The sequence below is a fragment of the Pinus tabuliformis genome, chromosome 7 (assembly GCF_031772625.1).
Source record: "Pinus tabuliformis cultivar Carrire ecotype Pingquan chromosome 7, CPIR1, whole genome shotgun sequence".
NCBI lineage: Eukaryota > Viridiplantae > Streptophyta > Pinopsida > Pinales > Pinaceae > Pinus > Pinus tabuliformis.
Genome location: NC_142293.1, coordinates 2,038,811,519 through 2,038,955,697, shown reverse-complemented (window position 1 = coordinate 2,038,955,697; position 144,179 = coordinate 2,038,811,519). Strand labels below are relative to the sequence as shown.

The 144,179-nt window shown below is 38.5% G+C and overlaps 2 protein-coding genes and 2 pseudogenes across 6 annotated transcripts; 3 read left to right on the top strand and 1 right to left on the bottom strand.

Annotated features, from left to right (window-relative positions):
* Positions 1–34,021: 34,021 nt before the first annotated feature.
* LOC149256702 (uncharacterized) lies at positions 34,022–102,588 on the bottom strand. 5 transcript variants are annotated; one of them, XM_089460845.1, is made up of 6 exons: positions 99,251–102,588; positions 98,626–99,160; positions 98,251–98,305; positions 37,875–37,931; positions 37,325–37,469; positions 34,022–37,054 (listed from the first exon to the last, which is right to left on the bottom strand). In XM_089460845.1, the coding sequence occupies exon 1, from the start codon at positions 102,103–102,105 to the stop codon at positions 99,253–99,255; it is 2,853 nt and encodes a 950-aa protein (XP_089316971.1). In that variant the 5' UTR covers positions 102,106–102,588; the 3' UTR covers positions 34,022–37,054; positions 37,325–37,469; positions 37,875–37,931; positions 98,251–98,305; positions 98,626–99,160; positions 99,251–99,252. The 5 variants fall into 5 exon arrangements, with proteins under 5 accessions (XP_089316971.1, XP_089316970.1, XP_089316969.1 ...); XM_089460844.1 differs by lacking the exon at positions 37,875–37,931 and having other exon boundaries at positions 37,314–37,469; XM_089460843.1 differs by lacking the exon at positions 37,875–37,931.
* Positions 85,047–86,097, top strand: LOC149256703 (uncharacterized). Its single transcript, XM_089455435.1, has 2 exons — positions 85,047–85,343; positions 85,469–86,097. Exons 1-2 carry the CDS (start codon positions 85,047–85,049, stop codon positions 85,661–85,663), a joined length of 492 nt encoding a protein of 163 aa, XP_089311561.1. The 3' UTR covers positions 85,664–86,097.
* A 5,832-nt stretch (positions 102,589–108,420) lies between the features above and the next one.
* Positions 108,421–109,500, top strand: LOC149256701 (acetyl-CoA acetyltransferase 1 pseudogene; annotated as a pseudogene).
* Positions 109,501–143,408: 33,908 nt separating this feature from the next.
* Positions 143,409–144,179, top strand: part of LOC149256700 (protein NUCLEAR FUSION DEFECTIVE 4-like) — a 1,794-nt pseudogene continuing 1,023 nt past the window's right edge.

Genomic DNA, 144,179 nt, shown 5'->3' with positions numbered 1-144,179 from the left:
AAGGTAAGTGATTTTGTAGATTTGGAGGAAGTGGACCATGGTGATGTTAAAATCGGATTATTTGCTCAGCGTTTTTCCGGTGATGTCAAGAAATGGTTCAGGAGCTCTCGCTCGAAATATTTTTCCAATTATCAAGAGTTTGAATATGCATTTCTTGCAAGGTGGGGTGAGAAGAAGTATCCCTTGCAAATTCTAGTTGAGTATAATAATCTAAAAAGACAGGCCGAAGAGTTTATTCAGGATTTTTCTGTAAGGTTCAATAAATTGTATAATTCAATTCCTGCAGAGATCAAGCCTCCTCCTGGGCTAGCCTTGCTTCATTATCTTGATTATTTTGATCCTGAAATGACCTACCAACTTAGGGAAAGAAATCTAGAAACATTGGAAGACATGCAAATAATGCAGTTAGCGTGGAGGCTAATTTGTTAGAAAAGAAATCCAAAATGAAGTCAGAGAAAAGAGTTACCATACAAGTGGATCCTGCTACTTCTGTTGATGCTAAATTTGATACATTGGTCAAAACTATGGATAATATGATGGAGAAATTCTATCTGACTGACCGGAAAGCAGCTAGAGAACCTCATATTTGTCCACAAATCAGAAATCCAAATTTTCGAAGGCCGCCATATTTTCCATAGAAACCAAGGGAGAAGAAGGGTCTGAAGCAGTCACAGCAGCAAGTAAGACCACCCTTTCGACAAAATTATGCTCAATATCAAGAAGAGGAGGATGCGAAATTGTCGGAAAATCAAATTCTGTCTTTTAGTGATGGGCAACAAGATGTGTATCTGACTAAAGAAGAGGAAGAGCAGGAGCTTCATGAAAATTTTGAGGCAGAGGATGAGGAATTGTTGTTTACTCAGTGTCAAAATGATGTGTTAATGACTGAATCCAAGGAATATAGGAATTGATATCAAAATTCCATCATGCAAGTGTAGCGAGAATATAATTTGAAGAACATAATTGTGGGCAGCAATACAGTGAAGAAAGAAATACCAATCAACAACACAACAAAGAAACAAAGGATGTCCCTAGTACAAGTATGCAAAAGAAGGATGTCCCTAGCACAAGTGCCCAAAGAAAGGAGCCTCATGTCATTATATTGCAAAGAAAGGAAGACACACCCAAGGATGTTGTAGAAAAGAAGGAATCTTCCCATAGAGAGTGTTTACCACTACGTGTCAACAACCCTTAGCAGTACAACCCCTTTTTTTTCAAAAGGGATAGCGTCTGATTGATGTGTTCGTGTCGTACAACTATCATCATCAGTTTCACTTCCAAGATATTATGTAAACCCTTTCTGCATGTGTATATTGTAAATAATCTCAGCATATTCGTGTCATGTATGTAATTGCCTAGGTAAACCTACTTTTCTGGTGATGATCTACATTCCGGAAGGTTTTTTGTCTCACTGATCCATTCTGGAATGGTCGGTAGAGTTTTCCTTCAGTATTACCCCAAAGCCGAAATGGATTTTGTCACTGAAATCTTAGGCGAGTCCTAGTGTTATAGATCAGTCTATGTAAAAATTATTTGGGAATAATCCTAACTATTTGGTTAGGTGATTTTATTACAAATTTCTTGGTCTGCTGGATTATATTTGTGTCGCGGAAATGGATAATCTGTGAGGGTCTATTTCAAATGGGTTTTCCCCCTTGTGATGTAAAAGATATGAAAAGCATGATGTAGAGTGTCTTGAAGGTTGGAAAAATAATTTATCCCCTCATAAATTAGTCAATTAAATTTTCTGGACAAAAATTAAAAAAAGAAATAATAATAAGCCAAAAATTTAATTAATTATATGTCCTAGGTAAATTTAAATTCTCCAAAGGCAAAATTCGTCGGTCCTTAAAATTCAAAATTTAAAAGATCCTGGGACTAGGGTAAATTAATTATTTTGCTAAATTTTAAGCCTTTGGTCCCTCGGGTTAAGTCAAAGTCAAATTTTTGAGGAAATTAATTTTTGAGTTAATTAAAATGCATTTAATTGAAAATTTTGAATTTCCTCAAGAATTTAAAATTTCGACGGATGAGATTAAAAAAAAAATAATAATCCTCATCAACGGTCAAGATTCCTTTGACGAGGATCACTCGAACTAGTCGTTGAAGGATTTATCTTTAAATAGGAAGTCATTTGTTAGTCGAATGATCTGACCTTTGAGTTATGTGTTAAGCTAAAAGCTCCTGTGTAATCCTTTTTTTGAATAATAAAGGAAGACTTTGGGGTTAATTTTTGTCGGTGTTACTCTTCATAGAAATACTGTAAGATGTATCGTTTTTCATGCGTAATTTTTTTTAAGCCATTGATAATAACTTCTAGAGAGTGATTTGAGTACAGGTATCTTGCTCAGTTGTTGGGGTTTAAATGATAGTTTAAGTTTTGAATATAATAGCAGGTATCTCTATTTATCTGAATTTTATTATTGTTTTCTCGCTGTATTTTGATGGCTAAATTGAGTTTTTCAGGGAGATCTTGATTTTTAGATCATCAGACGTTCGGGTAAAATTTTCTATTGAACCAGCCAACTCTCGATTTGTATTTTATGAAGAACCTAGCTTAATTTGATCCTAGGCTTATCAAAATAATTTTACTTGTGATGCACGAAGGGCTTTGAGCTAAGCACCTCCTCTAAAATTCTAAAAATTAAATCTTTTATTTGCGAAATTGATAAATCTGGCTGTTGAGAGCCTTAGATTGTCAGATCTGGGAGCGAAGTTGGACTCACACTCCTCAGATCTAATAGATCTGTCATTCCTATGCATAGATATGTAAATTATTTTTGGTTTTCTGACTTGGGTTTTTATGGATTTTAATTTTTATCATTGTATATACCATTTGGGTGTTTTCTTGTTTTCGTACAGCTACAGATCTGAGGAAGAAATCTGTATAGAGTCCAGATCTAGACCCTAGAGGGCAGGATATGGATCTCTAGGGTCCATCAACATCATTTTGCAGGGATATTATTAAAATTAATTTTGCAGTCTAAGGTTTCAAAGAGTTTTAAATCTGGAAAAGTTTATAAGAGAAGATTTTAATTAAGATTTCCGGAAATGTTTAAGGGGTTTTTGGGCCACTAGTTTGCTGATTGGTTTCCTTGATTTGCGGCCTGATTTGTGGAGTTCACTGTGCAATTTCAAATTTTTTTTAGAAGGATCATAGTCTTTTTGTTGTTGTTGCATTCTCTACAAATCTGCAAACCCCAGGCTTGCTTCCATCTCTCTCATCAACGAAATTCATCCAGCAGCTTTTCCACCATTGTCTGCTCCATCTGGTTCCCCATCGCTCATCCTTCAATCTGTAAAAATGTTGGCCTAAACCTGTGTGTTGTCTCATCATACTTTGTGTTCTTCATCGCTACCCATGCATCCTCCAAATTTGTCTGTCTGATCTACCTTTGCTGCATGTTTCCTCAAACCCTCTGCAACTCCCCATCGCTCATGTTCCTTCACTACATCACCTTTCCTCCGCATGTTCTGGTTGTAACCCTTCGAAAACCCTCCATCAAATCTGCCAACCTTTCATCCACGTTACCCACCATCAACCTGCAGCTGCAAGCCCAAGCCTCCTCAGACTGTTGTCCCATGCTGCCTACAACCTTCTCGAGCTTCCTTCCTCACTACTCCCTCCCCGCTCCTAGCTCTCTCTGTCCGCAGCTCCATTCAGCAAATTCGTGCGTCCAAACCTATAGAGCCACTGCTCCATATGCCATTGAACCCGCGGCTCTTTTCCTCGGACCGTCGTCACCCTTCTTTCTGTCTACTCATCGAGTTCCTTTGCTCCGTCTAACCCGCACCAACAACAACAATAAGCACTTCGATTTTTTTTGTGTAATGGCTTTTGGGTTTTAGTTAGTTATTTGGCATATTTGACTTTTTTGTTTTAATTTTCATTTGGATATTTATGAGTTAGATTTAAGTTTGTTTGTTTGTTTGTTTGTTTTTATATTTCATTGGGGTTTAGGTTTAGCTCTTTCTTTCTTTTTTTAATTTTCGATTTCATTTAAACAAACATTTAGTTAGATTCATTAACAAAAAATCGATTTTATTTTGATTTCATTTCATTTCATTTTTATTTTTATTTGTTTAATTTTGATTTTGATTCAAAAAATATAAAAGTTTCAAAAATTAAAAAAATATAACAAAAAATAATTAATATTTTGACATTTGATGTTTTCCTTTTCTTTACTTTTGATTTAAAAATCTCAAAATTAAAATCATAAAAATTTCTAAAAAAAAAATATTGTTTTCAAATTTTTTGTGACTTTAAAATTTGGAATAAAATAAATTAAAGGACTTGTGCTTTCACATTAAGTATTTTTAATATGGCCTATGGCCCATTAAAAAACTATTTTATTGACCCTTTGATTTGTTTTCCTCATTTTTCACATTAAATTAAGTTCCTAAGGAATAATTGAATTGTTTATCTGAAGTTCCTTAGTGTTATTTGGTGATTAAATGCATTTTTTATATTTCTCTATTGTCAAGTGCGACTAATGTTTCAGAATTTATATTGGTGAGAAGAGAAAGTTAATTAATTCTAGATTTGGGTCCTTAATGAAAATCACTTTAAATCTGGAATCTCTTGCATGATGTAGTTTTGGGCATTTACATTGATCATTATCAATTGTCACTATTCGTCATATACTGGAAAATTGTTCTGGATAACTTGCTTTATTTAGTCTATGATTAATGAAAATATTAAAGGCACTGGTCTGTAGTCGTTTATGTCTTGTAATTGTGTCTTATTTTAATCCATCTATATTAATTGACTGAGACTTGCTTTAAATTCATCAAGTTTTTCATCATTAAAATCTCTTAAAGCTCGTATTCCACATGCTACCTTTGTCCATTCACCTTAGGAACTACCCCCCTTGACTTGCATAGGAGTGACTAAAGATTAGAGTGATAGTGTTAGGTCTCCATACTACTAGTGTAACCCCTTATTGCTATTAGTACAACCCCCTTATTATATTGTTGTGCCCATGTAGTCCCCATATTGTTATTATTGTGCCCCATAGAAGCCCACTATTGTTATTAATGTGCCCTTAGATTATTATTGTTATGTCGGCTTTGATTATATTATGACCCCTTAGACTCCTTATATAGAAAGGAGGTCTTGTCATTTGTATCATCTGTTCATTTGTGTAATGTAAAGGAGGTTACCCCCTCGAAGAGGCTTATTTCTAAGGCATTGATCTATCTTTTCGTGAGCTGGTTTCATAACATTTGGTATCAGAGCTGTGGATTCTAGGGTTTCGCTGCTCCAAACAGGCCATTGTGGCATTTTCGCTATAACTTTTTCGATACGAAGTTTCAGAAGATAAAAATAAAACCCATTTAAGAAGAAATTGGTCTGAACCGCGCGTCCGAATTTGAAATCTTGTCTCGCTATATTTTGGAGATATGATCTGAGGAATCTAGGGTTTTTGCAAGCTCCAAAATTTCATCTCAAACAGGTCATCGTGAACTTTTCTCTATAATATTTTTTCTACAAAGGTTCAGACTCTGAAATTAAAACCCATTTGAACAGAAATCTTGGTGAATCTCGGATCCGAATTTCAGATCTTGTCTCATTATATTTTCGGAGATATAATCTGAGACATTTAGGGTTTCTGTACGCTCCCGAATTATATCCTAAACAGGTGACCTTGGGAAAATCATCATAACTTTCTCTCTGAGCATCAAATTGAAATTTAGTAAGAAGTTGCAGAAAGAGGACAGACTGTAGTTTTCTGTGTACCGGTTCCAAGTCCTAAGGTTGAAACAGTGACATGGGGCACTTCATACAAGTTCGATCTACTAAACTAGTCTATAATCGGGTCATCGTGGGATATTTGACATAACGCTTCCTTACAGAATCCAATCTTGATCAGAGTTTCGGGGCTAGAAAGAGGACTCATAGGGATACTATAGGACGAAATTTCAGAACTTGGAGATCCAAAATTACAGAGTTACAGTCGTTTCAAGATCGAGATCCTAAAATCAAGAAAAGGAAATATGAGGAAGTTTGATGGCAAGGATCCGATAAATTGGATACTACAGATGGAGCAATATTTTGATATACATGAGGTGAAACTGTTACAAAAGGTGTGTATTGCATCTTCATATTTAGAACCGGATCAATTTTTATGGTATAAAGGGTTTTGTTCTCGTAGAGCACTTGTCACTTGGTCAATTTTCACAGAAGAAATGATAGCACATTATGAGGATACAAAGAGTAACACCTTCTTTAGCCAATTGATAAATCTCAAACAAAAGGGTTCAATGGCAGAGCACATTGAGGATTTCAAAAAATTGAATATAAGGGTAAATTATATTCCAGAGAAGAAAAGGATTGGTGTCTTCATGGAGACTTTAAAGGATAACATTCAACATGAGGTTCATCTTTGGGAACCTAATTCATTGGAGAAAGCATTCAGGTTGGCAAGAAAAATTGAAAGCGAAATTATGGAAAGAAGGAATCCCACCACTCATGACTATAATTACGGAAGTGTTTTTCTCCTAGTCTTCCACAACTTACAAGGTTTACACTACAACAATTGGAAGAAAAAAGAGAAAAGGGGCTTTGTTACAATTGTGATAGAAAATACACTAAAGGTCATAAGTGTGCTGAGAAGAAATTATTTTACATAGATTACGAAGAGGAGGAAGAAAAGGATCAAGAAACATCAAAAGATGAGGATATACACCAGGAACCAACCCCAGAGAAAGAATAAATGAATTCGACCATATCTTGTAAAGAATTGGAAATAATTACCACTCCTCAAACTCTCAAGATAGAAGGACATATCAGGAAGAAAAAGATTCAAGAAATGAAAGATCACATCGAGAAAGAATAAATGAATCCTAGCATATCTTGTAATGCATTGGCCGGAATCACCACTCCTCAAACTATCAAGATAGAAGGACATATCAAGAAGAAAAATGTTCAAGAAGTGAAAGATCACATCGAGCATCAAGAAATGAATCCAACCATATCTTGTAATGCATTGGAAGAAATTACCACTCAAACTCTCAAGATAGAAGGACATATCAAGAAGAAAAAGGTTCAAGCAATGAAAGATCAAATCAAGCATCAACAACAAGTTCTCCAACTTTTAAAGGATAACGCCACTTTGGTGCAGAATCGAATGAAACAAGAGGCAAATCAACATCATAGTGAAAGAATTTTTGATGTAGGCGATTGGGTATTTTTATAGCTACATCTCAAGTAAGATATTGATGAGAAGGAAACGTTGGCAATACTACATGCACTTAAGAAATGGCGGCCTTACCTAATGGGAAGACACTTCAAGATAAAACTGGATCATGATAGTCTGAAATACTTTTTAGAACAAAGATTATCTTTAGAAGAAAGAAAAAATGGGTCACAAATATGTTGGGTTATGATTTTGAAATCATTTACAAAAACGGGAAGCCAAATTTTGTTGCAGATGCACTCTCAAGAAGGGATGAGGATGTGGAAGCATTGTTTTGTGTTATTTCTATTATCCAACCAGATTGGATAAACAAAGCAAGGGATGGATGGAAGAAGGATGAAGAAGTGTCGCCACTCACCCAAAAGTTGCAGAAGATCCTAGTTCAAGCAATATTGCCAGAACTTGACGAAGAAGGGAAAATCATATTGGAACCTGAAGTAGTCACAGAAACAAGAACCCAACAGCTATGAAATCGATCAATTTCAGAGTATCTCTTCAAGTGGAATAACTTACTCACTGAAGATTCCACATGGGAGGACAAGAATTGTATACATAAGTATCAAGAACTACTCAAACATTGAGGACAAAACTTTTTGAAGGAGAGGGGCATGTTAGGTCCCTATACTACTAGTGTAACCCCTTATTGTTATTAGTACAACCCCCTTATTATATTGTTGTGCCCATGTAGTCCCCATATTGTTATTATTGTGCCACATAGGAGCCCAATATTGTTATTAGTGTGCCCTTAGATTATTATTTTTATGTCGACTTTGATTATATTATGACCCCTTAGACTCCTATATATAGAAAGGAGGTCTTGTCATTTGTATCATCCAATAATTGTTCATTTGTGTAATGTGAAGGAGGTTTCCCCCTCGAAGAGGCTTATTTCTAAGGTGTTGATCTATCTTTTCTATCTTTTGTGAGTTGGTTTCATAACAGATAGCGCTTACTCTGAGCGTTGTCGCTGAACCTAGACACTTTGTGCGACAACATTTTTTGGTGTCGTTGCTAGGGATATTTTATTCTCGGCATTTCATTGACATCTTCTCATCAATCTTCTCATTTCTCATCTTTTCATTTGAGCCAGCAACGACAACATTTTTTGGCATCGTTGTTGGGGACCCATTTATTGGTTTTTCGCTCTACGACATTCATCTTTCATCTTTCTATCATTCTTTTAGCTAGCAATGCCAACAAGTTTTGGCGTCGTTGTCGAGGATAGAGATTTTCTATCCTTGGTTTCCTCAACATCATTTTTCTAATTATCTAATATTTCCATCATTTCTTATCCCATCAGCACAACATTTCCTGGTGTCATTTGATCTTTTCATCGCCTTAAGTTTTGTCATCTCATTAATCATTTCATCTGCACTTTTAGCACCTAGACATTTTGGTTCATTTCTTGTTTGGGTGGCGACTCCACTTATTCATCCATTATTTTTCAAACAATAAGCCCTCCCATATATCCAATTGTTTGTCTTTTGGATCTTAGAGCTAGATTCATGTTCAAGTGGCGACTCCACTTTTTTCATTTCTTACAAGAAATTCTACTATAAGCTCACTTCTTGTGAATCTCTTGTTATTCTTGAGTAGGGGTCTCTCTCTAGCATCCATTTGGTCTCTCATTATCCCTTTAAGCAATTCATCATGGATGACTAGTTTACCCCATGTCATTTTACTACTTTTCTCCATGATATGCCGGAAGATGCCATTCATAAATTGCCTTTGTTCTCAGGTGGTGATTTAGCCGTTGCTAGAAAGCATCTATGCAGGGTTATTCATAAAATAATTAGATATTGTAGTTCTTCCTAATATAGATAATTCTCCATATAAAAACGTGTCATATTGCAGGGATTGTGAATTTTCTCCTGATGAATCCACTTGTATCGTTGCAACGCGAATCCAAGATAGTGGAAACACAGGAATGAGTTTTCAAATCAGTGTCGACAATGAAAGGGAAAATGATAAGCATCTTATAGAAGAACTAAAGTAGTTGGTTAAAGACATGCAATTCAGTCAAACGCAACTGGTAAAAAATATGGAGCTTAATCAAGAAAAATGTATAACTAATTACGTCAAGGATTTGAGAACTTTGTACACTCAACTAGAAAAACGTGATGAGGAGATGGAAATCATGAAAATTAAACACTCCAATCATGTAGCCACCGTAGTAGAAAAGTGTGCTCAGAATATGGAGGATATGAGGGCCAACATGCAGAGTCAGCATGCTAAGGAAATGGAAACCATGGAAGCTAATCATGACAGAGAGATGAGCTCTATGCAAAATTATTTGATGACCATAAAAGCAGATAATGAAAAAGTAATAAAAGATATGGAAGTTGGTCAAATATGTCTTCAGAATAAGTTATTGGCCATGGAGGAAAACCATGCCAAGGAAGTCAGTGCTATGAAGGTTGAAAACTTTAACCCGATGGGTGCCATAACAATACAAGTACAGAAATTTCAACATCAGTCAGAGGATGAAAGAAACAAGGAAATGTCAACAGATCATAAGCCTCCCTATATGCTGCAGAAAGCTCCATCTTATTATTAGGAGGTCATTTGTTCCATTGAAAAGTGACTAATTGAAGGTGACCTAGATAAAATGGAAATTAATAAGAATCAGGTTGATGCTTACATGCTTGATCCAACAGACATAAAAGATCAAGTTATAACTCATGACACCTGTGACATTGATCCATCATTCTTGACAGAGCAGATGCAGAATGAATAAAGACGTGTCATGCATATCTTACATACTTCATTTGAGAGTTTTGAAGCAAAATGTTCCACATCATCAGTGATACAACCTACAACAAAGAAAAAGTGCAAGAGAAAGAGAATGAGAAAGCGATTTGATGCATCAGATGGTCGCGAGCAGCTTGATTTTCGGATAAGAAAAAGTCCTACAGTGTGCAGGATTGGACATGGCACATCTGAGAAACAGCCAAAAGGTTTTCCTGAAAGCGGGCAAATGCTCAGTATGCAGTATATTGAATGCATATGATGCCATGGGGCATCTTTGTATTGTATTTCTAACCTTATGCCATGTTACTTCATATTTCATTTTGTAGTTAGATTTGTTTTTTCATGTTATTAGGATAATTAATAAATGAAGAGCTTACATCTTTCATTTGCTTAATGTCATATGATGATTTTTTGGATGGATGCTACTTATGTTATATTGTGTGTTGCGTGGATGCATATTCTGGATTCTCACATTCCTCTAGTGCAGCAATATGTCCCAAGTAGAGCTAGATGTTGACCACTACATGTCAATGATCCATAGCAGTACACCCCCTTTTTTCGCAAAAGGGACAGCGCCTGATTGATGTGTTCATGTCGTACAACTATCATCATGAGTTTCACTTCAAAAATGTCATGTAAACCCTTTCTGCATGTGTATAATGTAAATAATCTCAGCAGATCCGTGTCGTGTATGTAATTTCCTAGGTAAACCTACTTTTCTGGTGATGATCTACATTCCGGTAGGTTTTTTGTCTCACCGATCCATTATCAAATAGTCGGCAGAGTTTTCCTTCAGCCTTACCCCATATCCGGAATGGATTTTATCACTGGAATCTTAGGCGAGTCCTAGTGTTATAAATCGACTCTATGTAAAAGTGATTTGGGAATAATCCTAACTATTTGGTTAGTTTATTTTATTACAAATTGTTTGGTCTGCTGAATTATATTTGTGTCGCAGAAATGGGTAGTCTGTGAGAGTCTATTTCAAATGGGTTTTCTCCCTTGTGATGTAAAAGATATGAAAAATATGATGTAAAGTGTCTTGAGGGTTGGAAAAATAATTTATCTTCTCATAGGTTAATTAATTAAATTTTCTAGCCAAAAATTAATTAAAATCCTAAGCTAAAAATTTAATTAATTCTAGGTCTTATGTAAATTTAAATTCTCCAAAGGCAAAAAATTTCGGTCCTTAAAATTCAAAATTTAAAAGGTCCCGGGACTTAGGTAAAATAATTATTTTGCTAAATTTTAAGCCTTTGGTCCCTCGGGTTAAGTCAAAGTCAAAATTTTGAGGAAATTAATTCAAAATTTTAATTTTTGAATTAATTAAAATGCATTTAACTGAAAATTTCGAATTTCCTCAAAAATTTAAAATTTCGACGAATGAAATTAAAAGAAATTGTGATCCTCACCAACAGTCAAGATTTCTTTGACGAAGATCACTCGAACTAGTCGTTGGAAGATTTATTTTAAACAGGAAGTCATTTGTCAGCGAATGATCTGACCTTTGAGTCGTGTGTTAAGCTAAAAGCTCTTGTGTAATCCTTTTTTTGAATAATAAAGGAAGACTTTAGGGTTTATTTTTGTCGATGTTACTCTTCATGGAAATACTATAAGATGTATTGTTTTTCATGTTTAAAAAATTTTCAGCTATTAATAATAGCTTCTAAAGAGTGATTTGAGTACAGGTATCTTGCTTAGTCGCTGGGGTTTAAATGATAATTTAAGTTTTGAATATAATAGCAGGTATCTCTATTTATCCGAATTTTATCTTTTGATAGTTGAATTGAGTTTTGCAGGAAGATCTTGATTTTTAGATCATCGGGCATTCGGGGAAGTTTTTAGATGAACCAGCCAACTCAAAATCAGTGTTTTCAGAAGAGCCCAGCTTAATTTGATCCCACGCTTATCATAAGAATTTTATTGGTGATGCATGAAGGGCTTCGAGCTAATCACCTCCTCTAAAATCCTAAAAATTTAATTTTTTATGTGCGAAATTGATAAATCTGATTGTTGAGAGCCTTAGATTGTCAGATTTGGGAGGGGAGTTGGACTCATACTCCTTAGATCTGATATATTTGTCATCCCTGTGCATAGATTTGTAAATTATTTTTTGTTTTTTGACTTGGGTTTTTTTGGGTTTTAGTTTTTTCATTGTATATATTGTTTGGGTGTTTTCTTGTTGTCGTGCAGCGACATATCTGAGGAAGAAATCTGTGTAGAGTCTAGATCTAGGCCCTGGATGGTAAGATCTGGATCTCTAGGGTTCATCAACATCATTTTGCACGGATATTATTCAAATTAATTTTGTAGCCTAAAGTTTCAAAGAGTTTTAAATCATGAAAAGTTTATAAGGGGAGATTTTAATTAAGATTTCTGAAAATGTTTAAGGGGTTTCTGGGCCACCAGTTTGCTAATTGGTTTCTTTGATTTGCGGCATGATTTGTGGAGTTCACTGTGCAATTTCTAATTTTTTAGAAGGCTCACAGTGTTTTTGTTGTTGTTGCATTCTCTACAAATCTGCAAACCCGAGTCTTGTTGCCATCTCTCTCATTAGCGAAATCCGTCCAGCAGTTTTTCCAACGATGCCTGCTCCATCTGGCTCCCCATCGCTCTTTCTATCCGCAGCTCCATTCAGCAGATCCGGATGTCCATTCCTACAGAGCAAGTGCTCCATATGCCATCGAACCCGCGGCTCTTTTCCTCATACCCTCGTCGCCCTCCTTTCTGTCTGCTCGTCGAGTTCCTCAATCGCCGTCTAACTTACACCAACCGCAACAATAAACACTTCGAAATTTTTTTTTGTAATGGCTTTTGGGTTTTAGTTAGTTATTTGGCATATTCTACTTTTCGTTTTAATTTTCATTTGTATATTTATGAGTTAGATTTAAGTTTGTTTGTTTGATTTTTTTATGTTTTATTTTTCATTGGGGTTTAAGTTTAGCTCTTTCTTTACTTTTTTTTTTTCGATTTCATATAAACAAATCTTTAGTTAGATTCATTAAAAAAGAAAAAAAAAATCGATTTTGTTTTGACTTTTATTTTGATTTCATTTCATTTCATTTTTATTTTTTTATTTATTTTGAATTTTATTCAAAAAAATATAAAAGTTCCAAAAAATCTAAAAAAAATAAAATTAAAATTAATCTTTTGACATTTGATTTTTTCCTTTTTTTACTTTTGATTTAAAATTCTCAAAATTAAAAATCATAAAAATTCTAAAATTTAAAAATATTTTTAAAAAATCAAAAATTAACTTTTTAAATTTTTTTTAACTTTAGAACTTGAAATAAAATAAATTAAAGGACTTGCATTTTCACATTAAGTATTTTTAATGTGGCCTATGGCCCATTAAAAAACTATTTTATTGACTCTTTGATATGTTTTCCTCGTTTTTCACATTAAATTAAGTTCCTAAGAAATAATTAAATTGTTTATCTGAAGTTCCTTAGTGTTATTTGGTGATTAAATGCATATTTGGTATTTCTGTATTATCAAGTGCGATTAATGTTTCAAAATTTATATTGGCAATAGGAGAAAGTTAATTAACTATAGATTTGGATCATTAATGAAAATCATTTTAAATCTAGAATCTCTTGCATGATGCAATTTTGGGCGCTTACATTGATCATTCATGATTGTCACTATTCGTCACATATTGGAAAATTGTTCTGGATAACTTGTTTTATTTAGTCTATGGTTAATGCAAATATTAAAGGCACTGGTCTGTAGTCATTTATATCTTGTAATTGTGTCTTATTTTAATCTATCTATCTTAATTGACCGAGACTTGCTTTAAATTCATCAAGTTGTTCATCATTAAAATCTCCTAGAGCCCATGTTGCACAAGCTACCCTCATCCATTCACCTTAGGGACTACCCCCCTTGACTTGCCTAGGAGAGAGTCTAAACGGAGTGAATACGTATTAGAGTGACATCCCTTACTATGAGCATTGTAGCACTGCCTAAACAATTTATGCGACAATAGAGAGGTTGAAAAGGTATCAAATCCCTTCAATCTTGAAGCTGCAATTGTCAAATTAAAGATCTCTATTCCTCTTGGTGAACTAGTAAAGAACAATCAATATAGATCTCAGGTTTTAAAGGCACTTAGAGTAGACAAATCTTCAAATATAGTTAATATAGTGGATGATCATCCAACTATTATTTTTGGACCAAAGATTAATGACAAAGTGCAGGATGGAGATGTTCCTCCCTTTTATGTCAGTTTGAATGTGCATGAGAAAATTATGCATAATGCTATGCTAGACTCTGGAGCTTCACATAATCTAATGCCAAAAGTAATCATGGAGAGATTAGGCTTAGATATTACAAGACCATACAAGGACCTTTATTCATTTGATTCCAGTAAGGTGAAGTGTCTTGGATTAATTAAGGATTTAGCGGCATACTTAACTCAAATTCCTTCAAAGTGTATGGTTATGCATATTGTGGTGGCAGATATACCTCCTAGGTATGGCATGCTTTTGTCTAGATCCTAGATGGAAAATTTGAACGAGACATTACAAACAGACATGCCCTACATCACAATTCCATTTTTTGGAGGTCAGTTGAGAAGGTTATACAGGGAACCGCTCATGCAATACATGATCAGTAGTAAGGACAAACCCGTGAATCATTTGGTGTATGTTGTTCACTCTGATTTGGATTCATTTGTGTTGTTCAATTCAAATTATCCTAATAATGAAGAGACTGTTTCGAATGTGGAAGAGGAAAGGGACAACACATAATTTAGAAATTTTGGGCAAATGTCCTAAAAAAGCCAATAGCATAAAATCAGTTTTTCCGGAAGTTTCGGAAGAAGTAAACAATGAGCGAAATTATGATGAAGACCATGACATCAACAAAGATGAGGAACAAAGCAGCCAAACTGTCCATGAGAAATATGAAAGTTTGAAGGTTGAAAAGGGTAAAAAAGAGAAGAAGAAAAAAACATCGTCTTTGGACCATGCATTTAGATGGGGAAACAAGCAGAGAAGGTGTTGTTGCGAGGATATGGATAATCAGCCCAGAGTTTGGTAAGTCAAAATTATGTTCCTACAAGTTAGTTTTTGATTGTATTAACAATGTAGCGGACTAGGAAGCTCTTATTTTGGGTCTGCGAAATTTAAAGAAATTAGGAGCTAGAAGAATAACTATCTATAGGGATTCTGAGATGGTGGTTAGACAAGTCAAAGGTGAATATCAAACCAAACACCCCCAGATGCGTGCTTATCCTAATCTTCTCTTAGATTATTTGCATAACTTTGTTGAGTATAGTTTTTTAGTTATTCCTATGAAGGATAATGTTGTTGCGGATGCAATGGCCACCTCAGCCTCAGATTTTCGAAATTCCCAGCAGTGTTAAAGGGAAATACAAGGTAGAAGTTAGACATAGGCCTATGAAGGAGGAATTTTTTGCTAATGAAGGAGGAATTTGCCAAAATGAAAGTGCAAAGGGATGGTGGATGAGAAGATGTAGATAAAGATAGTTTCATTAATCAGTTGAAAGAAGAATTAGATAAGCAGGGTACTGAGTTAAAAATATTATAGCTTAAAGATAATATCCTTCCAAGAGGGCTTGTACCTTTGGAGGAATTTTTTGACCATAATGATCTGGCCAAAAGGCCAAAACTAGCACCCGTTAGAGGAGTTGAAGAATGCAATATAGGTACAAAAAACATCCAAAAAAGATAAAGCTATCCAAAACTTTGAGTCCAGAAATGAAGAAAAAATACTTGGAATTGATGACTGAATTTTCTGATGTGTTTTCCTGGGGGTATGAAGACATGAAAGTGTATAATAAAGACATTATTTAGCACACAATACTAGTCAAAGTAGATCAGAACCCATTCAAACATAAGCTGCGAAGGACAAATCTGGGGTTGCTGCCCCTGATCGAGAAAGAAGGAATTTGTTTGATGTTGACATAATAGTACCTCTTAGATTTTCTGATTGGTTATCTAACTTGGTACCAATCAGAAAAAAGACATGAGAAATCAGATTATGTGTAGATTTCAGAAACTTGAACAGAGTGTCACTCAAGGACAACTATCCACTACCAAAAATGGACCATATACTTCAGAAGGTAGTTGGTGCAAAAAGAATGTCATTACTGGATGGTTTTTCTAGCTATAACCAGATCTTGGTTCACCCAGAAGACCAAGATAAGACTGCCTTCACCACACCTTGGGGAAATTTCAAATATGCCAAGATGTTGTTCGGTCTAATGAATGCAAGGGAAACATTTCAATGAGCTATGGATATAGCTTTTGCAGAGGAAAAATATAAGTTTCTTGTCATATAGCTTGATGATATTACTATTTATTCACAGTCTGATGATGATCATTTACAACACTTCAGAGAAATCTTTTAGAAGTGTAGGAAATATGGCATATCCTTAAATCCTAAGAAATCATTGTTTGTGTTGGAGGAAGGCAAAATTTTGGGACATATTATTTCAAAGGATGGCATCACAATAGACCCTAACAGAAGATCAGTGATTCAGAAAATGGACATTCCTAGGAGTAAAAAAGAGATTCAGTCCCTTTTGGGCAGAATTAATTTTTTGAGGAGGTTCATTCCGAATCTGGCTGAAATTTTCAAAAAAATCCTTCAGTGACATGTTGAGGTGGGATAGCGAGGTGAAATGGGGTGAAGACAACAAGAAATCCATCAGTGAAGTTAAAGTAGCATTGCCTTGTGCTCCCATATTGGCCAGCCCAGATTATACACAAGAGTTCATAGTTTTTTCTTTTGCTTCTGAGCATAGTATTGTTGTTGTCCTATTGCAAAAAAAATCAGCAAGGAGTAGAACAACCTATTTCATTCTTCAGCGGAGTGCTCAAAGACGTTGCGCTAAAATATGACATAATGGAGAAACAAACATTTGCTCTTGTTAAAGCTTTAAAGCATTTCCGGGTATATATTTTGCATTCTCATATTGTAGGCTATGTACCTAGCGTTGTAGTCAAAAACATTTTGGCTCAGAGTAATCCAGACAGAGGAAGGGTCGAGTGGACTGCTTCTATACTTGAATATGACATCAGGATCAAGCCAACAAAACTAGTTAAAGGGAAAGCCTTGGCTCGAATGATGGTAGAATCCAAATTGTAGTCTCTCCAAATCAATTTCTTAGTTGCCTTAGAAAAGGAGGATCTCTCAAGTATTGTCCAACAAGTTCCGAAAAGGTTTGATACCCCACCTTGGTATGTTGATATTTTATATGTGTTGCAGCATTTATAAGCACCTTCGGATTGGCCTAAAACTAAAACTCACTTTCTAAAGTTAAAGGTAGTAAAATTTTGTATTATTAATCAGTTCTTGTACTGGAAGGACCCTGGTGGAATGTTGCTCAATTGTTTATTGGAATTAAGTCTCAAGCAACAACGGAGCAGTTTCACAAAGGGGATTGTGGCGGGCACTTGTATTAGAAAACCACAACGAACAATATCTTAAGAGCTAGATTTTATTGGCTTAGTTTGTTTGCTGATGTTTATAAAAAGGTGGCTAGTTGTTAGGAAGGCCAAATGTTTGAGGGAAGAAATATGTTTCTCCTGCTGTGCCTAAACCCTATAGCAGTTAAGTCACAATTTTAGCAATGGGGACTCGAATTTATTGGTGAAATTCATCCCACTTCTTCTGGAAAACACAAGTGGATATTGACAACAACCAACTATTTTACCAAGTGGATTAAGGCAGTCCCGACGAGACAAGCTACAGACACGATAATCATCCAATTTTTGGAAGGTAACATTTTGTCTCATTTTGGTTGTCCACAAAATATTATCACAAATAATGCCTCTGATTTCATATCTAAAAATATGATAGAGTTCTGTCACAAATATAACATTGTTTTAGGACATTCTACAACCTATTACCCTCAAGGTTATGGCTTGGCAAAATCCTCGAACAAAAGTTTGGTAAATATCATCAAGAAAATGCTGCAAGAAAATAAGAAGAGTTGGCACAAAAAGTTGGTACATGCTTTGTGGGCAGACTGTGTGAGTACTAGGAAATCGATAGGCGTATCTCTGTTTCAATTGTTCTATGGAACATATGCACTCTTCCCTTCCTCATTGGATATCCCAGTTATGAAGTTGTTGCAGGAGGTTGAGGTAGAGTCAAATGATATGCAACAATGGATTGGCCAAATGATTCAACTTCAGCAGCCAGAGAAGAGGTGTTTAAAAATACACATATGGTACAAGACAAAATAAAAAGAATTTATGATAAAAGAATGAAGGCAGTTGATTTTCAAATTGGAGATATGGTATTAAAGTGGGATGCTCGAAATGAAGATAAGGGAAAACATGGAAAGTTCAAAAATATGTGGAAAGGACCTTTTAAGATTGTTGCATTCAAGGGAAAAAATGCTTATATTCTTGAGGATTTATCTGATCAACCAGTCAGGACAGGGCCTATAAATGGCAGGTTGTTGAAGCATTTTCTCACATAATTTCTCAGTTGTAATATCATTCCATTATCTATACCATTTTACTTTTTAGCAATGCAAGTGTGGGTAGTAGGAGTTGAGATTTGAAGCCCGAGGTGAAGTCCATGAGGTCCTGACTTTCTGTTGCCATAAATAAGTCAGTTTGGCATATAGGAGTCTATCAGTTATGTTGCCTTTTCCAGTCAGCTTGGTCACTGAATTTTCCAGATTTGTTAGTCTTTCTTTAAGTTTTGCTTATTGTTTCCATTGCCCAATGGATAAGCTTCTGGTCTGTAGTGTCATTCTTGGCACCTCACAAATAGGATGTCATCCCCAATGGAGCCAATGTTAGAGTTTGTTAGTTTATTATTAATCGAAAGTCTTCAAAAATTCATAGTTTTGATGTCGTACAAAGGGTCAAACTCAAAAACTTTTTCACTGTTATGAGTTTGACTAACCATCACCTGGGAAGTCATTATGAAAATGGTTTTTCATTTGGTCATCAAGGTCTTCATCATTAATGGGAAGGGGTTTCTAAGTTAGAAAGCTCTCGTTATGTTTTTGAGTCAGAATTTTGGGGGTTTGGTAAAGTCGTTCAACTAAACAATGGGTTTACAAAAAAAAAATTGATGACAAAGCAAATATGGTTACAAACATTCAAGTTTCTCCTTCATCATACATTATCCATTCCCCTCGTCCTATATTCCCTCCCTCTTTTTCCCTATCCTGTATTTGTTCTCTTAATCCCACATATTTTTCCCCCTTATCCCCTCATTCTTTTGAGTTATCCCCTATTTCAAAACATTTATCCCATCCCGCGTTTATATTTAGGCCTAAAATCCCCTTTATCCTATGCCCCATAACCTTAGGCCTAAATTCCTCTACCAAAACATCATTTCATGTAATGATTGAAATACACCCGAAATACATCATATATGATTTTGACCATCATACCCACATCATGCCCCTGTATCCTTTCACACTCTCAAATTTTTCATATGATTGCTTTCAGGTGAAGTGATAATCAAACAACCGATTTAATTACGTCAGCATAGGATTTGAATAATTTTCAAATCACCCAAGAGAACCACCATTTTGATTGTTTTGCTCACAGGCGAATGAAATGGTTCATATGCAGGAGTTATGAAGAATTGGGCATCCATTGAAGGCAGATATCAGAGAATTTCAGAAATTGTGCTACGTTGTCGCTACGCAAGGTGCTACACAACCACTGTGCAAGTTGTCCTTGAAGCTATCAGAGTTCACGTAGTTCATTCTCAGCATTGTGGGAGGTAGGAGTCAATTCCCTTGTTTGTAAATGTGTTGCCAAGCACTCTGGTTAAGCGCAGTCAAGGTTTTGTCAATTCTCTTTGAAATTTTTTGCTACGCATACCCTGTTTGTCGACCACGTGCAATGACTTTGTAATTAAAAGTCATGCCTTGCTGGGAGTCACGAAGTTCTAGGTGGTTGAGGGTAAATTGTGAAGTGAAAATAAAGTGTATGCCTACTCCTTTTTTATAGTTGAAATCTGCTCTTTCACCACTGATTTCATATACATGTCTTGCTAAGTCTGCGTTATCACATTCTTTGAGTTTTTCACTCTCTAATTTATACACATAGCCCATCATCGAGTCTGATTCTAGCCTGCCAAGTGTTAGAGTTAATGGCTCCCACTACCAGCAAGAAGGGAGGGGATATAATGCGTGTCGAACCCAACACCTTGAACCTCATAAATTCCTCCCCAACCATTAGAGTTGCTTTCGAGAATGTTGGTTACATTCCATTCTACCAGAAAATCCAGAAGATGGGTCATAATACCAGGTTGGCAAGCCTTTTTTCCATGAACCTCCATGACAACAAGGTCAAGGTAAGGAATCTAGAGATCATTGTTACAGAAAAATTCATTGCATATGCTACTAGTCTTCCCACAGCAGGGGACAAATGGTTCAAAGTAAATGAACTTGATATATCAGCCTTCAAACAGTTTTTTGAAACCAGAGTTCAGTGATAAGTTTGCTACAACCTTTCCTACCATATACCTTCAAGACCATTACAATGAATATTTAAAGGTTATTCAAAGGTATTTCACATGTGGGGATAGATTCAACAGGGTATACTAGTGTCATCTGAGACTTCTATGGCACTTTATTGACAACAAAACTATGAATCTGCCCTATTTCTTATTTAAAAGATCGGAAATAATGACAAATAAAGTTAAGATGCAAAAAAATGATCATATGTCCAGTCTATTACATTTCTCCCTCATAAATATTTTGGTTAAGTTTGTTGTTGAAAGGAGAAATATTTACTGGTTTGATTTAGTGTCTAGTATTGGTTTGCTACCACAGATAGAATCTTCATCAATAAAGATTTATGAGGAGGGAGAAGTTCATCAAATGCAACAGAAGAAGGTCACTCACACAGTAAAAAAGATTGAGACAGTTGAAGAGAAAGATGTGAAACCCAGCAAAAGGTTCAAAAGTAGACTTCGCAAACAAGGTGAAAAACAAGTTTCAAAGGGCAAAGAGAAGATTCAAGAAACCAAGGCTCAAGTGGCATCACTACAGACCGCCAAATTTCAGGTCAAGGTGGAAGAGATAGTTAAGAGTGATGAGTTTGTAATGAGACCTAGGACAAGGTCAAGCACAAAGTGGAAAGTGGAGGGGGAAAACCCTCAAGTGATTGTTGAAATTTATGAAGACAGAAGGGAAGAGAAATAAGAAGACAATAAAGGAGAAGAAGTAAAGCAGGATGAACCCATCCAATTTGAGCAATGGGAAGACACAGTAGTATGAACAATACACCATATAGTATGAGGAAGAGGACCCCAAGATGGTTAGGATGAAATAAGCACTTTCAAAATATCAAATGAAAATAACATCCCTGAAAAGAAAAAACAGGGACCTGAAGGAAACAACCGAACCAACAGGTGACAAGGCAGAGTCACCTCCAAAAACCAATTGCTAAAGGGAAAGGGAAACATGTCTAATTTATTGAACAGACCAAGGAGATTGCAATGGAATCCAGTGGACCCTCAACAAGAGCATCCAAATCAAAACTCAATTATGTACAGCAGTTGAAAAAGGTGGCACAAGCACCTAGCAAGCCACATTTGATCAGTGGAAAGAATATCAAATATTCCTAGAAGACCTGGAGGAAAGTCAAGAACAGGTCAAGAGGTTCAGACAAGAAAATTAGAGCTACAAGAGATCTGTGGAGCATATTCTTGAGAATTGTGACAAAGAAGTTTGTGAGGCATCCAAGGCCCTTGACAGAGGTAAGAATTTTTTAAAATGGCCCACTCCAATGAGGAGACAATGTAAAAACTTCTATGTCAAGGATCTAGTACTAAATGCAAAACTAAGGAGCATGAAAAAGAGTTTGGACGAAGCTTAGGAATTAGGTAGAAAGTATGAGGCAACCAAAGCACCTTCACCAGGAAGAGTGCCAAGGCTAAGATCTAAAGCTATCACTGAAGAAAAACTTGCCTTGCCATTTATCTACTGAGAAAATTGATCTCACTCCTCAAGCTTCAAAGACCAAAGCTTCCCCTAGCAAGACCTCTAACAAAAGGAAGAGGAGGTAAAGGATCTTTCGTTGAAGTCTGAAATTTTGTTTCTTTTTCCAATTTCAAGTTGCAAATGTTGTTTTGGTTGGTGTAATGGTGTAATATTGATGCTTAGAGTGGATTATATCAATATGATGTTGTTTTGGTAATACTGGGAGGGCAATTAAGAAACAAATTTGGAAAAGGCGTTGTGCAGGTGCTACGTAGCCACTGCGCAAGCCATGCCTATGCGTTTGCACATATGTTGGGAGGAAGCCACGTGTCAGAATTTGAAGATATGAATGTGGAGCAGGTGTGTCAGCCAAATCACCTCTTCATGAACCAACCACGTGTTAGTTTTGAAAGCAAAAAGTCGTTGCGCAGGCACTGCCTAGTTAGCACTAGATTTTCCTATTTTTTTTTTGCTTTATTGGGTTCACGAAGATGGATTTCGAAGATATGCTTGTTTTATTAAGAAATTTAGTTTTTTTTAGATAAAGCTATGAAGATTTTATGGATTTTGTTTGTTTTTCATTGTAAGAGTAAAAAGACTCGTAACAATGAAAAAACTTTCCTCTTTTTATTTTTGATTCAATCCTCTATTGGATCAATGAAGCACCAAACTTAGACACATATGATATTTTATGTATGGTCTATTTAAGATGATTAATGCATATGAAGAAGGTTGTTGTTGGTTCAACATTATTGTGGACTGGTATTAGAGATTATGTGATTGTGATCAATTTTCATGAATGGAATGCTTATGACTTGAGGGTTTATCAATTATTGTCTACAAGGATACTTATGGTATGACACTTTGGAGTTGTTTTCATATATTTATCAGTTATTCAGTCATTTCTTCTCTACAGTTTCTTGCTTTATGGGTATAGTGATTTCAATTGTGTTGGAATTCAGTTTAAACTTCTCTAAAACAATTGTGTCCATATTTCAGTTGCAAATGGAATATTACATACCCGTGCATGTTGTTATTTCTATTCGATTTTTCTTATGTATAAGAAACATTATTATGTGCAAGGAAAGAATTTGTCTTTTTTTTTTCTCCTCTATACTACAACTCATTTCTCTTTTCCAAAGTTTTATGCTTGACAAGTCTTTGTGGATGATATTAGTTTTTACTTGCAAAAGTAAAGTGGGTAGCAAGTCAAGTTGATCACATGTTGCCATCATCTTCGGTCGTTCATACTTCAACCAAACATTTCAAAATCCCTTTTCAGATCTGGTCTCTGTATACCATATAGTCGAAATCTTCAGTTTTCATAAGTTGAGGGAGCCCCCTCCGGTTGGAGAAGACTAGTCTCTCAACCCAAAGAGGTTTGTGGTTACCTCTGAGCTTTCTCCTTTCAACCTGGAGAAAAATACAGAGTGCTAACACAAGACTCGAGCTTTTCCTTAGTGGGCCCTTTCTGACATTGGAATGAAGTTGTATATATAACCAAATCACAAAAGAATCCCCAATTCAATATAAATTAACAACAACCCAAATTACCTTTGTTCCAACGTTGATGGAGTGGAATATCACGAATTTTCAAATCCAAATAAATGTAAAGTAGAGCATATGTACAGATTTATTATTCGACATTAATCAAAGCATAACTTGTTAAAATTAAAATTTTGATGAGTAACAAAATGCTTCCTTGAATATGTCTGATGAATGAGATGATTTTGTTGACACGCTTTAAACCATTCTTTGCCAATAAAAATTAAAGGTTCATGACTCGATTATTTCACCATACATTTTAGAAAACAAAAAGAAAACCAATCTAAACTAAACTACTCCTACTCCTACTCTAGAGCAACAAACAGGACTAAGTATAGTCATATTTCTAGGGAAGTCAATCAAGCTCATTTATTCCTACAATCATATTTACATATGGAATTACCAACAAAAATAGAATTATCGCTAAACTACTAAAAGAAAGCTCTAACCTATTATGTAAATCTATTTCTAATATGTACATGAAAAGAAAAAGTTTATTTACAAGAAATAGACTCACTTGAAATGTATTCTCCAGCCATATTCCAATTGGATCATAAAAGTTAGGATGGACATATGTAATGATTGGAGTAGATTCAAAGGAGGGTAGGATCTAATGATTTACCTTTATATCTTGTAGCCTATAGGAAAAAAAATAGTATTATGTAGAAGAGGCAAAGTATTAGCAATCTTCTGTGAAATTGAATTATCCAAACAATTTTCAAATGGATCATGAAAGTCAGAATGGAAATCCAATGAATCTTTCATAAATTTTTCAGATAGAATAGATGGCTAGCCAAATTGTAATGATACTCTTTCAAGTGTCGAAGCTTGTTGAAGATTTATTTTAGGAGAAGGAATAAACTGGCATGTCATGAACATCAAATGAAATCGAAATACTTAAAGTTCTCGATGCTTATGATCTAAGCTATGAAACTGATTTTCTTCAAGTAACATGCTTGATGAGTTTCAATAAAAGGCTAGCTAACAATATCCAAAAATCCAAAAATTGAAAAATGAAAGTTAAATAAAAATATGAAACAAAACATAATAACTTTAGGATGTACAATAAAATTGCATCATTATTTACACTATTGATACAAGACAAATTTGTCTTAATTTTCTAGTGTTCTATGCTTAGCACAATCACTTACAACAAAAAAATTTCAATTAGCAATCACTTTATCCACTAAATTCAATCTTCCAATGACAATAATCAATTGTAAACAAAACAATAATCCAAATGCAATAAAATACAACCAATAACAAAAACAAGGGAGACAAAAGATTTGGTCAAAGACCAGGGAAAAACCCCACAAGGGGGAACCCTTTCCAAATTCTTCTTTTATTAGATTGTCATCAAATGTTTAGTAAAAATATACGAAGTTCCAATTCATCAAAAATGAGTCAAGATTAAGCCTTTGACTATCAAAAATCAATTACTCAATATCGTATCAAAGATAAGGCCAAAAATCAAATTTGGTCCACAAGTCAAATCTACAATTCTTGTTAAAGTCAACATCAACAACAACCCTAACCAATCAACAGTCCATGGTTAAACCACCTCCAAATAAGCTCGATTAATAGTCAAAAGATGCGGCCTTCTTTGCTGGTCAAATTCGATTCAAAACAGTTAACAAAAACTTGGTCAAAGGAGAGATAAAATCTACATTAACCTTCAGCGAATTTGTGGTCAACTAAGGTCAAAGTCTGTGGTCAACTATGGTCAAATACCACATAAAAGTTTGAATTATTGCCCAGATAATTAAACCTTCCAAAATAGAGATGAATTCTAAATTTCCAAGTCAAAACAATCCAAGTCAGCGAATGTCAAAGTTTGGTCAAACTATCCCTATCAAAAAGTCAACCCACCAAACCAAAAGACTCATTCCCTTCACACGTGTGAGATTAGACCTGGGCCATACAAGAGAAGATGCAGTGTGTGATGAATGACCTCCTAGTTATGTGACATATGGTCTATTTATTTGTATCTCGAGGGGGTCAAATTAGCTTGCCCAGGTTGACTTGAACTTTTGTGCACATGTGGGTTTCTCATTAAAAATAATATTTTTCCTTGACCAAATTAAATTCTTCCAAGAGCCAGAAGGGGCTTCTCTAGATGAGAAAGGCTTCCCAAAGGAGGGGATTTCTCCCTGAGTTTCCAAATTTCAATAATTGGTAGGGAAACTATAGAATCAAGGATTATTTGTGAAGGAAGAATCACCACTAGATGCAAGTTCCAACAAGATTTTATCAAAATCAGTGTCCAAATTAGAATTAGAATGAATTCCATTGGAAACTTGAAAATTAATCCCACAAGAATGTTCAAAAACATAGTTGTGTTTAGCCAATGACAATAAAGTCAAAGCTTGAGAATTCGCTAGATTAAAATATGAGTTTGGACATAATTCACTTTGGAATGGGTGATGTTCAATGCCATCAAGCTCAAAATACTCATCATATATGACTTCTATTTCTTGAAAATCACATGGCAGATTTGAATCAACAACATAATTAAAAGGATAAGGAAGAGATTCAAAATTAATATAGATATGTAAATGATCCTCCTTTAGAAAAGTATCATTTTAAAACAAATCTAAACTAGTTGAAGGAAATGTTTCAATGGAAAGATTAGTAGAGTCACTACTAAATGCATTCAGATTTGAAAAAGGATCTGATTACAAAAAGTAATGGTTTCCAGAGTATAACAAATTAGATGCTTGCTGAATATTTTCATCAACATGGTTTAAACTTAGAATTAGAAATCCGATTGAATCATAAAAAGTTTGTTGAGGAAGTGGGAACTAGTTCTGAATTTACATCTGAAGAAGAAAGATCAATTGGTTTACAAGTTAAATCTTGAATTGGACTAAGTTCTACTCATCCTTCTTGCTGGTCGCTAGCACTAAGAAATGTATCAAGTGCAATTTCTAATTTCAAATTCATATACGTATAATCAATTTATGAACCATTCCAATTTCTCCCCCATAGGATCTAAAGCATGAGAATAGGATGAAGGTGGAAGAGAGGGATCAACAATTTTTTTTTTAGAGTTTCCAATTTTAACATCCTCATAAGGAGGGACCCAAATTGGTACTAAGAAAGGAGGAAGACAAGGAACAAAAGGAATAATAGGTTCCTCTTCAAAAAAATGGGGTGTCTGATGATCAACATAAGTGGGGAGAGCAGAATCATCTGAGGGTTTGGATTCAAAATATTTCAAGATGAGTAGAATCAAACTCTAAAAATTTTCCATGATGAAATCCGAATCAATCAGTGACTCGGGAAATTCATAGTAAAGGTGAAGAAACTGATCAAGAAAATCCTATGTATATTCACTAGGTTTCATTCTAAGTTAATCAATTCTATCAAAAACATCATGATAATTATACCTATCAAAGGCTTGATGAAGCTCCATTGTGAGTTGTTCAAATGAATGAATGTAAGCAACTCGAAATTTCTAACACCATTTCTTAACTAGACATTCAAGAGTGAGGGTGAACAATTTACTAACAACATCTTCACAATCGATTTCATATCATTCACAAAATTGGAGAAACAAAGATATATGTTGAGCTATGAATGTTTCACCCTCGCCATAAAACTTCAAATTATACAAGTCATCAATTACTTCCACGGGGATCGAAAGACTTGATGTATTAGAAAACACTCTAGGATTATGATTTGGGAAAGAACCATTTAAGATGAGAGATTCAAAATAGACTTAACGAGCACAACTTGTCATTTGGCCCTCCTAGCACCAACTATTGATAGTGCTAGAAATTCGTCATCCAAGGGGGGTCTCCCCGATGCGAAGTCCCAATTATACCTCACACCATTTGGAGTAGGAGCCCCAGCCAGAAATATGACCGATTTCCATTATACTTGGGGATTTTCCTTGGCTACCATTATTAATATAAGAAGTTATACAAACATTCTTTGAAACACGCAAGTAAGTTGACACTATGAGGCATACAATTGCGATGTATATAAAGTACTTTCACAACAAGGAGAAAGAGAATGGGCCTCTAGAATAAAAGTAATAGTACTATCCTAAAATAGACACACAAGAGCATAAGAGGATCGTTAGTTAACTTGAAAAGTAGTTCACAAGACAACCACCATAATAAAACCAAATACAACACATCTTCAACAAGATAAGTACCAAAGCCATTGAAATAGTTCAATTTCCTTAGTACATATGAATGAAAAATATACTACAAAGATCTAAAGAATAGTCCTACGATAATCATGATACATGAATGAAACTGTGTTGGCTCATCGAGCTTCATATATTAAGTGGAAGTGCTAAGATATACAAGTATAATGCTACCACACTAGCCCCAATAGTGGACCATTAAGTTGCCACTTTCTCCTCCAAAGAAAGATCTTCTCTCCTATGCCAATGCTAGAGAAGCCATGGTGGGAAGTCCAAGCCCCAAAAGTCCTTTTTCATTAGTTGTGATGGTGTGTTTATAACAAATGAGGTGACTCTTCACCTCCCATGTGACTTTTGACCTCCCTCGTGATTATTGAGCTTCTAAAATGAATTTTCAAATTCTTACATGACCTTTAAAGTTCTATATGATTTTAGAACTCAACAGTGACTTTTCATATTCCATGTGGGACCCTTGGTCTTCCACATATTTACATTTTCTCATCTTGGGGAATTACACAATTACATTCCACAAATATGTGGAAATAAATTATGACACATGTGACTCTTGAGATGACTCTTGTACAAGCCATGAATTTGCAATGATAACTTGGAGCTTCATAATGACGTGGCATTGCCAAGCTACTCCTTTTGCTACTTTCTTTACATTTTCATGTGTTTAATCTTCATACTCCAAAAGGTTGATTGATATGGAGTCTTCACGCGATTTTGATCTTTGATCTTCAATCGTAAGCTAGGTTCATTTCATCTTCTTGCTCGATGACTTCTTCATGGTTCCAGTTTCACAAGTGTCTTCCAACATAGTCCCCTTCTCTTCCTCTCCAAGCATCATCCTGTCGTGTCTAGATATAGTACCTGTAAGTGAAATCCACTCATGACAAGACAACATCATTCCAGAAATATCCTATTCTAACTTGCTTCATGAAAACCATCTGTTGACCTGGAACGAGGTACTAGACCAGGAGGACTCCTCGGGGATTGCGCAATGCATAGTTTTGGAAGGCAGGAGTGAGGGACTAAGGCTTGCAACTGCGCAATGCACAATTCTAGAGGTATGGGAAGCAAAATTGCATAGTTGAGGGTCATAGTGAGGTAGGATTTACCACTTTGACTACACAATGCGTACTTATGGAGGAAGACTGGGCATCTGGATTATGCAATTGCGCATTTCAAGGAAGTAGAGAGAGAGATTGCTGGTTGCAACTGCACAATGCATAGAAAGAGGTTGACTGGCAGGTTGAATTGCGTAGTTTTGGGGAGTAGGAGGTTGATCTTGAGCATTGTGACTGCGCAATGCATAGTACTTGGAGGAAGTGACTACACATTAGAAGTTCCAAGAGGCAGGACAAGCTTCTTATGGCCTAAGACTATGCAATGCACATTTCAAGGAGGCGGTTTGGAAGGAGGTTGAGTAGAGAAATATTAGAAGACTAGTGGCAGAAAATGACCAAGTGTGGGACTAGAGAGGAGAGATGGAACCAGAACATGAATTAAACATGATCACACACTTATAGACGATCAACCACTCAAAATGGAAGATTTTACCACCCACAATTAACATGTCTTGAGCGAAACAACAACATAACAACACTTACCTCCAAGTGCGACACTTGAGATATACTTTGCGATGACAACGATGGCACTAGTACGACACTGCAAAAAACTTTTGAAATGAGTTTAATATATGTCTATATGATATATAGGACCCACTGGTGCCAAATTTTCCTCTTGAAATGAACGATAACTTTGTTGTTTACAACATGTGACACTTATGATACATTTTGTGACGCGAGTGACAACACTAGTGAAACAATGCTAAAGACTTTGGTAATGTTTCTAATCCATGTCTTTATGATGGATAGAAAACAATAGTGTCGAAGAATGCATTAGAAATACCTTTCAAGGATGTACAAATGACTCCCTTTGACCGGATGTGAAACTTCCCTAACCAAAAGATGACACTTGCGACAATAAGAAAAACATGAAAATGACACTTGCAAAAGCTAAATAAAGTGAAAGCGACACATGCTATAACGAAGAGGACACATAAGTGCCACTTATAGAAGTGAAAGCAAGAAAAAATGACAGTCGCAAAAGTAAAAGTGACACTAATGAAAACCAAAGCGCACAAAAGCGATAGTTGAGAAAACTCACCCAAGAGATGATATGATCACAATCGATAGTGAGGGAACTATCAATCTTGGGATTGTGCACTGACTGTCACTGAGGACTGCACAGTATCTATCTCCAGAAATTGCACAATCATTATCCTTAGAGGCTACGCAAGCACTGCCTCCTCGGACTGCGCAGTCATCAACCACAAGGAACTGTGCAATGATTGTTTTCAGCATCGATGCAGTGATTGTTAGATAGGATTGTGCAGGGTTTGGCTCTCGAATATACACATAGATTGCTAGGCTTACTTGTAAGAAAAGTGCTTGTGAATGCATTGAAAGCTAGGCATGTGTAAGCAAGTGACTATGACAGTGGAGAAACATGAGAAAACATCTACCGACCATGAAACGCCTACAAACAATCAAGGAACGACAGATCATAGGGTCATAAGTGGGCTCCAAAATTCAAGTGTAAGCAAAATTTTAGAGGGTGTTTGTCGCAATGACAATACCAACTCAGTTATAGTAGAACAATGGTTCATGTTGTCTAGGGAAGTATGGGGATTTTTATAGGTATTCTCCTTCATGAGTGAGCTCACTAGAAAAACTATAGGGATATTCATTATGTTATTTGAAGATGTAGAACGGTGTATTTCTCAAATTGGCTATAATGAACCCAATTATGAAATTCCACTTCTTTGGATCTTTTGGAACCAGATTGACTAAACTTTGTGATTTCAATCAAAAGATATGCAACCTACAAAATTCGCAGTTGTCATCAAAAGAACCCACAAAAAATGTTAATTTTATATTGTTGATAACGTCACTTCCCAAATTTTGTTCTGGATGATTTTATTTTATTATTATTATTTTAAATTGGTTACTCCTTTTAGAGGAATTCATTTATGGGCTTAGATTCTTCAAATTCTAAATAAAAAACTTTATAATTGACCTAAATTCTGCCAATGAAATTGACATATGAAAAAGCCCTAAAAATTTGATTTTCAATCGTTGATAAATTCACTTCCCAGACTTTGTTTCGGATGATTTTATTTTGAAGTTGGGTATTTTTGTAAGAGAAATTTATTCCTTAAATTGGATTCTTGCAACTCTACAATTTTTTTTATAGAAATCACCCTAAATTTTGTCATACTCTCTTTCTCATAAAAAGAAAAAAAATCTCCCATTTTGTGCCAAAGAAAGATCTTTGATACCACTTGTATTGTAATTCACATAAAATATAGTGCAAAACAAAACCCAAGGGAAAAAATAAGAAGAAGAAGATAAAGCTAAGAAAGATCTCTTTGATAAGAGAAAATAGAGAGTTATGCTCACTTGCATCTTCAAGAGAGCAACCTCCAAGAGAAATGATCTAAATATAATCACAATTCTTGAATAAACATTACATAACCTTCTATTCAATGTATATTTATCCATGAACAATAATAACTACCTATGGGCTCACTTCTAATGAGATCCTACTAATTAATTTGAGTTTTATTGACAAAGAGGACCCCCTTTACAATGAGTTACTATTAAATAACTATTTAATGGGCCACATACATTAATAATGTTTCTAAGGGGGTTAGTGTAGGACCCCAACATGCTATTAGTAGTTTGAAGAGAGAAAATTCAGTATGGGTAAAACAAACAGAGAAAATTTGGAATACCTACATGCCATCAATGTTGTAGCATCAAGAAGAGAACATGCACTTGAAGGAGAAGGTTCAAATGTATGACCAAAGGATGGAAAATATGGAGAAGAACCTTGAGACCTAAAAAAGACCACTAACATTGCTAAAGAATCAATTTGATGAATGTCGAGACTCCCTCACCATGGTTATGAAAGATTGGGACAAGCGCAGACTTCAACGTGTGCAATTGGGAGAGGTGGCCATCCAAATGGATAGCTCGCAAGAGGACAAGCTCACTTCAATGATGACTTAGTTATAGTTAGAGTTGGTCGAGAAGGAAGAAGCGTTGGAAAAGCTACAAGAAACTATCCAAGAGAATAGGAAAGATTCTTATCATCAAACAACTACCAAACTATGAAGATCAAAAGAACAAGAGGACACAAAATATAGGCTACTAGCCAGGGCCAAAACCTCTCCTCTTGAGAGGAAAACCCACAAGAATTCTTCTCTTCTTATAAAATCTTCAAATGACGAATTCCAAGACCTAAGACCCTTGAAAAAGACTCCTCCAAGACCAAGTCAAACCTCTTCTTGATGAACTTGCTTCTCACAAATTCAACCCAAGTCAAACTTGCCTCATAGCAACTACAACTTCTCCTTCGACCAAAATTTCAGACTTGCAATTTTGTCTGCAACTTTCAGCCTCATGCAATTACTACAACTACGCACATGTGACAAGTTCTAGGGTAATTTTGATCATATCTCGCCTTCGCTTAGGGATATACTTCATATTGTCTAGTAAGTGCCTTTTCTTGTTGAATATATTTATGTAAATGTCTAATGCATGGAATTCTTTCTTATAGTGAAGATTTATGCCCTAATTTACTTGATATGGTGCAAAATTGTGATCTTGGGAAGTTTTGCATGTGTTACTCATTGATGATATGAAATTAATGTTCCTAGTGGAAGTTTTAGCATAATTTGTCCATGAAACTCCATTAATTGATGTAACAAAGACGATTGTTGAAAGGGGCAATTAGGGCTTCCTCTTTTAGCCTCCTTGAAGGTCAGTTTACCCTACTATTAGCACACATGACTCCATGCTCCCAATGGTTTAGGCACTAGTCGAGTTCCTTGGTGGTCACCCTTCTTTTTAACCATTTTTCCTTCCTCTAATTTTTGGCATTTCAACTAAGCAGCATGCTAGGGCATCATGTGAAATCTCTTAAAGGGATGATCTTTCAATTCCATTTGGACTAACTTCTGCATTTGTCTCTCTCCTAGGGATCCTCAAGATTTCACGTAATTTTAACTGTTCATTTTTTAGGAAAACCAAGCCCTAGTTCGAAGTTTGAAATCTAACCTTAAACATCATATTGAAGGGTTTTCGCAAGGGTTATCTTCCATCAAAGTTTAATCGTTTATAAACCCTTTCTTATCCTAGCTTGATCTAGAGCCCTCCTTGGAGGTGGTCCTTTCATGATAAATTTTAAAACACTAGGCCTTGTTTGGATTCCGTTAGGTCTCCCTTATGGTCCCAAATCTTGGTATGATCGTTATCTCGCACATCCTTAAGAGAGGTCCCTCATTCCTTTAGGAGGCTTTGATCTAGGTATATCCCTTGTGTTGAGTATCCCTTTCCCCTAGGTTTAGACCTCCTCCCCATAAGTCTTATTGGAGAGCCCTTATCTTGCTTTCAAAGCAAGCAAGCCAATATCTGAGCCTCTCCTTTGAATGTGTTTTGGAAATCACCTTGTACCTTGTTATTTATCCTATTATTCTAGTGATTTCTTTCATAACTGGGACTCCTCCCATCAGTGAAAGTCTGTAAAGAGCAGGGCGCATTGACTAAGGTGATAGTGGGTCCTTGTCCCATTGTTGTCATTAGATCCATTGTTTGTCCCTTTGGTACCCTTCCTAGGACCCCTACTAGATTGTGTGGCAACAAAACTCATTGCTTTTGTACTGGATTCTCTTGTAGCTATGTCTTCGGTAACAATTTCTTCCCATACTTCACATCCTAGGGTCATCAAAAGGTCTCCATTCTTCTCTTCCATATTTCAAAATTTGTTCCATTGAACATGGGGGCTTTGCACATCTAATTGTCTTTTCATTTCTTGACTGAGGAGAAGACATCCTCAAAAGGTTTGGAGCCTAGCCTCTCTTCCTTGACTTTGTCATTTGTGTTCTAAGAATCTACATTCCAACTGTTAGTCTGAAACTAAAAGTACTAGCTCTGATTCCAATTGTTGGAAACACTGAGAGGGTGGGTGGATCAGTATTTCTTTTACAATTGTTATTTTTATGTCAATTAAGATCACTTAGTAAAATCAGAACACAAAATGTACAACAAAAGAATAATTTATATTAACAAAAATAACAAGGACTCCAATCTACTTTTACAATAATAATTTGTACAGTCACTCTTATAATTCCTTCAGCGCTCCAACCCTAGATGAAGACTCCAATCTTCGATTTCAAACCAGGCTCCAACCTATACTACACCAAGCTCCAATTTGGTCTTCTTGAGGACTCCAATCCTCTAGGGCTCCAACCCTCTGCTTCAATTCTTCAAAAAGGTTTTAGTACAACTTCTGGACTTCCAATATCATCTTCAACAAGTCTTGAATGATCTTCTCCAACAAGGCTCCAAAGATATCTTCAAGAAATTCTACAATATTAGCTTCAATGGGTCTCCAAAGATGTCTTCAGTATGTCCTCCTCAAGTCCTTTTTAATCTACTACCTCTATGAGAGAGTTTTCATGTCTGCCTTATCATCAGCTAGCAAATTATCCCCTCTTCATGTCTCAAAAGCTACTTCATCATGGCTTCAACAATGCTGCTCCAAGAATGTCCCAAACAGACCTTTAAAGTTTGCCTTTAACAATGCTCTAAGTGTGGGCAAGGATGCCTACTCTAAGGCTGCTCCAAAAAGGTTTTGAATGCTACTCCAAAAGGACTCTCTCAAGACTGCTGCAAACTCTCCACAAGATGCTTCAAATATCAACCTTAAAGATGCTCCACTTCAATGCTTCCAAACAGAATTCAAAGATTTCCCCAAAACAGTCCTTAAAACCAGCCTCCAAAAATCAATAGGCTTTGCTACAAAACGAGTTCTTGATTTATCCGAGTTCCCAGACTGAGACTCTTACACTACAGGCTTCTCCACAGGCTTACTATCAAATTTCTCCACAATCACAATTCAAGAAGACAAGCTGGTACAGTACCTCCAAATAGCCACACACCAAAAGTCCAAGTTTTTTATGCTTCTACAATCCGTATTCAGTTGTCTCCACAGTCAGAATTATGATGCCTTCATAGTCCGAATCTAGGTGCCATCATAGTCGGAATAAGGTGCCTATACAATTTGGGTTTAGCTGCTTTTCTCAGTGCAAGATTAACCTGAGTATCCACAGTCAAAGAGAAGTCTGAGTCAAGAAAATTTGGAGTAATTCGAGCTCTGACCAAAAGGTGTACCAAGAGAAAATGCCACTGAAATTGCCTTTTTCGCTATCTCTCTTCAGATCCGAGTTCCTCTGTATCTCTGTGCTTCTCCTTGAGTCTGCAACAATCTGAAGTTAACAGACCTTCCACAGTGCAAAGATATGCTACAGATCCAAAATGGAGCACCTTCACAGGTTTGCTACAGTTCAAAATGACACCTCTACAGGTCCGAATACAAACCACTGCCACAGATCTGAAATGGTCCACTGTCACAGGTCCGAGAACAGGATCACAGTGTGAATTTACAGGTTTGATAAGACCACAGTTGCAGGCCTGTTTAGGCCGAAGTTGCAGGCCTGTTTAGGCCGAAGTTGCAGGCCTATTGAGGTCCGAAAGCAGCCCAGAGGTGTCACAGAATTATCCAAAAATTATCCCATAAGTGCCCTGAATTTCTCCACTGAGGAAGACTGAAATTCTCCTCAGATGTATCTCAGAAATATCACAGTAAATGCTCAATAAGCAGCCCAAAATTCTTCTCAATAGTGGCTCGGATGGTTCTTCACTGCTCTCCACTTGGTCTTCTTCACTTCAGATATGAACGCTTCTTTGTCTCTGTGCTTGACCGAATTTGCTTGCCAAAATGAGGAGCCTAACTTGGTATTTATTCTTGTTCGTATGTGGGAAAGGACGTGACTTTTGGTAGGAGGGGCGCCGACCTGTTCATTATATATTTATTTAGATCAATTTCAAGAGTCGATTTGTGGTTGGAAAGGGCACAAATATTATTTGAAAAAGTGACTTATACAGGGGCCGACTTGATCAACAATAGATACAAAATCCTTTCTCAGTGCATGTGATAGTATATTTCTGTTTCATCCAAAATATAAGCCCTATGTTCCACATCAACTGAGTCACTGACAAGAGTACATATTGCTGCACGAGATAATTCAACCACCAGTACATTTCTGTGATCTAAGCATGCAATCAACTTAGTTACTGCTTTTGCTTCCAAAAGGAAAAGGTATTTTTGGATGAGCAAGTCACATGATGAACTGGACAGAGACCAGTTGGCTTAGAAGGGGAAATTAGGCACCCAAACAAATTTGCACAAAGATCACCTCTGGAAGTTTTGAATTGTCTTCGAGTATGCAAATAGATTTTCCAATGCAACTGCTGACAATCTTTTACTTCATCAAAACCATTGTTTGAAGTAAATCTGTAAATAAAGATGCTAGATTATACTCCTTAGTAAGAGAATCTTTATTGGGTTTGGAACACAGTCTTCAAGGAAACATATGCAGCTAGGGTTTCATCATATTGCTTGAACATTGCTACGGCTTCTTTTCATACAGCTAGGGTTTCATCATATTGCTTGAACATTGCTATGGCTTCTTTTCATACAGCTAGGGTTTCAAGATTAGGGCTCCTTCCATAAATGTTCTTCATCCATTAGGCTAGCTAGGGCATCATATATCAAACATTCAAGTTTAGGGTTTGCATCAACAACTCTATAGCTAGGGCATCTTCTAGAGCAAGGGCATAATTTACATGGGGCCTGCTTCAACAATGCTGGACATCATATTGACATCAATGATAACCTTATACAACATAACTGTTTCTAGTTTATGACAAACCTCACATCCATCAGTAAAACCAGGGTGATGTAACCGATCCTTGACTGTAAGACTAATACGAAGAGCCAAACACCCCAAGATGGGATCTTCTTCTGGAAAAAATTGAAAGGATAGTAATTATCTAATATCCTTAGCATTCACAATCTTACCTTCCCAAATGCATTGGTTTCTGAACTTCCATGCATCCAAGGATGGAGAACGAAGAGAACGTGGAACATGTTCATCTATAGTGAGAGAGATCCTGTATTTTTAGGTACAATACAGACAAGAACTTTCAATATTTTATAAAGCTCATTTCAGTCATCACTAGTAAGATCAATGGTACAATATATCAACAAACTCTTCGGTCAGAAGACTAATAGTTTACCAACAAAACTAATAACTTCCAACATGCTCTGCAGAATACAATTCATGGGTGGTACGATTATGAATATTCAGTTTGAGGTTATCACTGGTTTCGAGTGGCCACAGATTCCCTCCAGGAAAAACTGAGTTTGCAGATCTGTGTAAATATCGTCATCTAAGATGCCCAGTACATCTTGCAATGCATCTTCATAAACACTAGCACACCAGAAGTGTTACACCCCAACTTTCATGCACATTAAACTCCATTTATAGAGCATCTGCATGAAAGTCAGCAAATTGTCAAAATTGACTTCTAAATAAAACAGGTATTCCTCCTGAACTCGAGAACTCCATTAAAAAGGAACAAACATAAATGCCAAATAACACTACCAAGTTTCCAGAGTATAGTAACAATATTTTCCAAGTCGCATTCATATCTATCATACTTTCATAAAGAATGTGTACCACTAGCTATTGAATAACGGTTTTTCCAAGGTAGCGTGGATATCTAGAAATACTTTAATAAAGAATATGTACCAGAAGTTCACCTCTGGCTAATAAAGGCCTTTAGGATTTTAGCACAGCAGCCTTATCATCTGTAGAACTTGTTGAGAAGTATTACAAATGACAGCGAACACAATGCCACTATCATGCTCCCCATAGCCTTTCCAGATTGCATATCAGCATTTGGACCTGTAAGACACTTAAAAAGTCGATGTAACTGATACAATCTCAATTAACAAAATGGTAATATTACATCCAAAAAACAGCATTCTCTCTCTTTTGAATTATTTTTGTATCATACAACCAAGAAAACTACAAAAATAGCTAGTTTCAAGTTCTGGTATATGAACCCTACACCAAGAATCATTGTCAGATCTAGATTTTGGTGGTCATTTTCCAAAGCAAAAAGCTTATATTGCAAAAAACATCTGAAAACAACAAAGGGACATCTACAGACACAGCTAGATGTAAACTGCCTTCATATAAAGATTCTTTTGTAAACTGAGGCTGTCGTAATGTTACATCCACATAATACACAGATCTGCACTCATAGAACTAACCTACAGCTAAAACAGAAACAATGGAAATACCAACCAAAATTTCAGATCTGTTGAGCAGTGAACGCAAGAGTGTAGATACAACATATCAGCCCTGCAAATAGATAGACGCTAGATCTAGTAAATCAGCAGCATGAATATAGTGGACAGCAAAAATAAATTTGGAGAGCAGCAATCACTATCCTGACATTCACACAATAGAAAAGATACAACACTGTCCAAAGACTACAATGGTTTCTCACAAGCCTTAAGCATGTTAAAATTGGCAACTATGGCCAAACTCCATATGGGTCATCTTATTCATGGCTGATAATATTTTTATTAGATTCCTCTCGTCGAGGGGTGTAGGATTGATCTAAAGATCATCCGATTCCGATAAGTATTTATGGAGATATGAATTTATTTTGATTATGGAATAATTATCAAGCCGACCAGCAACTCATGTAGGATTAGAAGCCCAACAATCGCATCTATTCAATCATCAACATTTGTATATAAATACAAGAGGTCTTTTCCTCATTTGGACACACTCATCTCATCACATCTCTCTCTCTCCTGCGCAGAAAAGAGGCTCTTCTCCTACTGCGCAGAAAGAGACTCTTCTCTCACACATGTGGAAGGAAGGACGCAGATTTAGGGCTGCAACCGCAGATCGAAGTTTGACCAGCGTTGACCATCAGACTCTCTCTCAGAACTGCACTGTAGGTGGATCTGACTCTCCTCAGAAGGCCGCATTTTTTGGTGAAGGAATCAAGCCGATCCGATGGTCGGTTTACAAGATATTGTCTGCCCTAGTTGAGGGCTGATCTAGGGTTTGCTGCTGCTGATGTAAATCAGATTTATGTACTATTTCTCTCTGCTGAATTACTGAAGATAAAAGAAGATTTGATCAAAGGGTTTCCGCATATTGGGGTTTGTCCCTGGCTAGCCGCCACATCTTGTGTCTCTTGTCTTGGCTTGTTTTCTGTCGATTGTTTAATGTTCTATCTGCACTTTACTTTATGTACATGTGATTGCTAATCTGTGGATAATAATAATAAAAAGAAGTAAACTGCTCTAAGCATAAAACATACCAAACTTAACATGGTATCAGAGCTGAGGTGAAGACAAAGACCGAGCAAGAGCAAGAGAAATCACCGAAGAGAAGATTGGCAAGGCTATCCTAAAAGAGCTATGGGGTCCTCAACACTCTTCCCTGACGAAGACAAGCTCCGTGAGAAGTCTGACTGTCACGGATGGAAGATGTCTCTCGATCTAACCTTAAAAGATCAAAGAGTGTTGGACCATGTGAGAGGCAATATTGTTGAGCCTCCATCAAATGCACCTGCTGCTGCCAGGAACAAATGGAAAACCAGTGAAGTCAAAATAAAGAAGATCATCCGGGACTCTATCGACAAGCGCTTGGTGGCCTATGTTTCTGAGCTGAACACCTCCAAGGAAATCTACGATATACTGGTGAGTTTATTTAAAGTTAATGATGCAAATCAGGTTTCGTCTCTTAGAAATAAGCTGAAGGAAATTAAGAAGGGGGAAGATGAGAGTATGCAAGCATACTTCTTAAGAATTGTCGAGATCAAGAATGATCTCCTATCTATTGGGGAGATTATTACTAATAGGGAAATGGCACTCACGACTCTTGGAGAATTACCATCTGAATCGTACGTGTTCAGGACTACTGTTCTCACAATAACATAATTCATGGTTTCGAGGAATTAATGGCAAAATGCATTCAAGAAGAAACAAGGATAGAAGAGCAAGAAATGCCCATGCCTAAAGGTCCTCCTACTGCTTTTTCTTCTCATGCTAAGAAAAGAAATAATTCCGGGACTAAATCAAAAAGAAAGGCTGGACCTAAGGGTGGAAGAAAAGGACAATGTTACATTTGCGATAAAGCAGGTCACTATGCAAGGGAATGCCTTGATAGAAGCAACTCTCACCAGGACGATGATCAAAATCCCTCTCATGGCAATCAAAGGAATGGCAAATCTAATAGCAAAGGTAAAAGGAGTGCTGGAAATCAAGGAAGAGGGCAATCATTAAAGAAGGCTAGAATTAGAAATTCCATGTATGAATCTAACATTGTTGACAATAAGCAAGATGAATATTATCTACTAGCTGCTCTATCTACCTCTGCTCCTTCGGACTCGCTGGGAATTTGGCTTATTTATAGTGGTGCCTCAAGGCACTTCACTGGTTACAAAGGAGTTCTTCATAATCTAATAGAAAAAAGAAACTAACCTGGAAATTGTCCTAGGAGATAATATGAAATATCCCGTGAAAGGTGTAGGCAATGTCTCTCTTAAATTGAATCAAGGTAATACAATCCACTTACAGGATGTAATATATGTACCAGACCTCAAAAAGAACCTGGTGTCCATCTCGGCAATAGAAGACAAAGGCTACAAGGTGACCTTCAGCGATGGCAAGGTACGTGTATGGAAAAACAATGTTAAAAATGCCTTCACTCTTGGGTGCCAGAAGAGGCACAAAAGATTATCAAGTTGTTGAATTCCAAGACCAAGGAGGAACTAGAAGACTTGAACATTCCAGACAGGACAACAACAGTCATGGAGGTTAAGAGGGTCTTAACCAAAAAAGAATTTGATGATACAACTGGAGAATAAATGCAAAGACCTTGAGTTGCAGGTCAGGAGGTTCAACAGAAAATTCACATTGTTGCAGGAAAAGGGTTTACCTACTCTCAGGAATTCTAATGGCAAATTGATCCCATTAGAAAACTACCAAGAACAGTTGTGCAACATAGGTGCTGATGCTTCCAAGTTTGTAAAAGCCAAAGGAGTTATTAGTGGAGAAGCATTCATACAAGGAATTAGTTTGATTTGAATATTCAACATGAAATCCACCACCTTTTTGTCAATAAGCCAACTTTTGACACTTACACTGAAGTGGATGAAAGGTTCAGAAATATGGTTAACTTTTCTATCCCAAGTGAAGAAAGGTGGGACCGGTTGCTAGAGTTGATCGAGTGAAGTGTAACTGAAGCACAGAATTTTCGGCATTAGAGGAACAACATTTGCAGCGAAATAGCTACAGTCATCACCAAATTCCTACATAGCCTCAACAGCGCAGCAAATTTCAACAGATTTCCCCTATTTTTCTTCTTCTATATCTAAAATATTTGTGTCTTTAACAGATATTATTTGTAAATATATTTTATTTTGAAGTCCGATCTAAGATGTAATAGTTTTCTATAAATATTCAGAAATAAGACTTAGAAAAGGTTGGAACTTGTATGAAGAAAGCAAACATTTTGATGTAAGTTGTGCATGTACTAAAGTGATCAATTTCATCAATACAAAAAGTTTGTTCCAGGATTCCTGTGTCAGGCAATTAGTGAGGTCTCCTCTCATATGAAATTGTTATTTTTCCGGTTTTCCATATGTCTTTTTGTCTCTATTGTTTAAAGAAGATTAAGGGCTAAATTTGTTTAAATACACTTTGCTCTGGCTTACAAACAATATTTATGTTTTCACTCTAAAATTAAATATAGAATTCATCCTAGCGTGCTCTATATTTAATTGAATCTAAATATTTTCATCCCATTCACTCCACAAATGCTCTAAAGATCCAAAAGTTTGCCTACCTTGCCCTGTTACATATGTTCTGTCATTTTTGTATTTGATCACCCCAAGACTCATGACTCCATGCCCAATGGACTTTCCCTGCAGTTTTCAACCAAATCTTTGAAAAAACCAAACTCAGAACTCAATAACTAGCCTAATATCTTAAAACAACAAATCTAAATCAAAAAGAGAGATCCCTCTCTGAAGCTGGAAGGGCTAGATCCCAACTTTGCAAGTGGTTTTGTGGTTACCTCTGGGTTTCTCTCCACAGCCTTGGGAAATTATGGAGTGATAACACTTGAATAAATTTCCATTTCTTCATTTATGTACTTGATTTTATATGATTATATTTTGAAAGAACACAACTGATATATGTCTTTTGTTGGTGGATGCAGATTCCAGCTTCTTGCATACTATCACTTTCTATCTAGCGTGCATCCCCATGTGGAGTCCGATGTTGACCACTGAAGTGTACCCAAAAAAAATTGAAGACTCCATGCCAAAGGATGTATCAAAGGCTTCATGTACCATCAGAGATCATCATATCACCTGAGTTTCTCAACTCTACTTCTTCTCATCTTCTTTTGTGGTACTCAAATTACACAAACACTGCAGGGATTATGTAAAGTGATGCTAGTATGATGAAGTTGAGTTATGTAACAGGCCTAGGTAACTTGGGACCTTGTCATCAAGTGAATTTACTCTGGGAGGTTTTTATTCACTTGGTTAATTATTATATCCTTACAGGGACTTAATAATTAATTGAGTTTTTTCCTCCAAGCATAACCCCAAATTCGGAGTACGAATTGAAGGCGAGGCCTTGGGTGAGTCCTAGTGTCTAGAGTCATTGTATGTTACCATACTAGATCACTCGTAAAATTTCGTGGAATTTGATTAATTCTAAGGGTCATTTTTTTAATTTCCCGCAAGGCGAAATTTTGAATAAAATTTGAATGTATAATGTAAGAAGTGATTTCTAGAGAAGTTGTATGGGTATGTGTGCTCAAAATTATACCTCTCACCCTCAAATTTCTACCATGTGTTGGAAATACTGAGAGGGGGGTGAATCAGTATTTCTTACTAATTATTTATATATTTTTTTTCTAATTGTTCTAGTGATTGCCAACAACATATATAGATATGTGTATGTATACACAGAACACAGAAATCAACAGCTGTAATTAATGCTTTTATTAAAAACCAAAACAGTGCAATGAAATAAATACAATATAAGTATAAATCTGATTGTGAATAGTTTCCAAGCTCCAACTTGGACTTCAGTGAGGCTCCAACCTCCAGAGCACCAACTCTGTTTTGCAGTGGTCCTGCACTTAGGAGCACCTACCCCCAATGACTTCTGTCCAGTTCAGTTCTGAGGCTCCAACCTCTTGGGCTCCAACCCAACCTTGGTATAAACAGGTATGCTGCTGCACACTATTCAGCTGAGATTGTCTCACTCTTGCTCTCCAGCCTCTACTGCTTCTACTGCCTCTACAGCCTCTGTTGCTTCTACTACCTCACACTCTGGTTCTTCACCACACCAACAGCAACAACAGTTCTCTGTTTTTACTGTTTTATACATTCTCACGCCTTTGTCCATTCATTTCCGCTTACTCAATGGCTCTTTGGCTTCCTCCTCGCTCACTTGAGCTTCGGCGTCCTCAACACTCGCTCGACCTTCCGGCTTCCCTCCTCCATTCACTTTATCTTCCTCATGATTACCTTCGATTGATGGTGTCACGAAAATATAATGTCATCGCGGAGGTGTTTCAGCAACGCGGAAATATAATGTCGTCGCGGAGGTGTTTCAGCAACGCCGAAACTGGTGTTTCAGCAACGCTGAAACTGGTGTATCGGCAAATTTTTGACAAGTGTCGGTGTTTCAACAACTTTTCTCCAGGTGTTTCAACAGTGTTCAACAGCTGCAGCAGCCTTCACCAGTGTTCACCAGCAACTTAAGTGTCGGTGTTTCAGCAACGGAGAAATTGGTGTTTCAGCAACTTTTCTCCTACTTAACTACCTCTACTCCTCTTGGCTCCTCTTGGCTTTGTGTGCTCCTCTTCTTTGGCTCTGTCTCCTTCCTTGAATATTGCCATATTGACATCAATGACAATCTGTGTCCAACACCATGACACACTTTGAGGGGTACAAAATAAGTTTTAAATCCTCAAACCCCATTTTTCCTAAGTTTAGTAGAAAATGTGGCAATAAATTGAGCCAACAATTAACTAAATTGGAGAAAATAAATATCCACACATGCTAAATGATGTGGAAATGAGGTGGAAAATAATCAAGGAGTTGAAGCCAAGTTATAAAGTGATGTGAACCAAGAATCAAGGAGAAACATGTGACAAAAAAGGGAAATCGAATTTCCTTGAGGGGACCATGAGTTTCACAAAAGCAAATCGCACTTTTTTAGGAGGATAAGTCGAGTTAAGGAGGTAACTCGCCCATTGGTGGGCTTTGACTTAAACTTCCACAAGAGATGAGTGGAGAGTGGTCTCCTACCACTCCACTCTCACACAGATGTCCTCTCCACCTCAACGAGTTCTCCTCCTCGAGGATTGCGTGGGCATCTCTAGAGGAAATCGAATGGCCACTTAGGGAAATTCAATTTGCATGTAAAGGCATTGGGACTGTCACCCATTTGTCTTGGGATTGCCACCATTTGCCTTGGATTGGCTCCCAAACTTTTATATAAAAGAGCCACGGACTCTCACTATGTATCCATTATTACGAGCTATTATGCTTGGGAAAAAATTGTTCTTATGTACACTTGTTCCCAATTGCAATAAAAAACTTTGGGGTTCATTCATGAGTGTTGTTCCATTGGAGTATGATGATTGACTCACTATTGGTATAATTTCATTTGCTCGTGCTTTTGATTTATGTTATTTCCATATGCTCTTGTATATTTGTTAATGTAAAGCTATCTTGCATCAACAATTGATTTAGGAGTGTGCTCTAAGTGTAGAAATCTCTAGCTATTTTCCAATAAATTTCTAGAGATTTCTTATCATTACACTTGCTAAATCTATATGGGACTAATGTTGGATTGAAGTTTTGTAGAGGAGAATCTTGTTGGATCAAATATCAAGCATGAGGGGAAGTCTTTGGAGAGACCAACCCACTCTTGACGCATTCTCCAAGGAGCTCTCATTGATTCTTCGAATTCCATAGTTTATCTTACAAAGTGATTTTCTTACAGGGACTTTCTTTGTCATAGCTTGTACAGATGCAAATACTTCTAAATTTTAATCTCTTTAAAATTTGTGTTTTCATCAATTTATTTAGCTATTTAAGAGCATTTTCCAAACTAGACAAGTGATGGGGCTCACTCCCATTACTTGATTTGGTTTTGTATATTATTTTCTATTATACTTACATGCTCTTTTACACTAATTTTGTCTTATTTTTGCAGCCCATAGTTGGAGTTTTAACACAAGTGCCTTGAGGAAAGACTATTGAACTCTAACTAGTTTTCTTGTAGGACCTCTCAAGCATCCAAAATTTATTTCAAGGAGGTCATGGACACTAGAGGGAGTTGCAAATAAGGATAGGTCGTGGGCCTTTGTGGAGATTGTAATTTTCAGATTTTAGAAACTCTTCATTAGCCCTTGAGGTTGCAATTGTTGGAGGGATATTATAGCTATTTCTAGCTCCAAATCTCATACTAATTCCCTTCATATTTTAACCCCATTGTAACATCATAATAAAATATCTAATTTTCTTGTGGGAGCTTGGGTTTTACTCGAGGCATCCTTTCTCCTCTTTTAGGAGGATTTTGTGTGGGTCGATTAATTTTGCATCTTTCCTAACTTTCCTTTTTAGCTCATTTTGCATGCTTTAAAATAACACAACCTCAACATCACATTTCAACTTTTAAGTTAAATTTTGCTACAAGTTTCAATTGATGTTTTGCATCTCATTCTTGCTTTGAAGTACAAGTTGATATTTTTGTCAGGCCAGGCAGTAACTCCTCAAAGCAAAATTGATTCGTATGTTTATTCCTTCAGGTTGGTCTTCATTATATACGTGAGGGAGAGACTGTTCACTTCATCTCCCGATGATTGTTCACTTTACTTATTTATTTATTTACATTATGTTCACCCAATCCTAATGATTAGGTGTCAACATTCCCCCCCTTAATCTGAAGGGATGTTGGTGAGTCCAAGCATCATTCTGAATTGTTCAAGTTTTTCTCTTCCAAGTGATTTGGTGAAGATGTCTGCAATTTGATTAAATTGATAGTTGAACATCTAATGCTAAACGGACTAGAATGGGAATTCAAGACAAGAGGAGGCGGTCGAAGGCGAAAAATTAAAAAACTAGGGTTTCTGAGTTGTTGCAGGGGCGGCGATCCATGGAGGGGTGCAAAGGAGGGAGCTCCACTCCCTCCTTCAAACATGTCGTGACCAGCAGGGGAAAAAAACCTATGGAATATGATAGAGGACCTTCAAAGGGAAGGAATAGGAACAGTGAAGAGAAATAAGATGGACAGAAATCCAAGGAGAATATTATTAATAAAGAAAATGAGGAAGAGGACAAGGAACAGGGAACAAAAACAAAGCACACATGGGCCCATGTAAGCCCAAAGCTGCTATAACTCCCAGAGTTACGTTAAATGAGCCTGCTCTGCAGGAGCACAGGGACCATATGCAAACCTATGCAATCATTTGCAAATTCATGGGTTTATGGCCCACTGAAAAAGCCTTACAAATGTGGATAAGATACCACTGGAAACCAAAAGGAAGCATTGACCTACACCTAGGATCAAAGGGTTTCTTTACCGTGGTTTTTGCGAACATCCAAGATAAGGACAGAGTTTTTGAAGGCAGGCCTTACTTCTTTGCTGCTGCAGGTCTCTATATGAGACCTTGGATCATGAATTTTGTCCCGGAACGTGAGACCTTTACTTCAGTCCCGGTTTGGGTAAGGCTCTATTCTCTTTCGCTTGATTATTAGCAAACAGAGTCCTTAACAGCCATAGGAAATAAGTTAGGACGGTTTGTTAAAGCTTCTGAAGCCACTAGGAGGGGAAAGTATACTTCCTTTGCTCGGATATGTGTAGAGATGGATCTCTCAAGAGCTCTTCCAGATGAGATAATCTTGGAAGTTTATGATGAAGAATGGGTTCAAATTGTAGATTACGAACATATTTCGTTCAGATGTCGCAAATGTCATGAACATGGGCACCTATTCAAGGATTGCCCTCTCACTAAAATAGAGAATAAGAGTAAAGCTAACGCAATGAAAGACTCTGAAAGCTTTCACAAAGTGGAAAACAAAGGAAAAGGAAGCAAGAAGGGGTCAAAGGCACAGAAATCTGAAGGACAACAAACCAGCCAAAACAGGTTCCAAGTCCTGGAAGAGGAAGAAGAAGTTATTACAGCAGACCAGATGAAGGGAGAAGAGTTAATGGAAGAAGGAAAAGAAGAGGACAAGGAACAAACACCAGATAAGAATCTGCAAACAGAAACGATGGTGAGCAATGCAGAAACAGAAATGGATCATGAGATGACCCAAAGTGAGATGGAAACGGAGGACCAAGAACTTCAGGCGATTCTTGAGAAAGAGAATCTTGATCTGGAGGATTTCTTGATTCAAGGAACTAAAGACCAGATAGACTCTTTACCTCCAGAGGTGTTCAATAGAGTCCAACAACTATTTATATGGAAAACCCAAAACAAAGGACCAGAGAGGCAAAGAAGCAAGGAAAAGCAGAGCAGTGAAGGGGTAAAAACGGCAAAACCCATACCTGGATTAGCACCCAGAAACCCAGGAAAAAAAGAGGTAGGAAAAAGCAGAATGAGCTATTAATGGAATGTGGAAAGCTAATGATAGACTCAGGTAAGATGAAAGACCTAACTAGCTACTCCTTTACCAATCTTTAATAATGAAGTTCACTTCTTGGAATATCAGAGGTCTTGGTAGTAAAAGAAAACAGAGACTGATTAGTAACAGAATGAAACAAATAGCTCTGGATGTGATCTTCATCCAGGAAACCAAATGTTCCATTCAAAAATTAAAAGAGATTCATAGCAAGTGGCTCAATTGTTATGAGTTTCTAGAAGTCAAAGCGGAGAATACAGCAGGAGGTATACTCACCCTTTGGAATCCTAAGAAAATAGATATTTTAGATGCTGAGGCATCTCGAGAATATCTTTCTGTGGTCATCCAGCGTGTCGGAGATCAAGAAACCTACCTGATCACTAATGTGTATGGACCCCAAAGACTGGAAGGAAAACTAAAATTTCTTGATTCTCTGGAGGAACTCAGAGACAGACATGCAGGCATGCCATGGATATTGGGAGGAGATTTCAACATGATTAAATCGCTTTCAGAGAAAAAAGGTGGAACCAGAGTTCAAAGTAAAGACTCTCTGAAGTTTCAGTGTTTTACAGATATTATGAAGTTAGTGGACATTGTAACTAGTAATGGCATATTTACTTGGAACAACAAAAGAGGAGGAGAATCTCAGGTGGCTTCAAAATTAGACAGATTCATGATATCTGAAGACCTTATGCTCAATAATAAGGAAATATCAGCAAGAATTCTACCCTTTGGAGGATCTGACCACTGGCCGATTCATCTGGAGGTGCAGAGTATTGGTACTCCAAAGAATAAACCTTTTCGCTTTGAAAACATCTGGCTTTCCCATCCAGATTTCAACAGTAACATTGCCAAATGGTGGTCAGAAGATTTGAACATTCAAGGCACCAGAATGTTCCTTCTTCAAAAAAGACTAAAACACATCAAGCTTAGGCTCAAGGAATGGAACAAGAATGAACATGGCAACATTTTTGTAGCTAAAAAGCAGTAGAGGGTAAAATGCAGGAATTCAACCAACCCCTTATCACAGACGGCTTTGATGAAACCAGGAATGTTCAGGTCACCAAATGCCATCAAGAATGGGAGGATTTATGCAAACAAGAGGAAATATTTTGGAGGCAAAAATCGAGGGTTCAATGGCTCAAAGAGGGAGAAAGAAATACTAGATTCTTCCATAGATCCACTATGGCGAACAGAGTTCACAACAGAATTTCAGTGATCAAGGATGAGAGAGGTATTCTTCACAACTCTCATGCAGAGATAGAAAAAGCTCTTGTCAAGCACTTTCAAGGCATTGCCAAAGAAACTTGTTATGACAGAGAGAATTCCATCAGAAACTTCACAAGACACATTCCTAGGCTGGTGTCCAGTGAGGACAATTTCAACCTCAACAAGCCAGTAACCGAAGATGAAGTCAGCGAAGTGCTCAAAGAAATGCAAAATGGTAAAGCACCTGGCCCAGATGGTTTCAACGTTGATTTCTTCAAGGCCTGCTGGAGTATTGTTAAACAGGATATTCTGAATGTGGTAGAAGATTCCAGGATGAATAAAACTATTCTGAAAGCTCTGAACACTTCCTTCATTGCCCTTATCCCCAAGCAGGAGGCTGCTCAGACTCCTAACAAGTTTAGACCAATAGCTTTATGTAATGTGGTCTACAAGATAATATCAAAGGTGGTGGCCAATAGACTCAAACCTCTCCTTCCTTCCCTGGTTTCTGTGGAACAATCTGGATATGTGGAAGGAAGGAAAATTCTCAACAATATCATTCAAGCACATGAGGTGGTTCATTCTCTGACTATCAACCGAAAGGCTGGTATGATCATGCAATTGGACATTGCTAAGGCCTATGATAAACTGAGCTGGAACTATATTATGAAAATACTCATAGCTTTTGGGTTTGATCACAACTGGGTGAGATGGATCTTGGCCTTGGTCACCTCCTCCAGTTTCTCTATTCTGGTCAATGGCTCTCCTTCTGAAACTTTTCTACCCTATAGAGGCCTCAGACAGGGGGACCCACTCTCTCCCTTTCTCTTCATCCTCATGATGGAAGGATTGGGTCGGTCTATCAAACATGCTAAAGAAGTAGGTAAGATCAAAGGTCTCCAACTTTCTGATAGGGGACAGGCTTGGACGCATCAACAGTTTGTGGATGACACCATGCTGCAAGGAATCCCCACAGTCAAAGAAGCTCATGCATTCAAACAGATCCTAAACGATTTTGCCAAGGCTTCAGGTATGGAAGTTAATCTCTCCAAATCCAAGATCTTTTTCTTCAATACTAATATTGCCATTCAAAAGAACATTGCTAAAATTCTGGGCTTTCAAAGAGATTCTCTCCCCTCAAAATATTTGGGGATTCCACTAACTGCTAAGCCTCTTCACAAAAGCATCTGGGAACCGGTGATCAATAAACTGCAAGACAAAATAAGAAAATGGATGATAAGGTCCTTAAACCTGGCTGGCAGATTAGTGCTCACAAAGGCTGTTCTACAATCAATCCCAGTTTTTATGCTTTCTGCTCTCCCAGCTCCTAAAGGAGTCTTGCAGCTTTTCAGAAACATACAAAGAAACTTTCTTTGGGGAAAGGGGGAAGAAAAGAAAAATGGACCTTGGTAGCCTGGGAAAAAATCTACAAACCCAAAAATCATGGAGGCCTAGGATTGGATGATCCTGAAATTTTAAGCAAAGCTCTAGCGGCTAAATTATGGTGGCGATGGCTAAAAGAACCAAAGGTTCAGTGGGCTACAATTTGGAAAGAAAAATATGCCAGTTCATAGCCAAGTGAGGATCACATAAGAATGGATGGTAATATCAAGGGATCAAACATACGAAACAAGGCCTGGGACAATAGAGGTATAGTCCAAGATAATGGTTTCTAGGAAATTAGAGAGGGAAACTTAGCTCTGTTTTGGGAGGACAGATGGCAACAGGAACCCATTCTTTTAAAAGAAGAATTGAAGGAGCTTAAGACAGAGGCAGATGCTAAAGGATTAATCAAAGTTAAGGATTTCTGGGATCAAACCAACAGTGTAGGAAAGTGGAGAAAATGGAGGAAATTTGATCTTAGGGATGACAACCCTTTAAAAAACAAAGCTGAAATGCTAATGCAAGAGTTAGATCGAAGGAAAATTCTAGTTTCAGAAGGGAATGACCAGCTAAGATGGGGCAATAACAATGAGGGCACCTTTAATCTTAAGGATGCTAAAATAATTCTCCTTGGTTTGGCTTCCTAGGCTCTGGACAAAGCATGGCAAAGACTTTGGAGACAACAAGGCTGGATGAAAATTAAACTCTTCATGTGGCTGGTGCAACACAGGAAGATTTTGACTTGGGACAATATTAGGAAAAGAGGTGTTTTGGGGCCTTCCAGGTGCCAGCTATGTGAAGTGCAAGAGGAAACAATGGAGCATCTTCTCAACAACTGCTCCTTTTCCTCCAAGTTGTGGGATTCTTTCGCCTCCATCTTCCAGCAGTCGGATAGAGACCAAGGAAGCATCATCAACACCCTAAGCAAGTGGAGAAGCAATTTTACGAATAACGAAGTCCTTAGCATTGCCTGGGCTCTAACGTCGGGCTTCATCATCTGGAACACTTGGAAAGAAAGGAATAACAGGATTTTCAAGGAGGAAAAAACCGCCCCTTTACCTTTTTTATCAGATCCTAAAACAGCTTCAAGAGACTGTGGGTTCTATTGTCCGAAATCTCCCTGAGAATCCTCCCTCGGCTCCTGAGTGGAGGATTCTATGCCAGCTAGGATTACAGGGTTTTATTCCTCAGAGCCTGGGCGGGAAGAATCTCTTTAGAGACTCTGAGCTTGATTTTTGGCAACCTCCCCCCAAGGGTTTTTTGAAGTTCAACATTGACGGAGCCTCAAAGGGCAACCTGGGCACAGCGGGTCATGGCAGAGTTTTAAAGGATGAAAAAGGAAACATCCTGTTTATATTCCATGGTCGTCTTGGAAAGGCCACCAATAATATGGCAGAAATTCTGGCTATGGGACATTGTTTAAAATTCTTGCTTCAAGATAATCGACACGATGTGATTGTTGAAGCTGATTCTGAATTAATCATTTACTCAGCCAAGAGAATCAGCTGGGGTACGACACCGGAAAAGGTCTCAAAGAATTGGAGGCTCATCCAGATCTTTCAACGGATCCACAACCACCTTCTAGGCCTCCGTACAATAACTTTTAAACATGTTCAAAGATCGGCCAATAAGCTGGCAGATCTCCTGGCTAATCAAGGAGTGAATTGCGCAGCGGAAAAGTTTGCAACAAAATGGCAAGAGCTACCTCAACTCAGTCTCAAGGCGAAATGCCATGATCAGGCCGAGGAAGACTAGTTGATGTTCAGAAGCAGGAACATGGAGGGCAGCACAAATAACTCAGAAGCATGATGAGCAGAGGAGTGTACATTTTTGGTTTTACAGCGAATAGTGAGCTGTGGCGGTTAAATGTTTGGAGAAGTGAGCTCAATCAAGGCTTCAGTGGTGGCAAAGCGGGTGGTTTTTCTCTAAGGGTTTCAGACAGGCTGGCAGTGGCCTCTTCTCACAATGTCACTGGCAAAGCTAGTTTGTCGTGCGGTCGGGAGCAGGGAGCTCTTGGCGCCCTCGACATCCTTAATCTTTCGCCTCCGAGAGGTTTTCCGTATCCAGAGCGGTTTTGGAGTGATCGCAATCCCCGCGAGCGGGAAGCGGTTTCACTTTTTTGCAGCGATCCCACTCAGAGAATAACACGTGGCAGGGGGGCTGTTTGGAAAACTGCCGTGATCGCACGTTAAATAGCGGCATGTGGGGTTGTGCGATTTTCTTTTCCGTCGTTGGATCTGTTGATTGAGATCAACGGTCGGGCTTTTTCGGGCATCTTTGTGGGGCTGGGGTGTTAAGTTCGGTTAGCCGTTCCTGGTAAGATGTTCATCTCCGCCGTTGGTTTATGATTTAGTTTAGATCATGTCTTTTTTGGCATTTTTTGAGAGTGCTGCTACGGACAACTGTTTGTTAAACTTTTGTTTGCACGTTTTGGGTTGGTCTCCTTTCGGATCTATCGTCCATTTGTCTTGGGTTATAAGTTCATACCATTAGTAGACAGCACCTTGGTTTTGTGTCCACTCGATGCGTGAGTGGTTGTCATATGTGTAAGTTATTTTTTGAATTAATGCTATAGAAGGTTCATCTCTTGCACCAGCAAAAAAAGGTGTCTGCAATTTTCTCATTAGTGGAACAATGACGGAGATGGATTGTTTTGGCCTCAACATGATGTCGAATCAAATGATATTTAGTATTGATGTGCTTCGTTCGATCATGGAACTTTGGGTTCTTGGCCAACTTTATTGCAAAGGTATTGTCAATCATGAGTGGAGTTGATTGTACTTGTCTTACCTGCAAGTCTTCAAGAATTTTCTTGAGCCACACAATTTCTTTTGTTGTTTCACCTATTGCCACGTATTCTGCTTCTGTTGTGGAATCTGCTAGAACTGATTGTTTGCGTGATCTCCAGGAGAGCTCCTGATCCAAGACTCATAGCATATCCTGAAGTAGATACCCCAGTGTCTTTGTCTCCATCGAAGTCTGAATCAGAGCATCCAATCAAGCTGAAGTCGTCCACCTGTGTATACTTGATTCTAAAGTTTTGAGTTCCCTTCAAGTACCTTAGAACTCTTTTTGCAACAAACCAATGTCCCTCACAAGGCTTTTGCATAAACCTGGAGAGGATTCCAACAGCAAACGAAATGTCTGGTCTGGTAGTAGTTAGGTAGTTGAGACTTCCTACAAGCTGTCTATACTTTGTTGCATCCTCAAACTCTTTTCTTTCAATAGATGTGAGCTTTAAGTTTTGTTCCATTGGAGTAGTGAGAGGATTGCATTCTGTCATGCCAAACCTGTTCAACAGATCTCCAATGTATTTCTTTTGAGAAAGAAATATGGACTTCGAATGTTGGGTTACTTCAATACCAAGATAGTAATGAACATAGCCCAAATTAGTCATTTCAAAACTTTTCCCCAATTCCTTCTTTATGGATGCAATGTAGCTTTCATTATTCCCTGTCATTAAAAGATCATCTACATATACCACAAGATATACAACTGTTTTGCCAACTTTCTTGACAAATAAAGTTGCATCATCAAGATCATAATGTTTGAAATTGAGTTTCAGAAGATGCTCAGTTAGTTTTTCATACCAGGCTCGCGATGCTTGTTTGAGGCCATACAAGGACTTCACCAGTTTGCATACTTTATGTTCATGTCCTTTCACAGCAAATCCTTTAGGCTGGGACATAAAAACATTCTCTTTTATATCTCCATTCAAGAAAGCAGTTTTTACATCCATTTGATGGACTTTCCAACCATTTTGAGCTGCTAGGGCAAAGAGTGTCCGAATGGTAGCCCATTTTGCTGTGGGGGCAAAAGTCTCCTCATAATCGACCCCTTCCTTCTGTGCAAAACCTTTTGCCACAAGCCTAGCTTTGTGCTTGTCAAGTGAGCCATCAGCTTTATACTTGTTCTTGTAGACCCACTTGCAGCCAATTGGTTTGGTTCCTAATGGAGGATCAACTAGCTTCCAAGTGTCGTTCTTTATGAGGGCATCATACTCATTTTGCATCGCTTCTTTCCATTCATCATGAAAAGCAGCTTCTTTGAAGGAACTTGGTTCAAAATCTGTAGTCAAGTTCAATTCACAATCATAAGAAACATCCATATCAACAGGTGAATTAGAGTCATCTACATCACCTCCATTTTGCCGGTTTGAATTTCTAGTTCATGTCTTTCCAACCTCATCAGGATGAACACTTTCAAGTGTCTTTGTTAGCCACTTTGGGGGACCTTTCTCAGATGGTCCAGGCTGCTCCGTTGATTGAGTTGGGAGAGTTGGGACTGAATCAAGATTGAATCTCCCAATTCTATCAATCACATCACTTAAAGCATCATCCATTGTTGGAGTTTCATGCGGGGGAGAGTGTTCTTCAGAAGAAGATTCCACATGTTGATCTAGTATAGGAATCCACCCTTCAAGATGTGGAATCTAATTATCAAATTCTTGAAATGATTTTGCTTTTGCGAATCTATCCAAGCGATCAAGTTGCCGCTCAACAACATTGTCAGTTTTGGATGATTCAAGAAAAATTACATCTCTAGATACAACAAACTTTTTATTTACTTCATCATAGAGACAGTATGCTTTGGAGGTGTTAGAATACCCCAGGAAGATACACTTACGACTTCTTGCACCAAGTTTGTTTCTATGTACCTTTGGTATCAAGGCATAACAAGTGGAACCAAAAACCCTGAGATGCTTTATCGAAGGAACATGTCCATACCACATTTCATATGGAGTCTTGTTTCTAATAGCATTGGATGGACATCTATTCTTTATATATGCAGCACATAGAACAGCATCAGCCCAAAACATTATCTTTACATTTTTGAAGAAGAGCATGGATCGTACCATATTTAAGATTGTCCTATTCATTCTTCCAGCTACACCATTCCGTTGAGGATTATAAGGTACAGATGTTTGATGTTTGATCCCATGTTGGCAAAGATAGTTTTCAAATTCATTTGATGTGTATTCTTTTCCATTATCAGTGCGAATAGACCCAATATGAGATTGTGCATCATTTTCAATCCATTTATGAAAGTTCTTAAATGTTTGAAAAGCATCAAATTGTTCTTCAATAAATAAACCCCAACACATTCTGGTGTAGTCATCAATAAATGTCATCATATATTTATTTCCATTTGTAGAACGAACAGGCATTGGACCACATAAATCTAAATGAATGAGTTCAAGTTTTCTATGTGCTTTTGAATGTGAATCATGAAAAGACTGTTTGTTATGCTTTCCTAGAATACAAGCATCACATTGTTTAAATTTCCTAGGAATCGTAAGCAAACCAGCAACACCATTTTTCTTCAACAAGCAGAGGCTGTCATAGTTCAAATGTCTAAATCTAGCATGCCATAATAAACTTGATGGAAGTATACCTTCTTCATAATGAGAATTGTATGAAAAATGTTGTGCACGAGCAAAGGTTCCTTGCAGCTTGAAAAGCCTTTCTTCTTCTATTCCCCTCATAACAAGTGAGTGGTCAGATGTTTTTCTTACCTTAACATCAAACATATGAATGGAGTGACCTTGTTGGCGGATGTGGACCAAAGACAGCAAATTTCTCTTGAGTTGTGGGAGATATAGAACATGATGCAGAAGAAAGTTTGGAAGACCAGGCAGTTTAAGCCTGATTGTGCCAAGCCCTGATGGCTTGATTTTTGATTGGTCTGCAAAGTATACTGCTCCATCAACATTGTCAGTAAATTCTTCAAAAAAATCTTTTCTATGAGTCATGTGGTAGGTTGCTCCTGAATCAAGCAACCAATCATTTTTCCAAGAAGCAAGTGAAGCATTAAATAAATCTTCATTTACTCCAATATTACATTGTGCCACAACATAGTGAGCGGATTCAGGGGCTTTACCTTTGTCTGGACTCTGTATCATCAATTTTACCTTTCTGTTGGTTTCTTTGCTGCTCAATTTTGTCCCATGGTAACTTGCATGTAGAGGCATCATGTGATCCATTTCTTTTGCAGCGTATGCAATGCAAATCTGCCTTTTCTCCTTGAGAGTGTCTGCCCCCCCTGCCTCTGAAATATCTTCCTCTTCCTCTTCGACCACCTCTTCCTCTTGAAGAATCTTGAGCAGGATGTTTTTCTTTATGAGCAAGGCACACAGCCTCTTCAGAAGATTCAAGGGTTGTTTTCTTTCCAAAAGCTCTCTCTTTCAGCAAACTTTTTCACAAGAGAGTCAAAGATGATATCTTTGAGATTTCCATTTGCTTGCAATGACTCGAGATAATTGGAGTAAGTAGGCTAAAGTGCCTTGAGAAAAGCGATAAGAGGAATGTCCAATTCAACCTTAGTGGATTTGATATCATGCATTATAGACTTTACTTCAGATGCAAGAGCAAGAGGATCATTATTTTGCAATTCAAGACTGAAGAGTTTAATCATGAGTTGAACAACTTCAAGTGCAGAATGTGAGTCATAGAGATCTTTCAGCTTTTGTAAGGCTTCAAAGGCAGTAGAAAATGGCGAAATATGGCGACTCACGTCTTCATTTACAGATGTTGCGATTAATGCATAAGCTTTGCTGTTCTTGTTTTCCCAAATGACGAGCTCTTTGCTTGAGGTAGGTTGTTCTGGTTCTTTGTCCCCGTCTCCAACAGACACTCCTTTCCACAACTCATTGAAAATGAGCGTGTTTTTTATCATCCAGGACCACTCAGGATAGTTCTCCTTGCCAATGAGAACTATTCCCACGATGGATATGATTGAATGCATACTTAAAAAAAAAACTTCTGTTGCAAAACTTTTACTCTTAATGGGAAAAAAATACAGTCCTGATATGACTGGACAGCGAACTCAACTTGACAGCAAATGTCAATACCCAAAACATATATATCCGCACTATTCAAAAAATATATCAGTTTCTTTTTACATTGATCACCCAGTGTAACCCTTCAAAAAAATTTAACACACAAAGGCGATTTTAAAACATGCACAAAATCAAGGCTCAACTCACATATACATAATAGGACAGCGTACCAAAAACAGTTCAACGCATGCCATATATTCAACGCATGGCTCAACTCACATGCGCATCAACTCACATAGGCATTTAACATATTAACATGCCATGAACAGCGTTCAACGTTACCAACGTTATATGCCAAGAACAGCCTTAATACAACTACGTTAATACAATACCAAACAGCCTTAATACAACTGCGTTAATACAATACTAAAACAGCGTTAATACAATGGTAAAATAGCGTTCAACATATGGCATTAACTTCAACGCTTGCACTTCATAAACCAGTGAACACCACGCTTGTATACCAGCGTATGGCCAAAAAACTTCAACGCATAGCCAAAAACTTCAACAGATTGCCAAAGAAACTTCAACGCATAGCCATACCAGCGTAAATACCATGATTGCAAGTCATCCAGCTGATCTCTAAATCTTCAGAAGAATAGAGGCTTTGATTCACGCAGTGAACATGGTCATGGAGTCGATTCACACACCAGCAGCATTGCACTGCTCCTCTGCATAGCTACTCGGACCATTCAATGCAACAGCACGGCCTCAAGGGCATTCAACTCAGCAACTCAGAAGATTTTCAGGTCTGAGGTTGTCAAGTCAGAGAATTCAAAGTTAATTATGGTAGACAGAGCGCACAGGGGCAGCGGACAGAGAGCAATGGGCAGAAGGGAGTTACACCTATTTTGGGAGTTGGCTCTGATACCATGTCAGGCCAGGCAGTAACTCCTCAAAGCAAAATACATTCATATGTTTATTCCTTCAGGTTGGTCTTCATTATATACATGAAGGAGAGACTGTTCACTTCATCTCCCGATGATTGTTCACATTACTTATTTATTTATTTACATTATGTTCACCCAATCCTGATGATTAGGTGTTAACAATCTCGCTTTAGAGAAACTCATTTCTTACACATTTCTTACATGCAAATATTTGGAGTTATGTGGCAAGTTTAATTTAGTTGCCTAACAATTTGCTTTCTTTGGGATGTAATTGCCTCATTATAGGCTCATTTGTTATCTTGCTCACTTATTTTCCAAGCATACTTTACAAGCAAGCATTCACTTTCTTTATCTTCATCTCATTTCTCATTGTTGTAAGTTTATGGTTTGTGGCATTTACTTGAAGCAATTTGCAATTTCATTTGCTTATGAAGCTTATGTTTATGTATCTTGAACAAATTTTAAAGTTATATCATTGTGAGCACTTTCACTAACTTGAGGCAATTCCTCTTTTGCAAAAGCAAACTTACTTGCATCACTTTAATTCATTTTCAAGCTAATTTCCTTTTCCAATTGAAGTAACATTTGCAATTTACTTTAAGCACTATCTCATTTCCATTATATTGAAGCATTGCAAATCTCTCTTGGGGAAACTTACTTGCATATTATTTTAGCATAGTTTGCATTTTAACTCAATTAACCTCCAAGCATATGCTTGGTTGATAGACATCATAGGGAAAAGACTTTCTTGGAAAATTCTTCCAATTGATACGAAGTAAGGTAAAGAGTGTGTGACCCTGCAGTTTGTCCCCTTGTAAGAACGAAGGCACATGTTGGCTAGTAAAACTCGAGGGAAGGGTATCGTTAACAACATCATCGTGTCTTCAGCCCCTCTTTCTTAAAGTCACCCCAATTTTTACTTTTTGGCAAGAGTTCAAGAGGAATATCTCTCACTTAAAGTAGACATTTAGCTTAAAATTAACCAAAATAATTGCATCTAACCTTAGTTAAGTGCATTTCATATTAATCCACTTTATTTTTCAAGCTATTTTACTTGCAATCCATTTATGTACTTGTCATGATGAAGATGTTTTCGAGTTGATTATTTTGTAATATCTTATTTGGGCAAGTACCATATCTGTTGAAAATGCAACAAGAAAGTCTCAATTTTGATTTTTCCTTAATCAAATTGAGAAAATTCAAAATTCCACATCAGTAGACAACTTGGAGGAGTTAACTGAGGCGACATGGCTCTTGTCACTCAGTTAAGAACACTCAATTCGAGTTAATGAGTTGAAGTTTAGTTTGTTTGTGTTGATTCCTAAAAAATAGGAGTCTAGCTCAATTAATTCGAATTAAGTGCATGAAAGTTCAGTTGTACGTGGTGATTCCTAAACTTTAGGAGCTTAGGTTGAATTAATTTCAATTGTAATCTGGTAAATTAGTTCTAACTGTTAATAGAACTAGTTGGTGGTCAGATAAGTAGTGGGACATCAATGTAACTCAGAGATCATCTAGTTAACTAATCAATTACTTAATAATTAGCTCATGCATGCAAAGAATACAAGTTGTCAAGCAATCTTAACAGGGATGACCACTGGAAGATTAGCAGTTGTTGGATCTCTGCCCTTTCCTCTTAGCCCCCTCCTCTCCCTTTTTTACCCTCCTTCGTTCTTTTTATTGTTTTCCTTCCTAGTTTTATTCCCTTGACTTTTGGATTGTTTGAATTTCCCCTATGTTCCCTTTTCTATTGATTTGTTGTTTTTCCTTTTTTGTTTGGTACTCATTAACTTTATTTATTCATTATTTTTAATAATATTTTTATTTTGATCCTATAATAATATTCATATAAGTTTATTTATATTTTATTTAGTTTTAAATTAAAAATAAGAGGATAATAAAACTTCCCTTAATATTTATTTATTAGGTTTAATTTCTTAGTTTAGGTTCTTATAATTTTACTTTTTATTTACTTTTTATTAAACATGGTATATAAAATAAATAAGTTACATATATGTTTGAATAAATAAACTTAATAAACAAATTAACTAATTAATTAACATTTATTTTTAATCTTAATTTATCCCATAACATTTCCTATAATAGTATAAGTTTATGTGTAGTTTATTTAGTTTTAAATTAAAAAGAGGATAATAAATTATCGTTGTTAGTTCCAATCTTCGCAGCCTGTCACCAGGGATCAACATGAGCTCTTACTAGGTTTGGTTTGGTTAGATGTTTTGCACATAATATTCAGCACAAAACATGTCACAAATGTGTCCATCAGAAGAAGCTCGAAAAAAGCTTTCCAACAGTATATCACACTCCTGTAACCGGTTTCTGGATCATAAGATATGATCGAAATGAATGATTGATTCTTGGTTATGCATGTTTTGAGGTCAGTTGCTGCACACAAGGACAAGTTTACTACAAAATTAGTTTGGACAGGAATTTTACAAAAGTGAAAGAGGTTTTTGTCCATCACATACCAAATAACAAAACCTCCTTCAGTTTATGCACAGGTGCTACTATGTGGGAGATATGCAGTGATATTTGGAGCCTGCATTAAAACAAAGCAAATTTTTCATTTATTTTACTGTTTTAGTCATTTTAGTGCAATGCCATTTTACAACAGATGGAAAGTAATTTTGAAAAACCCAAGGAGGTTTTTTTTAACCACTATTAGAATATATCTCTATATCTCTATTTAGTAATGCTCAGTCTTTTAGATGTTTCTATTCTTATTCTTTTAGCAGTTTCTTAGATGAAACTATTTGTTCGATATTCTACATAGAAACCTGATGTTTCTATTCTTGTAAATATCTTTGTATTATCATTGAGCTGTTTGCTCCATGTGAATTAATTCATTGAACATTCTTTTATGGTATCAGAGCAAGGTTAAGAGATTCTTCTTGAAACAGTAATTCTATCTGCATCGCAATCTCTTGAGTCCTTTCTAAGGTCGAGCCCTCTGTAAGCCAGGCAGCCTTCACTGAGTCTTAGCCTCGGCTTTGCTCGCTGTGATAAAAGCTTACAGTCGTCCATCTCGATACAGAAATGAATTCTTCCCTTGCATGATCTTTTTATTAAGAAAATAACTTTGGGGCGGTGACTGTTTTCATGGGAGCGGAATCCGGCTATCTTCGTCTTCGCCTGGCGGCTACTGGAATTCCTCAGCAATCGTGATCCAGGTGTTTTCCCTCAAAACTCATTCTTGAAAGTCAGAGTCGTGGTTTGAAAATTCGATCTGCAGGCAAAATCGTGGTTTCAAATCCCGTGTTTTTTATTTCAAACTCTGTCTAAAATCCCGTAGATGGAAATGCTATCCGCTATGCTATGAGATAAGAGGAGGATATCACTACAGGCGTCTTGATAATTGAAACCCGTGGCTAATATATATTTTTTTTAAAAAAAACCCGTGGATATATTCTGTCGACCCGTGAATATATATTTACAAACTGTGGTTCATTCCGTGGATAGATTTGAAACCCGTGGTCATGATATTTCAATCCCGTGGATAGATATTTGAAACCCGTGGTCAATATATATTTCTTTTGAAACGCGTGGATATATTCTGCCGACCCGTGAATATATATTTGCAAACTGTGGCTCATTCCGTGGATACATTTGAAACCTGTTATTCTCAAATGCTGTCAATGCTGTAATTCGCGTGGATATACGCGTGTGCTATGACCTGTGCAAACGCCGTTATATTGCCTCAGTCAAACTCTGATCTGAAACCCGTGCTTTTTAAACTGATACGTAACCTGTTGTAATACGTCAAAACGTATCCTGTCATCCGCGTGTGATAAAAATACGTGGTTCATTGTAAACGCTGAGACGGCACCATAACCCGTGTTTATAAAACACAAAAATTCGTGGTTCATTGTAAACGCTGAGACGGCACCATAACCCGTGTTTATAAAACACATATCCGTGGTTATATATTCACCTGTGGGTTTGTCATAGCTGAGACGGAACGTGCATAGCTCACGTGGTTCTTTTCTCAAAAACATATGACCTGTAGCTGAGATGTTGTGTGGGCCATTTTGAAACCTGAGACGTATATATATATATATATATATCCGTGGTGTTTGCTGACAGTGGGTTACCATTCAGCAGAAGTGTGAATCTGAGACAGCATATGTGGGTCCAATTTTTTTTTCTCATCATTTATATTAGCTGTATTTGTGGTTCTGGTTGCCGGCAGTGGGTTATCAATCAGCGGAATTTTTTTTGTGATCCTGGAAGTCTTCATTACAAACTCAGACCTGTGACATCTGCATACTCTTATGGTAGACCTGCATTTTCTTGTGGAAAACTGTATTCTCAGAACTATATGAGCAGTATTACTATTGTTTTAGACAGCTGACAGTCTGTTCTTTAAATCTTCACCAGCATAAGCAGTCATCTACATTGTCCTTGTGTGTCTTATTTGTTCTCTTTGTGAAAATGGCCACTCTTACCAATCTGATGTTAGAAGGAAATCAACGGTTTAATGGCAGCAACTATAACATTTGGAAACAAAGACTGCTGACCATTTTTGAGTACAGGCGTCTTGATCAAATCATTTTGGGCACAGAGCTTCGTCCAGGTACAGCCGGGACCGATCAAGATAAATTTGATGATCGAAATCGAGAGGCTGTTATGCTTCTCAAGCTCTCTGTTGCTGATGATCAGTTACCACAAATCCCTTCTGGCAAGACAGCTGCTGAAATCTGGCAACAGTTGAAAGAATTGCATGAGACATCTGATAAAAGCAGACCTTTTTTTCTCAAAAATCAGTTGTTCTCCATCATGATGGATGAACATATGTCTTTACAGGAACATCTCAACAAAATTAAAGACATTCGAGATCAGCTCGACGCCATTGGTCGGACCATGGAGGAAGAAGATATGGTAGTCATTACCCTGAAGAGTCTACCAAAATCTTATGAACACTTCATTGAAACACTCAACATTACAACCACAAATGTTGATCTGAAGTTTTCAGATTTATGTACCAAACTTCTGCAGCAAGATAGGTGGAAACAGCAGTTTGGTAGTGGTACTGCATCAGTGCCCTTGGAGAATGCATTTGCTGCAAAATATCAGTCCTCTCAGTGTTTTCAGCAGAGAGGATCATCTCAGTCTTTTGGTCCTAATAGGAAGAAAAGTGTACAGTGTAATTACTGTCACAAGTTCGGTCACATGAAGAAAGACTGCAGGCAGAGGATTGCTGCTGAACAAAAGAAACAGGGAGCGTCACATCAGACAGCGAATGTTGCAGAACATTCCGAGCAGATAGATTCGGCCTTTTATGCCTTTATGGCTAAAAGGTCTTCAGAACATGTTCCTTCCTCTGCATGGTACATTGATTCTGGTGCATCACGCCACTTCTCTCACAGGCGTGACTGGTTTATTGACTTTTCACTTTTCAGTGATTCAGTTGTATTTGGTGGAGGTGAAAAGTACACTGTTGCTGGCAGGGGTACAGTTCAAATTCAGTCTGGTGGACGCACGCTCATATTTCTAAATGTATACTATGTTCCTGGTATGGAGATTAATCTGCTCTCTGTCAGTCAGATTATGAGGAATTCTCCTCAGCTTGATGTTGTGTTCAGTGCACACAAGTGTTCCATCATTGACAGGGAGACCAGTCTGACAGTTGCTACTGGCCTCGAGGACCATGGCCTATACAGGCTACTTGACACCGGTGACTTTCCAGAAGTGGCACTAGCAGCTCGTGTCTCTCCCATCAGTACTCTATGGCATCAGTGATATGGGCATCTCAATATGCAGTATCTCTCTCAGCTCTCTCGGGAGGGACTTGTGTCAGGATTACCTGATATTCAGACTCAGCAGTTGGGAGTATGCAGCGCCTGTCAAGCGGGAAAGCAACATCGGTCGTCATTCAAAAATGGCGAATCTTGGCGCGCATCCCAGGTACTTCAGTTACTTCATGCTGATATTTGTGGTCCTATGAATACAGCTTCTATAACTGCTTGCAAATACTTTTTACTTATTGTAGATGACTTCAGTCGAAAGATGTGGGTGTATTTTTTAAAAAATAAATCTGATGCTCTTAGTACCTTTCAGAAGTTTAAAACTTTAGTTGAAAAAGAATCTGGTTGTAATATCATGACCCTTAGGACCGACAATGGGGGGGAATTTTGTTCCTCAGCTTTTGCCAACTTCTGTGATATTCATGGCATCAAACGTCAATTCACCACACCTTACACTCCCCAGCAGAACAGTGTTGTCGAGCGTCGCAATCGCACGGTTGTTGAAATGGCTCGTTCCATGTTACAACACCGGAGTGTTCCAAACAAATTCTGGGCTGAAGCAGTATTTACTGCTGTTTACCTTCTTAACCGATCCCCTACTCAGGCTGTTAAAGGGAAGACTCCTGAAGAAGTGTGGTCTAGTCGTAAGCCTAAGATCAGTCATCTCAAAGTTTTTGGCTCAGTTGCATATGTTTGGGTTCCATCTGCTAAGCGATCTAAGTTGGATTCCAAAAGTCAGAAACTAATGATGACAGGTTACAGTGATCATCACAAGGCTTATAGGCTGATAGATATAGCCACTGGTCGACTTAGCTTCAGTCGAGATGTAGTATTTGATGAAGACAGAGGATTCTTTCAGTCTTCTTCTTCTGAGCAGCGTTCTGAGGATCCGCCTCACAGTGTTCTTCTTCCAGTCAGTCCATCCGATGGGAGGGATGATGTAGAATCCAGATTTGATACTACTCTATCTGAGCTTCCTCCAGAAGCTAATCCCCCTCTTGCTATCCCTATTGATCTTGAGCCTGCCTCTCTTCCTCCTGATATTGGTCCCTCTAATCCTGATATTGGTTCTTCTTCTCTTCGGCCAAAATGGTGGGCTAAAACCATAGGTGATCTCCGGGATAATGAGCTCCTTGAAGGTAGAACTTCTAGGCATAAGAACAGACAACAGTCTACAGTCAATTTTGCTCTTATGGCTAACCTTCACAGTACTTTTGAGCCTCAAACATACTCAGAAGCTAAGGGTATATCTGAGTGGGAAAAGGCTATGAAAGCAGAATTTCAGAGTCTTCAGAAAAATCACACATGGACTCTTTCTGATCTTCCTGCAGACAAAAAACCCATAGGCTGCAAATGGGTGTATAAAGTCAAATACAAAGCTGATGGAACCTTAGACAAGTATAAAGCTCGGCTTGTGGCTCGAGGATTTTCACAGCAGGAAGGCATCGACTATGAGGAGACTTTTGCTCCTACAGCCAAGATGAGTACTATCAGGCTTGTGCTTGCCCTAGCAGCTCAGTTCAATTGGAAAGTTCATCAGATGGATGTAAAAAGTGCTTTCCTAAATGGTGATCTCCAAGAAGAAGTCTACATGACGCAGCCTCCAGGATTCAAGGTTGCTGGTCAAGAACAGAAAGTGTGTCGGTTAGTTAAAGCCATCTATGGATTGAAACAAGCTCCTCGGGCTTGGTACATAAAAATTGATCAGTATCTGACAAATCAAGGTTTTCAGAGAAGTCCATCTGATGCAAACCTGTATATCAAGCATACTGATGATGATATCTTGTTTGTAGTTGTCTATGTGGATGATCTTATCATTACTGGCAGCTCTGCACATTTGATCCATGGGATCAAACAAGATCTATGCAGAACTTTTGAGATGACAGACTTGGGACTTCTTCATTACTGTCTGGGGGTTGAAGTATGGCAGACTGAAAATCAGATCTTTCTTTCTCAGTCCAAGTATGCCAAAAATCTTGTGGAAAGGTTCAGAATGCAGGATTGCAAACCGGCCACGACTCCTATGGAACCAGGGCTCAAACTTTCAGCACAGTCATCCTCTCCTCTTGTGGATGAAACTTTATTCAGGCAATTAGTGGGCAGTCTCATCTATCTTACTGCTACCAGACCTGACATCAGTTTTGCAGTAAGCTACATTTCTCGCTTTATGTCAGCTCCTAAAGCTGATCATTGGATAGCAGCAAAGCGGGTGCTACGATATGTGCGTGGTACTTCTGATTATGGCCTCTTATATACTCACAGCTCCACTTCTACTCTCAGTGGCTACACTGACTCTGACTGGGCCGGTTCGGTTGATGACCGTAAATCTACAGCTGGGTATGTGTTTAGTCTAGGATCTGGAGCTGTTACTTGGACTAGTAAGAAGCAACAGGTTGTGGCTCTCTCCTCAACAGAAGCAGAGTATCGGGGAGCAGTTAAGGCAGCCTGTGAGGCAGTTTGGCTTCGTCGTATGCTTGCAGATATGCATGTTTTTCAGACAGGGCCTACTTCTTTGTTTTGTGATAATCAGGGAGTGCTCAAACTTGCCAAGAATCCTGTCTTTCATGAACGAACAAAGCATGTGGAAACTCACTGCCACTACATTCGACAGTTGGTTGAAGACGGCTCAGTTCAGTTGCACTATGTTCCCACCACAGAGCAGCCCGCCGATATCTTTACCAAGCCTCTTGGTCCTGATAAATTTGTAAAATTTCGCGGGTCTATTGGTGTTGTAAATAGATTGAGCATTAAGGGAGGGTATTAGAATATATCTCTATATCTCTATTTAGTAATGCTCAGTCTTTTAGATGTTTCTATTCTTATTCTTTTAGCAGTTTCTTAGATGAAACTGTTTGTTCGATATTCTACATAGAAACCTGATGTTTCTATTCTTGTAAATATCTTTGTATTATCATTGAGCTGTTTGCTCCATGTGAATTAACTCATTGAACATTCTTTTAACCACGAGCCATATAACAAAAACCTCTTTCCGTTTATTCACAGGTGTCATGAATTGGAACATTTGACTAGATCTTTACAGCTCATTTTTACAGATTTAAATTTTTAATGATTTTCTGTTTTAGAGATGATTTTGTGGCACAGATTCCGAGCAACTGGAAACGAATTTCCAAATTTTGAGAGAGGTTTTTCTCAAAACTAACCTTATCTACAAAAACCTCTTTCAGTTTTGTAACAGGTGCTACGGTTCAGGAGATACGAGTTCATCTTTAACACCTATTTTCAAAAATTTGGTCCAAGTTTATTGTAACTGATTCTATTTTGAAGAAGACGGTTGAGTTCAATTCCCTTAGTACAGGGATGAGCTAAGTGTATATATTTGATGAATTTCATAGTGTAGAAGTTCGATTTTGGCAGCAGAGAGGCTGCATTGGACTGTGTAAAGTTTTCTTTGAATATTATTATAATGAAGCTTTTTCTGCCCTTTGGACCTGGGATCCATCAAGGTGTTATTGTTCAGTATGTTTTTCCTGTTATTCACTTACATATTTTGTTTTTCTACCTTGTTACAGCGTTATCTAAGTGATATGTTAGGATTCCATCCCCTATGATGCTCCTTTCATGATGATTTTGCTGTTAGATGTAATGGTTGTCTTTGCAGAATTCATCCTTGGTTAGATGCTCTGTTGAGCAAGCCTGAGTTTCTCGTTCGTCTAAAGCTGCTCCTGGAGATCCATTCATGTTTGATGCCTGTACGGCAGTGAGCTTTCTCCCTCTATTCTTCTCACATTTGCAATCTTCTATCTAGCTGAACATGGCACTTAATTTGCCCCAAGTTTGCCGGCAGAAATTGGCATTGACTCCGTAGCCCAATCATCCTTTCTCTTGCAGTTTCGACCCAAAACCTTTCAAACAAATCCCCGCACTTCATAGCTAGCCTAAAATTTCATTTATTGTAGCCACATCTTGTTGGCAAAGAGAGAGCCCTCTCTGGTCCAGCAGGGCTAGATGCCAGATCAAAAGCTTGGTCTGTGGTTACCTCGGAATTGCCTTTTCTCAGCCTTGAGGTACATTCTGAGTGATAACAGTCCCTTAACAGTTATTTATTAGGTTTAAGTTCTTAGTTTAGGTTCATAAATATTTTAGTTAATTATAAGCAAATATATTTAGTTACATATAGATTTAAATGAAAATAAATAAATCTAACAAATTAACTAATTAATTCTTGGTCCAGTCAAATGTAGTTGTAGTCCAGTCAATTGTAGTTGTTTCCTTTGGTCAAAGGTAGTTGTTTATTTCTAGCTGTTTGAATGATCTGTCTCTCTATTTAACTTGTTGCCATGATCTAGTTCTTCATCCTGTCCTGATGATGAACCAAATTTGCTGGTTTGAAACGTGTCGACAAATGAATTTTGATGTGATTATCGTTGAAAACATGTCTCAAAAACTTGATATGGATCACAGAAGCCTTGATTCAATAGTTCTAAACTAAATGAGTGTATAGGTGTTGCATGAGGTCAGGTGATCAACCCTGAGGAATTGCGGAAGCATTTTGGAGGAAATTCCTAATTAATAAGGGCCTGTTTCTTGAGGAATTGCGCAAGAAAATAGGGCTCAAGCAGAGGCAAAATTTGACTAAGTTTGCGTCAGAGGTCTTCAGTGAGCAGAGAGATAGGTTATGCACTTGTAGTGTGTGTTTAGTTGAGCAAAGCAATTGTAATACATCTCTATTCATCAGATTAATGCAAGCAGGCATTGGGGTTTTTAGCAGTTTGGATTCCCAAAAAAAATTAAATAAATAAATAAATAAAAAATAAAAAATACTTGTTGCATGTGTGTGATTTCTTATTGCATGTCTAAAATTTTTGTTCTACATTGTGAATTACTTTCCTCAAAGCAGTAGAGTAGGTTTGTGTCTTGTGACCTTGATTAAAATTTCATGAGCAGCTGCAAATCTACAGCCTAATTTCTATATGGTATCAGAGCAAGATTCACATTAGAGCAGGAAATTCAAAGTTGTTTCTTAGAGGTTTGAATTTGAAGATCAGTGTAGTAGGATTTCTTCAAAGCTAAGAAGATGGCCTTCAATCGACTAAGGCTAGAATATGCCTTGGAAGGCACCTCTAATTTTGTTGCATGGAAGGATCGCATGGAGGCCGAATTGGATGACAATGGATTGCTAGATTACATCAAGACAGATATTGCAAAACCTCAAGCATCTAATGCCTAGAACCTTGCTTAGTAGAAGAAAGATGTAGCCAAGATGAGGAGAATAATCTTGGAGGGAGCACGAAATCATATTGTCTCGAATCTCCACTAAAAAAAAACTTTGTTCGCAATGTGGAAAGCACTGACAGAATTGTTCGAGAATATTAGTGACCACAAGAAGTTGGTGCTCAAGGATAAACATCAAAGTGTCAAGATGCAAAAGAATGACACTATACCACAGTATCTGAGCAGGTTCACACAATGTCGTGATGAATTGGGCAGGGTCGGTGTTACTGTCCCTAAAGATGACTTGGTAAGCCTAGCCCTTCTGGGCCTTCCCAAGAGCTAGCATACTTATCAAGATTTAGTGAACGGGAGGGAGAAATTACCGAATTGGGAGCACTTATGGTCCGATTTGGCATAGGAGAAAATAAGGTGAAATACCGGAGATGGAACCTTCTCCAAAGAAGAGGAAGAGGACTTTTCTCTATTGAGAAAAGGAATGAAGGCCAAGGGAAAGAAGTCCCAAGGTGACGTTGAATCCAGCTAAGAGGGCAACAAGAAAGACTTGTCCAAAACTAAATGCTTCAATTGTCATGAATTTGGGTGCTATGCTACGAAGTGTCCACACAAAAAGTCTAGCAAGAAGGATTCTGCAGTAGCTGCAGCAAATGAAGCTTTGGCTTCATAGTTTGAGCTAGATTTCACCGTTATCACATGCATGGCCAACACTGTGATGGGGGTGTGGGAAAATCTAGGGGTCAACAAGTGTAAGTGATTTCTCTTACTTTGATAATTGCTTGTGATGTATTTTTACTTTACTTGATTAACTTCTTCTTTCCTTTATTATTATTAGTGTTTTATATCATCAAACAACTACCAAATCATAAAGAACAATGAGACAATAGGACACAAGATATAGGCGATCAGCTAGGGCCAAAACCTCTCCAACTGAGAGGAAAACCCACCAGAATCCTTCTCTTCTTATAGAACTTCAATTGACGAATTCCAAGACCTATGACCCTTGACCAAGACCCTCCAAGACCAAGTCATCCTTCCTTCTTGATGAGCTTTCCTTCCACAGCTTCCAACAACAAACTTCGACCTTCCAGCAACTTCGACCCCAACAACAATTTTTGCAACTTCGACCTAGCAGCTTCACAACTTCGACCTTGATGTAGCTTCATAGCTTCGATCTAGAGGCAGCTTCACAACTTCGACCTTACAGCTTCATAATTTCGTCTAGCCCAGAAACTGTCAAAATCCTAACGAAGGAGAGAAAGAGAGAGGCCCAAAAACTTCGATCTTAATCTTCTTCTTTGTCCTTTTCCAGCTTCTATCTTGAGGAGATCGAACTTGCTTGAGTGTGCAAATGAGGTCAAAATCCTTCTTATTTATAGGCTTGTGAGGGATACGAATTACTATCTTAAGGCCGACTTGTCCCTTCATGTAGGCCGACTTAATCTTTGTGCCATGATAAGGTCTTGGAGGGTCTACATGCCCAAATGGGTCTTCAATACATAACATTTACTTAATTGACTTTATGACAAACCTAGAAGCACTCAATGGATGCTATACCTAAAAATAAATTTCCCTTGAGCATGAAACCCATGCCTCAAGAACACAAATAATAAATTTATTTTTCTTTTTTCATTAAATACATAAAAGTACAATTACATATGTCATTATGAAGATCGAACCTAGTTACATATTTCAACACTCCCTCTTAACTAGGGAGGTATTCATAATCCATATAAGGTACTTGAACATTCTCAATCCGAAGAATTCTCATAAGAAAAGTCGGATTGGTAACCCACCTGTATAGCATTATATCATCTAGCATTGTCACATAGCAAGTCCTTGACTAACATCTCTATCTCTCCACAAGATCAAAGCACAATGCTGGCGAGAGTCGAGACCAATGATTTATAGACACCCTCATCATTGTCTCTCTCGGAACATACGCTAGCTGGGTTCTCTCATAATATGTTCCACCAGGACTATTCTTATCTTGGATTCCCAGTTCTCAAATAATATCGGTCCTCCACGACTACTCTTATCTTAGATGCCTTACCACATCCTCAAAGAGCATCAGATGCCAGATGCTTACCCAATTCTCCATTCTTTCTTCCTAAGTGAAGACAAGAATGATGTGTCTGCCTCTCCCTCTCAACTAAGGAGGATATACCCATTCCAATGAAGGAATGCACTGATTCCTATATAAGGAATGTACCTAAGCTCTCTCTTAACCAGGGACTTGACCAAGCCTCCCCTTAACCAGGGACTTGCTTCCATCAGCGCTCTAGGTGGACATCATGGGACAACCAGCTACTTGTAGGACTCCCTCTTTCGATGTCATGAATTTCTTTTTTGTTATGGAAACTACATCTTTTGGGACTTCTTCGTAGGGCATCGGCCTTCCATCACTTTCGTTCATGAATCATGTCAGTCATGTCATCCTTTCTTTCATCAGAAAATGATTCACTAATCCATATCTGGCTTTCCTCCATACAGCGACCTTCTCCACATCATGTTTTCTTCAGGATCTTATCATCCCACCACATGAGTATCAATTGTAGATGACATCTACAACTCTTCCTTTGGTAGCCCTACATTAGCCCATCAAGATATTGTTCAAAAATCAAAAACGAACATCAACTTACCTTTGTGATGGTCTTACATCATAACATATGCTTGTTGTATCAACATTCTGCATTCATATTGACACATCTCCAAAAATATATTAAATGTCAAGGGTCATCTTCCTTTCCAGACTTCTTCGGAGTCTTCATACCTTTTCCATGGAGATGTCACAATCAATTCTTCTAGTTATCAGATGTTGATTTCCTTTTCTATGTGACAGTAGTTGCATCTTTCACGATCTCTCCTTACTTTCTTCACATATTGCTTCTCAGGAACTTCCATTCATAGTTCCTTCATTTTTATCAACCACCTCATATTCCATATGAGGACTTATTATGTTGATTTCATCTAGTCAATATGTGAACCATGCCTTTATGCATCCTTCCAAAGGAGGAGATCCCTTTCTCTTGATCATGCTCATGAGGTGGAGCATTTATCCATGCTATCTGCAACTATATGACATGACTCAATTTTATCAAATACAAGCATACATACCTCATCTCTTCCTTTTGGTCATCTAGACTTCCTTCAACAGCTTCCTTGATTGAAAGAACTTCAATCACCTTGACCTGCTTCACTTCTTTTGACATCATACCATCATTCCATGAATCCCATACAAGGTAGAATTCTCGACGAGACACATGCTTCTTCCCTTCCAATAGGTGAACCTTCCGATGAAGATTCCAATGGATGATCTTGATCATTCTCATCCAGCAAATGCTCCTTTTTTAATGATGTATGATGAGCTCTATACTAGATGACTTTCTTTTTCCGATAAGTACTACTTATGCTTCTAATGAGGTTACCAAGAGCAACATCCTTCTATAGGTGACAGTCATAGACTTCTATTTCACTATCTTTCATGCTTCTTTATGATGATGTCATGAGCTCTTGCTTTCAATCATATGCTTCTATGATGTTATCTCCTAACATGATGCATCCTATCATGCTTCTAATTATTCCTACCATGATAGTTATACTTTACAACAAAAAACTTGAAAAGAACTAGGTGAGGAAGCAATCACAGTAGAGATCTTTTACTTCCTCCTTGAATTTCTTCTTTTTAGCTTCTTCCACTTCTTCAGTGATATGGGCTTCTTCCCTTCCTCTTTTGTTGTTGTCCTTCTTGAGCTTTGGACAATCTCTCTTGTAGTGCCCATATTCATGACAACCATAGCATTGAACCTTCAACATGTTCTTCTTCTTTTTCTGAGGACCAAGCTTCCCAAACTTCCCTTTTCTTCTAGCCATGGCAGCAAATGCTTGAGCTTGCTCGCTTGATCCTACATTGATTTTTGCCTTCAACCTGGTTTCTTCGATTTTGCACAATGATCATAGTTCATTGAATGGAGTAGCTTCCTTCTTCCCATAGATACTTGATGTGAAGTTGCCCCATTCCTCCGGTAGTGCATTGAGCATTATGATAGTCATTTCCTTGTCAGGCATTATTTCTCCCAACTCTTGGAGTTGGTCTCTTATTTCTAACACCCTCATAAAGTATGAGGTTATTCCTTCTTCTTTTGATATCTCCATCTTGTAGAGCTTGAGCTTCTTCTTTTGGCGATTCGGCAATTAAACCCTTAACATGACCAACGACTTCATTTTCTATGAAGATCAAATATATCCTCTTCTTCCATGCAAGAAAGTTTGACGACCCAACCAATTTGTTCCTCTCCTTGCAATATGAAGTCACTATGACATATTCAAATATAGATATAAAAATACTTACTTGTCAAGTGAAGATACTCCTAGATGATAAAATCTTCAACTTGATGCCTTCCTATGTTTGATGATGATGTAGATAAGAAGATGACTTCTTGGTGAAGATGTCTTTCCTCAAAATCCTTGGCTCAAAGGGAGATCACATTGATTCCTTGATGATGATGACAATGCTTTTTTTTCGGCTTTTCTTCAAGACAACACTAGTTAAACTTGTTTCACAACCTCAAATTTCGGCCCTTCTTCAGAATTTTGGCTTGTTGTAGCAATTTTGCAATTTCGGCCTTTTCTGCAATAACCCTAGTTCACACGTGTGGCTAGAAGATGGACAAATTTGCCTCCTTTCTACTTCGCTTGACTTGACTTCTTTTTCTTGTTATTTCGGCTTGCAAAGGAGACCTTTCTTGGCACAGAACTTGATCCTTGATGGTGGTTGCAATTCAATACTTACTGTTGCAAAAGGATGTCTTAATACTTCGCACATGTGGAGAATATAGCCCAGAAAAAACAGACCCAAAAGTGCTTCGCTCTTCCTTCCTCGTGATAATGATTATAGAATGTGTGAGTTTCCCAAGAACGCTTCAAGTGTGGAACCCTTCTTTGGATGAGCTAGGGTTTTGAGGTCTTCTTTGATGCTCTTAATTATTCCCTTTCAATATGATGAGAGTGTTAGAAAATCATAAAGGCAGAAATACTTTCTTATACTTGATAATTACTTGTGATGTTTTTGATTTCTTATTAGGTTTCTTTATATCTTCTTTCTTTTAGTTCATCAAGCAATTACCAAAGCAATAGCACATAAATCAATGGACACCAGATATAGGCACACAGCCAGGGAAACGCCCCTTTCTAAGGGAAAACCCAGTCAGTAATTCTTCCTTCAATAGTTTTCTTGAGATATTTCAAGACTCTAGACCTTGACACAAACTTTCCTCCACACCAAGTCAGCGTTCTTCTTCCTTTGCAGATGATCCTACTTGACCTCGCAGCAATAGCAATACTTTCTTGAACCAAGCAACTTTGACCTTGCTTTGGAGACTTCAATCTTCACTGGAAAACTTCGATCTTCACTAAGAGACTTCGATCTTGGCCCAATACAACTTCCTGAGGCAACAACACCCAACAACAGCAACTTCAATCTATAGTAGCAGCAACATGCAACCACTGGCTACGGCATCAACAAGAGAACTTCGATCTTCCAAACTAGGGCACGAGAGAGAGAGATAGATGCACCAAAACTTCGATTTTCCTTCCTTCCTTCTCCTAGACCAAACTCGCACTCCTTTTTCTTCCTTCCTCTATTTCGCACTTTTTCCCAGCTTCAAGGAGATATCGAACTTGCTTGAGTTGATTGTCCTCCAAATGGAATTCGAACTGCTTCATATATAGCCTTTAGGTGAGGTCGAATAGCCTTCCTTGAGGCTGACTTGATCATCTTAAGGCCAACTTGGTGTGGAGGTAACATAATTCATATTTGACTCAATACTTAACCTTTTTACATGATTCAAAAGCCCAATAAGGGTCTCTTTAAAAGTACAATGACTCTATTGACTTAGAATAAATCCTAGAAGTCCTCAATGGGGACTTTGACCTAAAACATGATGACCCAAGCATGAAACCCATGCTTTAATAAGTCATAATAATAATAATAATAATTATGTTCTTTATTCTTTTGACAAGTACATTACATGATGATTAAATACATTAATGACCGCCGAACCTAGTTACATTTTCCAACACTCCCTGTTAACTAGGGAGGTATTCATCATAGACAAGTACGAGAAATATCTCAACTATATGAACCATGAAGAATTTTATGCACCGCAATGCCATGGACTAGATTCCTAACCAGGGCAATCTATCCATTGGTCTCTCAACAATTTGGGCACCGCAGTGCCATGGACTAGATTCCTGACTAGGGTAATCTATCCAAATGGGACTAAGATGGACTCAAGCTTTCAGCCTCTCTAGGTACCATCAGGCTTACTTGCTAACCATCAATCCAAGGATCCAGGTGTTTATCCAAAATCAAAGTTCTAAGACCAACACCGCCTTTCCAACTTCGAGACCTAGACATCAACATAAAGTGCCAGCCAAATGTCCTCCCAGGCAATGCTTCACTCACAAAGCCTCAACACTCCTTGATCCAGCATATCAAAGACAACAAATCTCTCTCGATCAAATTGATCGGTAACCATCATGCTATCAAAACCTTTGAGAGATTTACTTGTATAAACACAACCCCAATCAATAATATACTTTCACATATTCATAAATAAACACAAACCTTCGGGATTTTCCTAATGCTGCTTCTCAACACAATAGGATTATCAACCAAATCTTTGACAGAAGATACTTTCCTTTTCAACTTTACATACAGCAACATATCCTTCAAACTCCATTCTCCAATCAAAACTATGCTCTGCCTCTCAACCAAAGAGATTTTCTCTATCCACGCTCCCTCTTAATTTCAGGGAGATCAACTTCTTCTTTTCGACATCAGAGAATCTTTCGTGGCTTCCATCCATCTCATCAGAGTTAATATTATCATCATTCACATCAACTTTGCTTGCGATCATCTTCACCATCTTGAAGATTATGTACCTGCACAACTTAGATGTCAAGTACAACCAAATCTATAGAGGCATGAAGTTAGTCATATCAAAATCACGAAAGCATTTCAACTTAATATATACTAGATACCCAAACAAGAGATACATACTTTTCAACATTTTGCTAGGGACTTTGTTACAAACCCTAGACCACTTCGTCAAGGCTTATTTCATAACAACTTTCATTACATCTAGGGTTTCAACGTTTCTTTCAGAGGTATGACATACCCTACTACAACATATGGCAAACCCTAGAAACAAATCAAATATAGAACTACAAAGCAACTTTCAGAATTCATATGTTAGACTTCCTACTAGGGTTTCATACAAACTCTAGATTTCATATATAAGCTTTTAACAACCAACAACCAATCACAGCTCAATCAACAATATGACTAGCATCCCACTAGTGTTAGCTACAAACCCTAGATTTTCTTATTTCAACAATCACTATATAGATTCATAGAATCCAGATTGTCATATCACACATATTAGAGAATTTAACTATTACTAGGGTTTAGCTGTCAAACCCTAGATTTCCCAAACAGCATCATCCTAGAATATCAAACTTTGACAAGGGCTTATATTAAACCTTTAAGACTTACGACCAATAATAATTGTTGAAATATGGCAACAAGAATATTCCAATTTAATTTGTCCTTGAATTAAATTGTGAATTAAAATCGAATTTAGTCTTAACGGCTAGTTGGAAATAATTAATTAATTAATTTTAAAATAATTAGTTGGAGAAATTCAAGTTAGAAGTCTTTCTAAAGTCATGCAAGAGTTATCCCTTAAATTAAGGAGATAAGATTGAGTTATATTTGAGTTGTAATTAGTTAGCTCAGTTTACTGAGTTAAGTCCAGTTAAATTAGTTCCAAACTGTTTGAGGAACTAATAGAGAGTTAACAGTCAGTTCATGCATGCATGCACTCAACTAGTGCTACTCCAGTTAACTGAAATTTCCCTCATCAGAAACTCATGCATGTCTATTCTGAGAAAGACCCAGTTGATATTAAAGTCAAGGATAGTGTACTATTAGTTGCATGTGTTTTCTTTATAAGAAAACTCATGCATGCAGTCAAGGAATCATTCCTTGAGGATTGCGCAGTTCTGACAGTGTGTGAGATCAAAGTGTTCCACTTGGTTGAAGGTGAATCATCCCAAAGGAACAGCACAAGGAAATAGGAGCTTGGAGGGCAGAGAGGAAGGTTGGAGAGAAGCCAAGATTGCTTGTAAGCATCTATGAGGATTGTAATGAGAGCTGGCTAGCTGTGAGAGCTAAGGCTTTGTATAATTCCTATATATTTCCACCTTGTATGATAATACAGATAGTGAGGTTTTTAGCTGAGGTTTTCCCCAAAGTATTCTCATGTGTATTGTGCCATTGATTCTTCTTCTTCTGGTTATATTGTTCAGTTCGATCTTTAAGCTTCCGCAAATTGATAGTAGAAGTAGGTTATAGTATTTTGCTTTGATCTATATTGCATTATCGGGTTAACCTGCACCAGATTTTCTACACGGTATCAGAGCTGGATTTGTATAAATTTCCTACAATAATTAGGTCAACACATATATCTAGGAATTCATCATCAATCATAAGCATAACATATGTCAGGCAACATATTAGACATATACATGCCTAGACCAAGCTAGAGTTTCAACCTAAGTCCCTGACACGGGGATTCGGGATTCGACGGATATGGGGATTTGAGTGTCGAATACGGACATGTTGACCCCCTGGAACAAGACACATTCAGATACGTTATATATATATATATATAGAAATTTCCTACAATAATTAGGTCAACACATATATCTAGGAATTCATCATCAATCATAAGCATAACATATGTCAGGCAACATATTAGACATATACATGCCTAGACCAAGCTAGAGTTTCAACCTAAGTCCCTGACACGAGGATTTGGGATTCGACGGATATGGGGATTCGAGTGTCGAATACGGACATGTTGACCCCCCGGAACAGGACACATTCAGATACGTTATATATATATATATATATATATATATATATATATATATTAAAAATTAGATATTTCTTACACAAATTCTCATTCATGATAAAAATTCATTGATTCAAACATAGATCTTCATCTAGATGTAAGTTTTACAAAGTAACATTATGCATACGAAATTACAAATACAATTGTGACATAAATGATAAATGATAAATTATAAATTTATAATACATATTCAATTCATCAATCATCCAATAGGAGAAAGACAAGATAGTAAGATAAAGATAATGTAGTTTTCTCATTAAGTCATCAAAATCAAAATGTGTTACTGTTTACATAGGTAGTGCAATGCCAATGGCAAAAAGAAATAGCAAATACAAAACAACTACAACTAGAAGTCTACAAGTATACCAACCTCAAGGCAATAGGTAGCTCATGACTCATGAGTCATCAATCCTCATAGTCATCATCAAAATCAGCATCATTGTCCTCATCTTCATGATCAACACTACTCTCCTCTACTGCATCCTCCTCCTCTGTATCCAAAGTCATCTCTGCATCTGCTAGGGTGGAGGATGACCCCTCTATAGTATCAACATCATCAAATCTGACAGGCTTTACCACTTACTTGTCGCTTGAATCTCCTTGAAAATGCTCCCACACCTTTTTCTCCTTGCTCCCAAACACCCACAGCAAACCCACAACAAACTAAACAAGTGAATGTGCAAATAGAATGGGGAAACACGTCTTTATAACGTCGTGCGAGTTCTTGATTTCCGGATTCGAAGTGTCATGATCAGGACACGTTCCAGATTCGAAGTGTCCTGATCAAGACAGTTTCTGGGTTCGAAGTGTCCCGATCGGATGTGATGTATCCTGATTTTCGGAAACGAATATGCCCGAATCGTGTCTGATTCGCCGAATTCAGGACACGTAGGGCATGGGGGACGAATCTGGTTTCATAGGTTTCAACCAATGGACACATATATATTTATGGTTTGATTCCTAGTACTTTAAATACATGACAAGGGTTTTGCTTGGAGGCCCATCCAAACCTTAAATATCTAGGATTACACGACATAACAAAGCAAACCCTACAATACCACAATTTCAAAGGTTCGGGACCTCAAACAACATCATTCAACCCTAACAAGTTAGGTTTTCATGACCATGCCAAAACCCCAAACATGACATCATCAACAAAAACTTCAAATAAGATTTCCCAATAACCCTAAGCATTTTAGGGTTTCAAATCTTAACATTATCATACCCTTAGGTTAGGGTTTTCCAGAGAACTTGTCTAGGGTTCTAGAAAATCAATTAAAAATACAAGAATCATTAAGATTCAATACAACTAGACATAGCGATGTTAGTAATAGATTATCAAATGAATAAACATTTATCATAAAGAAAATCAATGTTTTGTAGTTTAAGGCATACCTTTGTTTCTTGACAAACCTTGTCTTGGGAGACCTTCTTCCATACTCCTTGAGGATATAGCAGATGTTTTCCTAATCAAGGCAATAGAGGGAGAATAGTGATTAGTATTTAATATAATCAAAACTTAAATATGCACATGAAGCCAAAAGTTGAAAGGAAATGATATACTTATCTTTGGGAGATGTTGGGGGATCCCTCCAAAGCTTGAGGGATACCTATAAACTTATAAAAACAAAAGAAAATGTCTTTTCCAAAAAACATGTTAAAACCTATAAATTCTAAACATCAAAAATACAAAATAGAATATCTAAGACTAGAAGCAATGGACTTAATAGTGTAAGTCCCTTGTATCAGATTCTTCGGGTTTGCCTTTCTTTAGGTCTTCTTCTTCAGCAACATTAGCTTGATCTCTTTCTCTCTTCTTGTTTCTTGGATTGTCGGGACAATCACTCCTATAGTGACCCTTCTTATGACATTGATAGCATTCTACTTTGGACATGTCTACCTTCCTCTTTGGTCCTTTTGATTTCTTGAAGTTCCCTTTGTGATGAGCAGTGTAGGCATTTGAAACTCCTTCAGGATTGGCAACTAATGAGATCCTTAATTCTTCTTGACTGCAAGCGGTCCATAGTTCTTCAAAAGTGGGAGCTTCCTTCCAACTGTTGAGTCCTGCAACAAATGCTCCCCAAGTAGGTGGCAATCTTAATATAGCAGTGATCACAAGTTCTTTGTCTAGAACAATTTCATCAATGGCCAAAAGATCATCTTTGATTCTTGCTATCTTCACAAAGAAGGAGGCCATTATGTCTTCTTAGTCATCTTTGTGGTCCTTAGTTCATTCTTCATGCATGCTACTTGACCAGTGTTCTCAATAGTGAATAACTTTGACAAAGCCTCATCATTTCTTGAGCATGGCTAATGTTGGTTATGAATGGGACAAGGTTGTCATTTATTCCTTCTACCATTAAGTTCATGTCCACTAATTCCAGATCTTTGAACTTCACTTTATCAACATCACTAGAGTCTTTTGTAGGCTTCTTTACTTTGCCTTTTACCAAGTCTAGTACCTTGTTCTTTTCAAGGATGAGGTTAATCATTTTCTTCCAAGACCTGTAGTTTGAGGCTCCTTCAAGTTTGTTCTCTCCATTGATTGTGTTAGACATCTTCCTTAAATATAATAGACTTCTTCCCTGAAATAATCCTTTTGAATGATTCCTTGATCAAGTGCTTGAGACTGCCTTTTGCTTCTTTCTTCACCAAAGCTTTGATTCCATGTTAGAAAACCAGAAAGGCAGAAAGATTTCCTTATACTTGACAATTACCTTTGATGTTCTTGATTTCTTATTAGGTTTCTTTATCTCTTCTTTCTTTTAGTTCATCAAGCAATTACCGAAGCAATAGCACATAAATTAATGAACACCGGATATAGGCACACAACCAGGGCAAAACCCCTCTCTAGGGGAAAATTTAGTCAGTAATTCTTCCTTCAATAGTTTTCCTGAGATATTCCAAGACTCTAGACCTTGACACAAACTTTCCTCCACGCCAAGTCAACCTTCTTCTTCCTTTGCAGATGATCCTACTTGACCTAGCAGCACTTTTTTGAACCCAGTAACTTCGACTTTGCTTTGGAGACTTTGATCTTCACTGGAAAACTTTGATCTTCACTTAGAGACTTCGATCTTGGCCCAATACAACTTCTTGAGGCAGTAGGACCCAACAACAGTGACTTCGATCTATAGCAACAGCAACATGCAACAACTGGCTACGGCATCAACAAGAGAAATTCGATCTTCCAAACTAGGGCACGAGAGAGAGAAATAGATGCACCAAAACTTTGATTTTCCTTCCTTCCTTCTCCTAGACCAAACTCGCACTCCTTTCTCTTCCCTCCACTATTTCACATTTTTTCCCAACTTCAAGGAGATATCGAACTTACTTGAGTTGATTATCCTCCAAATGGAATTCGAACTACTTCACATATAGCCTTTACGTGAGCTCGAATAGCCTTCCTTGAGGCTGACTTGATCATCTTAAGACCGACTTGGTGTGGAGGTAACATAATTCATATTTGACTCAATACTTAACCTTTTTACATGATTCAAAAGCCCAAGAAGGGTCTCTTTAAAAGTACAATGACTCTATTGACTCGGAATAAATCCTAGAAGTCCTCAATGGGGTTTTGACCTAAAACATGATGACCCAAGCATGAAACCCATGCTTTAATAAGTCATAATAATAATAGAAATTATTTTCTTTATTCTTTTGACAAGTATATTACATGATGACTCGAATACATTAATGAAGACTGAACTTAGTTACATTTTCCAACAGAGAGGGTTAGTCCTTGATGATTGATGCTCTTGATGTTTCCAAGATGATCTCTTTATACTTCGGCCCTAGAGTATCCTTCTTTGTGTTGCCCTTCCTTGATGTAGTCACCTTAGCTCTGATACCATGTTGAGAAATCTAGGGGGCAACAAGTGTAGGTGATTTCTTTTACTTTGATAACTGCTTCTGATTTATTTTTACTTTACTTTATTAACTTCTTCTTTCTTTTATTATTATTAGTGTTCTCTATCATCAAACAGCTACCAAATCATAAAGAACAATGAGACAATAGGACACAAGATATAGGCAATCAGCGAGGGCCAAAACCTCTCCAACTGAGAGGAAAACCCACCAGAATCCTTCTCTTCTTATAGAACTTCAATTGATGAATTCCAAAACCTATGACCCTTGACCAAGACCCTCCAAGACCAAGTCATCCTTCCTTCTTGATGAGCTTTCCTTCCACAGCGTCTAGCAACTTTGACCCCAACAACAATTTATGCAACTTCAACCAAGCAGCGTCAGCAACTTCGACCTAGCAGCTTCACAGCTTCGATCTTGATGCAGCTTCGACCTAGCAGCTTCACAGCTTCAATCTAAAGGCAGCTTCACAGCTTCGATGCAACTTCACAATTTCGTCTAGCCCAGAAACAGTAGAAACCCTAACGAAAGAGAGAAAGAGAGGCCCAAAAACTTCTATCTTGATCTTCTTCTTATTCTTCATCCTTTTCCAGCTTCTATCTTGAGGAGATCGAACTTGCTTGAGTGAGTGTCCAGATGAGGTCGAATTCCTTCTTATTTATAGGCTTGTGAGGGGTATGAATTGCTATCATAAGGCCAACTTGATTTTTGTGCCATGACGAGGTCATGAAGGGTCTTTTGACTCTATTTCGACTCAATAATTTTTTCTTTACAATATGCAACATGCCCAGGCCCCAAATAGGTCTTCAATACATGACAATGACTTAATTGACTTTATGACAACTCTAGAAGCACTCAATCGATGCTTGACCTAAAAATAAATTTCCCTTAAGCATGAAACCCATGCCTCAAGAACACAAATAATAAATTTATTTTTCTCTTTTCATTAAATACATAAAATCACAATTACATATGCCATTATGAAGACCGAACCTAGTTACATATTTCAATAGGGGAGTGTGTGGTACTTGGATTCGGGTGCAGGGTTGCAGGAATCGCCCCCCCCCCCGCCGGATCCAAACCCGGAACCGCGGATCGGAGCGAACCGTCCCGGAATCCACCCTGGAAGCGCGGATCGGATTTGGCGGTTGCGCGGATCCGTTAAAAAAAAACGATTCCTGCCTTTTTGGGTTGCGGCCGCCCGGAACCGCGGATCGGAGGGCGGTTCGGGCACGGGGTGGCGCCACGCTTCCGGCCCGGAACCGCACGCCACCCGCACGCCACCCAGGCGCTTCCGGAAGCAACCCCGCGGCCAGCGGATTTTTAATTTATTTTTTTTAAATTTGTTTTAACATGTGACTTAACTAGCATGAGGGGGTGGGTTAGGTTAGTTTAGGGTGAGTCTAGGGTGACTTTAGAAAAGAATAAAGCCCCCATTCTCTTTTAATTTTCTCACTTTGAGTTTATGAGAGTTGGAGAAGAGAAGAGAGGAGAGGAGAAGAGAAGAGAGGAAAGGAGAGGAGAAGAGAGGAGAGCTTGGAGGAGTGAAGAAGGAGGAGCTAGGAGAAGGAGGAGGAGCTAGGAGAAGGAGGAGGAGCTTGGAGCAAGAGCTTGGAGGACTTCATCTACAAGAGCTAAAGAGGTAAGTTCAAACCCCAAACTCCCTTGTTTTTTTGAAAAAAAAATTGTATTTTTCTCCTCCCTCTCCTACTCTTTCCCATTGTTTCTACTTGCTCCTTTATTTACAGGTTGTCCACCACCTATATCCATATTCCAAGATGGTGTTCTTTTGGCTTCTATGTATCATTCCACTCTTGGTTTTAATGATGGCAAGGGTGAGGAATAGAGGGGAAGAGGAAGGGGATGAACTTGGTCCTAATAGTAGTGACCCAATGTATGATGAGGAGGAAGGGTTTGAAGAGGAAGGGGATGAACTTGAAGAGGACACTGAAGCACAAGATGGGAAAGGTACATCAAATCCCTTGTGGAACTATGTGACCAAACTTGAAGGGGGAAAGGGTGGTGGATCTTACAAATGGATGTGCCCTCATGATTGTCATGGAGGAAAACCATATACGGGTTCATATACCCGTCTGAGGAGGCATCTTTGTGGGGTGCTAGAGAGTGATGAAAAAAAGGGTTCTGTGGGGGTAGCCATTTGCCCAAAAATTTCAAGTGAACAAAGACAAAAATACATCAAAATAGAGATGGCTGCACAACAAAAAAACAAGAAACAAAAAACTCATTCAGAATCAAGTGCAAACTCTAAATTTGGTAGTTGCCCATCTCCTCATGGTACTTCTGCAACCTCTGGAGGTAGAAAAACAATAGGGGATTTCCTTAATGTTTCTGGGAGGGATGATGTGGATGGAAAGGTAGTCCGTTTTCTTTGTGCTTGCGGTGTACCATTCAATGTGCTTCGCTCTCCCTATTGGCATGACATGGTAAAGGCCATCAATGAAGCCCCAAAAGGATACAAGGCCCCCAACTATGAGAAAGCTAGAACAGTGTTATTAGAAAGAGAAAAAGCTAAGGTTCAAAGAGCTTTGACACGTTTTACACATGAGTGGGTGGATTATGGGGTATCCATTGTATCAGATGGGTGGACAAATATTAGAAACCAACATTTGATAAATGTTCTTGGTGTTTCTTCTAAGGGTGCAGTATTTATTGCATGTCATGACTCCTCCTCCATCAGTGCAACTGCACAAAACATTGCAGATCTCCTATTGAAATCAATCAAAGATGTTGGTCCGAATAATGTGGTTCAAGTGATCACAGATAATGCAGCAAATTGTAAGGCAGCAGGAAAAATTATTGAGCGTACTCATCCACACATCTTTTGGTCTGGGTGCCTGGTTCACACATTGAACCTTTTGATGCATGATATTGTGAAACACAAAGAATGTGGGTGGATTGCTGAGGTTTACAGGAAAGGGAAGCAGCTCATTAAATTCATCACAGGGCATACAAGGGTAAACTACTTCTATGGCACTTACTCCAAGTTGCAATTGCTTAAAATTGCAAAGACAAGATTTGCTAGTTATTACCTCACCTTTAGGCGGCTAGTGAAGGTGAGACAAGCTTTAACTAATCTGGTGTGTGCTGAAACATGGGATGAAATTAACCAGTGTACAGATGGTGCTACTGCTAATGTAGTCAAGGACACTGTTCTTGACACTTACTTTTGGTCACAGGTTAAATATGTTTTGCAATTCACCAAACCAATTTATTACATGATCAAGTTTGCAGATTCAGATCGACCAGTAATTGGGGAGGTGCATGAGCAAATGGATAGCATGTTGGGGCAGATTAAAGACATTGTTGAGCCTAGAGATACCACCTTGTACAATTATATTCGTGAAGAGGTGGAAAAGCGATGGGATATGCTAAATGTTCCATTGCATGCATTAGCATATGTTTTGACACCTAGGTACTATCATCCATCATGGCTTTCAAAACCAGCACCTGGGGGGGAAGCAGGAAAAAACCACACCAAGATAAAGAGGTTCACGAAAAATATATGGCTGCATTGAGTAGATTAATCCCTGATAATGAGGAGGCTGCATTGGTACGGAGACAGGTGAGCAACTATACGCTCAACACTGGTCCATTTGGGAGCATGCATTCAATTGAAGATCGAGAGCATTTTTCTGCTCTTGAGTGGTGGAACATGCATGGAGGGCCTACTCCACTTCTACAGAGTTTGGCATTGCGGGTGGTAAACACTTCTTCTGCAGAGAGGTGTTGGAGCTCTTATTCTTTCATCCACAGTGTTAAAAGGAACAGGTTGAGTTTAGACCGGGCAGAGAGCTTGGTTTATGTTCATTACAACTTGCGATTGTTGTCCCATTACTGTGAAGATGCAAAGTCTAATAAAGACTTGTTGACTTGGGACAAGCATCCAGAGGAGCCCAATTTGGAGGATGGAGTGTTGCAACTAGAGCAATTAGAGGATGCTCTTATCCAGGTATGTCCATTGTGGTATGAATTTTCCAATTTTCCCTTATAAAGCATTTCTCTAATTCATGTTTTTAATTTTTTTGTTAACTAGTGTTTTTTTTTTTTTTGCATGAATTTTTTGAGCGATTCTAGGATGATGATGACCGTGTTGATATGCCACCACCCCCACCCCCATCTGGTCCTAGGTTCCATGGTTCAACACCAACAGCAGGGGGTTCTTCTTCATCAGTTCCAGTGCCACGACTTACACAGGGACCATTTTCTTCATTGCCACCACGTGGAGGCACGCCATCACGTTCTATTCGTGGTGGAAGGAGGAGAGATTAGTAGATATATTCACAATCTACTTCTTTTTGTCATAGTCTATAGATTACTCATTAGACTTGTAGACTTGTGAATTTGAATTTTGAACCTTTTTGGCTTGGCGGTGACCAAGTGACATATTTTGTAAACATTATTATTTGAATTTTGGACATGACAAATGTTGACAGTTGCTCACTTGCTAGATAAATCATAATATGCTCTATGTTTTATGTTTTATAATATGCTTAAATGTTTTATGTTTTATAATATGCTTAAAAATTTGATGTATGTTTGTAATAGCTAGAATATAGATGATTGTTGTACATACTAGTAACTACAATGGAATCATGGATGCCATATCTATCTTGATTTATGCAAAAATATGCATGTTTTCATGTCTTCTACAATTAATTTGGTATTTGGGATGTTTGTTTTGAGTATAAATGCAAAAAAATATATAAAAATATATATATATATATAGCAGACGCTTCCGCGGACGCTTCGCTCCCTAGATTTTTGGAAAATGACGCTTCCGCGCTTCGCGCTTCCGCTTCGCTCCCGCTTCGTGCAACATTGTTCGGGTGTCTAGTTCCACATGACTAGGTGTAGAGAGTTTTTTAGTGACCTGGAGGAGAAAGATCTCCAGATGAATATTGAGTTTGGAGATGACGGAAGGTACAACGCAACCTGGATCAGTATAGTCACCTTTCAGACTCAAGGATGTCATGTTCGTTCTGGGCCTAAAGAAAAATCTCGTCTTTGTTGTAGTTTTGGAAGACCGTGGTTATGATGTGATCTTCAGCAAAGGAAAAGCATTCCTGAGACACATAGCCACGGGACAGGTGAAGCAGATCGGGGTTCGAGTCAAGAACTTGTATGCACTTGAGGTAGAAGATGCATGCACAGCCTTGAGGAGCAAGGCAGAGACTAGAGATATGGTGGTTGAGAGGGAGCATGTTAGACCTCTCAACATGCAGCCTCAAAAGGAGCCTCAGGAAGTTGTGGAGCAGCCACAAATGGAGAGGCAGAGAGGAGGAAGTGTGGAGACATCCACTAAAGCAAAGACCTCCAGTAAGGGGACAGTTTGAGCCAAGTGGGCAGAGGGAGCACATGCAGCTATACCTCCAGGAGTGAGGTGGAGCGATGTAGATCCTTAGTCCAAGAGTTGCAGAAATTTGGGTAGGGTCCATTGAGGCATTCTCCTCATGGATCATTACCTTGCTACAGGGGCCCACAATATTCAGTAGCAAGAGGATTAGTGTCAGTTTGATACTGAGGAGTGCAGAGGAGTGTTGACAGCAGAGAGGCTCAGTAGCAAAGTCAATTCAGTTTGTTTTTTTATGCTTCTCAGTTGTAGATGTTGCAGTGGCAACAACAACAGTGAGAGGTGTTGCATGTAATACATTCCACAGGTGCAAGATATGGGTGGTTGATAATCCCTTTTTTGTTGAGAGTGTTGAAAATGCAGCAAGAAAGTCTCAATTTTGATTTTGCCTTAATCAAATTGAGGAAATTCGAAATTCCACATCAGCGGACAACTTGGAAGAGTTAATTGAGGTGACATGGCTCTCGTCACTCAATTAAGAACACTCAATTCAAGTTAATGAGTTGAAGTTCAGTTTGCTTGTGTTGATTCCTAAAAAGTAGGAGTCTAACTCAGCTAATTTAAGTTAAGGGCGTGAAAGTTCAGTTGTATATAGTGATTCTTAAATTTTAGGAGCCTAGGTTGAGTTAATTTCAGTTGTAATTATTTAAACTAATTCTAATTGTTAATAGAACTAGTTGGTGGTGAGTTAAGTAGTGGGACATCAGTCTAACTCAGAGATCATCTAGTTAACTGATCAATCAGCTTATAATTAGTTCATGCATGCAAAGAATATGAGTTGCCCAGTTGTGGTGGAGTTTCCAAGACAATTAACCAACATTTGTAAACTAGTTGAGTGTACAAGTGTTGCATGAGGTCAAGTGATCAACCCTATGCAACTGCGCAAACATTTTGGAGGAAATTCCTAATTAATAAGGCCTATTTCCTCAAGAATTTCGCAAGCAAATAGGAGCTCAAGCAGAGGCAAAATTTGACTAAGTCTGGGTCAAAGGCCTTCAGTGAGCAAAGAGATAAGTTATGCACTTGCAGGGTGTGCTCAATTGAGCAAAGCAATTGTAATACATCTCTATTCATCAAATCAATGCAAGCAGGCATTAGGGTTTTTAACAGTTTGCTTTCCCCAGAGAAAAATACTTGTTACATGTGTGTGATTTCTTATTGCATGTCTAAAAATTTTGTTCTAGATTGTGAATTACTTTCCGTATAGTAGCAAAGTAGGTTTGTGTTTTGTGATCTTGATTAAAATTTCATGAGCAGTTGCAAATCTACAGCCTAATTTCTACAATATCTTGCATTTTGCAAGTGTAGTTTTAGCTTATTTCATTTTTGCAAGTTGTTTTATATTGCTTCTTTACATGCTTTAGGATCGTGAAAATGGTTATACTTTGAAAGCAATTTTATATCTTGCAAGTGATATCATCTTATTCTAACATCTATTTGATTGACAGGATTACTTATGTTTCATTTCATTTTTGAACAAGTGTTATTTATTTTGAAGCAATATTGAAGGCACTGGTTTTACATGCTCATCTTTTATTTATGTGTTGATGGTTATTGAAGTATATTTCATTTCATATTGATATTTCTCATCATATTTGCTCATAATCTCAAGTATTTTGAATTGACCATAACATCTCCTAAAAAACTCACATCACTTTTTACTTAGCGTTCCATTTAGGGACCACCCTCGTTAGCTTGCCTAGGAGAAAGCTTAAACAAAGAGAGAGTTGGGAATAGGTGACAGCCCCATCTCTTAAATTGTCCACCAACCACACCTTGTGGGGTTAAGGGCTTTTCTCACTAACTTAGGTGTGCGTGTGAGGCAGCAGCATGACCAAAGGAGATAGATGAAATTCACCTAAAAAGCCATAAAGGACTTTGGCTAGGCCATGCTAATTTGGCCAGGGGTGAATGGTCCAGGGTCAAATCCTCTCCTGAGAAACCATAAACGACTTTGGTCGGGTCATGCTGATTTGACTAGAGGAGATTGATACATTTACCTTAGGAGACATAAAGGACTTTGGCGGAGCCATGTTGATTCGGCCAAGGGTAAATGGTCCACGATACTCACGTTGCCTACTCCAAGATGGAGTGATCTATAAGCATGTATCAACATAGCAAAGCTCATAAACTTTTCTTATGGAGGAGAAATTTCAGTTAAGGAGAAATCTATTGCAGCTAAGGAGAATCCCTCCCTCTCTAAGAGAGAATGTTCATTTTTGTTTAGCATCGAGAAGTAATCCCGCATGCCAAATAGGTCTCCAAGTCAACCTAAGAAAATTAAAATAAAAAATTATTTTTGGGGAACTAAGTCGGCCCAGCTCAAGAAAGGGTGTGTCCCTTGGGTTAATTTATCCCCATTCGACTAGTATATAAAGATTATGTGACATCTCATTTTTCTCCACCACACAAGTAAATTTCTTCTTCATCTTTCTAAAGTCTCTTGGACAGTCACACATGTGGAGAAAAGGAGGACGAGTTGATTGTTTGACTGAATTGTTTCTCTCTTTGTTTGACCGAGTTTGATCCAAGTTGACCGAACTGCAAGAGGGCCACACATGCATAGGAATTTGATTGTAGTTGGTTGTAGTTGACCGCAAGAGCCACAACGCTGAAGTTTGACTGTAGCCTGATTGTTTGAACAGCGTTGACTTCTGAGCATTTTAGCTAGTTTGACGAGCATTGACTTGCTGCTATTTTAACCAGGTTTTGACTAGTATTTGGATTTGTACTTGGCGCAGCTTTCTAGACAAATTGGAATTGTAAGCTCTGCTAAAGAATAATTTCTCCAATAGAAAATTTATTGGGTATTCTCCCAAAGTTGGGTTTCTTAGAGTAAAAATATTGTCTCTATTATGCATGGTTGTCTTTCTATGATCTTCATTGTTTTCGTTGTATTTATTGTTGATGTTTTCATTGTATAATTGCTCAATGATATCAGTGGCATGAGATAAATTAATTGAAGATCATTAGGTAGTAATTATCAGATCAAAAAATTGATTTCTACTGCTCACCTTGTAAAAAATTCAACACTAGAAAACTCATAAACAACAAAAAACTATTGTGCGACTTGCATGAGACATGTATGGTCTATCTGTTAGTTTTTGTAGCATCATATGTGTTCTAGTCACGAAACTTGGTGGAGAGGCTAGAATACATGAGATTTCCATAACCCGGAAATCGTTTCTGGAGATTCCAGAGATGACTTAATTAGATTATTAACCTATTTTTTAATGTTTCCTAAGTCTAAACTTAGGATAATTGGTTAATTAATCATAATTTTTAAGTCAAAGTGAGAATTGTCTAGAAACTCACACAGATCGTTAGAAGATTAAACTGGGCTCTTCATTAAGATCTAATCTTGGTCGTTGGTGCTCCAATAGAGGATTATATGAAGAAGTCAATGGGTAGATGGAGAACACACCAGTGCAACTACTCAGTGATCTAGACAGTTCGATTTTCCAGTGTAGGTGATTCAGCATGAAAAATCGAGTCAAAGGTCGAGTTGCAGGTGGCAAAGGAGTAGAAGAGTAGCAGATTTTCGATGGAGTCTCCAGCTTCAGGAAGAGCCAGAAGAGAAGGCCGAAAATATTCCTCAAGAGGCAGTGTAGAGACAGCCCAGTGCCCTAAGATAAGCAATTTGATTCATCCAGAAGGAGGGTTGATTTAGCATCCAAAGGCTGGGAATATTTCCAGGAGACCAGAAGAATCACTTCCAGCAGCAACATCAGGCTAGACGTCACATCGGAGGAAATTTATGGGCAGTACGAGTGGGACCTGCACAGAAGCAGCGCAGAAGGCTGACGTAGAGGGTTCCAAATCCAATTCTGAGGCTCAGTTTGTTGTGGTATTGCTTGAGGAGGACGGTAAATTCCCTCAGATATTTTTGTCAGTATTTTTTCTCAGATAGAAATGTGAGTTTGGCATCATTTTATTGTACTCAAAATTTATGTTGTTGCATAAATAATAAAACCCTCAACTGCTGCATCGATTTTCCCACATTGGGTTTCTTTGGAGACAATTGTCCAAAAATAACGGTGTCACAATTCTTGTGTGTGTTAGAATTTCTCAATTTCCAATATTTTATTTTCCGCGGTATTTTTTATGGTGAAAATTGCAGTTGTGATTTTATTCATTGTTTGTCGTAGCAAATAAACTACATAATTAAATTTACAGTTAGGTGAATAATTTCTAGTTGTTGCAATAGATGAAATTTTCACATGGTATCAGAGCGTGAGTGATCAGCGGGGAAGCTTAGAAGAAGGGAATTTCGTTGTTTAGTGGGAGCAGTAGGCCGAAATTCTCAGAGAATGCGTAGAACCTAGACAGGCAGATTGAATTGTTGAGAAGAATTTGATTTTCAGTTGCAGGTGGCAGAAAATTTAAATTTCCTAGAATAGTGATTCGAGCAATCAAAGGGAGCAGCAACAGCTCAGATTTTCACTGAGCAGATTTCTAGTTGGACACAGAGGATTTTGCAGCAGTTTTCGATTGCAGAATCAACGTCGGGTGGAAGAAGAATAGCACACAGAATTGTTCTTTCTATGACCATGGACAGAATTGACATTCAAGGGGCCTCAGATTTGTCTTCCAGGTTGGAGGACGAATTTGCTTGCTTGTCAGGATCAACTTCACAAGGTGTCTAGTATATAGACAGTGGAGCGTCAGCGCTCATGAAAGGGGTTAGAGAATATTTCTCTAGCTACAAGGAGGAGCAGATGGAATTCTAGATTACAATGGGGAACAGAACGAAGTGTACACCAATAGGGAGAGGTATCATTGATTTTCAGAGGGAGTTAGGAGCAAGCACCAACACTACAGATGTATTGCATGTGTCAGGGTTGGGTATGAACCTAATTTCAATATCCCAGTTATAGGATAAGGGATATGATATCCATTTCGTAGGGAAGAAAGTGTTTGTCAAACACTCAAGCTGGAAGAAGGTAAGACAGATTGGATTTCGAAGCAACAGATTATACAGGTTGCAGCTCGACTCTCTAATGGCACTAATAGGTAGTGATAGTAGTAGTGGGAAGGAACTAAAGGAGTTATGGCATAGGAGAATGGGACACCTACACCATGGAGCACTCAAGATGCTCAGGGAAACAGTAACAGGGGTTCCAAAACTTGGGACTGAACATGATGATGTGTGCAGAGGATGCGTACTTGCGAAGTATGCTAAGGCAGCTTCCCTAAGAAGTGAGAGCAGAGCAAATGGCGTGTTAGGACTTATACATTCAGATATTTGTGGCCCGATGTCCACTAGACCTCTTAGTGGTGCCAAATACTTCATCACCTTTATTGATGACCATTCCAGGAAAACCAGGATCTACCTTTTGAAGACCAAGGATAAGGTCTTCGATCATTTCAAGGAGTTTAAGGCTCTCTTGGAGAATACGACAGGAAAGAAGATCCAGGTGCTTCGCTCAGATAATGGTGGAGAGTACATTGATAAAGACTTCACATATTTTTGTGCGAAGGAAGGCATCAGAAGGGAGTGGATAACTCCATATAATCCACAGCGGAATGGCGTAGCGAAGCGGAAAAACATAACCATAGTTGGGGCTGCAAAAGCAATGTTATATGACCAGGGTTTGCCCAGGTTTCTATGGGCAGAGGCATGTAACATGGCAGTGTATATCCAAAACAAGACTCCTCATAAAGCGTTGGGGAAGAAAATGCCAGAAGGGGTCTTCAAAGGGAAGAAACCCAAGGTTAGTCACTTCAAATCTTTGGCAGCATTACTTATTGCCACGTGCTAGATGAGAAGTGCACCAAACTGGATCAGACTGCAGAGAAGGGGTTTCTCGTTGGGTATAGCAAGACCTCCAAGGCATACATGATCTACATTCCTAACAGTAGGAATATTATAGTGAGAGAGGACGTAAATTTCATGGAAGATCGAGCTTTCAAGAGATCTCATGAGATGCCTGCAGGTGATTAGAATCAGCCAGTTGAAGCTCCAATGGTCCAGCAGTAAGGGCAGTCAGTGGGTCCAATAGTGGGGCAGTCACAAGGATCCAGTACAATAACCAGTACTAGCATTTCCTCAGGAGTCGGGAATCCAACAAGATCTCAGGACACGGAGTAGCAGAGGCAGGATGATGAGGAGTTGGTTGAACCTCCCACTACTAGTGGTCGAGCCAACAGAGAGGTTCGTCAAACATTGAGAGATGAAAAGGATTTTATTGGCATGCCTAGGATGAACAAGAGAGAGTGCAGATAGCCTGACAGATATCAAGCATTGGTAGCTCAGGTTGCAGAACCTTCCAGCTTTCAGGAAGCCGTACAACATCAGGTGTGGGTAGATGCCATGGTAGAAGAATACAGCTTTATCATGACAAACGTTGTTTGGGAGGTAGTGTCGAGACCTGAGGACAGTCAGTTGTAGGTTCTCGATGGATCTACAAGATCAAGTATGTTGCAAACAGCAACGTGGAGAAGTACAAGGCTAGGTTCGTGGAAAAGGGGTATGCACAGAAAGAAGGGATAAATTATGAGGAGACCTTCGCCCCAGTTGCTAGATATACTTCTATTCGGTTAGTTATATCCCTAACAGCTCATATGGGATGGTAGATTCACCAGATGGACGTCAAAACAACATTCTTGAACAGGGTGATAGAGGAAGAGGTGTACATAGAATATCCAGAGGGCTTCAAGACTCATGAGAGGCACACTCGTGTGTGCAGACTGAAGAACGCTCTATACAAGCTCAAGCAGGCTCCTTGGGCATGGTATGGTCAAATTGACAACTACTTGCAACAGATGGGATTTGTCAAGAGTGACGCAGATCCCAGCCTTTACTATTTGATGGTAGAAGATAAGCCACTCATCCTAGTATTGTATGTGGATGATCTCTTCTTGACAGGATCATCAAGGCTCATAGAGGACTGCAAGAGGAACCTGGCAGCAGAGTTTGATATGAAGAATTTAGGGTCGATGCACTATTTCCTAGGATTGGAAGTGTGGCACCAGGACAAGGAGATCTTCCTTGGGCAAGGAAGATACGCTACAGATATTCTAAAGAGGTTCAGAACGCAAGATTGTAGACCCATGTCTATGCCCATGATCACCAACTGGAAGAAAATAGATGCATCAGATGACAAGGATGTTGACCCCACCTTGTATAGACAACTTATCGGTTCTCTCATGTATCTGGTCAACACTAGGCCAGATATCTACTTTGTAGTCAATACCCTCAGTCAGTTTATGGTAGAACCGAAGAGGGTACATTGGGTAGCAGCGAGACATATTTTGAGGTATGTGCACGGCACAATCGAGTATGGGTTGAGATATACCCGAGGAGATGACATCAGTCTATGTGTGGATGCAGATTGGGCAGGTAGTTCAGTGGTCAAGGAAAGTACCTTTGGGTACTACTTCAATGTTGGATCAAGAAAGGTTTCTTGGTGTAGCAAGAAGCAGAAGTCAGTAGCACTGAGCTCTGCAGAAGCAGAGTATATGGCAGCAAGCACAACTACGTGTGAAGTTATATGGCTTTGAAAGCTGCTAGTAATCTTGTTCAGGGAAAGGATGGAGGCGACAAGTGTCTACTATGATAATTAGAGTTGCATCAAGCTCTCTGTAGAAATTTCTGTTTTCCCACCCTAGTTTTCAGTTTCACCTTATTTCTCCCATGTACTTAAATGCCCTTTCCCATAACCATACATTTAACAAGCTGAAAAAATAAATATTGCTGAAAACACAAATTCTGGAAATTTTACAGAATGCTGGAAATTGCAGAAATAAAAATCAGCAGTAATAAACAGCCATTAAAACACATTTAAACACTAAGATTTTTGGTCAACTTGACCCTGGAAAAACCCCCTACAACTCTTGGGGAAAACCAGTTTGAGAGCTCTTCTTTATTCCTGAAAATTGTCTTTTTCACAGTGAGAAATATTAAGCAAAAAATCAGCAAACAAATTTACAACTTATCTCTTTTCCCATGCCTCACAGCAAATTGGAAATTACAGCAAACAGGACAGCAATAAATGATGTACAGCCTCCTCGATTTTCGTGCCCACTTTCAGCATTAAATGATGTTGTACATCCAGCATTAAATGCATTGTACGAACTGCAATAAATGTGTTGTACTACCTACAATAAATGCATTGTACAGCCCTCGTTTCGCGTGCAGAAAAATCAGCAAATTGCTCCTCGATTTTTGTGCAAACCACTCTTCAAAAATCGTGCCAAAATCTGTCTTTCACTGTGTGCTGAACCAGCTGTACAAATCTGCTCAACTGTTGCCTTGGAATGTGTGCCAAGTTGTTGTCTCCTTCTCCTCCCTACTCAGAAATCTCTCTTGCTCTCTTGCTCTCCTTCTCCCAATCTGCTCATGAAAGAATGAATGACCTTTTCCTCCTTTTCCTCCTTTAATCTAACCCCAAGTGACTTTTGGGTGATCCCTAAATCCAATGGCTGAAATAGATTTAGATCAATGGCTGAGATTAAATGCTCATTTAAATCTCACTTTCTATTTTTTAGTTCACGCCACTTTAATAAAGACCCACTTAGTCATTTATTTCGAAAGTCACTTTTCCTTTCTAATTTTTCATTGACTTTATAAAAGTCACTTTAAAATTAGACTTAGTAACTTTATCACTTAAAGTCACTTTTAAATTAGATTTAACTTTATAAAAATTATAAAGTTACTTTAGGAGAAAAATTAAATTCTTTTGGACACTTTTCCCTAGGCCAAAGATCAAAGCCTAAGGGAACCACCTGTCCTCCGGTACCAAATTTCAACATCTGAGAATCCAGTGTTTCATGACAGGTCGAAACACATAGATATCAGGTGTCATTTCATCAGAGATTGTGTGCAGTGTGGAGCAGTCCAAGTACCGTATGTTCCCACAAAAGAGCAGGTTGCAGATATACTCACGAAATCTCTAAGGAGAATTAAGTTCATCTATTTTAGAGCACAGATGGGTATGGTGGAGAACCCGTTTCTGTAACAGGGACAAATTATTTCGGATGCTTCTCAGTTGCAGTACTTGCAATTGCAGCAACAACAGATGAGAGGGAGTTGCAGTGAAGATGCAGGGTTGGCAGCAGCATGGTAGTGTTAGCAACAGCACTGATGCAACATTAGGGTTGGGCAGTGGTTGGTGGTCAACAGCAGCACAGCTGCAGCATTAGAGTTGTGCAGTAGTTGGTGGGCAGCAGCAGCCAAACATCAGCAATGTGATAGAGGATGATACAGAAGCAAAGTGTTGTCACAGGATGTGCAGCAGTAGAACACAATCCTCGCTAAGAGGGAGTGTTAGTTTTTGTAGCATTAGATGTGTTCTAGTCACGAAACTTGGTGGAGAAGCTAGAATACATGAAATCTCCATAACCCAGAAATGGTTTCTAAAAATTCCACCTAGAGATGACTTAATTAAATTATTAACCTATTTTTAATGTTTCTTAAGTCTAAACTTAAGAACACTGGTTAATTAATCAGAATTAATTAAGTCAAGGTGAGAATTCTCTAAAAACTCACATGGATCGATAGAAGATTAATTTGGGTCTTTGATTAAAATCTAATCTTGGTCGTTGGTGCTCCAACAGAAGATTATAAGAAGAAGTCGAAGGGTAGATGGAGAACACACCAATGCAGATACTCAGTGATTTAGACAGTTCGATTTTCCAGTGCAAGTGATTCATCATGAGAAATCAAGTCAGAGATCAAGTTGCAGGTGGCAGAGGGGCAGAGTAGCAGATTTCTGGAGTCGTCTCCAGTTCTGGAAGAGCCACAAGAGAAGGCAGAAAATATTCCTCAGGAGGCAGTGCAGGGACTGCGCAGTGCCTCAAGATAGGCAGTTCAATTTAGCCAAAAGGAGGGTCGATTCAACGTCCAAAGGCCGAGAAAATTTCCAGGAGACTGGAAGAATCACTTCCAATGGCAGCAACAGGCTAGATGTCACATCAGAGGCAGTTTTTGGGCAGTACGAGTGGGGCCTGCGCAGAAGGTTGATGCAGAGGGTTCCAAAGCCAGTTCTGAGGCTCAATTTGTTGCAAGATTGCTTGAGGAGGAGGTAAATTCCCTCAGATATTTTTGCCAGTATTTTTCTCAAATAGAAATGTCAGTTTGGCATCATTTTATTGTACTCAGAATTTTTGTTGTTGCATAAATAATAAAACCCTCAACTGCTGCACCAGTTTTCCCACATTGGGTTTTTCCGGGGACAATTGTCCAAAAATAACGGTGTCACAATTCTTGTGTGTGTGCTAAAATTTCTCAGTTTCCAATATTTTATTTTCCGCAGCATTTTTTATGGTGAAAATTGCAGTTGTGATTTTATTCATTGTTTGCTGTAGCAAATAAATTGCATAATTAAAATTACAGTTAGGTGAATAATTTCAAGATGCTGCAATAGATGAAATTTTCACACTATTCATAATTTCATACGACTGTACAGACATGTAAGGACTTGTCCGTATGACTGTGCAGACCACTATCTCATACTGTGTGCTGCCTGAGAATGCCTTTTCCCTAACTGCTTGCTCTCTCTCTCTCTTGGCAACTGCTCAAGTGTGTGTAATAGCCTCTACTTTGCCCTATCTTTATAGTTTAGAAGAGAATCTATTTTAAGATTACTCCTAGTCTAAATACAATTTTAGAGTCAAGTGTTAAAAATAAGACTTCACTTTTTACTAAAGTGAATTACAAAATAGAATTACTCTTCGAAAAAACCTTTTTCAAAAATAATTCCAATTATTTCTCGCATATTCACGCTAAACATATGCATATTTCCTATCCAAGCTATGATTCTCAACAATTCTAAATACTCCTGGAGTGAGAACCAACCATTTGAAAAAAGAGCCCTGCGAGTTAGGTAAGCCGGTGCACACAAACAACATAAATAGGCATGGCTACCCAAGAAGAATCCATCCGGTAAGCACTCAATCAACTGGCTACCACTTTTACTAAAGACAGGCAAATCTCATAAAAGATTAAATGTGATGCCCGATACTGAGTAGACCAAGCATATATGACACTTGATCTGGAGCTGATCACTGTATCATCTACATAGTGCAGAATCCAGATTCATTTTATAAGAACTATTTGCATTACTGTTCCTGAGAGGCATTCATGGATCATCATAGTCCTGTGGTGTGTTTTTGCCAAATATTGTTTAAATTTGACATTATGTTAAAAAAGTTATGGTATCTGATGACCTCATACATTTAGATTACATGTATGATATGCTGAAACATCTAGATAGTGCACCATTATAATACAGCTAGAACGTTTTCAGATACAAAGGAATCGCTATTCAAGATTTGTCTTCTTACTCTGTTGAAATCATACTTTAAGCAGAAATCTGTGTCTTTTTGTTGTAGAACACAAAACTGTCTTTTCCAGGTATATATATGCTTTTCTTCTCAATTTTGATGCCTTTTACCCATTATTTAGTCTAACATAACTTAGGAACAACATTCTTTAAAATAAGCACACTAAGGCAAACTGAAAAAAAAAGGTGTCAAAATCAAGTTTCATCAAGGAGAGCAATACCTGTGTCTGAAATGTAATCTCATTGTACCAAGAGAACCGAGGTGCACTCTACAACCTGGGGTGAAAGCGATATGTCATATAGGGAATGGATGGAATCAACTAAAATGGAAGAAAAAAGATATCCAACATCTAATCTCAAAAAAAATCAAGTTAATAAATAATAATAATAAAATAAAACAGCGTAGATCCATCTTAACGTCAGAATTTTAAGCTTTGAGAGAGCCTTATACCTAGTTTGTTTCAATCCCTCTTGATGCTTAGTAAATCCACAGTTAAGATAGACCTATGCTAGTTCTAAACAGGCCCATTATTTCAAAATAAGAGTTAATTGAGTGAAAATCCAGCCATCTAATGGTAAACATGGTGTATGCTTACCTATTGTTATTTATGCCTCAGTTGTCAAAACATCTTATCCTTTTGCAGCTTCAGCCCGCACTGTCTTACTTGCACCAGTAAAAGCAATCAACATCCACGAATAAAGCCATTATTAAGCAACACCAACTTCAGAGGTCTGATAGATAATTTAAGCACCGAGCACAGTTTCTGAAAGCTTATGACTCATGAGTGTAACTCTTGGTTACCACCAAGGGTAGCCCAATCAATTCATCTTCTTAGTCTGTGCCACTCCTTTGATGAAATCATTAATCTCAGTAAAGGTGACTTTAGGTTGATAGATGGATCTGCACTCTTAAGACTTGGATACAAATTAAGGGCAGTTCTTATATTCCAACTTTCTGTCGGAGATCTGGCCAGCTCTCTTTCTTCTGTAGCATTGCTCATTTGCACTTTCCTCACCTTCAGGCCTATACTCCATTGCAGACGGTTTATCTAGTGTCAATCCACCCCCATTTTGTTATGATTTTATACTATTTTGGTCACCAGTGGAGATTATATAATTTCTTTCTGCAAGCTGCGCATTTGTATCAAAACTTGTAAGCAAAATGGAAGGCAAATTGTTGAAAACTCAAATTGACCATAACATGAGACTCATGCATATTACCTTTACACACTTGATTGATTTTCAAAGAGCCCATCTACGCCAGACTTCACTTCCTGGTAAGGACCATCTAGAGAACTGGCTTTCAGGCTGTCATAACTAAAAGCATCATGATGATCTTCCCTTATAACTATTTGGTGAACATCAAAAGAATTTTGTTCATTGTGGTTGTCCCTTGCATTCTTTGAACATATATTAGAAAAACTAATAGCGTCCTTCAGCATGTCATTGTGGAGTGCATCTGTCATCTCCATGCATCCTTGATTGTACTGCCAATGAATCATCAACTGCATGACGCTATTCAGCAGAAATTCTTTTCTTGACATTTCTTTGAGAATCTTGGCAGACCTTGGGCCACGAAAATGAGCACTGTTTATTATATTATGTGTAACAGCATTCGGAGTAAAACATATTTTCAAAAGTTTACCTAGCCATATCAAAGCTTGATCACCCATACCAAACTTGCAGAAATGAGTAAGCAGCATATTATAAGTAACGGTGTTGGGAATGAAACCAATTTTTAGGAATTTTCCTAACAATATAGTCGCCTGATCAAGCAAATCCTTACAGAGACCATTCAGAATTGTATTGTAAGTGACTGTGTCAGGAATAAATCCTATTGCAATAAGGCTATCCAGCAGCTTAAAAGCTTGATGAATCATCTTGATGATGCGAAGACCATTAATCCATGTATTGTATGTAAAATTATCAGGAATGCACCCATTCCAGGACATCCTGTTCATAACTTCCACGGCCTTGCCCATCTTAGCTGTCTTGCAGTATTCATGAATTAAAGTGTTGTAGGTAACAACATCAGGAACCAAACCGCTGCTATGCATGAGGAAATAGAGCCTATTTGCCATCTCTACCCTTCGTTGCTTACAAAGTCCATTAATGAGAATGTTTTTGGTGAAAATATCCGGGACAAGCCCCTGTTCTACCATTTCTTTTTCAAGCTTGAAAGCGACAGTTAAATTTCCTTCTTTACAATGTCCACCAATCAATGAATTGTAAGTGAAATTGTTTGGCGATATGCCCTTATTTTTCATTTCCATGAAGTGTATATAGGCCTCCTGCATGTTGATTTGCTTGCAAAGCCCATTGATGAAAGCAGTGTAGGCAACGACATCAGGAAAATGTACGTTTTCTCCCATTTCAGCCCATAGCTTGAAAGCTTGCGATATATCTCCTTTCTTAAAATGCCCATCGATCAGTGTGGTAAAAATAACTTTGTCTGGAGTCAAGCCTTGTCCCAGCATTTCTTTCCAAAGAGAACCTGTCTCCTGCATTCTACCTTCTTTGCATAATCCCATGATGAGCGCACCATAAGTAACAACATCCGGCAAAAGACCACACTTTTTCATATCATAATAAAGCTTAAATGCATTATTTGTATCGCCAGCCTTGCAGAAACCAGCAATGATTGAATTGTAGGTGAAATGATTAGGACTCGGACCATTTTCAAGCATTTGATCAAAGAGCCTGCTGGCCTCCTCTGTCCTTCCAGCCCTGCAATGCCCAGCTATGAGCACATTGTATGTACAGACATCAGGAAGTAGGTTTCTCTTCATCATTTCATCTAAAAGTCTGTTTCCCTCCTCTTCATTGCCTAACTTGCAGTTCCCAGCAATGAGTGTGTTAAACGTAAAGTTATCTGGTACTAAACACTTTTGGAGCATCTTAATCAACAATAGGTTTGCCCGATCCACTTCTCCCACTTTACAATGTCCAGAGATGAGAGTATTGAAGGTTATCTTATCAGGAAGGATATATTTTTCCAACATTTCATTATAAATCCTGTTTCCCTCACCCATCTTCCCTGCCTTGCAAGCTCCATCAATAAGAGTATTATAAGTGCTGGAATTGGGACTGCACCCCCTGTCAAACATGATAGAGAACAAGTCCAATGCTTCTTGAAGTTTGCCCATCTTGCAAAGTGCATGTATAACCGTGTTATAGCTATATACATTGGGCTCACACCCATGCTTACCCATCTCTTTCATCAATTCTATTCCTTTTTGCAACTCTCCCTTCTTACAAAAAGCATGAATTATAATGTTGAAGGTTCGTACATTGGGTGGAATATTATTAACTAACAAATCTCTAAATACTTCCAAAATCATCTGTGGCTTGTTCAGCTGAATCAAAACATTCAATAGAATGTTCAAAGAATGGATACTGGGTCTTAATCCAAGGTTTCTCATTTGGTAATATACATCGATGGCATCGGGAATCATCTTGGCCCTCACGCAGGCTCTGAACAGAAAATCAAAGGCTGCAGGATTACCATTGCAGCCACTGAAAGTAATCCGTAGACTCTCAAAAATAGCAGAAGCTGAAACTCTTTCAACCAAATAATGCAGGACATCCTGTGCAAGATTCCATGCCCTTTCCCTAACAAGTACGTGGGTAACTCTGCAGCAGGACTGAGTAAAATGTCTAGGATACCATTGCGTGGACACAAACTTGAAAAATCTAAGTGCCTCAATTGGGTTGGCTAGGCATTTCATAATCTGAACCAACTGAAATGGTGTCAACCCACTTAATAATACATTGGGTATATCCCAGTGCCCCTCTGTTAACATATCACACACCTTCTTGACCAAGTCCAATTCCCCATATGGCCTTGAGAAAACAGAACTTAAACTTCGGGAACTCGGATAACTGCTCAAACTCCTGACTTGTGAGGTGAACAGAATATCAGATTGGCTTCTTTCAATGGTGGGATTCCTCGTGTATTCCCAATAGTTTATTTGGGACTCTTGAATATTCCTATAACACAGAATGAGATTATTATGCACCTTGAAGGAGTGGAGGCGCATGTGTAATACCTGGGTAAGCCTCCATTTGCTTGCCATGTGATCTTTGATGAATGCGTTCTCATTTTCTTTATTGTAAATCCATCTTCAACTTGGACTTCGCTTGCCATTAAAGAGGTACAGCTTCTCCTCTTCTTTGTGCGATCTTGCGCTTCTTCCTCTTCCTCATATGGGGTTACTGAAGGCTGGTTTGGGGTTCCAAAGAATTGGCAGATGCGAGAGAACCCACATGCTCAAACACATCAAAAGGTTAGGATATTCATTTCATTTTTCGAACCAGAGATTTGGAGAAGCATTGGCGCACAATAGTGGGCTTCTCGTATTGGGGCATGATGTTACATTGCGTGTGGTCATGTGCCCTGTTGAGGTATTTTAAAGGAAGCACCTGCAAATGGTTTCATAGATCTTTGATTACATGGACATTACATTCAAGCATTTGGACTGCATGTTGCTCGTAAACCATGGTTTATCCCTATTGATCAGTGATAATGCTCTCAAATAAGGTAAATTACATGCCCTTCATTTTTCTTATTACAAGAAGTAGACCTCATTAATCTCCCCAAGAATATGAGAATATAGCCCCCGAAACAAAAAAACAAAAATTGAATTCCAAATCAATTATATAAAAATAAATAATATTTAATAACACAAATAATCATAATTTTTTATTTATAAAATACAAATAACTAAATTAAATACATTCAACATAAAGATGACAATCAAATATCCATTTTTACTAAAACTTTACATGCACACAAAATTTGTAATATAAAAAACTCTAAATATAACACCCTCTTTAATTTTAAATATAGGATTTCAATATAATAATCAAGATTTTCACAATTTTACACGCTAACATTTCACCTTGTTTTAAGAAATTGTGTTTGTGACTGGCCAATGATATATTTATTATTATAATTCATGTTTTGTTTGTGAAATATGCACGTGACAAACTATTACTATGGCTTTTGTGTTATTTTATGTGATTGTCGAGGTTGTTGGTGAGATAAAATAGACGACACAATATTATTCCAATCGCTGTAAAAAATATTCTCGTTTGTGTCATCAATTCCTCTATAGTCTAAAGAGATGGGGAAAGAGTTGTAGGCTTAGATGGATGAACTGCTTACGTCTTGGGCTTGACAAGATGAGATTGACAACATTTGACAGGTCAGTGGATTGATTTACAGTGTCTAGTTTGTTTGAGAAGGCAATGCTCTAGCTTATTACAGTGTCTAGATTGCTTGAGAAGGCAATGCTCTAGCTTATAACTCTATATCTATTTTTTTGTTTCAGGGTTCTTGTTTTGTAAATTGAGTGGCATTGGTAGTGAAACAAAATTCCACAATGGTTTCTTTGGATATCCCTAGAAAATCAACAATGCCAATGTCGTTGTTGTTATCAGTGTTATGTCTATGTCAACTGTTGTAGGTTGGATGTGCCAGTGATGGACAAAATATGTTCATGGTTCGAGTTGACAGTAATTCAAAACTGACGGTCTTTCTCACTCACGAGTAGTGGTACACATCAACCGTTACTGACGTACATGTACCTATTAAACAAAAAAACAAAAAACAATATTGTTATAGTTAAAACATTTGGAGTGCACTCACTATTTTATATTTTAACCCCTTGTATGTATATTTTCATCAATTTTGTTTAAAATATAGCAAAAATTTATTGAAATTACAAACTTAAATTGTGCATTCTATAAAATCTAAAAAAGCAATTTAAATAATTAAAAGTTATATATAAAAATAGAAAAGATATATAGAGATTAAATTTCTTTAAATGCCAACTTTTTTTCAAATTTTATACTCTAAAAAAAGGAAAGTACATACATAAATCACTGATTAAAATAAATCTATACTAATAATAAAATTTTAAAAATAAACAACCTCATGCTTTAAATGTATCTCAAAACACCTCAACCCTAATAAACATGGAACATAATATTATCGAGACGAGTTCTCTCAAAGACATAGAACTTTACCCACAACTACGAGTTCCCTCAAAGACATAGAACTTTACCCACAACCATGCATTACTTTTCTCTCTCCGAAGACAACAAGACAATGCAAGTCTAAATCTCCCTTCTGTCGGTAGCAGTAATTTTTATTGTTAGCCTCTGTTCAATCATGAAGATAGCTTGTTGATGAATTCTATCTGAAAAACATCTCGATTGAGAAATGAGGTGTCTTAATCATGATTGTTTGTTAATATTATAACCATTGCTTACAACTTTCCCAGAGGATCACATAATCAGTCGTGTGTCTATAAACACTTTTAATGCACTTAAATACATAATTTCACAATACCTAATACGAAGAGTTGTGATCCAATGCAGTAAGTGTAAGGGAAGTACTATTAGGTTTCGAATGTGCCCAACTCATCCTCTGATCCAAAACAACCAAAGGAGGAGGGTGAAAGCCATGTGTTGTGAGCCCTCTAAATCCCAGCAATGTGTTGTACATGGGTAAGCTTGACATGATGATGATATATGGGCTCCTCTTCATTAAAGCCGAGAGGCAGGTAACTTTTCTTTATAGGAGCAATGCAATAAAACAGAATACCCAAAGTTGTAAGTAGGACAAGGAAGAGATCCCAATTGAATTGCAAATGGCCATTCCCAGCACCCTTGCAGCCATGTCGTTGCTTTTGCATATGACAAAGTCGACGTTCTTGTTCTTGGTGAGCGCGCAACCCTTGGGGAGAAAGGAAGGAATCCAGAGACAGAACGCCATGTGGACCAACCAAACACCTTGGAAGAGAACAGACGTGGAACGGACCAGAGCCACGAGGGCACTGCGGGAAGGTGGTAAGTAGCCATTAAGACAAAGCATGGCTAGTTGCACCTCCTTCAAAACTGAAAACGAATTACTTTTTATATTCAGATGTAACTTAATGGGAAAAACAATAAACAAACATATGTCAAAAGGAGATGAAAAGAGTAGACAATGCCTGGCCTAACCAATTTCAAAAAGGAACACCTTCAGTGTAAATATGGAAATTTAATTGATTTTAATACAATTTGATGTGACGTATTATGTTTTTTGGTTTACTATTAAACAATGATGAAAATATCAAACCTATGTAGATGATTTCCAAAAGATGCCCACCATTATTGCATTTTCATAATTGTAAACAATAAGGTTCTCTTTGCTTATGAGTGGAAATTTGTTCCACTAACCTTTTAAGTGGCAAATTATTTTGTTGGTACTGTAAAACATTAGGTGAGTACCATACTAGATGTTGGGTGAAAATATGTTCGTTTAATTCTGTTGTAGTACTTGCCCAACTATTTAATTTGTCAATCCGAGGTCTGTAGACTTACAAGACACATGCACTATATATGCAGGACTGAAGTGGAACTAATCTAATCTAATCTAAATTACTGAAATCAAATTAATATAGAAAAGCATTGAAGCACTAACTAGGAAAGCAGGAAATTGCATAAAGGAAAAGCAATACAACATGTGAAGAATTGAATGACAAACAACATATGTGAGCTCACAACAATAAAGTTATCCCAAATTATATTACAAGAATCAAGTTACAAATCATGAAAGCATAAAAATGAAAAATTAAGAATTCTTTTCCATTATTCATCATTAAAATGAAGAGAGAGCACTCTCTTATATACATGAGGAAGATAACCTTCTCATAATTACATATCCAATATTCTCTCAAGCACTCTCAACTAATTTCCCATTATTACAAGATATGATCCCACAAATCTCTCAAGCATTTTTAACTACTTTCCCATTATTACAAAATATGATCCCACAACTCTCTCAAGCATTTTTAACTACTTTCCCGTTATTACAAAATATGATCCCTTTGAATCCTCCATAAATCTCTCACATATCTTGGATAAGATATGCCAACCAAATCCTCCATGATTTTCTCCTTAGGAATTGGATAAGATATGCCAACCAAATCCTCCATGATTTTCTCCTTAGGAATAGGCTTGCATAATTATCTCCTTAATATGGTGGAGGAGATATTAATTCTTCACATATTTCCTACACTTCACAAAACTCACATATTCTTGAGATATATATAAAAATATGTATATTTTCTAATATTTAATCATAAATTCACTTGTAATACCAAAATGAATAAAATGGAAAATAAGAAGGTGAAACCCAAATGTATGTATGAAAATGATATGATAAAAGGTTAATGGGATGATGAAATGTAAGGAATAGTGAAGAAAAAGGTGGATGAAAATATGACATTTCTGAGTCCCAACATCCTCCCCAACTGAACTTGTTGCATGTCCTCATGCAACCCTGCATGGGTCTCTTTAAGAACATTTGGCATTTTGAACTTTGGCTTAACATGAAGATATCTTTTAATAATGAATGTTTCTAGGATATGTGAAAGACATGAGTAACAATTTACATTTTCTTATGGTTGGTTCTTGTGTGACAACCATGAATACAAAGAATGTTGGTTCTTGTGTTAACAACATTCATTTCATTTTCTGTTCTCTTTTCTTCAATAATAATGTAAACACTCACTGGAAATCATAATGTGCATAAGAAAGCCCTTTTGTAATATTAATGAAGCATGCCAATATTGCGTATGAAGCAAAGTGCAACAAAGTATCATTGGAAAATAAATATTGGTGAGTGGTAAATGGAGTGATAGTTGTGAAGAAATGGAATCATGGAAGTGAATATGTAGTGAATACAGTTCTCCCCCCTCAACTGAATTGGTTGCATGTCCTCATGCAACTTGACATGGCTCATGAAAGGAAATGTAGCATTGTGAGGGAATTTTCCAAAATATTCAAGTTAGCATATAAGGAATTGCATGATTAAAGATTAGAAAACAACATACCTCTACTTACGCAAGAATGATGAATTATGCAATAGGAATGTAACTGTTGCTGCTGCTGGATCAAGAAAATGTGACTGATGTTGTTGTAACTGGATCCTGGGAAATGAAGGAATCTGAACTGCTGATGCTGAATCATGGAAAAGATAAACGCTGAAAGTGGAACTGTGGTACTCTCATAGATCAGAATTCATGCTGCTGTAACTGCTGAGGGAGTCGTGAAAAAGTGTATAGTCTTCACCCGCTACAAACCCGATGGTACAATTCTAAACATGCGAATGAATATGTCGATGTCGAGCATGAATAGAAATCATTGGATTACCGACCATTGATGGATGTCGTTAACCAATGCGAGGCAACTCACCATTGATGTCAATGAGTGCCAAGGTACCAGAGTACATCTTGCAAAGTGCGAATGGATGTGTCGAGGTCGAGCCACTTGCAAGATCTGAAGATCAAGGGACATTGATGTATTCCCATGATCGTCAGCGAGAGAACTTGCCATTAAGGCATGCAAGCCTCTAGGTACTCAAAAGGAACTCTAGTCTATTTCCCATATAAGGTGTTGATGTCGATGGGGCAAGACTTGTTGAAAGGTGGGCCTTAAGGAATCCCACATCAGTCAACACGAGTTTGTACAAAAATATGTGGTAGGACTATAGATGGAAAGAACTCACGGACAAGCAGTGTGGATCAGCATGGCTAGGAAATCAAGGCAATGTAATCATGGAAAGGGAATGAGTTTTATTCAGAAGGCAAACTAGAAGGCAAAAATAAATTGAAAAGGATAAAGGGATGTATGCGATTCAGAAAAATAGGCATGCATGAAGTCGTGAAAGATAAGGAAATGGAAGATGGGTTGCAACACAAGGATGGTCTAGGCGTTTGGAAGGAAAAAGGGGAGTAATCATGACGCAAAAGGATTTTTGTGTAGTGGAAAATGTCATGATATGTGCAGTGAAGAATTAGTTCCTTCAAGCATCCAATGATGCATGTTTCATTGTGATTTTGAAAAATCACTTTTGCATTAGATTGTCTTCAATGCTTAGCATCATTCCTGCATAAAAATTGTCACCTTTGTGTGCCATCTCCATCGATCATTCCTATATGAAGTGACTCAAAAACAAATTAGCTCATTTTCAATAAGTTATGAAATGTCCATTTTTTTATAGTTATTTTTCAAAGTTACACTAATCATGGATGAAAAGGGTGTCGCATCGTAATATTGAGCTTTCTGCATAAGCTTCTCTTTGACCTACACAACACCAATCTCATTTATCTTGTTAGTATATGCATCCTAACTTTTTCCCACAAATTCACAAAAAAAATCCAACATAATTTTATTTCCCCCCAACTAGAAATATTGCATGTCCCCTTGCAATGTACTCATGGATTAATAAATAACAAATTAAAAAAAAAAAAAACAAAAGTTATCGATTTTTTTTTTAATTAATTAATTTATTTATTTTTATTAAAAACAAATCTATTTTGGATATACACATAAAAGCCATGGTCCAAGAAGTATTTTTTGGAAATGTTTTGAGTGCAAACCTGGGTCAAGCTCCTGCTAGACAGGCAGCACTGGGTGTAGGGATACCTAATTCTGTGGTATGCACTGCAATCAACAAAGTCTGTGCATTAGGAATGAAAGCAACAACGTTAGCAGCCCAGAGTATCCAGTTAGGAAGCAATGACATTGTTGTGGCTGGAGACATGGAAAGCATGTCAAACGCTCCTTATTACCTCCCTGATGCCAGAAAGGGGTATCGACTAGGACACAGATCTCTTGTCAATGGAATGATGAAAGATGGACTCTGGGATGTTTACAAGGATATTGGCATGGAAGTATGTGCAGAGTTATGTGCAGATAATCATAACATAACAAGAGAAGAACAGGACAACCATGCAGTTCAGAGTTTCGAACGTGGAATTGATGCCCATAACAGTGGTGCATTTGCATGGGAAATAGTGCCGGTTGAGGTTTCTGGAGGTAGAGGAAAGCCTTCCACAGTTGTTCACAAAGATGAAGGCTTGGGGAAGTTTGATGCTGCAAAACGAAGAAAACTTTGACCAGCATTTAAAGAAGGTGGAAGTGTCACTACGGGTAATGCTTCAACAATTAGTGATGGAGCGGCTGCTCTAGTGTTAGTAAGTGGAGAGAAGGCTTTGGAACTAGGATTACAAGTTATAGCAAAGATCACAGGATATGCTAATGCTGAACAGGCAGCTGAATTGTTTACAACTGCACCGGCTCTAGCCATACCAAAAGCTATTTCGAGGGCAGGCTTGGAGGCTTCGCAAATTGACTACTATGAGATCAATGAAGCATTTTCTATTGTGGCTCTTGCGAACCAGAAGATACTTTATCTCAAGCCTGAAACTGTAAATGTACATGGAGGAGCTGTGTCATTGGGGCATCCACTTGGGTGCAGTGGTGCTCGCATTATGGTCACACTTTTAGGGGGATTGATGCAAAGGAATGGGAAGTATGGAGTGGCAGGAGTTTGCAATGGTGGTGGTGGAGAGATGGGTGGATACTGGTGCATGGTAAGGCAGCTTTGCCAATTTTACGATTCTGGAGCAGTCTAATGGTGATCCAGCGTTTTTCACAAATCATCGATGCAGCAATGCACAGAGGAAGAATCTGCGATTAGAAAGAAACTAAACTTTGCTCTAGACTTAATTTTTTTTAACAAATGGACACAATGATTTGCATATTGAAAGATGTTTTTTATGAAGCATATTGCAAAACATTTATTTATTCTTGAGATTAGTCTAAATCATCCCTATTTTCTGATCCTCGCGATCGCACTAAGCGCGGAGGAGAGCATACTTATTCTAAGCAAAACTGAAAATGAAAGCAAAAACTACAAATTAAAGCCTACCTACTCTATACTAATTAAAAAAAATTAGTTACGTGTAATTAAACTTCCAATGAAGCCATTCACGTAGCAGTAACAACAATATATCCAGTAGCAATTTTTTACATGATGGATGAAAATATTCGAAAGTGAATGAGTCTAGTTGTTGTAACTGCAAATCAACTAAAAATAAATAAAAAGACGAATCTAATCTAATACTTACCTGGAACCATTGTTCGATAAAGCTTTGATAAGCACAATTTCTCTCACTTAGATCATGTTGTAACTCTTGTTCTTCTACTCCGATCTGTTGTTCTTCTTCCTCGATCTCATGTTCGAATGATTGTTCGCCATCAGATATGCAAGATTCTTCATATGTTGAATCTTCATTTATTTCTTGGGGAGTGGTTGAACTGTCAATTCTTGTCAAGATCTCTTTTTCCAGGGAAGAAGAGATTCTGACTTCTGCAAGGATCTGAGTGAGTAGTTCCAAGCTGACACTCATTATAAAACCATGTGGAAAGAGATTCTAAAAACAAACAAAAAAATCAGCACACTAAAAAAAAAATTGAATTAAAAACAAAAGGACCACAGAAATAATCTTGAATTCAATACTCAATTAAACCCTCTTACAAGGACTACTCATTAATTGAGTAATCGAATGCTTCAATTACAACCATGAACCATGAATTCATCAAACACTCTTCACAGTTGTGAAAATCAAACACACCTGCAGAAATTGAAATTCACACTTGCATAAATGTAAACACACCCTACATGCCCTGATCCATAAGAGGTCGAGCCCATTACGGTATCTCGAATGTGATGCGTAGGTTGTTCCCCACGTCTTACCGCCTTAACACCTCGGAGTTAGGAACATGTCTAAACACACTTGCATGAAAAATCAAACTAAACTTCAATCCATCGTGCCTCCCTGGCAACGGCGCCAAAATGTTGGGTGAAAATATGTTCGTTTAATTCTGTTGTAGTACTTGCCCAACTATTTAATTTGTCAATCCGAGGTCCGTAGACTTACGAGACACATGCACTATATATGCAGGACTGAAGTGGAACTAATCTAATCTAATCTAAATTACTGAAATCAAATTAATCTAGAAAAGCATTGAAACACTAACTAGGAAAGCAGGAAATTGCATAAAGGAAAAGCAATACAACATGTGAAGAATTGAATGACAAACAACATATGTGAGCTCACAACAATAAAGTTATCCCAAATTATATTACAAGAATCAAGTTACAAATCATGAAAGCATAAAAATGAAAACTAAGAATTCCATTCCATTCTTCATCATTAAAATGAATAGAGAACACTCTCTTATATACATGAGGAAGATAACCTTCTCATAATTACATATCCAATATTCTCTCAAGCACTCTCAACTAATTTCCCATTATTATAAGATATGATCCCACAAATCTCTCAAGCATTTTTAACTACTTGCCCATTATTACAAAATATCATCCCACAAATCTCTCAAGCAATTTTAACTACTTTCCCATTATTACAAAATATGATCCCTTTGAATCCTCCATAAATCTCTCACATATCTTGGATAAGATATGCCAACCAAATCCTCCATGATTTTCTCCTTAGGAATTGGATAAGATATGCCAACCAAATCCTCCATGATTTTCTCTTTAGGAATTGGATAAGATATGCCAACCAAATCCTCCATGATTTTCTCCTTAGGAATAGGCTTGCATAATTATCTCCTTAATATGGTGGAGTAGATATTAATTCTTCACATATTTCCTACACATCACAAAGCTCACATATTCTTGAGATATATATAAAAATATGTATATTTTCTAATATTTAATCATATATTCACTTGCAATACAAAAATGAATAAAATGGAAAATAAGAAGGTGAAACTCAAATGTATGTATGAAAATGATATGATAAAAGGTTAATGGGATGATGAAATGTAAGGAATAGTGAAGAAAAAGGTGGATGATTTCTGAGTCCCAACACTAGAGTGTTCATACAAAAGCTCCATGCATTTGCAAGTCCATTAGATGATATAGAATTATAAAAGTTTCCATTACTTGCAATATAAGAACCATCCTTTGAATAGTTGCCACATCTTATATTGTAGGTGACAAGAAGATCTCATTTCTCATTGCTAAGAAAAGTATGCATATGGCAGCACAACTGTTTGATATGTATAGACAAACTATGGGACTCCATGAAAATGGGGCGTTGTATTGTTTCTGAGTTACTCCACAAATGCATATGTAGAATGTTATGCACTATGAAAGAACCTATGGCAACTCGTTGTGGTACATTAAGCAAAGATCTCTTTAAGCAAATAATGTCATCCAAAACCTACTATTGAAACAACCAATATACAACAATAGTATGATTCTTTTAATTTTTCATCCTTTAGGCCGAGTTCAACTTGATGCAGAGTAATAATACATTGTATTGATTTACAACAATTATAGATAATTTTCTAAATGAGATAATCACCAATAATAGGAATACAAATGAGAATAAGAATACAACATACATTTTGAATGTCACCATATTAGACATTGGCAAAAAAAAAAAGAAAAATTAATAACCTAAAATGAGGCAAAAGTAATATGTACTTATTTTTTCTTTTTAGTCAAAATTGTCCATTCTAGAAAATCAATCTTTCTTCAAAATGGTTTTAAATCTTTCATTGGTAAAATAAGTGATAAAGTATATTTCAAATCAACTTTCAACATATCATTGTTTTAATTATTATTTTAATTGTGTATTACCAACTTAACACAAATACATTAAATAAGCTAAATCTAATATAACAACACTTACTATTTCAAAACAAAGTACAACTTTTTCAATTCAACAATTCCAATTTAAGAATCATATCGACCTATCTTTGCACCTTTTGAGGCAAATTCTAGTTTTAAATGGTCAATGTGATATTTAGATTTTTTTTATGCAACGATGACATTTTTTTAGCTGCCAAATCATTTTGAATATTCACCTCAATATAGGCTTGAGTCATTCGATAAATAATCCACTTAGAAAATCATTTAATGCAATGCAAATTACATTTTAAAGTCAAATTAGTGTATTAGTCAAAATCCATGTTTTCTCTTTAAAATTAAGAAGAAAGAAATTTTTGAGAGAATTTGGTAATACAATTTAAAAGAAAAGTTTCTTTTGGAAAGATTGTAATTTTTTATTATTTAAAATATATATCTTTTAATACTTAAATAAATTAAGTGTCTTTAAAAAACTCTAAAACAATATAGTTTTGTAGATTAAACAATTTTAAGTTTTTTTTTAATTCATTTATTAGTTATTAGTTAGATTATACTTTTAAAAATTAGTTAAAATACTTCTTATGAATTTTTATAAAATCACAAGAATTCCATACAATTTTGTTTTGAAAATCAAATTTTAATTTTAAAAAAAATATACAACATAGTTTCCCTTAGTTGTTTGAAGTATATAAGAAATATATAAAGCATTTATTAAGATATGAGAAATCTAATTTACTATGTGAAAAGTTAAAATTACACTAAGATGTTTATTTATGTTTTTTTAATTGTTTTTTAAATTAATTTAAATTAATAAATAAATTACAAATTATCTCATTGTTATTTAAATTAATTTTAACATTAAAAATCATTTAAAAAAACTCTTTTTTTTTTTCTTTTTTTTTTTCCTTTTTCTTTTTTATTTCTTTTTTTTTCAAAAAAAATGCTAATTTTATTATAGTAGAGTAAAACCAATATATCAAGATCCATCTGGATACAACATGAAAAGCAACATATCAGCACATAGTCCATATAGAATACAGTAGCTCAGTGTATAATCTCATATCAGATCAAGTCTAGTGTGATCTATTATAAGAGCTCGTGTCCTCATATAACATCCAGTATATGTCAAAATACAACCCTATAGTGAAAACATATAACAGTGGACAGCCATCCAAAACGTACAACCAAAAACAAACGTGTATAGCTAATACAAAAATATAGAGATGGATGGGAGTGTATTCCAAATGTGAATCAGTCAAGATATGAACATAGCAAAAAGGCAAAAACAGTAGCATAAACAGTGAAACTGAAATCAGGGGAATGGCATAAAACCAGCGTCCATCGAGCACCCATCCATCTCCAGAGTGATATGTAAGCCATCATTGGAGGTGAATAGACCCTTCTTAGACATGGCATCAACAATAGTGTTGTGATCCCTGTGAATGTGTTGTATAGTGACCCCCGAAAGAGTGTCATGTAGATGAATGATGTTCTGGAGCCAGCCCTATAGATGGGGGTGTGTTATAGTGGAGGTTCCCAACACATGATTGATGATGGCCTGGGAGTCTCCATATATGCTTAAGTTATGAATATCTAGAAAGCATGCAAACTAGATCAAACCCCACAGTGCAATAGCCCTAGCCTTCATGTTAGTACCACAGCCCCCACCCCAATGAATCTGATACTGCAGATTATTATCCATGCATATCCATATACTGCATCCACATCTCCCCCCTGTTCAGCTCTGTCAAAGAAACCAGTAGGGAAGGAGATGCACGGATCAATAGAACTGTGTGACATCGAATGTGGTCGAGGATGTGACAACAACAGAGGTTTCATCCATGAGTGTATTCTATCAATGATTTGGTCAACATTGTGGTGTTTATTATCAAAGATGATGTTATTCCTAGCTTTCCAAATTTCCCAAAAAGTAACCAGTGGAATGGCCCTCCTATGTCTACCATGTGTACTCCACCCAAGCATGCTTCTATAGATATGTGATCAATGTAAGTGAAAGAGAGTAAATCAAAGATCTTATTCCAAACATGTACAACGATGGGGCATTTTAACAAAATGTGTGCATTGTCCTCCTCCTCCTGCCTACAGAATATGCATATTCCTAGTCCCAGCATGCCCCTCTTCCTCAGATTCTCCCAAGTAAGCGTCTTGTTCTTCCATACAAGCCAGGTATATGAGATAATTTTGTAAGGGATGTGGACCTTCCAGAATCTTGTATACCAACAGCAGTTCTGGATATTATGTAAGATGTTGCATATATATAAATATGTATCTGATACCGAGATGGATCCTTTCTTTAGTTTCCCATCCCACTCAATCTGATCTTCATGTGCAACTTTGCAAATCCATGCATTGATAATGTTGCAACAATATTATTTCAAGTCCTAGCCGTATCCCCCCTCAAGTCCAACTCGTCTACCCCCTTCCAAATAGGAGTGATGCTTGACCAAGTCCGGATGACCTAGTCAAAGTAAAAGATTCCCCGAGAATTGAGGCAATGTGTAAGTTCCTCAGAGTAATACATATCAATCCCTATGCCAAGAATATTGTCCCGACCGATGATGATCTCCTTCCCCGAGCCCATAATCCAGTTTGTCCTCTTGATAAACCAGAATCTAACTTTGTTGAGATTATTCTAGATGGTGGATCTAGTTCCTTTACCCACAAGCCCCTCTCGCATCCAATGAATGACCTTAATGCCATTTAGATATTTGGTCCTAATAATATCACTCCATATTCCTGTGCCCAAGAGTCCCCTCCATGGTGATTTAATGAGCAGTGCCCAACCAAAATTTTGATGTTCAAAATACCCCAACCCCCCCATAGACATGGGCCTAGTGATCATGTCCATCTTAGTAAGGTGAAATTTGTGTTTTATCCCAGATCCAACCCAAATAAATATGCTCATAATACTATTTATCTTCGTTATGATGGATGCAGGGATGCAGAATAAATGTGCCCAATAAACAACTAGTTTTTGTAAAACTGATTGCGTTAGAGTGACTTTGCCCCCGAGAGATAAACACCTATGCTCCCATCCATATATATTCTTGTGGAATCCATCAACAATCCATAACCAATCATGGACCCGATATTTATTTGGTTTAATTCTGTAGCCCAGGTACTTCAGTCTGCATCCAATCGATTTTGCATTCAGCCCGAAGAGGTTTGTAATGTGTTCAATATCCTCTTGCAATCCTTCCCCATATAATAGTTGTTATTTGCCTTTTTTTGTGTAAAGACTAGATGCGCTACCAAATCTAAGGAAAATGTTATGTAAAGAAGTCCACATCATTTTGGAAATAATCCCAAATATGAGAATATCATCAACAAAAAACTATGTGATATCTTAATACCTCGTCCCATAGGCAGTGGATGAAAGTCACCCCTCAGGCAAGAATTTTTAATATTATGGCTGAGACCATCCATGATCAAAATAAATAGTAGCGGGGAGAGTGAGCATCCATGTCTCAACCCTCTACCAGCCCCAAAAAAACTTGTTGGATATCCATTTATAATGACATCATATCTAACAGAAGTAATGCAGGCCATAATCCATTCAATGTTATGCATATGTAGACCAATTCTGTGTAGGACGATGCACAGGAAGTTCCAGTCGACGTTGTCATATGCCCTTTGTAGATCCACCTTCATGATAGCAACTTCTAACTTCTTAGTGTGTATAGAGTGGATGCATTCCTGTGTCGTTGCAACTGCGTCATGTATCTGTTTGTCCTATAGAAAACCATATTACTCCAAGGAGATGTATTTTGACAGAGTATTCTTAATTTGGAGAGCAATGATTTTGGAAATCAATTTATATATCAGATTGCAGAGAGAGATGGGCCTATAGTCATTGAAGTTCCCCATATCGCTCTGTTTATGAATAAGGGAAATAAATGTTGAGTTGATCTCCTTAGAGATGTGCCCACCCGTTCTAAACTCTTCAACCATGTTCACCAAGTCTGATCCCATGAGATCAAATAAATACATGAAGAGTTCAATTGTCCATCCATCAGGTCCCGGTCATTTGTCTTTGGAGAAATATTTCAGAACAGTGTGTACCTCCCCCAATTCCACTGCCTTGAACAACTCTTCATTCTTGTAAGCATCAAACATGTTGGGGTAAGAGTCAGATGCCCAAATCTGGTCTTTAGTTCCATTTGTATCTTTGTTCTTATAAGCCTATTCGAAGAAACCAACAATTGCCTGTTGAATTTCAGGAAGTTTGTGAACCATGCAATCATTTGTATCCTTTGTGCTCCAAATGGTATTAATTTGTCTTTTATAATTTGCATATTTGTGGAAGAACTTGGTGTTCCTTCCTCCCTCCTTTATTCATAAATCCTTGCTCTTCAATCTCTAAGTGACTTCCTGTATGTGTAGGATATTTTTCTTTTTCCTCTCCAACCCTTTGATGTTGTTGATAAGTTCAATGGATGGGTTCCCCGCATCCAGGGCTCGACTCAATGCCACCATTTCTCTTTTTATGTCATCAAGTTCCTTATGCAACTTCTTTTTTTGGATTGTTCCCATTTCTTAACTTCCATGTTAAGCGCATGGAGCTTCTAAACAATAGCCATCATAGGGGAGGTAGTTGTCTCCCCATCCTGTGTCCAGAAATCTTGAACCAACTTGTCAAATTCTGGATCTTCAAGCCATATGTGATTAAATTTGAAAGGCATACCCAGTCTAGATTGCTCCTTTCTTCAGATAAGTGTGATAGGCAGATGATCTGATATGTATGTCTTCAAAATCATAGATTGTATTGTATCCATCCTTTGCAGTAGATATTCTTGCACAAGAAATCTATCCAGTCTCTTAGCAATGCATTGTGTACTATCCTCCCATTGTGCCAGGTAGGAGCCATCAACTGTGACCTAGTATCCATCAAGTTACATTCACAGAACATGGTTTTGAGCTTGTCAGCAAGTGGATCCAATCTAGAAGTCATCCCCAAGTATTCCTCATGCCCAACAATGGCATTTAAATCGCCAACCAATATGAGTGAGTCCAGTTTCAAAATATCATCATCCATCAGCCTGTCCCAAAAACTATTCTGGTCCTTGTAAGGGGCATATAGGTTGAGTATGCGAATCCGACCCACCAATCCTCGTAGTCTCCCAGAAAGTAATATTCCAACAAAACATCTATATGCCTTAAACTTAACCCATCTCGGGTTCCCCAATGCAGTTAGACCACCTGAGAGGCCCATAGAGTTAATAGCCACCATATGCCATGCATGGAACATATTTCTAAAGTATTCTAGCACTCTTTGGGCATTAGTCATGGACTCCTATAAAAGAATGATGTATGGATCAACTGAAGTGAAGAGATCCCTGAGGGCAAGATATTTAAGTGAGCCCCCTAGTCCTCGCATGTTAAGGATAGTGAGAGGCTCATTTAGTGTGCATGTGAGGCAATCATGCTCTAAGGGCTCATGATTAAGTGGTGGAGCTAATGGGGATGTCTATGAGAGCAGTGGTTTCAGCAGAAGTGAATGATATAATTTTGGGTCGACCCCAAAAATGTCTATTGCCCCTATTGTTCCTTCGTCTTACAATGATATTTAGTGCAAAGTTAGGACTGATCTTCGGGGATGTCTGAGCTCGGGGACATTGTATAGTAAGGGACCAGAGGTCGAGCGTCAGTTTAGATAGTAGGAATTCGATGTCACTATCAACTGAATTCTTGGGAGAAGGATGGGTGATCCAAGTGAGAGTGGGGTCAAGCAAAAATGCATGTTTCCAGGTAGTGGAGTAATCCTCGTATGTACAACATCCCTTAGTGTATCTACGGGTGGAAATGGTGGATAGTCCATAGTATGGGGAGGGGAGGAGCAAGTGGGCATGGATGGTAGCTCGTTGTTTAGTGAGGGCGTAATCTGGGGGATGGGATTCGATGTTGTGGTATATAAATGTGTTGTGGGTTCGAAGTCGGAGGAGTATATATGGGATGAGTTCGAGGAGGACGACCTAACAAATTGTGAGGACGCTGATGGGTATTCCAGAGATTTCTGACCGGGAGAATTAGGATGGGATGAGGTGTGTGTACCTGTAATATGTCGTCACTGCATTTCATTTTTCTAGATGGAGTCCTTGTTCTCACCACCTTGTTGCGGATACGCCACCCATGGACCACCACCTCCAGACTGGGCCGCGTTACCCATCTTCTTCTTGTTCCCATGTCTACAAGAGCACTATGCCATGAGATGTCGAGTATGGTGACAAATCAGGCAACAAAATGGAATGCTCCAGAAGTCCATCCACTGATGAATGTGAATCTTGTCCTAGGCCAGATCAATGTGGGTAGGTAAACCTCCAGTTGTCCCCCTTTCTATCAAAATCCATGCGACCCTTTTGTCTCTGGCGCCAATACATTTTGGGTCTATGTATATGAACTTGCCAATAGCATTCCTAATGTCCATGAAGGCCTGTCTAGTCCATAATTCAATGGGCAGTCCTAGAAGCTTAAGTCAGGTCAACCTGTTCCGGGGGTATCCCTAGGTGGGTTGAACCCAACATATCATGGATGTAGTGACAAAAATCCCCTTTCCCTCACCCATGACATACCATGAATCTTCTCCAGGTCCTCATGATGCAAGAAGTGAAAATTATACCAGGAGTTCATGAGGCAGCTCATTGTAGGCACATAGCCAAGTAAATTTTTCCATTTATCCTCCACCCAACTCCTCATCTCCTCCTCTGGTAGATCGGAAAATACCAGCGTTCGACCAAGGCCCATTTCTGTAGACTAAGTACCCGTTCCAAGAGCACGTCATAACCAAAGCTCAACAATTATGTCTGTGGAGAAGTGTGGATCACCCATCGATTTTGTTTAGATTTGGTTCCACAGGATGTGGCGTGGCGTCCAACAGGCTGATATTGTTCTGCATGCACAACATCTATGGTAACCTCATTGTAGTAAGTGTCACGTGTTGTGATCGCCACCGTGCATGATGCCACATATTCACCCACTTCCCTGTTTGATCTTCGTGGGGTCAGACTTAATACACTGGACCTCCCAGCAGTGCATGTCGCCTTCACAACCAGGGTGGCATTGGTGTATGCCTCTTGTTTCGAGGTGTCAGAGATAACAAAAAAAAAATTAAAAAATCATAGATATTCATATTCATGTAATCGAATTTAGGGAAACCATATGGATCCTAGTCCTACCAGAAAGGATGGTGTAGGTAGGCATTTGATAGGCTAGGTATGGTGTAGTAATAACTATAGCTAGAGTCGGAGGAATGAGAGACACAGTAGGGGGGATATAAGGAGGAAAAAAGGAGTAACACGTCTGACAAAGGCTCAATCACATGTCTAGGTAGTAGTACTTAGTACCAATGTAATTTTGTTATCTCAACCACCCCGTCATTGCCTCGTATCCCCAATTTGGTAATTTGATGTAGTATAGTAAGATATCGTGAAATGTTAATATAGAAATAACATTGGCAATGACCCAAACTTCAGTCCATATTCCAGCACGTAGTACCCACTGAATGTGTAGACTCAACCACCCCATTGTCGTCGCTCTTCCCAATTAGGAAATTAATGAAGTTTTGCAGTGACCGCCTAATCTACCAACCTCGCATATAATACCGAAAAGACCTTTCCTCGAAGAGCAGTCCACCCCTACCCAACAAAAACAATGTCGTGAAATTTGAATTCTTCGGATAATGCCAAACTGGAACCGGAAATAGCATCAAAAAACCAATCCATAGCCAGTCCAGGTTCACTCCAACAAGTTCAGTAGTCGGATAAGGAAACTTCAGGCATAACAGTAGCAACAATCACAACCGAAACGTGTCCACCACCTATAGCAGCACCAAACTCCAAAGTCTTTGCATGGTCTGTATATAATAAAGGAATAAATCCCCTTGCGCCGGAGAATGGAGTAATTGGTGGTAGATAAGCAGGAGACCTGGTCTCGTTCGATATGGGACATGCAAGATTGAGAATATTAGTCCACAAAGGCATGTGGTCTCCGCTTATGGAAAGCTAGTTGGTCACATATAATACAATATAGAATATAAATGGAAATGAGGAAGAGGACCACAATGTGGAGGATCTCCGAAGTGATAAAAATGAGCATATCCCCCGGTCAAAGAGAGGGTTCCCCCAGGTGGAAAGAATACACTAGGTATATGAAAGTCGTTGGGTCAAGAATATACCAGGTATATTGAACTAGACAAATACCAGTGCTCCCAAAATCAAAACAATAGGAAAACAATATGTGTAGAGACAACAAAACATAGAAAGCGACCAGGATAACCAGTGTCATAAAAATCTAAATGGAATATCTGTTAACTATTATATGTTCTATGCTTAGAGCAGTTTACTTCTTTTTATTATTATTATCCATAGATTAACAATCACATGTATATTAAGTAAAGTGCAGATAGAACATTAAACGATCGACAGAAAACAAGCCAAGACAAGAGACACAAGATGTGGCAGCTAGCCAGGGACAAACCCCAATATGGGGAAACCCTTTGATCAAATCTTCTTTTATCTTCAATAATTCAATAGAGAGAAATAGTACATAAATATGATTTACATTAGCAGCAGCAAACCCTAGATCAACCCTCAACTAGGGTAGACAATATCTTGCAAACCGACCGTCAGATCGGCTTCATTCCTTCACCAAAAAATGTGGCCTTCTGAGGAGAGTCAATTCCACCTACAACATAGTTTTGAGAGAGAGAAAGATGGTCAACGCTGGTCAAACTTCTGATCTGTAGTTGCAGCCCTAAATCTGTGTCCTTCCTTCCACACATGTGAGAGAAGATTCCCTTTCTGCGCAGTAGGAGAAGAGCCTCTTTTCTACGCAGGAGAGAGAGAGAGAGAGATGTGATGAGAGAGTGTGTCCAAATGAGAAAAAGACCTCCTGTATTTATATACAAATGTTGATGATTGAATAGATGCGAATGTTGGGCTTATGAGCCTACATGAGTTGTTGGTCGGCTTGATAATTATTCCGTAATCAAAATAAATTCATATCTCCATAAATACTTATTGGAATCGGATGATATTTAGATCAATCCTACACCTCTTGACGAGAGGAATCTAATGAAAATATTATTAGCCATGAATAAGATGACCCACATTGAGTTTGGCCCTAGTTTCCAATTTTAACACTCCCTCTCAACTAGGGAGAACTCCATCTGCAATTCGTCTGTCGGTCGCTACTATTCATCCATCAAATGCACTACCCTGTACAGCGTGACCCCTGCTCTGCTCTGCTCTATTCTGCCTGCTCTACTCTGTTCTGTTCTGCCCTGTTCTGATCTACTTTGTTTTGCTTTGCTCTGCTATGCTTTGTTTGAATTATGAAGAAGAAGAAATGATCGAGGATGTATCATACTGACTCAAAGTGAGTCTTAGTGTGTGTATCACTGGTCCCAGACCAATCCTCAACCGACTCGAAGTCAGTGTCATAGTGGGTACAACTCCTACCACTGGTCCCAGACTAGTATCATCCTCCACTGACTCAAAGTCAGTCTCAGAATGTGTACCACTAGTCTTAGACCAGTCCTCAACCGACCCGAAGTCAGTGTCATAGTGGGTACAACTCCTACCACTGGTCCTAGACCAGTATCATTGATCCTAGATCAATGAAGGTCATCCTAGCATAGGGAGTACGGTAGATACAACGATGCGTCCATCGGTACTACTATGGTCCTTCTCCTCATTTCCCTGCTCATTGATCAGATGAGAGGTATTTCCCCATGAGTCCCAAACTACATGGGTAGGATGCCTCGAGAGGAGAACTAATCATCCTGTCCACAGGAGAGTGAATCATCCTGTCCCACAAGAGAGCGAATCATCTTGTTCTACAGGAGGGCGAATCATCTTGTCCACAGGAGAGCGAATCATCTTGTCCAGTGGATGCCACGGAGAACTAATCATCCTGGCCCATAGGAGAGCGAATCATCATGTTCCACAATCGCCATGGTTAATACATCATCCAGGCCTCACAGGAGAACTAATCATCCTACTACACAATCATCATGGAGAACACATCATCCAGACCTCATAGGAGAACTAATCATCCTGCTACATAATCGCCACAGGGCGTCACAAGGAAAGTTTGATCCTTTTACCCTGAGGTGCACCACCAGGGGATGGTGAGTCACCCTGTGGTCATATGTCGCTCCAAAAAGTACCCCGTGCCCCCCCAGAGCTCCCAGAGCTCAATACATCATACAGGACCCTCATCAGAGGGTTTTTGAACAACACCAAGTCATTCTCGGAAAGTCAAAAATTTGACCTTTCCTAGGGGCTTTCTCAGAATTTCGGTGACCTGTTCATCTGTACCGATATGTTAGAGCCTTATAGCTCCCTGCTGCACCATATCTTGAATATAGTGGTACCTGATATCGATATGCTTGGAGCGATCATGAAATATGGGATTCTCTGATAAACGAATCCAACTCTGGTTATCACATAGGATCATGATGGTATCCAATGTAAATCCAAACAGCTCACTGAAGATCTTTCATAACCAGATTGCCTCACAGGTGGCCATGCTAGCAGCAATATATTCTGCCTTGGCGATGCTCAAAGCCACCGAATTTTGCTTCCTCTTCATCCGGGATATCGAAACAGATCCCAAGGAGAAACAACACCCGAAAGTGCTCTTATGGTCCACCATATTGCCTGCCCAATTAGCATCAATATATCCAAGTAGTCTCACATCTCCGGCAGTGTATCTTAACCCATAAGTAATTGTGTCACGAAGATATCTCAACAAATTCTTGGCACCAATCCAATGTATGTGGTGAGGTTCAACCATATGTTGCTCAACATGTTGACTGCGAAGCATATATCTGGACAGGAGTTCACTAAGAACATTAATGCTTCGACGAGTTGACAATAGCCAGTGGCATTTTGTAAAATAGTTCCAGCAGCGCTACCACTTAACTTCTTAAAGTCAAGCTCCATCGGGGTAGTAATAGGCTTGCAGTCCACCATACCGAATCTTTCCAATATCTTCACCACATATTTTCCTTGAGATAGGAAAATTTCCCCTGGCTTCTGCCACACTTCAAGTCCTAGGAAATAGTGCATCAGTCCTAGGTCCTTCATTTCAAATTTAGAAGCCAACTCCCTCTTACATTTGTGAATGAGAGGGTCTGCACCTGTTAGAAAGAGGTCATCCACACACAACACCAATATGAGAGGTTTGTCATCTTCAACCTTAAAGTAAAGGTTAGGATCAGCTTCACTCCTAGTGAATCCCAGCTTCATCAAGTAGCTATCGATCCTCTCGTACCATGCTCGGGGTGCTTGCTTAAGCCCATAGAGAGCCTTCTTCAACCTACATACATGAGATTTTCGATCATACATCTCAAATCCTTCGGGTTGCTCCATGTAGACCTCTTTTTTGATCGAACCATGCAAGAATGTGGTCTTGACATCCATCTGATGTAGGTTCCATCCTTGTGAAGCCGCAAGGGCTATGATCGAGCGAATGGTGGTATATCTGGCAATAGGTGCAAATATCTCGTCATAGTCTATACCTTCCTTCTGGGAGAAGCCACGAGTGACAAAACGAGCCTTATACTTTTCCGTACTTCCATATGTTGCATGCTTTATCTTGTAAAGCCATTTAGAAGTGACAACTTTCTTGTCCTAGGGTCTGGGAACTACTTCCCAGACATCATTCTTCATAATGGACTCATATTCTTTGGTCATAGCATCCTTCCATACTTGATGTTTGACGGCATCTGAGAATGATGAAGGCTCATTTTGTATGATCGTGCTCATGATGGTCAGGTATCCCTGATACCTGTTAGGTTTCTTACTTTCACGGAAGGTTCCTCGGGGTGCAGTGTGTCCTTCAGCATCATTGAGTAGCCCCCTAAGCCAAGAGGGCCTCTTCCTAGAAGAGGAAGGCTCAGGTGGATCAATAGGATCCATGGGTTCTTCCACATCAGGTAGTGTTTCATCATCTTTTTCTTTCGGTTCCCTGGTGTCGGCTTCTTGAGACCTCCTCAAAGTTGGAAGATTGTCCACCTTGTTGAGAGCCATATCTTCATCAAAGGTGACATCATGACTAATCACGACTTCCCTTTGACCGGCTACATAGATTCTATAGCCCTTAGTATTTTCACCATCGCCCACGAAGATTCCTTTCTTTCCAGATGCACCTAATTTATTCATTTTCTCTTTCGGCACATGAAAATATACAGGGCTTCCAAAAATTCTAAAATGAGGTACGTCAGGTTTCTTAAAGGTGAACATTTCTTCAGGAGTCTTGGAACCCAATGCTTGATAAGGGCATCGGTTTTGCACATATACAACGGTGTTTGCAGCTTTGGACCATAGAAACTTCGGAAGTCTTTGATCATGGAGCATGGCACAGACAACTTCCACAGTCGTACGGTTCTTCCTTTCCACCACACCATTTTGTTCAGGAGTATATGGTGTAGTAGTCTCCCTTTAATGCCAACCTCTTTACAAAAGTCATGAAACTCGTTAGATTCATATTCAGTCCCATTATCAGTCCTTGAGATCTTGTTCATCTTCTTGGTTTGATTCTTGATCAAAGTTTGAGATGTGTCACAAGACATGACACCTAGCGGACTTCCTCTGACCTGATATAATGAATCAACTCGAAACCCAAGAGTGAAGGCATCTTTAATATTGTTTTTCCATGCACGTACCTTGCCATCGCTGAAAGCCACCTTGTAGCCTTTGTCTTCCATAGCCAAAATGGACACTAGGTTCTTTTTGAGGTCAGGTACATATAATACATCCTGTAAGTGGATCGTATTACCTTGATTCAATTTAAGAGAGACATTGCCTACACCTTTCACGGGATATTTCATATTATCTCCAAGGACAATTTCTAGGTTAGTTTCTTTCTCTATCAGATTATGGAGAACTTCTTTGTAACCAGTGAAGTGCCTTGAGGCACCACTATCAATAAGCCAAATTCCCAGTGAGTCCAAAGGAGCAGAGGTAGATAGAGCCGCTGGTAGATAATATTCATCGTGCTTATTGTCAACAATGTTAGATTCATACCTAGAATTTCTAGCCTTCTTGAATGGTTGTCCTCTTCCTTGATTTCCAACACTCCTTTTACCTCTGCTATTAGATTTTCCATTCCTTTGATTGCCATGAGAGGGATTTTGATCATCGTCCCGGTGTGAGTCCCTTCTATGAGGGCATTCTCTTGTATAGTGACCTGCTTTATCGCAAATGTAACATCATCCTTTTCTTCCACCCTTAGGTCCAACCTTTCTTTTTTACTTAGTCCCGGAATTATTTCTTTTCTTAGCATGAATAGAAAAGGCAGCAGGAGGACCTTTAGGCATGGGCAATTCTTGCTCTTCTATCCTTGTTTCTTCTTGAATGCATCTTGCCATTAATTCCTCGAAACCAGGAATTACGTTAGTGTTGAGAAGAGTAGTCCTGAACACGTACCATTTGGATGGTAATCCTCCAAGAGTCGTGAGTGTCATTTCCCGATCAGTGATAATCTCCCCAATAGATAGGAGATCGTTCTTGATCTTGGTGATTCTTAAGAAGTATGCTTGCATATTCTCATCTTTGCCCTTCATAATTTCCTTCAGCTTATTTCTAAGAAACAAGACTTGATTTGCATCATTAACTTTAAATAAACTCACCAGTCTATCGTAGATTTCCTTGGAGGTGTTCAGGTCGGAGATGTAGGCCACCAAGCGCTTGTCGATAGAGTCCCGGATGATCTTCTTTGTTTTGACTTCACAGATTTTCCATTTGTTCCTAGCAGCAGTGGGTGCATTTGATGGAGGCTCAACAATATTGCCTCTCACATGGTCCAACACTTCTTGATCTTCTAAGTTTAGATCGAGATACATCTTCCATCCGTGATAGTCAGTCTTCTCACGGAGCTTGTCTTCGGCAGGGAAGAGTGTTGAGGACCCCATAGTTCTTTTAGGATAGCCTTGCCAATCTTCTCTTCGGTGATTGCGCTTGCTCTTGCTCGGGCTTTGTCTTCAACTTAGCTCTGATACCATGTTAAGTTATGGTATGTTCTATGCTTAGAGCAGTTTACTTCTTTTTATTATTATTATCCACATATTAGCAATCACATGTACATTAAGTAAAGTGTAGGTAGAACATTAAACGATCGACAGAAAACAAGCCAAGACAAGAGACACAAGATGTGGCAGCTAGCCAGGGACAAACCCCAATATGGGGAAACCCTTTGATCAAATCTTCTTTTATCTTCAATAATTCAGCAGAGAGAAATAGTACATAAATCTGATTTACATTAGCAGTAGCAAACCCTAGATTAGCGCTCAACTAGGGTAGACAATATCTTGCAAACCGACCGTCGGATCGACTTGATTCCTTCACCAAAAAATGCGGCCTTCTGAGGAGAGTCAGTTCCACCTACAACGCAGTTCTGAGAGAGAGAAAGATGGTCAACGCTGGTCAAACTTCCGATCTGCAGTTGCAGCCCTAAATCTGCGTCCTTCCTTCCACACGTGTGAGAGAAGAGTCCCTTTCTGCGCAGTAGGAGAAGAGCCTCTTTTCTGCGCAGGAGAGAGAGAGAGATGTGATGAGAGAGTGTGTCCAAATGAGGAAAAGACCTCCTGTATTTATATACAAATGTTGATGATTGAATAGATGCGACTGTTGGGCTTCTGAGCCTACATGAGTTGCTGGTTGGCTTGATAATTATTCCATAATCAAAATAAATTCATATCTCCATAAATATTTATCGGAATAGGATGATCTTTAGATCAATCCTACACCTCTCAACGAGAGGAATCTAATAAAAATATTATCAGCCATGAATAAGATGACCTACATAAAGTTTGGCCCTAGTTTCCAATTTTAACAGTATCTTATCAACCAAAAGGAAAACAATCCCAACCCCACAAAACAAAGAAAGTGGAAAGAATATTAATCGTGTGGGAAGTATTGCAAAAAATCTCATCACCTTACTACTAAAAATACCACCACATGTAGTACTAAAGTCGCCACACAATTGCCGTACAGCCTCATCACTCCATGGAACTCTTCAAAAAAATTCCAAGTTCTCCTCCCAAATTTAAAGACTCACCATTACCCATATCTTTGAAGAGTAGTGAACCCAAAAATGCCGAACCAAGGCACCGACATTCCTGCAGGTGGGTCATGATCCATTAAAAATTAACTATGAAGTGATGTACCGTCAAGAACCCTAACATCAAGAATGAACTTCCATCCTTTCGAAAGAAATTCAATGTATTTTGTTTAACCAACCAATAAAATGTTTAAATAAAGTTATTGTATTTTTTTTTTAATCTTTCATACACTTATAAATTTCAAATTGGCGTGGAAGTACGTTAACCAATGAGTTTTATATATAACTCTTTTCACTAAATCATGTATTCGATCTGCAGTTAGATTTTTTAAATAAATTTTAAAATCTAAATTTATATACGGAAATAGAAGAATTTTAAAATCAGTATTTTCTTTTTTTTTTTAGACAAAGTTCGGGTGCTATATATTGATCTGAAAAAAAGAGAAGGCTGTTCGCCATACATATAGTGCTTCGTGAGCATTCTGGATCCAAGGAATTACAAAAAGGTTCTCTTCCTTGATCCTTGTTCTAGTATTCCTGCCTCTGAGGCTTCTTAAACTACTGTAAATCCGGACAAACTGCAGACACCAAAATTTACAACTACATAACATAATTAATCTATCTCTATGTGACTGATCTTCCTTGCAGTGGACGCTTCTGGGTTAGGATCTGGCTCATTCTGTTTAGCGCTAGAAGAGGATGGAGCATCTTTGAATTTTTTGTCCATCATGAATTTGAGGACAGTGATCGATTCTTCAGCATGACTACATCTATTGGCCAGGCTGCTAAATTGCTCATGTAAGGAGCTGACTCTGTGAAGGAATAGATTTATCTCAGCCCGATATTTCTCATTAAGAATTCGGTATTGGTCTTCCAGTCTTGCCTCCAGACTTCGCACTTGATCCTCCAAGGCCCGCTGTTGAGCACGCAGTTCCTCAAATTCAGCCTGTAGATCTCTACAGTGAAAGCAGTCTTCCGGGCGGTCCATTAACGCTGGATGGTTCTTGCCTGCTCTATTCACTTCTTTAACACAGGAACTCAGGTCTCTTTGCTTATTGCAAGCTACTTCCACAGCGCGCGCAGGGCTGCTGTGATTTTGTTGGCTCCCACGAACTGTCTGAAGATAGGCGGATGCGGATTTGCTCGTCTGCTCGTGGACACAGGCGTTCTCAATGTGTTGGAGGTTCATGTAGCCCCATCTATATATAGAAACTGTCCTCAGGCTAGAGGAGCGGGAAAGAGCCCATTTACATCTCCCAAAGCTCCCGTTCATGGTCAAAGACTTATCTTGAATTGCACAAGTGGTCTGCCTACGAGGACGATTTTCACCTGCGTTTCGCTTGATTCCCATACTCTGAGCAGATCTCCCAATCTTATTTCTGATCAAAATCTTGCCTACCATACCTGTTCTGCCAACTGAATTGATTGGTTGTCGGCTGTCATAGATTCTATTATCCACGGTACCCCTGCTGTTGACTAGATGTGGAATATTCATGGTAACGGTTGTAAGGAGGAATTATTGTTACAGCACAGAATACCTTTGGAGTGCTCGCATGCCCTGTTGGCGCACTTGTCAGCCTCCTTGTTCAGTCCACGGAGGATGTGATAAAAGATGACTTCTTCCATTGAGGCGCGAAGGATCTGGTTCCTGTAGTTTATCTGCTGTAGAAGGATGTTCGGCGTGCTCAGCCTCTGCGCCATGAGTCTAATGATAATTGCTGAGTCCCCGAACACTATAGCCTTCCTTATCCCTAACTTAATCAGCTGAGTGAGGCCCTGGTACAAAGCTAACCCTTCTGCCCTGTTGTTGGACATCTCCCCCAGTCCCCATTCGAACTGAAGTATTCTTTCGCCGTTAGCATTGCAGATGAGACCCCCTGCACCAGCTTGGCCCGGATTTAGTTTAGAAGCGCCATCAAAGAATAAGTAAAACTTATTACAGTTTCTCAACCAGCTTGCAAATTCCGCTTCCTTTAACCTCAGCTTCCAAGCCCTGTTTGTTTCTTTACTTTGAGTCTTTCCTTGGCTTAAATCCTGTGCGCTAGTTATGTTCTCTTGGACATAACTGACCAGGTTCCTCTCTTCCATGCTGTAATTAGTAATATCTATCTTACCTTTGGTGTGGACTGTGATTGTCTCCACCGCTAAGTACTGTGCCTTGTGACACATAGCTCTGATGTTAAAGCCTTTCTCCTGGAACACCCTTCTATTTCGTGCCAACCAGATGCTCCATAGGAGGGTTAGGGGAATGGCATTCCATATCCTTTGCGTCAATTTACTACCTTTCTCTTTCCATGGACAATTCTTTCTCCATTTGTGAATTGTGTCTGCAATGGTTGCCTGAGGCTCCCATGGAGCATCCCCAATTGAGGCCATCTTTCTCCAGCATTCATCAGCAACCGGGCAATCTATAAACAAGTGTTGAATAGTTTCCTCTGACCTGCAGCAATTCGGACATCTGGATGGTCCCATTATACCTCTTTTCTTTAAATTCTCTGCTGTTAGTGTTTTCCCTTTCAGGAGCAGCCAAATGAAGAATTTGACTTTGGGGGGTGCTTCTGCTCTCCAAACAAGTTTCCATTGATTCCATATATCCTGTGGGAAGGTGCTGTCACAAAGATGTTGGTGCCCTGCTTTGGCCGTGTATTGAGTTCCTGTTGGGTCCCAACGATAACCATCTTGCTTGCCTTTCTGAATCGGAGCTTTGCTGTGAAGGAGGTTCTTTAAGGCAGCAAGACTGGTTTCTAGCTCCCTGGGGTATTCCGGAAAGTTCCAACCTATCCATGCTTGGGAATGGTTGTCCCATTGTGATATTTGAGCTAAATACCATATTCCTTTTCCATTTAGCCAGTTTATGGCAGGGGTTGCCTCCACTTTTGAATCAATAGGATGCTGTCCTAGAATTCTGTCTGTGGAGAAATTGATGCTGCTCCCCCCTCCTGGGACTTTTGAGATATTTTGAGACATGAAGGGTATGGCTTTCTTGCAGAGTTGCCAAATTTTTGTGCTATCTCTGTTGGGAATATTGGTTTCCAGAAGTTGTTGCCTTGAGCTGTTCAAGTATTTTGCCTCTAAAACCTTCTTCCACCATGCTGCAGGTCCTGTGATCATTCTCCATATTATTTTAGCTCCAAGAGCTAAATTCAACAATTTTGGAGATCTTATTCCTAACCCTCCCTTTTCCTGAGACTGGATGACATTCTTCCAGCTGACAAGGTTGAATTTTCTTTTTTCCGTTTTCCCTCCTTGCCAAAGAAAATGTCTGAGAGCTCTTTCCATTTTAAGGTGGAAAACGGCAGGAGCTTGGCATAAAGAAAAACGACAAATGGGAAGAGAGGCCAAACCTGATTTGAGAAGTACAAGCCGTCCTGCTGGGTTCAACCACATGGTGCCCCATTGTTGGATTTTTCTCTTTATTTTGTCAAGGATTTCATTCCATGTGTCAGCTTTCAGCGGTCCCATACTTACTGGCATCCCTAGATAGGTGAAATGGCTCCAGACAAGTTTGTAGGAGACTTCTAATATACTTGCAATGCTATGGATGGTGTGAGTTGAAGTATTCCAACCATATATGCAACTTTTTTGCTGATTGATCTTCCCCCCTGAGTATTCCATGAATTGATCTAAGATCTTTTTAAAGCGTCTTGCTATAGTGGTGGACGCTCCTCCTATTAGAAGGGTATCGTCCGCAAATTGGGAGTGGTTGATGTTCTTTGTTCCTTGCTCAAAATTGATGCCTGTGATTAGACCTATTCTCCTATTGAAGTCCAAGATTTGGCTAAGGGACTCGGCCATGAGAATAAACAAGTAAGGAGACAAGGGACAGCCTTGCCTAAGGCCTCTAGAGGATTGGAAGGCAGCACACGACCTCCCATTGATCAGAGGAGAGATCCAGGGTTCCGATATACAGGCTTTAATCATTGTGATGAAGGAGGAGTCAAAACCCATTTTGTGAAGGACAGCAAATAGAAAGGAATGCCTTACCCTGTCAAAGGCATTGGCAAGGTCCAGCTTTAGAACAAACCCTTTCTCCTTTCTGCTTATGCTTGAGTGGATAGCCTCTTGCACAAGAAGGATAGAGTCAGAGATGTGCCTATTGGGAAGGAAGCCTCCTTGGTTTTCTGAGATCAGAGATTGAAGATGGGGCTTGAGCCTAGATGACAGAATTTTTGTGATTATTTTGTATGCTGAGTTACATAGAGATATTGGCCGAAATCTAGAAAAGGTGGAAGGTCTATTCTCTTTTGGGATTAGGGCTAGATAGGTAGAGTTGGTGAATCCCCCCATTTTGCCTTTCTTTAAAACCCAGCGTATCATCTTGATGAGATCCTTTTTGATCAGCTGCCAATGCTCTCTGTAAAAGCTGATTGGAAACCCATCAGGTCCTGGAGCTTTATCTGGGTGAAGACTCCAGATCGCTTTTTGGATTTCTTCTTCTTCTACTTCTTTCTTGAGGTTGCTGTTCATTTCTTGTGTGACTCCTTTGGGCAGATGCTGTAACAAACTTGAGTAGTCCTCCTCTCCTTTATCCTCAGTCAGAAGGTTTTTGAAGTGATTGGTGGCTGCTTCCTTTATGGTTTCCTGAGTATTGTAGTTGTACCCTTCACTATCCTTAATTGTGCTCACTGTGTTTCTAGCCTTTCGAACCGTAGCCTGCTTATGAAAGTAAGAAGTATTTTTGTCTCCCTCCTGGAGCCAGAGCTGTCTTGACTTCAATCTCCATTTGGTTTCTTCGTCGTTTGTAGTTTGTCTCAGCTGAGAGTATAGTTTTATTTCACTCTCTTTGGCTTGCTGGGTCAGCCCAAAGGCTTCAATGTTTCGCTGCACTTCCTCCAGCTCTTGCTTAAGTTTCTTTTTGCTCAACTCAGGCTCTTGGTAGTTGTTCTTTGCCCAATTTTTTAGAGCCTGTCTTACTCTTTTTAATTTTGTTTCCCAGATATAAGTTGGGGAGCCTTCCACATGTTGTATCCAAGCCTGCCGCACCACGTCGTTTGCTGCAGAGATACGATTCCATATGGAACAATATTTGAAGGGGAGAGGTCCTAGCTGACATTGACTATGCAAAGTGAGCGTTATTGGATAATGGTCAGAGGCGGAGACATTAAGAATATTTGACTGGCCTGTAGTGAAGGTGGACAGATACGCTATGCTTATGAGGAACCTGTCAAGGCGTTCCATGATATTGCCGACTCCTATTCTTCTGTTGCTCCAGGTATATCTTCGATTCTTGGGCCTGATATCTACAAGGTCTTGCTCCTCCATTATACTCTCAAGTCGATTTCTGAAAGGATCTGGGTTGAAATGTCCCCCTCTTTTCTCGTTTGCATGCAATACCAAATTTAAATCCCCTGCAATAATGAGATTGTTGTCCCGCTCATCTTCTATACTAGCCTCCAAAGTGTTCCAGCATACTTCTTTCTCTCTATACTGATTCAGAGCGTATATATTGTAGATTACTACCGCTGCTCCACCTGTCTTACTTTCTAGATTAGCACGGATCCAGTTCTGGTGTATTCTGGTGGAGTTACAATTCCATTTATTACTGTCCCACATTGTTAGAATGCCGCCTGAGGCTCCTCTTGCTTCGCTTGCACATCCACTGTAACGCTTTTGCTGGTTGAGGACTCTATTAATTTCTGATTGATCTTGCTTTGTTTCTTGGATAAGAACGATTTCGGGGTTTTCACTTTGGGTTAAATCCTTGAGGGCTGCTATCTTGGAGGGGTGCCCTAATCCCCTGCTGTTCCAGGATAGTATTTTCATCATGATTTACTGGTTACGTGGAGAGGTGCTCGCCTCTCTTTGCCCTTGTTGTTGTTTTCTTTATCCGAGTGCCCAAGAATAAAGGATTCTATAGGAGTCTGAGAGCCCATTGCAATGTCTTTCTGGGTACTTTCTTCTCTCTGTTGTTTGGCCGATTTTCTGCCAGGCCCATGTTTCTTTGGAACATCGCTGGGCGCCCCATGATCCTTTGATGAACTTCTGGTAATCCTGGTGGAGGGGGAGTCAGGGGGGGTGGGAAATGAGAGGGGGAGAGGGGTGGAGTGGAGGGTCAGAGGAGGGGAAATCAGGCACTGATTCTTCCTCAGAGAGGGAAGCGAAGGGATTAGAGGATGGAGGGATGGGAGGATCGGTAATCCGAGGAGGAGAAGAAGGTTGATGAAGGGGGGGCTGCTGGGAGGAGGAAGAGGGATGTTGAAGGGAAGAGGGTTGGAGGGGAGGGTGCTGATGGGAAGGACCAGGGGCTTCAGAGTCCGAAGGCTTGAGGGGAAGGGATGATTTTTTTCTTTTAACAGTTTCCCATTGCCCATCTTGCTCTTCTGGTTCAACATTAACTATTTTAGGACATCTATTTGCAAAGTGACCATATTCGTGACATACCTTGCATTTGAAGGGTATTTGCTCGTAATCCAGCTGCTGAATATGGCACCAGTCATCTACTTTCAGTTTGATTGCTTCCGGCAGTCCTCGGCCCAGATCAACCTCAACGCAAATCCGCGCACAAGCCTGCATGTTTTCTTTGGGTTCACTGCGGTCTATGTATTTTCCAACCGCGTTCCCTATTGCTTTCACAGAGTCATCCCCCCAGCAGTGAAGTGGGAGGTGAGGTAGTCTAACCCAGACTGGAACCGCACTTGGAATATCTAGTTCAGGATCGAAATCCGGGGTCCATTTGTTGAGATAGAGGCCCCTGGAATCCATAAAGTAAGGCCCGTTTCTGAATATAAGATCTTTATCCTCTTTGGTTTCAAAATGAAAGGTAAAATATCCTCTACCACAGAATCTGATGGATATTTTGCCCTGGATCTTGTCCGACCAATTTCTTTCGACCCATCTTTGCACTGTCTTGGGTGATGGCCATAGTCCTGTAAATTGCCCGATTAACCCTTTCTCTGCTAGGGAAATGGCTGCCATGCGTGGAATGGTCGGAGGCAGAAGAACTTCCTGTAAAACATCCAGCTTCTTCACAAACTTTGTTGCTGTTGGTCTAGGTCTTGACGGAGGGAGAGATTTCACCAGGTTTGAGAAAGCTCGTTGCAGCTCCGGATCCCCACTAGGCGGATCCGGAGGATCCATGATTCAGATCGCTTAGTCGCAGGCAGGCTCAGGCGCGGGCTTCAGACGCGCGCGCAACAACAGTTTTTTAAAATCAATATTTTCAATAATAGTATAACAGTGATAATATATAGTGAAACATGTATTGAATTTGTTTTTAGATTAAAAAGAAAAAAGAAAATTAAATCTAAATTTATATATAGAAATAAAAGTAGTTTCAGACTTGAGTGTTATGTAAATGGTAAATATTAATGTTTTTTTATTTTGTTGGTTAGATAAGAATAAAGGGATATTTGATGGACAAGTTAAGAAAATAGTGAATTAATATTGACTTAGTATATGGTGATTAATAATATTGAGTACTAAGCAATAATCTTTTCAAAGTGATATTCAATGGAGAGAATGGAAAAGCAGTGAGCCAATGATTAGCTTACTTCATGGTGCTTAATATTCCCACTCAACAAATATTAAGCACTATATAGTAAGACATTCATTGGCTCACTACTTTTCCATCCTCTCTATTGGTTATCACTTTATTCTCATCCAATAATCAAAATGTAAAAAGCAATAAGAAAATCATTAATTTACTGCATGGTGATTAATATTTACAAATAAATAATACAAATTAAATAAAATAGACATCCCATTACTACCATTCTATCCCACTTGGGAAAGAAATGTATTACGACCGGTGTAACTAGCTTAAAAAAAATGGTTAAACAAATCAGTTTTGTCTTTGCTAATCTTTTTAATAAAATGTTTAAACAAATATGCTCAATCATTTTAATCCTTTTATAGTCCATAAATATAAATAGGAAATCGACAAGAAAGTACGTGAATATATCAACAAAATTCAACAATATCAAAGTAGAAAAATAAAAGTGTTTTTGTCCTGACGTTATCAAACTCCATCTATGTGTCACACATCTAGCATACCAAATTCAAGTGCTCTCAGGTGTCACTCATCTCGCATACCCAATACAAATTTTCTAATTATTATTGAAGTCGATGCATAAGAGTATTTTGGCGATCCAAACATCCTTACAATTGGGTTTCCACTCCATGTGTTAACCTTATCCCATTGGAGAAGCGAAAAATATTTCCCTCTGAGTGGTGGTTTCTTTACTATTTGAATAGAAGCCAGTGGAGATTCCAAGTCACATGTCCACATGGACTCCCAACAAATCTTCTTCGAACAAATCCTAAATGTTGAAGAACTTATTGACATCAACATCACCGCGGAAAAAGAATTGGCAGGCAGGAATGGAGTTTCAAAACAACAAGTAGTTGAACAGGAAAATGGGCAGGAACAATATGCAAACTTATTATCGGAGGAACTTGTTCAGTTTCGTAATGGAAAAAACCAGAACCGAAGCCAATTAAGGCCCAAGATGATCTCTAGAAATTAATATTGGGGGTTGACGATTTTTGGGACAATGTTGTTAGGCTAAAAAAGTGAAACCTGGTGGGGCGATGGGAGTTTTCCGCAAATGAAACAATGGGCACAAAGAAGTTGGTTTTATCTCTTAGGTTACAGGCCAAAAGTCAGCGCCCTTGTAAACGATAGGTTTGGTTTCCATTTCTTGTCAGAGGAGGATGCAAACAAAATTTTGGAACTGCCATGGGTTAAGGGTCGTGGCTTCTTAATCTTGCAGAAATGGAACATTAGCTTTGATCCTGTTTTGGAACACCCAAAAAGAAAAACTTCCTGGGCAAAATTACCTGGCCTTCCATTGCAACTCTTGTCAAAGAAGACTATCTCAGTGACTCAAGTAAGATTGGTAAAGTCTATTATGTTCATGAGGGTTGTATTAGATTTCTTGGCAAAAGGGTAGCCTAGTTCTTGTTGGAAGTTGATATTTCAGATGGCCTTCCCCAAGCTATGGATATTTTCTGGGGCACTTTTTGAATTAGACAAAAGATCGATTTCTGGGGCATTCCTTTCAGATGTATTGGATGCAAAAATACTGGGCATCTAGTGGCCTCCTGTCCTCTTCAAATGAAGGAAGGTAGTAATGTGTCAGACTGGCAGTCTACTAGAGATAATAGATTTCACTGTAGACAGAGTAATTCGGTGGGGTCTAATGGGTACTCCAACTCACCGTTCCCTCAAGTTGTATCTCCCCACACAGCGCCCATCCAACAAACCCTACTCCCAAAGTCGTCCCAATAGAAAAATGGATGTTTGGTTTCTGCAGGGAAGGGATAAAATCAACTTTGAGAAGGGAAATCTCCTAAGTTATCACCCCCCCCCCCCCCCCCCGCCCCAACACATCGCCCATCCAACAAACCCTACTCACCGTTCCCTCAAGTTGTATCTCCCCACACATCGACCATCCAACAAACCCTACTCACCGTTCCCTCAAGTTGGGTACTCCAACTCACCGTTCCCTCAAGTTGTATCTCCCCACACATCGCCCATCCAACAAACCCTACTCCCAAAGTCATCCAATAGAAAAATGGATGTTTGGTTTCTGCAGGGAAGGGATAAAATCAACTTTGAGAAGGGAAATCTCCTAAGTTATCGCCCCCCCGCCCCCAGCATGGTTATCGCCCCCCCCCCCCCCCCCCCCCCCCAGCATGGTTATCCCCCCCCCCAGCATGATTGTGCAAATAGGTCACTTGGGAAAGTATCTCTACTTTCCCCAATTCAATTAAGGCCTAATCTAACAACCGATACATCTCCTCTCTCTGTGGACGTTGATCTGGAATGCATCACTGGAGCCTCTATAATGAGCCTAGAACCCCTGTCAATTAAGAGGACATTTTTTTAGGACAAAAGTAAAAAAGAAACCCCAAGCACATGGGATTAAAAATCCTCCTAGCAGAAGGAATAAGGAGACTAAGTACACAAAGGTCTCACTATGTGGAGATGTGGGGGTTGAGTTGAATGATTGCTTCTCTGAGACTTTGGAGGAGACTTTATATCATCCCTTTGTTCCATGGCCTATCTCGTAGGGACACTCTATTGGGGGTAACAAATTTAGTCGAGACCTTAGAGCAAAGTTCTATAGATCATCCTCTTTATGATGAAAATAATTTCCTTGAACATCAGGGGATTGGGATCTCCCCAAACTTCTAGATCCCTTCTTTACTGTATATAGTTAAAGACTCTAGATCTTATCCTTCTACAGGAGACTATGATTTCAAAGGATAGGATGTTTGAAATTCTGTTGAAAATGTGTCCTCAATGGATCTCTTGTGCCAATAACGCTACAGGGAATTATGGAGGATTGGTAGCTTTTTGGAATCCAAAAAATAGCTCCTTCAAAGCATATAAATCAGAGGCTGGCATAATTTTAACTGGATATGTTCTAGGGATGAGTCATAGGATCAAAATCCTTAACATATACGGACCCTACTCTAACAAGAAATCATTTTGGGAAAAAATCAACAGAAGTGGCCTCCTAGACCTTGAACATTTGATTATTGTCGGGGACCTGAACCTCATTATGGATGCCACTGAATGCTGGGGACAAAAAGCGAGGTTGGATCCCCTTGCTGGGTACTTCAAGGAACTATTCAACCAAAAATTACTTGAGGACATTGATCCTCATCCGCTTTGTCCTTCATGGAGGAATGGGAGCTCTGGTGCTGAAGGGATCGCTAAAAGGACTGATCGATTCTTAGTCCACTTGTCCTTGACCATGCATATGGAAGACTTGGAAGCCTCATCCTTCTGTTTTGAAGTCTTTGATCACCATGTTATTTCGATACAATGGAGGGACACTGAGAATCGAAAATCCTTGCCTTTTAAATTTAATCACAAATGGATTGAAGAACAAGATTTTAAGGACTTAGTTTCTCAGTCCGGGAATCTTCCTACAAGTCCTTAATACATATTGAAAATTGATTCTTTCAAATATAAACTAAAGAGACTTAAAGGTAAAGCTCGGGTTTGGATTAGAAAATGCAAGGCGGCCCATTTAAAGGAACTGTTGAAGATTGAACAAGATCTGGCTTCTTTTATGGATCCAACAATTCCTGATTTCTTTTTTGAACATCGAAAAAAATTAGTTTTGGAGCTCGTGGAAAAGAAGAACAAGATCCTCAAATCCTAAGAGGATGAATGGCGCCTTAAGAGCAAGGTAGACCGGATCAAAGGAGGGGACCAAAACACGAGATTTTTCAATAGAACAACAACTAAACATAAGGCTGCAAACACAATCTAGCAAATCAAGGACGCTGAAGGAATAAATCTCTCCTCTTTTAAGGGCATTCAACAAGAGGCTTATAATTAATTCAATCTGTAATTCAAAGAATAAGAGGAGGGCCATATCTTAGAAAAAGTCGAAATGGCAAACTTATATGAAAGATGTGTCAACGAGGAGGAAATTAGATTTATTGTTGATTGTGTTATATTATTTCCATGACTAGCCCACGTAGTTAACTTGGGGGGGGTGGGGGTGGGGGGGGGGTGCAGAGCCCCCCTTCGTTGCATCGATTGCGCAGCGGGGGGTTTGAGGGGGGTGGGTAGCCCCCCTCTATGGGGTCCGGGGCAGCACCCTGGGAATTTTTTTTTTGGACCCTATATTACGTTGGGCGGACCTACTTATGGTTTTATGCATGGTTTTTCTCACATGGTTTTGGACGCGATGGTTTTTGGTCCATGGTATTGGATGCTTCGGCATGTATAAATATGCATTGTAACATTGAAAAGAACATAATGAAAAATCAATCTAGTAGTCTCGTTTTTGGGATCAAAGGGAAAATCTCTGTGTATATGTGTTTTATGTATTATGCTCTTGCATTATTTATTTTTTGTGTTTTAGAATTCATATGCAGGTAATTTCTGTACAGGGTTAAAACCTACACTTATGGACTACCCTGTTTCAGAAGAGGAGCTCATCCAAACGATGAAAGAAACAATGAAGTATCATAGCCTAGGGCCTGATGGTTGGCCTGATGAATTATATATCTCTTTTTTTTATATCATGGGGCCTGAGCTACTGCAAGTAGTAGTGAAGAGCACGATTTTAAGGACTTAGTTTCTCAGTCCTGGAATCTTCCTACAAGTCATGAATACATAATGAAACTGGATTCTTTCAGTTGTAAATTAAATAGACTTAAAAGTAAATCTCGGGTTTGGATTGGAAAATGCAAGGCAACCAATTTAAAGGAACTGTTGAAGATTGGACAGGATCTGGCTTCTCTTATGGATCCAACAATTCTTGATTTCTTTTCTGAACATCAGAAAAAATTAGTTCTGGAGCTCGTGGAAAAGAAGAACAAGATCCTCAAATCCCAAGAGGATGAATGGTGCCTTAAGAGCAGGGTAGACTGGATCAAAGGAGGGGACCAAAACACGAGATTTTTCCACAGAACAACATCTAAACATAAGGCTGCAAACACAATTTGGAAAATTAGGGATGCTGAAGGAAGAAATCTCTCCTCTCTTAAGGACATTCAACAAGAGGCTTATAACTACTTCAAACTGCAATTTAAAGAACAAGAGGAGGACCATATCTTAGAAAAATTCGAAATAACAAACTTATATCCAAGATGTGTCAACGAGGAGGAAATCAGACTTATGGACTACCCTGTTTCAGAAGAGGAGCTCATCCAAACGATGAAAGAAACAACCAAGGATCGTAGCCTAGGGCCTGATGGTTGGCCTGTTGAATTATATATCTCTTTTTTTGATATCATGGGGCCTGAGCTACTACAAGTGGTAGAAGAATCTTGTACTTCCGGATATATATCAGGTGCTATAAACGCTACCTTCTTTGCTTTAATTCCAAAGAAATCAAACTCTTGTTGCTTTTCAGACTTTAGACCTATTTATCTATGCAACTCTGTATACAAATTGATTTCTAAAATTATAGCTAACCGAGTTAAAAAAATCCTTTCTCCATATATATGTCTGGAGTAATTTGGTTTTCTTCCTAACAGAAAAATTCAAGATGTTGTTACAATTGCCCAAGAGTGCATACACTCGATCAAATCAAACAAGAAAAAAACATGCCTCATGAAAATAGATCTTCTACGGGCATATGATCGAATAGATTGGGAATTCCTGTGACTGATTCTTCATAAAATTGGGTTTCCCTTCTGACATGTGAGATGGATAATGGCTTGTGTGACATTGGCATCAATGGTAGTTTTAATCAATGGGTTCCCTACAAATTTCTTTAAAATATATAGGGGTTTGAGACAAGGATGTGCTCTCTCCCCATTACTCTTTATCTTGGTAATGGAATTGTTTAGCAGAAGTGTAAGTGCAACTAAATTGAGGGGTAATATCTCTAGATGTAGGGCCTCTTCCACTATCTCAACTACTCACTTACTTTTTGTGGATGATGTCCTTGGTTTTGGAGCTGCTAAGCTTTCTGAATGGGAAACTTTACATCAAATTTTAACTCAATTCAGAAGGGCCTCTGGACTTGTTATTAATAAATATAAGAATGAGCTTATCGTTGATGGGGTGAAGTAGTGGCCTGCCAACAAATTGCAACCCTATTTGGGATTAAAACTATTTCTCTATCCTCTGGTTTCAAATATTTGGGTTGTTTCCTCAAGCCTAGAAACTATAGGATTTTGGACTGGGAGTGGTTGGTTATTAAAATCCAGAAGAAGTTGTCTCAATGGGATCATAGGTGGCTAACCCTTGGAGGAAGGGTCATCATGATAAAATCAATCCTTCAAGGCATCTTCGTGTTTTGGATGCACCTTTTTCTTATGCCTTCGACAATAATCAACATAATTAATGCTATTATTGCCAAGTTTTTGTGGTCTAGAACAAGAAATTATAGAAAAATTAATTTGGTCAAGCTGGATTCAATCACTTGCCCTTTAGATGTTGGTGGGTGGGGTATGAGGGATATGAAACATTTCAATTTGTCTCTTCTCACTCGTAATCTTTGGAGGGTTTTTAATGAGCAGGGTATTTGGAGTCAGATCATCCTCGATAAATACCTCCTGCAACAAAGTTTGGAAGAATGGGTTGTTGTGGGAGCCCCATTCAAGTGGAGGAAATCATATATTTGGAGCAGCTTGATGGCTACTAGATCTTGGTTTTGTGGAAACCTCAGGTGGCTTGTAGGTAACGGTGACAAGATCCTTATTGGACTAGATGCTATTAAAGGCATGTTTGGTGATCATACTCTATCCCCACAAATCATCCTCTCCCTTCATCGTATGGGTATTCGCCATCTTGGTGATCTTAAGCATCGGTTCCCTAATCAACTTCCCTCCTCTGCTTGGCCTCATTCTTGGGATTTGGGTCTCAACGTGGCTTTTGAAGTCAAATGGGAGTCCTATAGGCTGAAACTCATCGAGGCAGGGATTGTGCTATTTGAGAGGTCTGATTCTCTTGTCTAGGGTGGACGTGTCGCTGATGGAAATCTTACTACTAGTGAAATGTATTCATACATCTGGTTCCCCTTGTTCCTGCCCTAACGACGAGTGGATTGTGGCTATGTGGAGATGGGAAGCTCCCTTGAAGATCAAGTGCTTTTCTTGGTTGGCTCTTTTCAATCGCATTCTGACTTGGGATAATTTGATGAAAAGGGGCTATAACGGGTTGGGCCGATGCCATTTTTGTTGCTCTTCTTTTGAGGATATCACACATCTGTTTCTAGGATGCCCACATGCCAAGTCTATCTAGGATCAAGTGGCAGTTTTGCTAAAAATCAAGGTTGATAGGATTTGGTCTTCCATCTTGGATTTCCTATTATACTAGAAATTGGAACAAAGGCCATTCCATGCTCTGCCCTTATATGTTTTTTGGGGTATCTGGTGTTCCAGAAATGCCTCTATTTTTTAGAATGTTTTCTATGATTGCCAATCTACTAGTGTTAAAATTGTCGGCCATTTTTCAGAAATTGGTCCGTGGTTCCCCTCATCTCCACGACGCTCTGTTCTATTCATGGATTTGGGTGATCATTTTCCTTTGGGCTTCTTCGATGGGGCCTCTGCTGATGGTTCATGTGGATGCGGGGCTCTTATCCGTCTCTTCCCTAGTAGGGAATATCATTTCTTCTGGAATGGTGGCAAAGGAACTAACAATCGGGCTGAGATAGTGGCATTGTGGGGAATTCTCCAGAATGCGGTGTGGCTTGCCATTGATTCCTTTAGGATCGTTGGAGACTCTAAGGTGGTCATAGATTGGCTGCAGAGGCGAAACCCCCTGGAGGTTCCTTCACTTCACCATTGGATGGTCAACATCAAGGCTCTTCGTTCCTCCTTCTCTGATATCTCCTTCATGCATGTGTACAGAGAGCAAAACTTGGTCGCTGATGTTCTATCTAAGAGAGGGATCACTCTCTGTCCTGGTTTTATGTTTTTTGAGCTCCGAGTTGATGGAATTGTACAGGAAGTTGGCTCCTTCGCTTTTTAATCCTCTGTTTTGTTTCTTTTGGGGATTCCTTTGTTTCTTAGTCTGGTCTATCTTTTCTCCTCTATCTTGGCCTTCTCTATCTTTTTCTAGTGTTGCCAATGTTGGTTCTTAGTGATTTCCTCTTTACTTCTTTGGTCTGGTGTTGGTCTGATTCAATGATTTGCCTACTTCTCTTTGGTTTCTGTCGTCTATAAAGCCATATGTAATTTCTCATTTGATTAATGAAGAATGAAAGTTGTTTTCATTTGAAAAAAAAGAGATTAAATACAACGAGGTTTTGTGCATTGTGCACCCACCACAAACTGTTGGGATTTCTGGTAGTCCTGATTCGATTCTTAGTGCAAAAGTGATTCTTGTTAGTTGCACTAGTGAAGATGATGCAAGGAAAGGATGTGTTTGATTTGGCTAAAAGAGTAGCCAAGGGAAGATGGTTTGTAGTGTTTGTGTCCTTCCTTATTATGTCATGTTTTGGTGGCACCTACATATTTGGGGTCTACTCAGAAGTAATCAAAACAACCATGGGCTATGACCAGAGCACTCTGGATAACTTGGGATTTTTCAAGGATCTAGGTGTTAATCTTGGGATTGTTTCAGGTCTCGTCAATGAAGTCTGCCCTGCATGGGCTGTTGTTGGAATTGGAGCCATCATGAATATTGGTGGGTATTCATTGGTATGGTTAACGAATTTCCAAGACCAGGTTAAGGCAGATGTATGTGTATATGATCGTTGGAGCTAATTCTTAGACATTTTCCAACATAGGACCTATGGTTACCTGTGTCAAGAGTTTTCTGCAGAGCCGAGGAGTTGTCTTGGGGATTATGAAAGGATTTGTAGGTCTGAGTGGAGCAATGTTTACTCAGATATATCATGCAGTTTATGGAAATAGTGCCAGTGGATCTGCTGGTGTGATTTTGTTGCTCCCCTCGTTGCCCAGTGCAGTTTCTCTGATTGTTATGTTTATAGTTCGTCCCACAAAGCAGACTATAGAAAAGAATGAGTTGAAGTGATTTTACCATTTTATCTACATAACATTGGGATTGGCGGGGTTTCTCATGGTTCTCATTGAATGTCTCAAAGAATTTTTCCATTGCAGGCTATAGAATCGTGGTTGCAATTATCGTGATTTTCCTTTCACTTCCTCTCGTGA

Excerpts from the sequence above, each read along its gene's own strand:
- LOC149256703 (XM_089455435.1), top strand. The coding sequence starts at position 85,047 with ATGCATGGAGGGCCTACTCCACTTCTACAGAGTTTGGCATTGCGGGTG. Across the intron at positions 85,344-85,468 it reads TAGAGGATGCTCTTATCCAG|GATGATGATGACCGTGTTGA; the intron begins GTATGTCCATTG and ends GAGCGATTCTAG.
- LOC149256702 (XM_089460845.1), bottom strand. The coding sequence starts at position 102,105 with ATGGCAAGCAAATGGAGGCTTACCCAGGTATTACACATGCGCCTCCAC.